Genomic DNA, 137,982 nt, shown 5'->3' with positions numbered 1-137,982 from the left:
CAAGAAAATAGTCATAAGCATACATATATGATATTAAGTGTCATTTTTCAGCCAAACAATATATCAATCAATATGCAAATGTTAACAAAATATCAAAATCAGAGAATTCCAATAGAGCGTAAATGGGCAAGTACCAAGTTTCAGCAGCAACAAAATAAAATGTCACTCATAGATATGAACACTACAAAGATATTCATGTTAGACTGCCACGTGAAAGAGAGCACCCTTACACTGAATTTATCCCATAAATGTTCACCACCAAAAGAGAAATCAACTGGACAAATTGCTGCAGCATTACGGCTACTCCCATACTCTACCGGTTGTAAATAATATTCCTGCTCTGGCTGCCCAATATCTGTAGACAGATCAAAAATTCTGCAAAATAAATGGTTCACGTAAGCTTAGCTCACATGTTTCAAGCTGTTAGAGAGTGGTACGTTAGAACATAAAGTTATATTATTCACGATTGAGAGCACACATAATGATTTAGCTCTTTCTGCCACACAAAAACAGTTAAACAGGAGTCCTTAGAAGGAAGACATCCTTTATTATTTATTTGACTGCTTTAATGTGTGTCATTTTTTTTGCACTATTCTTTTTCCAAATTACCAGAATAAGTTTTGCAAAGAAGTACAAGAATAACAAAAAATTCACCTCTAACAAATGTACTGTACGTTCACCTTGCTTGAGAGAGAGAACAAATATTTGCTAAATAGATCAGAAATGTAACTTCATAGAACTATGTCCATCGTCCAGTAAAAAATGTATACCTGAAAACAGAATCAGACGACAGGATTCCCAAGTGTGTATCACTGTATGGGTGCCAGCAAATCTGTAGAATGCGTATGAAGTTGTTTCTCTGGAAGTAAATCTCTGAACCAAGAGAAACGGTCCTGAAAAGGTTTAGGTCATAGCAGTGGTATTGTCAGTCTATTAGGCCAATATATCATGTACACCAGTAGGTATAATATTGTAGAACGAAATCCAGCTTCGGAGGAGTCGTATAGAAATATGCATAATTGATCGAAAGACTACCACAAAAACTGAAGTACTTGGCATATGCTACACACACTACTTGTTTCATAGCCAGACTGATGAAGAGCTTAGAGAACAGGATTTATTATACATAACTAATGAAACACCCAACAGTATAGTCCTTGCATTCACAGAGGTCGGAGAGCACCACCTAAACTATCATACATGACTAATGGAATACAAAGAAGGATGAGCCAGCCATAGAAATGAATCAGCATCTAAGGAGATTGCAGAGATGGTTTCAACCATTGCAGTCGACGCTGCTCATAATGAGGTGTATTCAAAATTAGACACTTCGCATGTAAATCAACAAAGCCTAAATACTACTCCCTCTATCCCTCTGTAGTAGAGGCGTTTCATTTTGAGCACTCGTTTTGCAAAAATGATAATAAATATTTAATATGGAGAAAGAGTAAAGTAAGAGAGAGAATAATATAGATAAGAGTCTTCTCTATATTATTCTCTCTCTTACCTCACTTTCTCTTTACTTTAATTATTTATTATCATTTTTGCAAAACGAGTGCTGAAAATGAAATGCCTCTATTGCAGAGGGACGGAGGGAGTACTAGTAATCAAATGAAATCACGGAATAAAACTCAAACTTACACCATCCGTACACTGCTATATGCCTGTGATGCAGTCGGAAGTAAATAAAATATCATTAAGCAGAGAGGTAGAGACTTGGCAAATAGTAATATTATCATACCGACAGATGATGGTATTTTGTGCTAGTGAAGAGCGTCCATAAAGGTACATAACACATAGGCCCTCCGTCCCGGCCAGGAGCATAGCTGAGCCATTTTTGTTGATAGAAATCTTACTCACCTCAAAGCTGACTGGTGTTTCCGCTTGCAACACCTATAAGAGAGCATGTAAGTATGAGTGGAGTCCACATTCATCCCTTCTACAACATAGCTCCTCTCCCCAAAGGATTAAAAAAGCTCAATTAAGTAATGTGCTATCATAATTTATCCATCTAATGGTTGGAAACCAAATCTAAAGCTAGTAACGTTACATTCTATCAGAATTTCAACTAAATTAGACATTTAAGTATGCGAAATTAAAATTTCATAAACCCCTCTTAAACCCTAGCTTTTCATAATTGCTCTCTCTCTCTCACACACACACACAGACAGAGCACGTGAATACTGAATCGAATGAAAGACCTTAGAGGGGGAAGCAGCGAGGATGGAAGAGGGGTCCGGCTCGCCCAAGCGAATTGATAGGCGGTGGAGGCATTTCGTCTCCAAGTCCCAAATGTATAGCCGCGAAGCTCCATCCCAGGCCATGAGATTGGGGGGCTTTCTTCCGGAAGTATCGAGGGCGGCGGCGGGCGTAGCAGTGGCGGAGGAGAAGAGCGGGTGGTTCTGCAGTGGGAACCATTCGAGCTCTGACTTGGGAGTCGAACTCGACGGCGAAGGAGAAGGAGCCGGAGATTGACGGCCCTCCGGTAAGTCGAACGAGAAACGCATATCTCTGGATTCGTAGAAGAGAGGGAGTCGGAAGCCTAATTCATCATTTAATCATTTCAAATTTAATTTATTCTGCTAAATATGTTAATTTTTTTTACTATACTTAAAAAACTTCATTATGAAAAGTGAATTTACTATTATTTGAATAACATTATTATGTTAATGAATTGAATTTAATTCAAACATTATTAGTATGTTAGAATTACAAAATACTTGTACTAACATTCTAGTATTCTACCACTTCTTTGTAGATCTGCCACTAATCACTACAATCAATACAACGGGTTCTGAGCTGGGCTTGTCTATTCTGATTTCTGACTAATTCAATTGAGTTTATTTGCAAACCCAAGCCTAGCTCACGAACGGCTTACTAGAAGCCCACCAAAGTTAATCTCTTAAAAGTCTTTTTAATTTTTCTTACTTTTATAAACTTATAGTACTATAAAAAAAAATCCAGGTGGACAAGGCTCAGAGATATATATAAAAAAAACTGGCCTAATTTAACCCGTTTCATATGTGGGCTCAGGCCTCAAACAAAGAGAGCCTCTCCGAGCATGGGCATGACCCATTTGACAACTCTATTTGCCTTTAGGATTAAGCTTAGAATGGTACAAAATCAAAACATAGTAGTAGGAACTAATAGAAAATATATAAAATATACTGAATTATTACAAGTAGTGAGTGAAGGACATTCTCAAGCATATAAGAGTGATTGTGTAGGAAATTGTGTCCTCCACTAAATGGGGTGGGTAGATGCCTTAAATAAAGACAGTGGCGGACGCCAAAACATTCTTCAGTTCTCGAGAAGATAAAAATGAGTCACCACTCTTCCTTTTATAAAAGAGAAAAGGTGATATGAATTTTGTTAGAAGTTGAATATGACGTATCTCTATCTTCCCAAATGTATTGAAGAGAGCTTTAGCATCCGCCCTCCGTTGGATTGAAAGAGTGTTTTGGCGTCCGTCCCGGCCTTTATGTAAGTCATCTATCCCATTGATTCAGTGGAGGACATACTTTCCTACACAATCACTCTTATTTGCTGGAGACTTTCCTCAACTCACTAGTTCCTACATTGTACCAACTCATAGTATTTTATATACTCCACTTTCTACTAGTTCCTACTATTGTACCTCCTGTACAAGTACAATTATGGTATCAAAGCCATTTTTGGCAAATGTACGTAATAATTATGTAGTTAAGCGTGTTGAACATGCCAGCGGCATGTGTGTGTTTTATGTAGAGCTCAACCAGCATCTCTCTTTTGTTGGAACAAATACTAGAATTTAGTGAGGCGTTTAATGCATCAGATTCCAGTTTGGTAGGCAACTTACTACACCCGTCGTCAATTCGCTTTTATTCTTACATAAAAACTCAGATATGTTATATAGTGTTTTACATGTTTTGAGATTTTGTGTTCCTCCAAATTGGATAATAGACATTCAAAACTTTGCCACATCACAAACTATATGCGTGCATTTTAATATAATTATGAAAACAAATTAGCGCAACTGAAGCAAAAATATATCAATAAATTGCACATGTTAAGGAAAATTCTGCAGCATAAAGAAGAGTAGAGAACAACATTCATTGAGTTTCTTTAACAACTACAAAAACGTTGCACTTAAATTATACTAGTATTAGTATTTCTTCACTTCCAACCTCTGCCACGTCCACGGCCGCCGCCGCGTCCACGGCCTCCTCCTTTTCCACGCAAGGCCTTATTGGCATCGTGTTTGACTTGCATGTTTTCCGGCAATGGAGAAATGTGATCCACACATTTTCTGAAGCTGAAGTCATCAACAGAGTCATCCTCCCTTATGAGGAAGAAGCAGCGACTTTTGAACTGGGGATGGAAGCGGACTTGGAAAGCTTTCACACCCGCGCCAATTTTTCTGTCCGCCTCTACATGACCTTTCTTGAGCAACTCTAGCAACACCAAGTACTCATACTGAATGCATAAAAAGCTAAGAGGTCAGATAACAATAGTTCGAGATAGAGTATATTATAGATGCTCATACACTGAATGAGCGAAAAGATAAGAAGTGGGATTAGAGTAGTTTGAGATTCTGTGATTCAGAGCATACACAGCTGAAGAAAATGGTTGAAGCTTAAATGGACAGCTAAGGTATTATACAACATGGCAACTTGATAACCAATAGAATTAATGTTCAAAACTAAACTGAGCAACTGAGAGCAAGTGTGAATGGAATTCTATTCCTACTATTGGACCAACTGTGATAAATTTAAGTTCTTCGTTTAGATTTTACATATGAATAATTCAATAAATGCATGCCATATTCGATTCATTTCATTTATCAAGTCAAATTCTTACAATTACTGGTTTTTAAATAATTTGGCACATCACAGATGAATGGCTTGGTTAATCATTATTATCTGATAATTTCTTGAGCTGTATACATTTTTCATTGGTAATGCAATGAAATTAAAAGGCAGGCTGTGGCTAAACAAGCAAGAAGGGTAAGCTTAGCAAAGTTTCTCAATTTGATATTGTGACAAATAAAAACACATCAAACTTGCACTGTTTTTTCTACAATCATAGTATAATTTGGGAACAGACCATTCCAATTCTCACGTCACACATAATATTCACAGCATATGTTATCGAACATTCAATCTATGTGACGTCGATAAATATCATATCTTGTAGCATCGTTAACACATACTTAGTACAATCCTAACCTCACAGTGATAAAAATATCCAAAATCAACTATATCCCCAAAAATCATAATATACGACCAACATACAGCCATTTATAATAATTTGAATAGAAAAATTATGATCCAAAACACAAATACATCAACATATTTCAGTAAATAGAAAGGAAATTAGGGCTAAAATGAATCAATGAAGAAGTAGTGATTACCTTATTGACATTAAAATTGGGAGACCAGGAATGAAGAAGCTTAAAGAAATAATCAAACATGGCAACAGAGGTATCGAAAGTTTTGGGTCCAACAACCAACTCAGCGGCTATTGCCTCTCCTTCTCCAGCGCCATCCTCGGTTTTCGTTCTCTTCTCCTCCGGCTCAGCCTCCACATCCTCCTCTCTGGAGCGCTTCGCGGCGCCATTGTCGGTATCCTCGGCCGGAACCTTCACCTCCTCGACCTCCATCGAAGCCTCTGAAGCTGCCATGAACAGAGGTATCGAGAAGTTGTGAGTCTAGGGTTTTAGGTTTTTGTAGCAAGTGTGTGCGCTCTATTTTGTTCTTCCACTTTTCTCGGATTTATATTATTCGTATCGATTTTTTTTTTTTTTATCACATAACAATGGGCCGCTTGGGATATTGGGCTCTGTCTTAAATTCGTTTTATTATTAATTCTATATAGCCTTTATATTAACTTCACTCGTGGGACAAAAAAATTTCAAATAATAAAAATATATTTACTGTTAAATAGATTAAAATAATGAACGTAGAAAAAATTATAAACATATACTCCCTCCATCCATGAATAGGAATCTCGTTTACTTTTTTGAAATGATATAAATAGTTAAAGTGTAGAAATTGTAAAGTAAGACATAGAATAATATAGCAGATCATAAGATATTAAAGACATTCGAGAAATCAAGACTTTATGACTGATATTATGGTCACCCAATACTCGAGCCTCCAAAACATAAACCTAACCGTATAATTATCAATTTGGTGTCATTACACAAACCATTAGAGTGATCTATGATAAATTCGACCCTGGGACTAATCCAACGAAATCATGAACTGGTTAACCCCATCAACAACGTCAAGCGTAGGAGCAAATATAGAACGATCATGCAAACAATTGTTCAACTCTAGAGGATCCATATATAGAGCATTTATTATTATTTTTGTTTTGATAATGCTTTCATCAATCTTCTTAAAATATACTATCTTCTTAAAAAATAAATAATTAAACATACCCAAATTAAACATATGAATACATTAGATCATAGAAATGTAAAATTCCTTTGATATTCAAGATAAAAAATTTGGATCATCCAATAATTATGTCTTAGTTGGCTACTTGTTTCTTATGTTTAATTTCAGACCATATTATAACTTGATATGCATGGCCAAATATTAAATGTATTTTTAGTATTGGAAAAAGATAAATTTCTTATTTCCTGCTATATATACGCATAAAAAGTAAATTATCACTTAAAATAAGTAATAACATTTTATTACTTAAATTCACCGTACTCTTCATGCTATAAGAAGTCATACAAACTTTGAAAGTTAGATTTAATTTTAAAGATTATAATTTAATCTAATTATATATTAGATTTAATTTTAAGTAATTATAATTTCATCTAATTCCGTAATTTATTCTATAAACTTAGTAGCATTGTTTAATTCATTGGAAACATTAATTTGGTTTCGAGTTTCAACATCATTATTTTGGCTAAATAATACAAATTGTATGCAAATTTTAATGCATTTGTAATTTGTGAGAGGAAACAAAAATTAATCGATGAAAAGATGAAATAAAATAGTAATATTTTGGGAAGATGAATATATACATGAAGTTGTATTCATCAAGCTATTTACCTGCACATTGCACTCATATGAAAAGAAAGTCGAAGCAGTAAATAATCTTTTCTTCGATTTTGTAGATTTTTTCTTAAATTCTTACTATGATAGTACTTGTGGCAATTAGTTACGTTGTTGTTTGAAGAATTAACACCATTTCATAAATGAAAATTTAAATTCACAATTTCATTTAAGTGATGCTAAATAGAAATATTAATGACATTCTCTTAGAAAATTACAAACGAAAGTTAGTGAAATATTTTGATTATACTTTTTGATTTATATGTTGTATAAAAATTTAAACTATTAGTAATAAATTGTTAAAATATCGAGTAACTTCGCCTTTGTTTCTAAATAATTTTGATGGAAATAATGAGTAAAAATAAATCAATGACAATTATTTCTATTTAGAATTTATGGGAGAAGATAAGTATGTATAAATATTTGAATATTAATTAAAATTATTAATTTATTATTACTATTGTTATGGATATTTATTAAAATTAAATAACCTTGTCAGTTTCAGTATCATATAGCCACTCCAACAAAAATCAACTTCAAATAAATTGAGTCGACCCAACCAATTTAAAATTAGTTTCCGAATACCTTATCAATACTCTGAGCCATATTTTTTGTGGTACTTCCTTAATTCCTATCCATATGTGTACCAGACTATTTATCCACTTTTAACTTCCTACAAATTCATACTTTATCATACTTCCTCAGTTTTACTATTATTAGGAGTAAACTCAAATATTATAAAAGAAAATGAAGTTTATAATTTTTTAAAAATTTGCTTATGCATAACATTAAGAACAGTCTTCTTAATATATACTTAATGTATATGTAGTAATTTTTTTAATTATTATACTTTTGTTAATATTTTCATATCTATTTAATTTTATTTGTTATTCTACACAAAGAGTAAGATTGCGACACATTATTTTGTGATAATCTTAACCGACAAATTCCATCATCCAAACACTATCATTATGTGTAATTAATTTGTTTTAACATTTCTTAAAGTATACTATAATATACTCCCTCCGTTCCATAGTAATAGAGGCATTTCATTTTGTGCACTCGTTTTAAAAAAATAATTATAAATAGTTAAAATGGAGAAAAAGTAAAGTAAGAGAGAGAATATTATAGATAAGACTCTTCTCTACATTATTCTTTCTCTTACTTTACTTTTTCTCCACTTTAACTATTTATAATTATTTTTTCAAAACGAGTGTGCAAAATGAAATGTCTCTATTACTATGGAACGGAGGAAGTATTATGCTATGGAAGTTTAGTGGTTTTTTTTTCCTCAAAAATTGTGAAACATACTAAAAAACTCATAAAATTGCACCAAATACTAAAAGTCAAAATTAGAACTCAACTTTTAAGATATAATAATAATAGAGTTTAACATCTACATTAGGAGAGATTTCGGAATATGGGGCTCAATTCGCTGACCTTTCAGAATATGGGCTCGGGGCATGCAAATTTTTCAGAATAAGTGTTTTTTACTTTTTTATATTTGTTCTCTTCTTTTTTCTTATTTTTCATTCCTAAATAATTATAATTGACCAAACTACCCTCTAACCTAATTTATCAAAAGTTTATGTGCTCCACTGTCTATCACAATTCACGAGTTAGTCGAAGTAGCGATGAACAACAAATGGAGATTATTTGGAGAAACAGAAATGTTGTAATGGCTGAATAATTCACTCTTAATTTTTCCAAATTTTTAATTCTTTTTAAAGGTGTGTGACCATGTCTTTGTTGGTTTTCTATGCATATTTATATATAGTTTTAAAAGCAGCAATGGGTGAGTGGTTCACTATTCTTTCAGTCTCCATCTTAATTAACGCATGTAATGCTTGATCAGATATTGCAAACATGGATTGGGATTAAGAAGGATGATACATAATTAAATATCAATTTAATATTAATATATTATAGAACTCCCAGAGTGACGGGTTTTTCATAAAATTGAAAAGGGAAATGATATGTGATGTGAGAGTTCCGATTGAATTTCTGGGGTGGAATGGATAATCTGGTTTGGAGTGGAGAAGATTGAGTTTTTGATAAAATTAGATTAGAGGGTAATTTGGTCAATTATAATTATTTAGGAACGAAAAATAAGAAAAAAGAAGAGAACAAATATAAAAAAGTAAAAAATCTTTATTCTGAAAAATTTGCATGCTCCGAGCTCATATTTTGAAAGGTCAGCAAATTTAATCTCTCAATTCGAAAGGTCAGTGAATTGAGCCCCATATTCCGAAATCTCTCCTAAATGAGAGCCCTGTTTAGTTAAAAAAGATCAATACCAATTACTCAATTAGTACATAGTAGGAGTATAAAATTGTAATACAACTATTACCACTCCTATTATTTATTACCGATGATACATTAAAAGGCCAAAACAAAGCCCAAACATTACTACTCCCTCCGTCCCACTTTATGAGTCCTGGTTGAGTTCGACACGGGTATTAAGAAATGTAAAGGAAAGTTGGTGAAAAAAGATAGTAGAATGTGGGTCCTACTATTTTATATTAGTTTTGTAATAAAATGTGAGTGGAAAAAGGTTAGTGGAATGTGAGGCCTAATATCATTTATGGAATATTTCAACCGGGACTCCTAAAGTGGGACCTCCAAAAATGGCAAACCGGGACTCCTAAAGTGGGACGGAGGGAGTACATTATTTATTCAAACCCTAATATTTCTCTAAACCTATACACCCCCATTAAACCTACGTACAGAGAGGCGCCACCATTTCCGTATCTCTATCTCTTTCTTTCTCTCCTCAGTGGTGCCGCTACGCGCCACCGTTTCCTTTTCTGAAGTTTCTCTATCTCTCTTTATCTCCCTCATCGGTGCTTCTACGACCACTGCTCCCTCCGCCTCGCTGCTTCGCCGCCCTCGCTGTGGTTTGCGCCAGCGCTTCTTCTGCCATGTCTCATCGGTATCCGCCCATGCCGCTTCGCCGCCCATGCCGATTGCCTCACAGCTTTGAACAGAACAGAAAGTGGTGAATGGAGATGGTTATTTTACAATTTTTTAGGATGTTGCAAATTCCACTAATGGTGTCTCTATTTATAAGTGTATAAACTTCTTGAAGAAGCCATTTTTTAAGCATTTCATTTGACCAATTTTTGTCCAATAATATCTGTCTTTTATTTGTCCAATAAATGACTTTCCCGCTTAAAGGTGTGCCATATGGCAATCTAAAAAACTGCCCCTTTATATATTGATAGATTTCATAGCTATTGCATTTAGAGTTCGAAACTTTTTGCAAAACTTTTTTTTATCAAATCTACAGAACTTACCAAAACAATCACAGCTAAAAACTTACCAAAACATTCATCGGAATTAATTTTTCTGATAAAACTAAGTTAAAAAGATTGATATAGTTAAATTGTTAGATTGAGATATGACTAAACAGTCATAGTGTTAATAATTTTCTTAAAAGGTTGAGTACAATCTTTCATGAGTTCTCATAAAATGTCCATAATGCAATATTAGATACGTAAAACGCTCTTTTAAGAGTTTTCCTAAAACGTCCACAATATAAAATTCGCGTAGGGTATGGACAATTAGCGTGGGCTATGTACCGAATATGCTACATGGCGAATCCCTAAAAATTTGTGTATGGGGTGCATTCCCTCTGCGATTCAGGTGTGTTTTGGGTGCATTTTGGTTGATTTAACTACTCATGGAGTTTGTTTTTTTATATATAATTTTCATGATTGTAGTGTCCTAAATTGAAGACTATTTTAATTGGTGATGAAGAATAACGGAACGGTTCTTAGTGTAGTATTTAATTTATGAGTAGTATTGAATTTTATAGATAGTTAAATTTTTGTTACAAGATAGGTGGTCACACCATTTAGTACATTCGACGATTTTTGTATCCCAAAATTTTAAAATGTGTATATTTAACCACCATTTATAACCACCATCGTGTGGTTTGAGCCTCTTTTGCATTAAAAATTTGGATTTTCACTAAAGAATATATTATGGCAAAACGAAATTACATTTTCGTGTAATATGTAATCTTTCTACAAATTTACATAATCGAGTTTGGGTGGTTGTACTACCTTACTCCAAAGCTAGAAGAAAATTATTTTCTCCAAAATCGATAATTAAAAAACTTGAAATATCCTACTAATTTCCGGCCACTTTGATGCCAGAATCATACCCACTAGTTGTTTTTATTGTATTTAAATTTTTAAAAAAATTATTAGAAATTTTATTATACTACTATAAGATAACAAATTGTTGATTCTAACAATTTTTTTTAAATGATATGCTTCTTATATTGAGTTCAATATGATAAAACTAACCATAGACTTGTTTCTTGATGTGATATTTTATTGGATAAAGTGTACGATAAAAATTGTTCAAAATAGACTATAAGAAAATAAAAGGAAAGTCTTGGATTTGTGAAATTTCCATCTTTTTTCCATCCCCTAATAAATTAAAAGAAACAGAAAAGAGTGCACACAATCTAAAGAATGAAGTAAAGAAAAGCATAAAGGAAATCCATTAAGCACAAGAAACAAAGAGAAGGGGTTTCTAAAGGTAAGAGAGTTTAGCAAAAAAAAAGCAAAATAATGATTGGTAAATTTGTGTGAGTGATTTTACTATGTACTAGTAACACCATTTATTCTACTTTATCTAGCTTTTTGCAGACTCACTATTCTCTAGTTTGGTTAGCTAAGCAAGCCTCCATTTTTGAAAGTGAGTACTTCCTTGTCCCATAAAGATGACACACTTGGAAAATGACACGAGATTTTAAGAGATGTTATTTTGTGTTAAGTGGAAAGAGAAAAATATTTATATTAATGTGAGGGAGAACTTTTTCTAAAAACGGTAATGTGACGTTTTTGTGGAACAAACTAAAAATGAAAGTGTGGCATCTATTATGGAACGAAGGGAGTACTATTTTTTTAATTGTGATTCCAACTCCAACAAAAGCTCTTCACTTGTCCCATTTGAAGGTTTTCAATTTCATACATTGGATGAGAAAAAGCAGTAGAGACTTACGCAAAAATTTGTGTGCATCCACCAGGTTTAAATCCAATAAGGGTTTAGACAGTTGATGGGTTTGAATGATGGTCTAAAGAGAAAGGAAAGGAATAGGGTGTATGGGAACCAATGCTAAAGATTCTTGGCTTCTCAAGGTTGATGCTTTTTCCCACCAACTTTTTGTTCAAACCTGTCAAAATCTTCTAATACAGCCTTATTATTGCTTATGATTGAGGTGAATCTTGCTTCTCCCCTTCTACTTTATGCTTTAATCCACTCAAGTATAAATAAGGGATTAAGCAAACACATAAGCAGCCTCATTTATAGGCAAAGAATCCATCCACTCTCTTTTACTAAGATATTACCTTATCACATCTTGTGCTTTTCTCTGCTGCAAAGATGTCCTGCTTGACTTACAGGGCCGCCCTTCTAGTATTCTTCTGTGTTGGGCTGCTCTTCATCCAGCCGGAAACTGTTTCTGCAACGAGAAGCACCGGTCTTGCTCTAAGACGGGGAAGAGGAGGAGGAGGAGGGAGGCTTCTTCTCGCCTTAGAAGAAGGGGGGAGGCCATTCAACATCGCGCCTTCACCTTCAATGACTTTTGATCCGAGCCAATCAGAGAAAAGAACGGTACGGGGAGGATCAGATCCTATACATAACAGAGCCTGACCTGAAAATTATGAGGTTAGAAAGTAATGCTTGAAGCCTATCTTGATGCAGCTGTGACGAAATTTTGCTGCCTCTCAGTGTAGGTTGAATCAGTTACAATTGTTTCATTGGTTTAGCAGTTGCATCTTCCTCGTATACATAGCTGCGACCGAGCAGCTCGAGAAGCAAACATATGTTATAGATTCTAGCATGGCTCAAATATGTATGGGGTTCATTTTCACATACAGATATATAGTTTTTCTGTCTCAACATCTCTTTCTATTTATCATCCTACCATCAATGCAACGAGAGAGAGAGAGAGAGAGAGAGAGAGAGAGCTCGAATCAAGAATCATATAAACTTGCTAAAACTGAGTTTGCATATTCTACAGGCAACAAAAATGGGCATAACGAAAACATTAACTATGAATTCCTAAAAATCAAGATTCTAACTGCGATACCTAGTCCGGTGATGTGGATCCAACACTGTGTGCATTTTCTTGTGGTGAACAGTCTGCAAATCGTTTCAACAGCATCATTAGGTCGAGAAGGACGCTGGTACTCAAACTGCCCAGCAATACCCTTTATCTGGTCCACTCTCCTCTTGTTTGATGCCTCTGAGAAGTTTCAGGAGGTAGCCATTGATCACTGCATCTGATGCACGGACGAATATGCAAACTCAGAGTACTCGAGAACATCTCCACACGCTAGCTCAATCTCTTCACTGATGATTGTATGAAGGGGGGTCTCCAGCCATATTTCGGCAAAACTTTGATGAAACCATCCCCTTGCCCCCCTTGCTAATCCCCGTGTGCTTGAAAACTCCCGAATGTGAAGTGTACGTCACTCTTATCTTTAAAAAGGTAGAATAGCTCTTGGTGAATAGCACCACCCTGAAAAATCGAACACGTTAGTACCTGTATTTAGAGGAAAACAATATATGCAGGAAGGTAAAGTAACAACCAAATGCAAACTCAGCTAAACAACATATATTTCGTGTAGCTATTCAAGTGGAGTGTGGGAGTGTAGAGCACCCATTACATATGCCTAAGGAAAGCAAGAACGCAGTTTATGCACGATAAGTCAAGATTCTAGCGATTACCAAACTAGAAAAACATCATAAATCGTGATATATTACGAATACATAATAAGATATACATCAAACTATTGCATATATCAATCAGAAAGGCAAGCTCACGCAAATGAAAGAAACTAAAATCATTTGTATACTTTGAACTCTATGACTGAACGACCTTTACATGAAGCAGATTAAGCATTAAATACACATACTTTATATCAAAAATCAAAAGGGTAGATATAGTGCTTACATCATTCCTATATATTGCACCTTGAAAATAGGCCAATATCGGCCTTTCCCTGAAATAGGCAAAATATGCATCCGGCTTGTTCTGACCATAAGTTTGTACAGGGCAATCACATCCTTCTCAACATTTCCTATTTCAGGCGGGTACCTCCCGAAGGCAGCGAGCGGGCCAAACCCTGATCACTATTCAGGCGATGAGCTAAAAATCAAATGATTTCTCCCACCAGATACTTCCACTCCCTCAGGCCTTTCATAAAATCCACTGCAGCAGCCTATCGAGACTAAAACTTTGCTTCCCCTGGCTCTTTGAGTGCCGGTTGTAACTCAAAGACAAGAAAAAGGGCACAAAAAACCACATCAGCTTTACTCAAGTGATGAACTCTGATGGCACTACACGTCTACACGGCCGGCTCACACTGAAGCAAGAAGATCGAGAGTTAGCCAATGCTCAGCACTGTGTTGTAAATTAAGCCCAAGTTAAGATGGGATCCTACTGCAATGCCAAATTTGATTCCCAGACAACCCGAAATAGAATTCAAGAGGCAAGTCATACATATATACCAGAAGAAGAGCATGCCAATCGTCACAAGACGAGTTCTTGTATCTCTCTATACCCTCCTTGGAATTCTTGGGCTCAGAGCCTTATGAATCGACCTCACTAACATATCCATCCTATTCTCCAATCTATGAACACGACTGCCCTGTCTACCGCCTTTTCAATCTTAATTCGAACTGCTGATGATGCATTGCTCAAACTTATAAACTGGAAAACCGAGCTAGGCGTCATAGAACTGTCAAGGAACTCTATAAAGCAAGAAAGATTGAATCTTATTTTCTGAAACTGATAAAGACATTACAACACATCAAAGTTGGTCTGAGATATTTTTCCAAGTTTGTTCCCAGATTCAGTTAAATGGAAAGAGTACGGGATTCAATGCCAAATCACAATTCTATACAGTGACCTCATTAATTGGTAATCATATAAACATGTTTTGGCAGTCTATATTGGAAATTTCCAAAAAAGAAAGCAACAAACAGCTCTCAGAAATAAAGAGCATAAATAAACAATAAGCCCTAGAACTCATTTTTTTTTTTTACTTTGATCACCTCAAATATTGACCCAAATCCAACCTGCACATGTTAAACACACACAGAGTAAAGCTAAGCATCAATTTTTCTCGCCTGGCTCATCGAAAATTTATACATAATTTATTCAAATTCCATCACCATTAATGTAAGAGAGGGCTACCTGATTTTAGCTGAACTGCAGCTTTCTCACACAATCCCTACCTTTCTTCACCAGCTGAAGGTTCCAAATTCGTGAAATCCCACTAAATACTGATCAACACCATATTTTTCTGTTCACTTAAATCAAATTTTAGAGCAATAACACCGATTCATTAGTGTTTACAGGGTTTAAAAAATACAAAATGAACTAAAATTGTGCAGCTAGTGTTGTTTTGTGAAAATTTTATTTTCGTCGATATGGCTCGTGAATTTGACAAATGTTGAGTAAGATTAACGGATTTTTGTCCATATCATTACAAATTTTGTTAATGTGCAATTATGTATAACTCGGATGAATAGAGTATAATTATGTTATAAAATAGATTTAAGCATGAACGACGCTTTGGCCGAGTGGTTAAGGCGTGTGCCTGCTAAGTACATGGGGTTTCCCCGCGAGAGTTCGAATCTCTCAGGCGTCGTTTACTTTTTCCTGTTTTGGGCATATTTACATTCAAGCTAGTAGTACAAAAATGCTTTTCATCTTCAATTGTGTGGCTTGGAATATAGTAATAGTAGTAATTAGTTAATAAATAAGTAAAACATTGACAAGTCAATACAACTAAGGCAACAAATATATTAACAAAAAAAGAGGAATTGAAACAAACCAATACACAAAAGACACATATAGAGAGTATACAACCTTGATTGGTCTTCAATATTGGGATGAAGATGAGAATATTGTCAAAGTCATATCATATGTGTGTGCCGCACATTATTTGTCTCCTCTTCGACTTTTCTTTCACGTTTCTCCACATTTCGGTACATCACCTTTACAAGTCTTTGGTAGGAAGTGATATATGGACTTGTGCCATTATTCAAGCTTAACCCAATTATTATGATGTGATTAATTACTAATTACTCAAATGATTACATAATTTGCGTCACAATAAAAATGTAAACTAAGTATTTATGTAACACATATCACATCTACGTACATTTTGACATCTACAAACTAAATGCAAATTAAACACGATACATCTTAGATGAGGCTAGCCTTATGCATCATTGTAAAATTTGATGAATTTCCAATAACGCTAAACAAAATACAAGTATGCTAATTAAGAATCCACTACTTCCACCCTGTGGAAGTTCCGGTGGCAGCCGCACGCGGCGCAGGTGAGCTCCCTTTCTTGACCTCCGGCGGAGGCCGAGAACTCCCGGCATCCATCGACGGCGTATCCTCCAATATTAGCTGCATGGTTCTTCATGCACTCGCGGTGGCGAATTCGACTCCATCTTTTCTTGGAACATTCTCTCTTGATCATCACTACTACTTTTTTCGTCATTAGTTGCTTAACAACTTTCCGGAATTAATGTTACAAAATAAAAAATGATGGTGTAGTGTCTATCATGAAAAGGATTGGACATAGATGATAGATAGACACACACATATGGACTAGTAGTTATATAGAGATAAATGGAATTGAATAGGATAAGGCCGAAACCTAACCCTAGCTAAAGTAGGAGTATATATGTTTGAAAAAAGAGAAATTCTACTAGTACTATTAATCATTGGGTTTATCAACAGTTTTGTACAGTAAATTTGATATCATATGTACCACGTGTGGAGGTTTAGAAAAATCTATACATACATATATTAGTGGAAGGAAGGCTGCAAGTGCATTATTGTTTCTACCGTTTACCTTTGATTTTTTGGCATGTCGATCTTTTAAGAGAATTTGAATTTGAATTGAGTTACTTAGTATGCATACATACGGTCAACATTTCTCCAATTGATTTGATAGAAATTTTATGAAGGGGATTTGGTAAAAGTTTCAATTAAAATTTTGAGACTTTTGTTGTTTCCGCAATTGGCTGTACCCGGCATTTATAGATAGAGAAAATCGATAGACATATATATATCCTTCAATTTGCAGTGTTGAAAATTTACACCAATTTAACTAATTGTATTTCGGAAAGAGAAGATGTCATACGCATCATGCGTGCCTCAATGTTGATCATTAGTCCGTGTAAGGGCATCCCAAGGTGAGGCACCTGTTCCGTCCCCAATAATGGAACGCTTGCAAAAAATGCAAGCGATATGGGGGTGGGGTGGCGGGACGGTTATCACGCCTTGAAGCAAATGGGGGCAGGCTATCCTGCCCGGCCCCCTTGCTCTCACCCAATTATCTGCAAGTGTGTTGCCCAATTAGTTTAGTGTACATTTAAATTTTTAATTGTTTTTATTTTATTTTTTTGTATTGTGTGTTGGGCAACATCCGCAGTTTAAAATTTTAGTTATATTAGTATGTTATTCTAAACCCTCCTACAAATACTGAGTGAGGTGACGGCGATGTCGCTTCCCACAATCTACTCTCTTAAACGATCTAGTCGAACATATTTGGACATGGTTTATCAATTATATGTAACTCCGTGGTTTCAATTATATTTTTTCGCTTTCAATAAAATATGCTTTTCGGATTTTAATCAATGTCATACTATAATTCAGTTATAAATTCAATTTAATTAGAATTAACAATTAAAATAAAATATGAAAATAATAATTAATAAAATAGTTGGATCCTTAAATATTTAAGGGAAAAAGATTGTGGGTCATAATTGTAGGTGCTGCATCTAAATAAAGAATGAGATAAAAAGTGGTACTACATAAGTATAATGAAAGAAAGAAAGGTAAATATGAGTGTGGATGACCTAACTATAGTAGAAGTGAATGAACCGTAAAGTTGATGGAGACAAAGAAACATGAATGAATGGTGACTAGACTAATTTATGAAAGAACCAAACCCACCCAATATTCCTCAATTTTTACCACAAATCCATAATGGCATTAGTATGCGGTTTATTGCCATTTATTTAACATGGTGATTATTTGTTTATAACCTTTATATAGAAAATAGGAAGCAACAATATCAAACCGGTTAATATCTACTGATCTACATAATGCATAGGCATAGCTTGATTCTTCAAATCATGTTGGGGAAGTTACTAATATATTGTGAAAATTAAAAGGATTTATTTTGGATGATATGTTGAAATACATTAATTTGAAATGTAGCCCGAGTTTTAGCTATTTTACTCTAACCAAGCCTAACTGTTGAAGCCCAATTACACATGTTGGGCTTTTCATTATTACATACTCCATATTACTTTATCAATTTTCTAGTGAAATAAAATATGGACTTATTTTTGGAATTGAATTACAGATGTAATATCAAGTGGAATTTGTACAGGCTGCACAATTCAAGCTTTAAAATTGGAATCAATGTCATCCAGAATGCACATGATTCCCTCAAATTGGTCTTCTTTTTCTACTTTTAACAATATGTATTCATGTCCAAGCATTTTCCACAAAAGAGAGTCACACCATTAATTCTACAAAAATACCCTACTATATCTCTCATGTCCCATCCACAAAAAATCACAAAAACGCCACATCTTTACAGCTATTTTTAAACAAAAAAATGCGTTTATTTTATTACAACCAAGAGATGGCTAAAACAGAAAACATTATATAATTTGTAAAATTTACTAATGAGTAGAATATATGAAAGCAAATCAATGTCGGTGAAAATAGCGAGGTAGATAGAGCCAGCTTCATTCCACTCTTCCCGCAAAATATGATCATAAATGATGTTTGAATTAAAAAGAGATCAAACAATGACTTTTTTGTGTTTAGAAACGAAAGTTCTTTGAAAAATTTGTCTAAATTCATAAAAAAAAAGTCTCTGTTTTGTCTTTCAAATACATTGAGTGCGAGGAGTTAAAACACATCCTCAGCTTGTTCATATCAATACGATAATTAGGGATTTGTATACAGAATATGTTCAAAAGTGTATTAGAAATGAGTTACTCAACCATTAAAAGGCTTTATAAGGGGAGAGTTGTCCACATTTATATAGACTAGGATCGTTACCAAGTGGACGTGTGATAAGATTTTAGAAAATTTAACAAAGTGTAACAAAGCAGAGAAGCCAATTTTCTACATGTGTATAATTAAAGATTGTGAAATGAGATACTATTATAATTAATTCCTTTTTGTTTTAATGCAGGTTTTCAATAAATTAATTATTTCTGATTCTGTCCGCAGAAAAGGAATGGCTATATTTACATGCACCTTTTTTCTAACCTTGTATTGTTTGATGGTTATGTTGTTATTCATGAGAAACTTTATGCCTTTACAGAATTTTGATGAGGCTGGAGACAGATAATTTATTCTTTATAAAAAAAAAAGAAAAATCACATTGCATCAAATAGTCGTTTATTTATGGTCCAACATGGCTGAGTTATTATTGTTGAATATTCACCGCCCCCATCAATCGGGTAATGTTATTTAATATTTCTTCAACTTGCAGCCATGGATGATTAATTGATTATCAATCACTCAAATAAGAATTGTTGAAAAAGATTGGATTTTTCACGACCACTTTAATAACTCTCAAAATCAACCCTGCAAATTTTTTCTTCACTCTTACCGATTTTAGTATGATATTTTCAAAATGAATAAATTCTTTGTACAAGGAATATTATCTAGATCAGATGTTTTATTTATTTTTTTAATCTTGGTTATCAGTATACTAGTTGGAATCACAGATAATACACTTATCAGCATTTATTGAAAAATAGTTTATGGAGTAATATATTATACTCCTTCGTCCCACTTTAAGTAACATATTTTTCTTTTTTTTATATCCCACTCTAAATGACATATATATTTTTTTAAATAGTATTATCACTCTATCTATTTTATTCTATCTCAACTAACTCATAAAATAACACTGCTAAAATCTCGTGTCGAATAAGAAATGCATCACTTCGATAGTGACGGAGGAGGAGGGAGTAAATGTTTAAATCATACGATTTTAGGTTTAAAAAATATTTTCGAACGATATATCGGTAATGTGAAAAACGATTATCTTTGCTTATTAATGAAATATGCAAAGCGAAAAGGGGGTTTGGTCTATAAGAGCGTAGCCGTATATATTCCGTCAAAATTAATGACGAGACTGCAAAAACATGTTTGAAGATCAAAATTGGGTAAACAAACATGATACTATAATTATTAATTATACTACATTATCATGCACTGAATTATTTTGTTTCAGATTTATAATTACTTTTTGATGACTTCTTCATAATAAAATCCCCGTAAAAAAGATCTTCAAAAATAAATGAAACAAACAAATAAACTATTTTTATTATAGTATGATGACAAACTGTCAATATACAAATATTAGAGAATATTTGGCAATGGAGACAGTATGTCCTAAAATTATAATTTGCATTCAATTCAATGTCTTTCAAAATGATTCTATCTAATTATTAATTTTTTTGTTTCTCACAATTTTGAAAATAAAAATCATTGAAGTAGTGGTGTGTAGAAGTTTGTGTACCGAGTCGATCGACTTCACTTCAGTTGTTCAAATAAAGTACTATGATTAAAAGAAATAAACATCACTATATTCGTAACATGCATAATAATTTTTTGTAGTACTAGCTAGTATGTTTACATATGGTCGAATGGTCCATGAGAGGGATGAAGCAACCGACTCAGGTCCCTAAAAAATTTAATTTGTTGTACTATACTACATTTGTCACAATCTATACTACTAAGGCTCATGTATAAAACTGGCAATAAAGATGAATGGAAGATGAAGACTACATATAGAGCTTTTCTTTATATATATAGGGAACCTGAGATCGATCGATAGGGTGATGATATTCATCATTGATCTATGCATGCATTTGACAAAAAAACAATCGAAGTTACGAAACCAAGAAGAATTGACTTTGGCACTTTGCTATTGGGATTGGGCCTTTTAATTGAGATCTTCATAAAAGAAGGATTCTAAGGGCATCTATAGTGCTATAAATAAAAATCGCTCTAAAATTGACCACAATTCATTTTTCTACTGCTATGTTATCTTTTGAAATTTCAATCTGAACACCAGCAATATTAGTGTCAGCCCCCCCGACTTATTTCACTATTTTTCATATTTTATACTTTCTCCGTCTCTGAAAAGTATTAACAATTTCCTTTTTAGTCCGTTCCTAAAAGGTTATATGAACATTCTAATTTTAGAAAAAAATTTCTCTCTAAAGAGGTGAGACTCATTATCTCTACCAACAATACTTTTATTAGTTTTTATCTTTATGTCTTTCTTATTTTACCAAATACTATGCATTAAAACTTACGGCCTACCAACTCATATTTTTAAAGGACGGAGAGAGTTGTAATTTTAATTGTTAATTTTAGAAAACAAATACTAACATAGATTAAAATACTACAATGATATATAGAAGAAGAATGAGATATTTAAAGATAGAATAATGCATTTAATTTTATTTTATTTTTAATTCCCGTCTGGCGCACCCTCCCTTGTCCACTTGCAATGGCGATGGTGAAAAGCAGGCGCTATTTCTCTTAGAGCATCCACAATAAGGGCGGCGCGACGGCCGCCCCGATCACGGCTAAGCCGCGGCTGTCTATTGTGGTGGAAGCGGCCGCCCCAGAGGCGGACGGCTTTTGTGGGGCGGAAGGGCTTTCGCCCCGAGGACGAGCCGGAGGACGAGAGAAAAGCAGCGGCCGCCGCGGCTATCTATTGCACGGCGAAACCGCCGCGGCGGTTGCCGATTTCCAAATTTTTTTTTTAATTTCGAATTTTTAATTGTTTTTATTATAAATATTCCTCCCATTTTCATCTTCTCTCCACACACATCTTCACACCCATTTCACTTTCTATCCAATTTTTCGCTGATACAGATGGGTGTACCACGTAGTAATGAATATCTGATCCAACGTTTCGCTGATATACGCAGAAGCACAGCACATGACCAACTCCAGGTCGATTTGATTGAAGAGGTCTGAGCACGTAGGGGAGGCGGCGTAGCGTGAAGAACATGTGTGATTTTCCGTAGATCAAATTTTCGTTGTAATTTTCCCCTTACTTTAATCCGACGAAAATTTAGTTTTCAATTTTAATTTGTTTTATTAGCCGTTTTTATCTAATTATTTTTAGTCCGATAATTTTAATTGTAATTGAATTAAAATATACAACAAATAAAATAAAGTGAAATGTGGCTAAAAAAAGTGTCCACTATTGCTGCAAAAACTTTTTTTTATGGCCGTGGATAAATAAAAAGTGGCTATGAACAAAAAACGTAAAAGTGTCCAGCCAAAATGTCCACCCTATTGTGGATGCTCTTAGATGAACTTTTCCAACACAAATTTACCTGCATATATAGCCAATCAGCCAAACCCCGGACAAATTAGTGGCCAATTTCATGATTCCCAAAGCATAAGAAGTCAAACTCTAATTCTCATACATCAGGAATGTACACCAGATGATGCACAATGTACAAACACTTTTTGCTCCACAATGAAAGTGAGGACAGGAGGGGGAGCTTATGCTCAGATGACTATGAAACTACAGTACTAAATAATTTACACTTTTTAGCTCTTTTTCCTGACATACTCTCACAAAGAGCTTGAAACTGACATTACAAATTAAAATCCCCCCCAAAGTAGATATTGTAATAATCTTAGTTACTAATAACACCTTAATGAAAAACTGCTGAGTTGTTTTGAAGAAGCCAAGGCTTATTAGTGCACATATCTATAATTTTTCCTCAAAACAAATCAGCAGTTTCACTCAAGGCCATCTCCATGAAATTACCATCCTGCCCCTGCGCCGCCGCGTCATCAAACAGCCACTTCTCCAGCAATCCGAAGGGCATTTCCGTCTCCACACAGCTAGGATTCTGATCAGCTGATGCATCCTCCACCGAGATGTCCGAATTCGAGCAATTGAAGCCGCCGCCGGCGAAGTTCGCCCCCTCGCTCGGGCTCGAGCTGAGCCCGACCGAGGCGTTCTGATCGCTGCTGTCGCACGATCCCGCCTCTGCCGCTTTAGGGCTCTTTTTCATCCAGTTTTGGAGCAATCGAGCGATGTTTTCAGCGCTCGAAGCGTAGGTAGCCGGCGCCGGGAAGAGAGAGGTAGTGTCAGATTTGTGTAGAGAGAGAGCCTCGCATAAGGCCTGTTTGGCCATGTGGATATCTGTTTGGAGCCTCCTCTCCCACTTTCCCTTTGAAACGGCGGCGGCGCCGCCATTTTCTTTACTATCGTCATCGCGCCCTTGGATTCCGAGCTTCTTCCTGAGATGCGTGTTCCAGTAGTTCTTGATGTCGTTGTCGGTTCTCTGTGGTAGATACGAGGCTATAGCCGCCCAACTGTAATTTCAATTCCACTCTAGAATTAGATAACGGTTTTCCAGTTTAGCTACCAAACCCTAGCTAGCTAACTCACGCGACCTTTAAATTTCTATTCATTTGCCTATTAAAAAAAATACTGACCGGTTGCCGAGAAGGGCTTGGAGATGGATGATCATTTTCTCTTCGTGCTCGTTGAAATTACCGCGCTTGATTCCCGGCCGGAGATAGTTAGTCCACCGGAGACGGCAGCTCTTGCTGCACCGTAGCAACCCTGAAATATAAAATTACAAAGAAACATGTTAATAGGGGAAAAAAGAAGAAGAAGAAGAGCATTCTTCAAGAGGGTGGGTGGAATATTTATGATACTAATATTAATGATCACAACTAACCCAAAAACAAAAATAAATTTAGGAAGGATAAAAAGTGATTTCTTTTTTTCAGTTTGTGTTTGGCTTGCCTGTGTTAGAAGGAACAGCTCTCCAGTTTCCAGGGCCATGTTCTTGAATGTAAGAAACAAGGATGATGTCTTCTTCAGGAGTCCATGGCCCTTTTTTCACACCAATTTTTTCACAACAAGGTGGTCTTCCCATGTCAGAAAATTTGGAGATCAAATATTTTTTTTTTCTTTTCAAGTTTCCAATTGGGAAAAAAGGTTTTCTGAAATCTTCTTCTCTTTTTTTTCAGAAGATGGTTGGAGGATCAATTGTGTTTTGATAGGAGACAAGAGTCTAACTGAAGGGGATGAGTGTAAGAGAATATATAGAGGGTATATATGATGAGAAGATTGAGAAGGGAGATGTATGGAAAGGGTGTTGGGCTTTATCTTGATCATGAAAAGAGTCAAATGCAGACAGCAAACTGCATTTACTCATGTTTTGCCAAAGTCAGCACCTTCTCTCTCTCTATTCTTGTTTCTATTATCATAATTTGAGAAGATGCAAACGCGTGGCAATCAATGTTAACATTTTGAAGTAATTGATTAAAAGAGTGAATTACAAATGGTGTTCTCATTTTGCAATTCGCAAGGCTAATCATACTTATTAATTTGGAGTTACATTTTTCGCTCATTTCTTTTACTATAGGAACAAAAGTATTCATTATTTATACATGCTAACATACACCATTTTAGGATATTTTAAATGACATTAAATATAGTGAACTTTATAATTGTTTACTAAATTATCGCGCTCACCGTTGCACTCCCTTAAAAGTCCCCATTAATCCCTAAACTACGCCATAGAAAAATATATGAAGTCATCTTTCACTGTTTTTAAATGAAAATGTCATTTTTGTCTTTTCCACTTTCTCTCATTCTTTTACTGTAGTTACGGATTTACTCTCCTTGTCCGCCATTAATTAGCTTGATTTGACTCAGTTTAGATTTTGAGAAATATAATGAAAAATGAGTAAAAAAAAATTGATGAAATTAAATGTAAATTCTTCTTTTAAATACTTAGTTTTATAGTAATAAAATATAAGTAAGATATTTTTTATAGAATGGAAGGTCTATTACCAAAAGTAGTAGTACTACTTACTGGTAAAATCAAATGAGACAATTACCCACGGATATACGAAAATGGAAAATTGGGATGATTATTGGCAGACGAGGGAGTTTTATATTTGAAGAATATATTTCTAGTTATGAGCTTTGTTCATTGTTTTTTTCTCTAATTCGTTTTATTTAAAATTCTAAGTGACAAATTTGCTTTATCAATCATACGCATGTTTTGCAACAGTTACTCTTTGCTCCAGTTAATTTTTTGATCACATTTTAGCATAATTAAGTCGAAATATTTTCTAAGGTCAGTCGGCCCCCAAAACCTGCATGGGCTATACAATTAATAGTACTCCACTTTTGTGCTTTTAAGTTTATAATTCTTTCTTTTAATTTCTTCTCTTCAATTTCAAATTCATATTTTAGGAATAAATAAAATAAAATAAAATGAAGAAAAAAGAAAAAAACAAATAAGAAGAAAGAGAAAGAAAAAGAAAAAGCGAAATTTGACGAAAACCAAACTACTACTACGTCCTATTTTAAAAAATGCATTAAGACTGGAGTCCAATATTCAGAAAATTTCTCCACTTCATACACTACTACTATTAATTTTCTTTCTTCTCTGTCGTTGCTAATCAATGATATAGCACATGATTATGAGATCATTGAGATGGAGAAAGATAGAAATTTTGTCTTTTTAACCAATAGATAGGAATCATAGGACTTTTTATTAATGCGTTTTCATGTACTTTTACTGATTAGTAGGAGTACATGATTACAAAATATAAATCAATCAAAATCAACCAATTACGTAAGTCGTTACGAATAATATTATAATAGCGTCAAATGTGTCTCTCGATCCAAGCTTAACTATCAGATTTTTGGATTTTCAAAAATGTGTTACTCATTTTTGAATCATATTTCAGTTACGTTTGACTGGAATATTTTGTTGAATAAAAAACCATTTTTGAGTCAAATTAAAATACTCTAATGTTAAGCAGTCTTTGATAGTAGTATAAAATATCCATCACTGAAATATCAATTTCCCATTTAATTAAGTTTAAGCAATCTTGACCTTCCACCCTCGCACCCTCGCCCTAGCTAGGTGGAAGCGTGAATAAAAGTAGTAAACTGCGATTATTTTAGAATATAATACAATTAATACATCTAAAATTCCGACAAATAAATTCACTTTCAGGGGACTTAGACAAGTCGACACTCTCTCATGTTGCTGGCTTTTCTTTTCTGTCGCGAATTTAGTATATTGAAGATGTTATGGTGCATAAGTTAGGCGCAATTGTTTCCGTGTTACACAATTAATTTTTATCATAATTAAAATTTTAATATATAGATGATTATATATATGCCTTTCTAATTCCTTCTCAGAGCAACTCCAAAGAGAGAAGGTAAATGGAAAGGGTATATCATGTTTATACCTTCTCAAAAAGTGCAATATACATTTCTAAAAATCAATCAACTCCAAGGATAAAAGGTATATAGAAAGATATATCATTTAAAAAAAATAAAATAATAGTACAAAAGCATTAAAAAAACATAAGGGTAATACCTTCTCAAATACCTTCCCCCTTGAAGAATGATTTTTTATGAAAAAAAGGTAAATATAGTGGTTATATACCTCTTCAAAATGGGAAAAGGTATAATTCCTTCTCAAATACATCTCCCCTTAGAGAATGTTTTTCATGAAGAAAAGGTAAATATGATAGTTATATTACTTTATCTCTCTATTTACCTCTCCCTTTGAATATGCTCTTACAGTTCTACCAAAATCCAACTTTTAGATAATAAACCGAACCTCTTAACTGAAAACTTCTAGATCTCAAAAATCAATAACTACGAATATAATTAAGTATAGGCGATAGCCAATATAATAATGTCACAAAATTTTAAAATGAGCCGTATACCATAAGTATAAATAAATAATTTAATACTTTTACGCATTATAGAATTCACGTCGTCTTCGTTGGTTGAATGTTTCCACTATTTTGCCATTCTTCCTTTTTTTTCGGTAGAATTCTCAGACCAACCATCACTCTAGAGTTGCCACCCAATCACCAACATTAATACCACTTATTTTTAATTAATTTCCCCCATAAATGTATATTTCCTTTTTCTTTTTCTTCAAAAAATAACCTTCTGCAAAGATCCATAAGGAACCTGCTGTCACCAAAAATTAATTCTTTCAAAATAAATTGGACTATATTTTCATTGCCACGCACAATTGAAAACGATGGTGCTAAACATATTCGAGGCATAATCATCGTAAATATCATTTACAGGTGTCAAACTGTGGGCCCATTGGGCCCGCGACCCATGCTTAATTCCGCGGGCCCTCCAAATCGGGCTTTGATGTACGACATCTAAGGCACATGGTGCACCACGTGGAGTTTTGATGGGCACGTACACACATGATGACAAAAAATGTGGGGGTGATGATTCATATGAATAGTCGCCATTGAGCCCACAATAGAAAAGGTACTCCCTCCGTCTCGGATGATTCGTCCCAATTTTTCATTTCGGTCCGTCCCATATAATTTGTCTCATTTCACTTTTACCATTTTTAGTAGTGGACCTCATATTCAATTAACTTATTCCTACTCACATTTTATTATAAAACTAATATATAAAGGTAGGACCCACATTCTACTAACTTTTTCAACCTATTTTTCATTACAATTCTTAAAACTCGTGCCCGGTCAAAGTGACCCGAATTATCCGGGGTGGAGGGAGTATTATTTATTTCCTTTCACATATTTAACTAAGCCCGGCCCGACTGCCAAATATAGGCATGGGGGAGCATTAAAGTTGGATTGGTTTTTTTATTAGCTCATCTTACATATTGAGCACTGCATTATTAATAGTACCAAATTAATAGTAATTATAGATTATAGATTGAGGTAGTGTGTTGAGTTGTAGAGACCTATTTCTATAAACGAATTCAGCCAAATCGATAATGAGTTTCTTTGTTGTAGTGTGGATAATCATTCTGGTTCATATATTGTGGGCATGAAGAAGTGAGTCAGATGATTATTCCGGTTTTATTGTGTAACATATAATGATATATCAATGACGGGCATGATTTCATAAATTTTGGACTTATTACTTGAATATGTATATAATTCAATAAAGTATATGATAGATATTTTTTCTCTTAGCTGTTAAGAAATGTAGATGTCTAATAAATCATGCTATTTTTTGTCTTTTTATTTTTAGCTAAGAAATTATATAGCTTGATATTAAGAATTAACCTTAAAACAAAATTTCAAAATAATTTAATTTACACTGCACATAGTAGCTTTGTTCTCACTGTCATATCATCATCTTCTAGAAGTGTCAAATTTCTGAAAGAAAGAAAAAAGAAAATGCCAAAGTACAAGTGTGGGTTCAACATCAATAATTGATTTTATTCATCACACTCCCTAATTTCATATTTGTTCAAATTTTTGTTCATATTTCTCTTTGTGAGTTTTGTTTGTAGATGATTTTCTATCATCTTCATCTTTTTTTTGGATTTTAGTAGCCATCAAACGCAATGCAAAACAAAGATTTTGCGGCAAATGGAGGATGACCCAAATAAATCTGTGCTGCAAAATATACGTATAGTTATGTGAATAATGTAGTGGATGTTTGAATAATATTTTGGTTTCATTAGATTTTAGAGACTTTTGGTGACATAAATTTGGATTATATACGCACAAATAATTTAAAAACATAGTGTACTACTAGTATTAAATACTTCAATTCCCTAAATACATTTTTTGTTTAAAGAATGACAGGTACACATATTATATATACTTATTTGGTACTTCTCCTCAAACATACTCAATCCAAAACCATTTATTTCAACATCTAAACATATAAATATTTCACAATCTATTCATGTTATAATAACGTGATTAGTATTAATTCTCCCATTAAAACACTTCAAAATCACTTCTTAGAATTAGGTCATAATTAAGTGGTGGTGTCATTCTTTTCCCTACTTTTTATATTTTTCAGGAACATAAAATTACTCTTGGCCATCTACAATACAAATAAGGTGTATGCATATCGAAATTTATACACTAGATGGCTAAACTATCTATTAAACGACTCAACTTACATATAAAAAAATACTAGTATAATTAAATTCATCATATAGTACAAAATTATAAATATATTTAGTTTATATTAATAATATTTATATTTCATTAGTATATATAGTGGAGCCAAAAAATTATGCATGTATGATTGTGTGAACATACAAGGCTGCGGTGTTGACTTGGAGAGTGAATCAGATGATATCATCGCTTTCACAATTAAACGAATTGAAGGAAATTACAAATAAAGATTAAAAATTTATTAACAGTATAATCAAAAGTCAAACCTTATGCAATGCTGTACGGTTTTGGTTCATTACATGGTCATTGTATGATACTATGTGGTTACAGAGTATGTCCGTGGTGGGCCCGCTTTTTTCACCCAATCAGAAACCGCCAAGTTTCTCGATGTAGATAATGTAAGGCGTTCAAAATAAATGCATTTACATTTAGGTTTATTTATAAATTAGATTCATTTATTCTATATACATAAAATGATTTTCTTTCCCCATCATATCGACATACGACAATGATGTCGATTTAAAAAGGTTACTTTTTTAAAATAATGTCATGACGATAGATAATTTTTCATTAAGAGTATTTGACAATGTGTAAACAAATTAAGTAATGCACAATACTTATTCGAATATTTAAAAAGGTTATAAAACACTATATAAAAGTGTTATAATAGATGAAGTGAACCCTATGTGATTTTAATTAACATACTCCCTCTCCGTCCCACAAAAAATGTCATACTTGTGAGACGGCACGAGATTTTAGGAGGTTTTGTTTTGTGTGTTAAATGGAGAGAGAAAATATAATTTTTATATTCATGTGAGATAGAACTTTTTCCAAAAAGGGAAATGTGACATTTTTGTGGGACAAACTAAAAAGGAAAGTGTGACATCTTTTGTGGGACGGAGGGAGTACTAAAAGGAGCATTGCTATCGTGATCGTCCTGTTTACAAAATGGCATATGTTCCATAACCATTCAGGTGAGGTCCATGAGGTGATGATCTTAAAAAACAAGAAATTTTTCCCCTTAAAAATGTCGTGACTTCTTCCTTCTCACTTTGTTGATCTGATCAATATTTCGCTAAGAGGCGTCAATTTTCCTCAAATCTATCAGTTAATCCAATTCTTGAGAGTTTAAATAAATTTTCAATTTTCAATTTATATTTTAATTATAAAACTATGCTGTTTTTCCAAATTGTTGATTTAATCTCCATGTAGAAATTTTCGATTTCCAACTCAGATTGAAATTAGGCGAGCTTAAAAGGAGCACAAAATTAGAAAAATTAAATGTTGAGTAGTTTGTGTTTAACAAAAAAAACTAGCAAGATAAGGAATTTGTTTGGTGCGTCAACTATTGTGACACTTATTAATACATGTCTTAATAGGCTATACATCTATGGTAACGCTTAAATGTATCACAAATGGTCTTGTGGCTTGAGCATTTGATTTTCATAAAAAACACAATAGATGCACGCATCTAATGGTCACGCGCAATTTAGCCACTAACAGTGTATTAACAATTAACGTCATCATGGCTTTATTAAAAACACTAGTCGATGGTATGTAATGCGTGACAAAAATTATAATTGTAATAAGTTGAAAATTACTATAAGTATATCAAAATTTGTAAGCATATATATACACAATAGTAATAGATTTGTGTCGGTATGTTGCTCTCTTTACTTAATTCTACATGCTCATGTGCAATCCAGATATGCAATGAAAACTTGTCATTGTGATTGATACCGATGCATAATAATAAATCCTAAAATTTCAGTAATTATATTAATATCTTAATCCATCAACAGAAACCTTGAAACCTTTTACTTTCAGAAGAACTGGAGTCCAATTATGTAGTAGAAACATTAATATCTTAATCCATCAACTTACTATACTGGTTGACTTAATTAAGTACTAGTCGAAATTCAATTAATATAGTTTGAAAATTGTGAGAAAATATACAGTGACTAATTTATTACCTCCAGTATGGTTCCGAACCTAATCAATGATTTTTTTTTTCGTATCATATTCGTAATTAATCAGTGATTCTTTTTTTCGTATCACATTCGTAATTTTTTTAATTTTTTGATGAGATAATAATAAATAATACAGTACAAAATTAAAATATTAATACTAATCCCTCAGTCCCACTTTAGGAGTCCTGAATTTTCATTTTAGTCTGTCCCACATCAAGAGTCACAATTAGAATATTCCATAAATGATTGTACGGCTTAAAATGTGCATCGATGGTGTTGAGCGAATCCGTTGAAGTAATTTGGCGTATTCGTCGAATGATTTCATTAATGTCGTATATGTTACATACCTTTAAAATTTCCGCGTAAGAGTTCAATCTAATATTTTATTTTCTCATTGAACCACAATAAACAATGTAGAATCAAATTATATAGTTACAAATTGTAATCTCAATAAAAATGATGCCAAAAGATTGTACGGCATAAAATATACTTCGAATTTGGTCATCAAAATCATATAGGCCAAGTAACAATCACAAATAACGATAAACATAATGTATAGTAGGGCCAAAGATTTCAATTCTCACACAACCAAATTGTAGGTATTAGGCAACAAGAGTCAAAAATAAACGAAACCGTCGACCTGAATACACACAAGAAACACAAATAATAGGCAACAATGTTTTGTGTGTATATATATATGCCATATTGCTATTGTATCAATCGTTTTCGATATTTTACAACTTTTGGTATTAATTACTACTTCTGTGTGGCCATGTTAAATATATACCACATATTATTTCCTTGGCGGCATTGAAATTTTACAAAACCTTAAATTTTTATTGGATGTTAGTTAAGGAGCGAGGTTAGTTAGATATGGGGAAAATTTTTCATATATGCATTAAAAACATACTAATATATATTGCTATCAACCTTTAATTTGCCAACATTCATAAATGCATCAAAAGTATTGTAACAACGACTCTTTCGAGAAAGGTGTTTGATCATCATCAAATACTAGTACAACTTTGTTAAATAAGGAGTACATCTAAATAAACTTTAGATTCTTACCTAAGTGTAGTATGCACTAGTTCGTTTTTTGTGCTATTTACTAAGAATTCTTTGTAATAGTAAAAGAAACTCGATTCTATAATAGTAGAAAGCATAAGAGCTTTGAAGAAAAGTTATCTGAAATGAATGTGGTTAGAGCATTTAGTAGTATGGGTTATGACGAAGTAAGACACGTGGTATCTATACGCATACATAATCTATATACAAATTAGGGAGGGCCGACTTCATTGCTTGCAACTTGTTCTACACTTGGAAAACAAATTCATTAAACTAAGAATTGGTCACATGTCCCTATTCCTAACTTAACCAACAAGTGTCCCCTCCCATCATAATTCATAACACACATATCAAATCAGGGTGTAACTATACTATTGTGTATCTTAATTATTGCATAAAAATTTGAAAAAACTAAATATAAGTGTTAAATGTGAAGTTTTGCATTATTTTACAACGGTAATTATAAAATTCACAAACCTGTAAGAGTGCATACCTGTAAATTCACAAGATTTAGTGTCTGCAACGGCACCGTTATTGATAGAGTGAATATAACTGCCATTGACAAATAACATGATGCCCTCAAAATAGAAATCTTTTCCTAGTTTCCATATTGAAATCTTTACAAAACACAATAGGAAGGGGGCCAAACCAGGTCGGTGCAACAGCAGCAACGGCCTCTGGCTTCAAAAATCCTTTCATCTAGCCCGAACATCTACTGTTGCAGCATCAGCATGCCCGCTTCCAAAACATACTCATTATCTGTGTATAGAAACTACAATGTTTGAAGTTTAGGCGAATGTGATCGTGGTGACTAGCAATTGTAAGGGGGCATTACATCAAGAACTGTCAATTAAGCTGGAAAAGTATACGGTCGATACCCTAAGCAGAAAAGGTCTTGTTCAAGATAAGATGTATTCATCTTCTGAGAAATGGTTAAGATTCTCTAAAATGTTCGGCAAGACATGATCCAAACTATATCTTCAAGAAAATGGTCACCATGAACTCAAGATAACATTAACAAACAGGATTTTGGAAAATTGATAAATCAAAGATCCTATGCTTCTCATAAAAACTATTGAGCTAATCATTTCTCCAATATAATCAGTTCAAACAAACTCCAATATCCACAGTTAATCCCATCAATCATGCACATAATTAAGACTGGTTCGTGATGGCGATCAGTCTATCCTTATGGACAACATCACATGTTTCTCAGTCCATAAGCTAGTATGTGCTTACATAGTATTCAATGCATCGTTTATAACGGTAATTCAAGTACTAGTAGTAGGTTCTGCTAGATTGTACATTCTTGGTAAATATACATGCAATAGTTAAGTGATGTCAATATACTCAGACTCATATAATTTTCACAATCTGATGCATCACGCTCTGCCTTCACTTTGAAGAAACAATGTGAAGACATCCTGCTTTCATCTTCCACTATTCCTTCGGCAATGCCCTTGATTTCATTTTTACAGAGAGATTAAATTATCATGTTTTGGATCCATCTTATATAACTAAAAGGATTTTTTTCAAATATATGTGGATGCCAAGTGGATAGATTTCCCCAAGTTAGCAAGAATGAAAGTTCAAACTCTGTAAATAGGACAATTTTCTGTTTTAGCAATTTCGGGTTAACAAATTTTGAAGAAAGAGGATAATTCCAAGTAGAGCATGAAGTGAAGATAAGCAGGGTCCGATGAGACCAATTGGTCAGAGAGGAGTGCAAACAGACAAACTTCCTTCGCACTCAGAGGCTTTATTAACCACAAAGATACATATTACACAACAAAAAAACTAGAAATCAACCAAAAATAATGTCAAATACAAATTAAACATGTGAAATTGCGTTGCAGAAGAGGGAACACATTGCAACTTAATATGAAAAAACGAATAGTTGAATTGTAACTTATGTTAAATCTTGTGCCTCCATAGTATGACTTGTAATCTCTGAGTCCTATATAGATTTCCCCTTCCATTTCACCACTCTTAATCCAACTCATGATACCAACTAACAAACAGATGGTTCAGAAAAAAAAAAACAAACCATCTATTGCCACTTCGTACAGTAAATGCTAGTCGTATTCATCTTCCGACCTTTCGGACTCTAGATAATTGTCATGATTCCGAAATAGTATTAGTACACATTTTGCAGGAATGAAGACACTGATCCACAGTGCAGATTGCAATGGACAAGCCTGATTTGAGTATCTCCTAAACAAATGCAACACGCTAACTTTGGGATGTAATCACCTAAATAGCAAGGTCTTAGATGAAGATATCAAATTCAACAAGGTTTGGGATGAATATATCATACTTCAACAGGCTCATCAACAGTATCGTATAATTGTCAAATGCCCGAAAGGAAAATGGCTCACACATGGTTTATCCCATCAATAACACCAACATTCAGCTCTATAGATCTCAGAGACATAAAAATTCATTAATTTTGGCACACAAAAAACCCCAAATGACTCAGTATATTAAACCTATTCCAACTCATAGTAGAAGAAAACACAATATATTAGGTACGAGTAGTATTTCAATTTAACAAAAAAATATATAATAAAAATATAAAATACTATGAAAATTTTTAAAAATAGATATAAAATATTTGTCAAGAGTGGGATTTGAACCCACGCCCTTTCGGACCAGTACCTGAAACTGGCGCCTTAGACCGCTCGGCCATCTTGACTGCTTGTTTATATTTTGATATTTCGTTGATAATAACACAAGATTAATCTCACATTCTACTTCATTCTCGATCATAATTCAGCACAGTATACGATTAGATTAAATTTAATATTAAATCAATATCGAAAAGTACAAGTTAAATATGTCTTCTAGCTTTGATAGTCATGAAAATTACTTTTATTTTTATTTCAGTGTGTAGAATAATTTCTTCTTACCTCAAAATGTTAAAAAGATTGTGCGTATAAAATTTGGAACCCATTCTAGAATAATCTGTGAGCTAAGAAACACAGCTCTTTCCTGCTTCTTTGGAAGCTCTTTCAACAACCATTGTGTTTCTACGAGCAGCAACGTCGTTCCATCTCCCAGCTTCCGCATATACATTAGACGAGATCACAAAATTGGCTGCTTCCGGAGGCGTATCCAGTTCTGTTAAGCCAGTAACGAAGCTCAATCCTAGATCGATGTGGCCATGAACCCTACACGCGTTCAGCAACATCCTCCAAACAAGTGCATTAGGCTTTGTGTCCATCTTCTGAATAAACATTTGAGCATCTCCGATTTTGCCAGCTCTAGCAAGCATGTCGACCACGCAGCCACAGTGCTCGATCCGTGGCTTGATATGGTACACTTCACTCATCATATTGTATAATCTCATCCCTTCATCAATCAAACCAGCATGATCACAGGCTGACAGAACTCCTAAGAAGGTCACAGAATTCGGAACTAATTTTTCCGCACACATTTGCTGAAAAGTAGCAAGAGACTCTTCTCCTTCACCGTTAACAGCATGGCCTACTATCATAGATGTCCATGAAATCACATCTCTCCGGGGCATCCTATCAAAGACCGACCTAGCTCTCGTAGTGCTCCCACATTTTGCATACATGTCTACAAGAGCATTCCCTAAAACCACGCTTCCTTTGAACAAATCATCGTTTTCCACAATAGAATGCATAAGCCTACCGCGATGCAGATCCCCTGCATCACCACAAGCCATAATCAATCCCAAAACTGTCACTTCATCTAGTCGTAAATCCCTAAACTTGATCTCATCAAGTTGCTTCAAAGCCTCCCTAGCAAGTCCAGCATCAACATAAGCATGTATCATTGCATTCCAATACTCAATCTCTTGCTTTGGTAGTTCATCGAAAAGTTTCCTTGCAGAGTTCAACTTTCCACACTTTGCATACATGTTGATCAAAGCCGTCCCTACAGAGACATCACACTCCATCCCAATAGCTTTTACACGAGCATGAACCATCCTCCCCAACCAAAGATCTCTACGAGCAGCACAAGCAGACAACAAGCAACTAAACGACGCTCTATCAACTCCAATCCCCTCTCTCCTCATTTCTCTAAACAAGGAAAACGCTTTCACAAACTCTCCACTCTTAACATGCCCCCAAATTATCGAGTTCCACGAAATCAAGTCTCTCTCTGGCATTTCCACGAACACATTTGAAGCATCACCAATGTGCCCTAATTTAGCATAAAAATCAATAAGCACATTGCACATTTCAACACTCCATCCCAATCCCATCTTCCAACTACAACAATGAAGCGCCTTCCCTGCCCTAAATTCCCCAAATTCAACACAACCAGATATCAAAATCACGAAAGAAACACAATTAGGCTTCACATTTAAACCGAAACAACCACGCAGCATCTCAACAAACAGTCTCAATCCCACATCAAAATTCGCTCTCCTAACATTCCCAGATATCAGGCCATTAACAACAACCACATTTTTCTCCGAAACCGAATCAAACAACACATCAGCGTAGCTCATCAAATTCGCAGAGCCTGAATAAAAGCTAACGAGACTATTCGACACATTCACATTGTAATCCAATCCAAGCCTAATTATCCGGCAATGTATCGATTTACCTTCACGAAAAGCCCTAGCTTTACCACAAGCTTTAATCAGAGAAGCATAAACAAAAGGGTTATTGCAAAAAGGGGTGCTTGGTTCATCAATACGCATTTTTTGAAACAAAGATAGCGCCTTTGAAGGGCGGGTAGCTGATGCGTGTCTGATCATGAGATTCCATTTATATGGTTGTTGAACTCGGGGGAAAAGTTTCTCTGCGTGAGTGAGAGTTGCCTGGTTAGTGAGATAGAGCTTGAAGAGAGAGAGGAGAATCGAGGGGTGCTGGAGTTGGAGGCCTGTGGTTATTGCTAGAGAGTGGAGCTGAAAGAGTTGCAGAGGGGAAAGGAGATTGGAAGAGCCTTTGTGAAGAATCAACCGAGCTAAGGGAAGATGATAATTCATGAATTTTGGGGTTTATGGAGTTTTTCTGTTTGAATGGGAAGTTCAAATATGCAACAAAAAGCTCAACTCATTTATTTTTATATTTTTACACATTATTTATACATTTAATCTATTGATGCAAGAAAAGTTTTTGACATTGGTCAAATATTTACCTTTTAGTAAAATTACTTGTGACCTCTTTAATTTCTACATATAGATTAACATGCACTTTTATCTCACATGATAGGACAATGTGACAAATCATAGTGGTATTTTTATTAAGACAAATGACAAATCATATTTTAGTGTCAATATATCAACTCATGGATGCCTTTTTGTAAATTGCCAGTACTACTCAATATTTAATGACCAACGATATTAGAAAGCGTAACGTAAAACTCGTCATTTCGTTCTCATTCCATTTGTTAAAGAAAACAATATCTATCTATCCTTAATCTACACTTAAATTGACAAAATTGTCTGGCCCAATGAGTGAAGATCCTAATCTACACTCACAACTCTACGTTATAAAAGACACAACATTTGTGCGTAAATTGACCTAACAATATCCCATACCAAAAGTCTTAGGTTCGAGTCCACTGTAAAAAAAAAACACGATATTTGTGCAACCACAAACACATATAATATGTACTCCATATAATTCGAAATTAATGTATGTTCTTTTCCAATTAATGGCATGATCACACACCATCCACCAAATTCTGTGCAAGACATACTCAGAGAATAAAGTAATTGGAGGTTTAAATGGAGAAATATTATTGTGAGATTTGTCCCTACAATTTGTTAAATGAATGGAGGCCCTTCAACCTTGTTTTTCAGCCACCACTTCCACTGAAGCCTCCATCAGATTTTTCAGCCCCTCCTATTAAATGACTCCTTCTAAACTCAATAGAATGTAATAAATACTCATTCAGATATCATATTCATTCTAACTACTATAGTGACTCTTATGCATGCCTGCATTCTTTTTTATTCTTGCAATTAATCCACTTTTCTCTATATTTTTGCATTTATTGATGTCGATATTTTCACAACTTGGACAAGCGAGATCAGGTATATGCAAGCTGTGACATTAAAATGAAATGGCACATAATCATTTCTGTCAAAAACTGGATTGTTTTTTTTTTTAATCAGAAGTATATACTTTTGCTCAATCACAATTTTAAAGAAGAGTCCTAAATCTTCTGTACAAGCAAGTAGTACATACTTTGTAACAATTACTTTTCAGAATTAGCATCTATGAGTAAAATACATTTATTTAGATGAATTGAATTTTGTGATACCCCAATGAAAGTGATAGTTTCAATTATTTAAACTAAATTTATTCGATTCATGTCCCGTTAAAACAGTTAATTAGATTGAAGAAATTCAAGTAAAAACTACTCCATACAATTATGCAATCATCTACTATCTTATTATCAATATTGGAAAGTAAACACTATCTTATGCATGCATAAGTGAATTTATTTTCTTTACAATTGAAACTTTAAAATGTGCAAAGAAACAAGAAACAATCTTAAACCCTAAAATCAGAAGAAACAAAATGAATTAGTAAGTAAAGTGGCCACAGCACACAAGCATGAATTTAGGATCCACTGTATTGCTGTTATCTACCTCCTCCCCATGCCTACTTAAACCCCACCCTTTCATCAAACACCTCAAACCAAAACTTCCACAATTTCACTTCACTTTCCCTCTCTCTTTCTCTCATCCAACCCCTGCCATGGAGACTCAAGACGGCAGCAGCCTTCGCGTCGCCTCGTTCTCGTCCTACATCGACAAAGGCAAAGAGAGCCTAGTCCACCGCGTCTCCGCCCAAGACCACACCAACATGACCATCAAATTATCCAACCCCACCCGCGTCGACTCCTTCTCCTCCCGCTCCTCCGAGCACAACCCCAACTCCGCCTTCACCTTCTCCCACCTCACCCCCAAACACGCCGGCGCCGGCGAGATCAGCGTCTTCGGCGCCGACCGCTACTTCAACATGAAGCTCGAGTACCAAACCAAAACCCACCCTCCCACCCCGAGCCTCTGCTCAGAATCCTCCGCCCCCACCACTTGCCACAGCCAAACCACTCTCCTCCCTTCCAACCAACCATCCAAGCACAAAAAAACCGCATCCCGCATCTTCACCGGATTCGGCTGCAAAACCCCCTGCTTCGGCTATAAATCCGTCCAAATCGACGAAATCAAAGATCACCCGATCAAGAAGATCCAAGACATAGAAGAGTCGCGGAAATCGATCGAGGTGTTCGGATCCAGGAAAATTAAGGACGCAAAAGGAAGCGAAGTAGCGACGAACATGGAGCGGAAGCTGTCGATGCTGACGTGGGACGCGATTCCCAAGGGGGGGAAGAAAAATCTCCCGACGTCAACGATCGGGAGCACTAGCGAAGTTGGTGACGTGGCGAGCGAGGCCAGCTCGGATTTATTCGAGATCGAGGAAGTTTCTGGAAGCATCTACCCGCTTATGCAAGGTGCGGACGACGACGACGACGACGAGCCGAGCTGTATGATGAGCCCGGCCACGTCGCTGTACGCGCCGAGCGAGGCCAGCATACAGTGGAGCGTGGTGACGGCCAGCGCCGCAGACTTCTCCGGCCTGTCGGAGTTCAACGACGACAGCGTCAGCGCCAAGGTTGTGAAGACGAGGGTTGTTAATCAAGTGCAGAAGAGTAGGCCGACGGGATTGCTCGGGTGCAAGAGCATTAAAGCTGTGGATGTTGCTAATCAGAATGTTTGTGTTAAGGTTAAAAACCCTAATTAATTAATTTTCATCAACGTGCAATGTGTATGTATGTGATTGCCATTATTGGAGAGTTTAATTTTTGTGTGTTTTTTGGTCTGAAAAGATTCATGTGTATATATGTTGAGGGCGTTTCTTGTCTGAGGAATTTGATATAAAAAATCAACAATTCAATATTTGCAATTTGCATGTTGAAGGTCCTACTTTAAATTTAGATTAATAAGTCTATGTTTGAGAAAATGCTTGAATTTAGGTAAAATACATAGGAGCAATAATAAGATGATTCATTATTTCTTTAATGAGAAAATACTTATATAGAATATTCGTGTATTAAATACTAGTAATACTCATATTGTGAATTTGCACATATTTCATGGTTAAATTTGTTGTAGTAGTTCTGAAAAAACGAAGAATTCCAACTGCATGGGTTGTGGATAAAGTTGGTGTGCATCATTGAATACCGTAACTGTACTGACATGGAATGTGGGAACCATATATAATGATGTTGCTAGTAGATATTGGTTTTAATTCGTAGTGGTAGTATATTTTTATTCCCTACATAAAAGTCAAATGTCGACAACATTTATAACAATGTTATTTTCTTTCAAAAGTGACTCAATTGTTGAATGATTTTCTTTTCATTGTTATTGTCAAGTGATTTTTAAATTGAGCATCATATGATAAGATTATTGTTCTAAATATAAGATTGTGATTAATTGAGATTTTTTAGGGTAATTGAGAAATGAGATGCAATATCAGCCACTCATTTTCATTAAATGAGTGGTCCAGATTATACCACACAAAAAAATATTTTTAGATTAATTTATTATGAAAGGGCAGAATGGTAATTGCAGGGGCTTATTCATGATCCTTCCGTCAAAACTCTCACTCTGAACAACATGAATCGTCTTCCACCGCCGCTGACTTCAGATCCTGTGCGCGAGCTCTGGTCGTCTTCCATGGCGGATGTGTCGGAGCGCATCGCCGGCATCGGTGTGAAGGAGCATGTATCCAGAATTTGATGTTATTTGACAGAGAGAGCTATTTGATGCTTTGCGAGAGACGTGATTCGATTTTTGGTCCAGAATTTGCTAGAAGCCTCGATTACTAGGTTTAATTACTTCCTAGTCTAATTCGTTTGCAATTCTTCCTCTGTAAAACTTGCTGTTGCCGATTTTATGAATTTTAATTAAGGTGGAATTTTACCGATTTATGTAAAATAGAGGCATTTTGATACGTCTCTGTTTTTTTTTTTTTTTAGCCTTGTAGTGCTTGTTGTGATGACTATAGACTAAGTAGTTGTTTTTCCTTGATCATGATTTGATGAGTTGCTATTAACTTGTGTTTTTGCTATCAACATTTTTATGAGATTTTTGCTTCTGTTGCAACCATATTATCATATTTTTGCAGTAGATGATTCAATTGTATTGGATGTGAACTCATTTGAGAGATTGATTTTCCAATATTTGCTTTTGTTATAGGATTTGAACTTTTTGCAAGATTAATTGTTGATTTGTTTATGGAATTGGAAGTATTATCAAGAATTGAATGTCAACAAAACTTGGATTTGGGTTGCAGAATTTACCCCAAGAGAAGATGCCTCAACTTGTACAGATAATCAGGAAGAGGGATGAGCATTTGGCACAGGATGGCGATGAAATTGAGCTTGATATTGAGGCTCTTGATACGGAGACGCTGTGGGAACTTGATCGGTTTGTGACCAATTGGAAGAAGATGGTGAGCAAGACAAAGCGGCAAGCGTTGATGATGAACAACAATCCAGCTGTTGGAGTTTCTATTCCCTCCAGTCCTGTTACTGATGCTGATGTAGTAAGTTTAATTTGCATCAAGATTTTTGTCTTTTTTGTGGTGTTTTCACTGTTTATTCATGTTGTTGGTAATGTTGTGTAGGACGCATTGAACGACAAGAATGATGATTGTAGCAAGATGATGAAAGAAAATGATGAAGAAGATGTAGATATTGATGACGATATGCTAGCAGCGAGCTTCCCTGCTGTGGAGATTGAGATTGAGAGAGAAGGTGTTGTTGGGCAGGAGAATGATGGTGTTGTTGGGCAGGAGAATGATGGTAGAGGCAATGCCAGCAGTAGCTCAAGCAGTTCTGGCAGCTCAAGTAGCGATTTGTCATCCTCGAGTGGTATTGATACTGATTCTTCTTGCGTTTCTACATTGTGTTGGGGTGAAAGTATAGAAAACGGAAACAGAAACAGATGTTCATTCGTTTGAGCTTGTTTTTTTACAGATTCTGATTCAGGGAGTTCCTCTGGTAGTGAGTCCGACGCAGATGATTGACCAGTTTGATGATTGAACTTTTATTTGATGATTGAATTGGATGTCTGGCAGTTTTGTTGCTTTTTCTTGTCTGTTAACTGTGATATCTCAACTTTGTTTTAGTTCATTTGATATTTTGGCTATTGATATGTGAATTATAAGTGTTATTTTTTAGTTGTTGACATTCGATATTCTCAGTATTGATATGTCAATTGTAAGTGTTATTTTTTAGTTGTTGACATTTTAATAGGAGTTGTTGACATTCGATATTTTCGGTATTGATATGTCAATTATAAGTGTTATTTGTTAGTTGTTGACATTTTAATACGAGTTGTTGACATTCGATATTCTCGATATTGATATGTGAATTATAAGTGCTATTTGTTAGTTGTTGACATTTTAATACGAGTTGTTAACATTAGATATTCTTATCAATATTAATTATTTTTGAGAAATGAGATGAGATGCAATCTCAATTGAGAAATGAGATTATTTAGGCTAATTGAGATTATTTAGGCTAATTGAGAAATGAGATACAATATCAGCCACTCATTTTTATTAAATGAGTGGTCCAGATTTTACCACACAAAAAAAAATTTAGATTAATTTATTATGAAAGGGTAGAATGGTAATTATATGTTTTAATTAGGGTTTTCAGCTTGTGTTTGGGGATTGGGGATTCATCTTCACCACCGTCTTCAATCCTGAGCAAGTGTAGTAGTATCGATGAGGTTTCCACAGATAAGAAAAGAAGCACAAAAATGGCCACCGCATCTCCGGCGAGCTCTATGCCGCCGCGCTCGCCAGGATGGACGACCTCGAGGGAATCTCGCGCGGCCACTACGAGCGCCGCCCGATCTAGATTCAGATCCAGACCCATGACGATGCGGAAACGGGGATCGTGGAGGTGGAGGCATACTACGCGCACAGGAGCTACGTGAAGGCGATGCGGCGGCGGAGGCGATCCCTTGCCCGCCGCGCTCCGATTCACCCCTACTCTCGCTGCTGCTCCGCCATCACCCACTGCAGTCGCTGATTTGCAATTCTACCAATTCGTGTTGGCTTCGATTCAGCATTGAGGGCAATGTAGCAGATCTGTTGCTGTTTTGGGGATTCTGTTTTGATCTGAGTGTTGTTTGTTAATTGTGATTAATTTTTAGGTTAATACTTAATCATTGTTGTTTGTGTTCGGGTTTGAGTGTGCGAAATTTGTTGTATTATGATTCTTAAATTAAATTAATTCATATTTGTCGTTTTTGTGTCATCTCTAATTTCCTAATTTTTTTTTTCTTCCACAAATTTCTGTTTCTTTTTTATTGTTGTTGGATGATTTATCAAGTATGAAAGGAACGGAAAATACGTAAAGAATTCTGCTTTTGAGGCAAATGTTACGTGTCTCTCTCTTTTATTTCTCCAAATTAAAGCATGAAATATTTTGCACTCTGGTTGTTTGGTAATATTTCTCATTTGAAAATTAGTTGCTAAGATCTAGTTATCTCCCTTTTTTAATATCAACTATGCATGTCAACTACCTATATAATCTATGTCAAGTCAACTACACACATATAATATCAATTACATTTACAATTCATGTCAAATACACACATATAATGTCAACTATGTGTACAATCCATGTCAACTACATATACAATTCATATCAACTACACACATATAATGTCAACTACATATACAATTCGTGTCAACTATACACATATAATGTCAACTATAAGTTGTTAACATTTGATGCAGGCTATTGACATTTGATGTGCAAGCTATTGACGATAATACCCCTAGTTGACATAAACTACACGTTGTTGACATCGCACGAAAATTATGAATGAGTGGCTGCATCAAATGTCAACAACTTATAGTTGACATTATATGTGTATAGTTGACATGATTATGCCAACTAGGGATATTATCGTCATTTCATTTCTAAAATGGCGGAATATCGAATTTCAACAACTCGTATGAAAATGTCAACAACTAAAAAATAACACTTATAATTCACATATCAATAGCCACAATATCAAATGTCAACAACTCGTATTAAAATGTCAATAACTAAAAAATAACAGTTATAATTCACATATCAATAGCCACAATATCAAATGTCAACAACTTATAGCAAAATGTCAACATCTTGTCAACAACTTGTATATAGTGTCAACAACTAAAACAATTCTTGTAATTAAAAAATAACTACTATTTTATGGCTTTGCACATCATCATCGTCATCATCAATATTGAGAGTGCTGCTTTTCACTCTATTCCTTACAAGATCAAGATGTTTTCCACTCTCTCTCTCACTCTTTCTATTAAATATATCAATATGTTTCTTTCAAGAACCAAGAAGCTATGAAAATCTTAGCTCAAGAGGCAAACAGAGAGAGAGATTAGCTATGGTAAGATATCAAGACCAATAAAAAATCAGCAAAATTAAGTAAGACAACAACTCCATCAAGAACAATTTCAGCTCAAGAATAAGAAAACAATCCACCAAAAAAAAATCCCTCATTGAAAAGAAAGGAAACATTTGCTAGAAAAACAGAACACATTCAACCATCACTATAAACAAGAAAAAAGAACATTTTATTCTGGAAAAAAATCGAATCTTAATAATTAGATTAGCGGGACAAATCACTCTAAACATTCACACGCATAAACGCACACACCTTCTGAATCAATTCATCAAACACCTGGAGAATCTGATCAAGCTCCACCACCTCCGCCGCCCCCTTGCGTTGCTGGTGGCTCCGGAACGGCACCAACGCTCTCTTCACCTACTGCAGCACGGAGAAGAGCTCCGGCGGCACGCCCTGCGGCGGCTGCTGCTGCTTCGTGATCCACCACGGCGACAACGCTTCCCTCGAAGCCTTCCTCCTCTCCAACGGCTTCACCGTCCCCCCTTAGCTCGATCCCCTCAAATTCACCATGGAAATCCTCACCGACCTCCAACCACTGGAACAGCCGGAGCAGTAGCCGGAAAAATCAATTGAATTCATCTCTCCTCCTCCAATTGAACACAAAATCAGATCTGGAAGCTCGAGAATCCACGAAATCACACTCATATCCTTCCGATTCTGGAAAATGATTTACAGAACGAAGCAATTGCTCGTCACCAACACATTGCAAGCCATAGGAGTCGGAATCATGCTCGGCGCGATCTACATCAACATCGGATTAGACAAATCGGGGATCGAGAAGCGATTAGGTCTCTTCACGTACACACTCATCTTCCTCCTCTCCTCCACCACCGAAACCCTCCCGATCTTCATCAACGAGCGACCAATCCTCCTCCGAGAAGCCTCCAGCGGTGTCTACCGCCTCTCCTCCTACCTAATCGCCAACACGCTCGTCTTCATCCCCTACCTCCTCGCCATGCAATTGTCTTCCCTGCTTCTGTTTACTTCCTATATTCATGTTTCAATTGCTCATATTCTTCAGCTTCAATTTTGGGGAAAAAACGGTATTGCACAAAGTTCATCCAATTCAATCCAAAATTTTTGCTCAACAAATCCAAAAATTACACAACGAAATGACACTTATACCCCTGTGTTGACATAATGTGGTATCTGTTGATATTTTGTTAATCTTGTGAATTAGTGGCTCACATTGCATCTCATTTCTCAATTTAGCTAAATAATCTCAACCTAACAAGACACTCTAAATATATCCATAATTAATAATGTAATGATAGTTATACAACGAACTAAGATGAGCCAACATTTATAAATTCTAACTTCCATTACGTAATATACGATTTTATGTATTTATAAATGCTTACTCATTGTTCTCCACATTTTAAATTCTGTTGTAATTTTAATATCCCTATTTTCGTAGATTGTGATACATTGATTAATTTATAAGAAGTCTAAAAATGAAATATTACTCATATGTAAAAACAGAAAATTCAAAATAATGTTGAGAGTGGGATTTGAACCCACGCCCTTTCGGACCAGAACCTTAATCTGGCGCCTTAGACCAACTCGGCCATCTCAACACATTTATCTAGATTTATTATTTTATTATCTATAAATATTATGTACAGTACTCCTACTATAAATCATTTCTAGCAAAGTGCTGATTTAACAAGAAAAATGTGTATGACCAATACGTGAATATGACTCTGTCAACCATACTCTTTCTTATATAATATGGGTTTAATTTAGTGATCGAAAAAAAAAAATGATCTCAAGGTTGTGATCACAAAATGTTTTAGACAGATACTACTATTTAGAGCTTTCTAATGGTAATTTCGGATATTCTATTGCATTTTTGGTGAATATTGAAAGTTAATGCATTTGTTGATCAAGAAAATAGACTATATTAGAAAAAACAAAATTTGAATACCGATAATGTATGCATATATAAATACTTATAATTATTTATCTTTTTACATTAATTTTATAGCTAGCTTTTATCTTACAATTGATAAGGTATACATTTACTTTTTGTACAAAGATACAACAAACCTAGATAAAGATAAATATATGAATAATTAATTTTTTTAGGGACCCAAACCTAATTGTTATTGTTGTTGATGCTCTAATTGGAAATGGGTCATTAAAAGAAATTGTTGGCCTTTCGTTCTTTATGAAGACTTTGATTTTTCGATTATCATAACTGTCATCGTGCGATTGATAGCATAATTTGGCTTTTCGGATGCCAATACCTTTGGCCTATTGGCTGTCGTAGCTGCCATTGACTTTATAAGGCGTGTTGATGGCAAGACCTTCCAAGTTTTCCATCTTCAAGTTTGCTGATGTCTAGAGTCATACACCAAATTGAGTTCATTAGTTGCATATATGTTTGTCTTAGCGAAGATTTTCTCGAGTCAACTTACACTGGTTTATTGTATTTTTCATTGTAATTTCCACTTAATATTTTTGTTTTATTCCTTTGTTGTAATAGAAAGTGGTATTGTTTGTACTTTTTTATTTTATTCTTTCATTGTAGAGTGAACTACAAAAATAGTCATTGGGCTATGCGTTTATCTCGCCAATGAACTCTGGACTTTAAAAATATCCACAGCCAACCCTGGACTAAGCATTTATCTCGAAAATAGTCATTTTTCACTGTTTCGTGACGAAAATACTCTTTTGGGTGGTTTGGGGGGGGGGGGGGGTGGACAATTTAGTCTTTTTACATTTTAAATATGATATTATTTCAGTGATGTACTAAATATGATATTATTTCAAAATTATCATTCTTCTTCCCTTTTGACATCCTTCACTTTGTTTCTTTATTTCAAATATTAGATTTAATTTTATAAAATTAAATTTTAAATTTTGATTTTTAAATATTAATAAAAAAAATTTAATTATTAAAACTACTATTAAATGAAAACTTAATAGTTTAAATCAATATTTGATAGTGTCTAATATTTAATCAATAAGGTACGACGACGCCTTAGTTTTAATCAATATTTAATAGTTTTAATCATAAATAGATCATATAACACGATTTATTCTGAAATAAATATGCATATAATGTAAGACTAATATAATTTTTGTTTATTAATTTGAAAAAAATCAAAATTAACTAGAAAATTTCAACAGAAATTCTCCTTTATCAAATTTTTAGTAGTATCAATTTTTTAGTCAACTTCATAATATTTTTACTTTAAAAACAATCAAAATTAACTAGAAAATTTCAACAAAAGTTCTCCTTTATCAAATTTTTAGTCAACTTCATAATATTTTTAGTCAGATTCTCTTATATATTAGATGCATATTTATTTCGAAATAAATCGTGTTATATGATCTATTTATGATTAAAACTATTAAATATTGATTAAAATTAAGGCGGTGGCGTACCTTATTGATTACAAATTAGACACTATCAAATATTAATTAAAACTATTAATTTTTTTATTTAATAGTAGTTTTAATAATTAATATTTTTATTAATATTTAAAAATTGAAATTTAAAATTTACTTTTATAAAATTAAATCTTATATTGAAATTAAGAAACAAAGTGAAGGATGGCAAAAGGGAAGAAGAATGATATAAAATTAAATCTTATATTGAAATAAAGAAACAAAGTGAAGGATGGCAAAAGGGAAGAATAATGATAATTTTGAAATAATATCAGATTTAGTACATCACTGAAATAATATCATATTTAAAATGTAAAAAGATCAAATTGCCCAAACCCCCCAAAACCCTCCAAAAGAATATTTTCGTCACGAAACAGTGAAAAATGACCATTTTCAAGATAAACACTTAGTCCAGGTTGTCCGGGGATATTTTTTTTAAAGTCCGGGGTTCATTGACGAGATAAACGCATAGTCCAAGAACTATTTTTATAGTTCACTCTTCATTGTAAACGATCGAGATTTCTCGTTATACACAAAACAAACTGATAGGTAAATTTTGTCCAAACACCACGAAATAGTAAAAACTTTGTGAAACAAACTCGATCAATATTGAACTTGGAGACTTGAAATTGATACTTAGATATATAATCTTATTTTTTATTTGGATACATTATTATTGTAGAAAGTAACAACTCAAAGAAGAGGTCCCGGAATGGAATGTTTCTCAAGGGACCAAATTTAGGTGGAACATCAATCTCATAGTGAAGGTATATATAGTTACTTCTAGGTTTGATCAAAAACACACACTAAAAACTAGGACCACGTCAGAACTAAATCTCAATGGCCAGAATTCTTGATAGTGTGTCGCCGTGTCGGTTATACTGTGGTTGTTTGCATAAATCTAATACTCCCTCCGTCCCAAGATAAGTGAGCACAAATTTTTCAGTACGAGATTTAAGGAAATTGGATTTTGTTAGTAAAGTGGAATGTGAATAAAATAAGAGAGTTAATAAAGTAAAGAGAAAAATTAAGAGAAAGAATACCAAAAAAGGAAATGGTTCACTTATCTTGAGACGTTCCAAAAAGGAACGTGAGTCGCTTATCATGGGACGGAGGGAGTACTCAATTAAACAGTTAACGCTTCTTTAGTAGTACATGCGATAAATTGGGTAGGGGCGTTTCTTAATTAATGTGATTAAGAATATTAGACGCAGATTAATATAAGTAGCTCAATGGATCAATATGTTAAAAAATAATTTAAATGCAATATATTGATGGTAAAATCTGTTATCTATCGAGTGTCTATACAATGTATACTAGTAGTACTACATTATTGACCCAAACAAATTTGGGCTATTTTTCTTTTCCAATCAATGGGCAAGCCCAAACCGCTAATTCATTCATATATTAAGATGGATGTTAATTATTTATTGTGGAGAATGTCATTTCTCTTTGCATTCGTCATCAAAATTGCACCATGCATTCTCCATTCATGTCAGATTTAGAGCATCCGCAATGGTCGGCTAGCGACCGGCTAGCCGATTCGTCGCACTAGCCGATCGGCTAGCCGAACCATTGCAATCGGCGAGGACGAAATCGGCGAGCGGATCGGCGTGGGCTGGCCGATCGCTCGTCGCTGGCCGAAGCGCTGGCCGATCGGCTAGCCGCCATTGTGGTGGCCCGATCGGCCAGCGCTATTTTTTAATTTTTTTTTAATTCTTTTTTAAATTTTTTTTTAATTCTTTTTTTAAATTTTTTTTTATTCTTTTTTTTTTTATTTTTGAAAAACTATATAAACGCGATTTTCTCTATCTCTAAATTTCTGTACAAGAGCAACATCTAGCGATGGACAACAACAACTAGCCCAATACAAAATTAAGACCTAAAACAAAAACATGTCATACCGTCGTTCGGCTAGCGGCAAACTATAACGGATTCAAGGCATACTAACATTTTTTAATGTATTTTTTAAATAAATTAGTGTGGAGTAGAGTGGGGCGGTGGCTCGTGTGTGGAAGCCCGGATTTTTTTTTATTATGCAATTTTTTTTATTTTTAGTTAATGTACTTTTTAAAAAAAATAAAATTAATGAATTTTCCCGTATATGTCTCGTAAATTTAATTCGGTAATTTAATCGTGATTTTAATTCCGTAAATGTAGTATATTTTGAATTATTTTTATTACGGCTGGCCTATGGCTGGCCTAAATCTGATGTGGCAGGTGGATTTTTTAGTGTTGCTGACGTGGCAGGGGAGAGAATGGCTAGCCTATTGCTGGCCTATGTAGTATGTACCATTGCGGATGCTCTTAGGAAACGAAATTCGTTGAAGAGGATATAATAAAGAAGGTCGGCGTCCGATTCTTATAAAAATATAAACAGCCATAATTATTTAGTATAATAAACAAAATCATGGTCAAACTTAAATTACTATAAATTACGAAATCCACCAAAAATCATTTGTAAATACTGATGAGCTATTTCTAAGTGGCTAAGGTTACACAATATAACACAACACGACAACATTTTTCGTAGCTAGATGTACTGAATTCAATCCCGTCTACTGACAACGATGAGAAATTAAGGGCATAAAATGCAATTCAAGAAAAATAGTAACATGATTATTTTTTTTCACTTTAAATAATGATTATAAAATGCAATTCAAACATAATGGTAAATAGAGTTTTGATTATGAGAATCAATTGGGATGATTTAATTATAAAATGATGATAATTAATTTAGTTTATTCAGGCGAACCCTAAACCCGTACAACATTTCATCTTTTTGTGTTTTATGGTTTAACTGTAAATTTTTAGGGAGAAATGGGAGCGGACAAGGGAAAGAAGCCAAAACTGGGAGGAGCGGACAATGAGAACAATGCAACCGAGCAGATTGACGCGGAGCTCGTTCTCTCTATCGAAAAGCTTCAGGAATTTCAGGATGAGCTTGAAAAGGTGACTCCAATTTCTCATGTTGATTTCAGCCACAATTCTCCTCTTGTGAATGTATCGTTTTATCTTTTATGATTTGTTTATGATGAATCGGTGTGGAGAGAGTAGGAATGATTCAATGGCTGTGTTATTTGAGTCGTTGGTAACTTGGAATGGATTAAATCATACGAGAATTGCGGCATTCTGTGTATCTATATGTTGATTATATATTCACGTCTTCATCTTTTGTTTGTGAATTTAAAAATTCTTAAACTGCTCTGTGAAACCAGAAATGACTTTGCAGATAAATGTTCCTTCTTAAGCTGGTTTTGTAATTGATTTTTTAATATATTTAGGAGTATTATAGACGCCGGTGACTCAATTTTTCCGACTTTGGCTAATTACTTGCTTTAAGGTCTTCGGAGCCTGGAGCAAGGTGTAGTGCACAGAACATATCTTTCCAAAGTGAGGTTAAAGAGAAATTATATACTGTAGAATTAACTAGGTTAGTAATAAGAGAAACTAAACACACATAAGATGTACTAGCGCCACTATTACAGTTCTTCATGTGCCTTCTGCATTACGCTTCAGAAAGCCAAAACTTCTATTTACAATTACGTTCATCTTTGGTAATTCCTAGCCGATTATCAAGTGCAAAAGTTGTGAAGAGAGACTTTCAATTATGTTTCTCTTTTGGTTTTCTGCAAGAAAATGGAACATTTCTCGAGCTTGGAAGGATAAGTGAGGTTATAGTTTCAGTTTTTTAGAATGTCACCTATTGAATAATTGAGAGGCCATGTACCTAGAGCCTTTACTTATGATGATCTTGATATGATATTAGGTTTAAGGGAGAATCCTTGTGTTTGACATACTTTTCAGTTGTACTTTTGACTATCTTAAACCTGTTTTGAATCCTGGTTCAAGAATATAGAATTTTCTTGTGTATGCGGGATTATGCTCGTTCTTTTCAGCAGCTGCAAAGCTACTTTTTCGTATAAATTGAAGATGGTAATGTTTGTACCTTTATCCAGGGGCGAATCCACATGTATTTGTAGTGGGGCAATTGCCCCTGTTCAAAAATGTTCATCTATACTAATTTTTCTTTAAATTTGAATATTTGTTTGAGTTCCTTCTTAAATGCCCCTTCTCAATTCTTCAATTATTTGCTTAGGTATATTTTTGCCCCTCTTGAGTTTAATTCCTGGCTCTGCCCCTGCCTTTATCCCATTTATTTTTGATGTGCTGCATGAAATATTTTTCTTGGGGTTTCTTAACTTGTTCTTTCATTTTATTTCATAGTCATTCACTTGAACTTGTTGATCTGCTGGATGGAGATACAGCCCAAAGGGATACAATAGTAACATGATTTTCTGTTTTCTATATGCTTTCAGGTCAATTTAGAAGCAAGTGAAAAGGTCCTGGAACTTGAACAGAAGTACAACGAAATACGGAAGCCTGTCTATGATAAGCGAAATGACATCATTAAATCCATTCCTGATTTCTGGTTGACTGCTGTGAGTGGTTTATCAGATCTAATCGATTAATTAAGTGTGGCTTCTAAGCTTGCAAATCCTTCCATTGCTTGAAAATTTGTCATTTCTTACTAATATTCCCTTTTCTTTTGCAGTTTATGAGTCATCCTGCACTCAGTGAACTTTTGACTGATGAGGACCAAAAGGTTTTCATTCATTTATTAAGAATGGACTACATTTAATCATTGCTTTTGTATGATCAATTTAAGTTATTTCCTTTTTTCTTGTGCCAGATATTCAAGTATTTGAGTAAGCTTGAAGTTGAGGATTGCAAAGATGTGAAATCTGGTTACTCCATTACGTTTGTGAGTTTTCATCTTTGCCAGATCTGGATGATGTCTGATGTTGAAAAGTATGATTTATAAATTCGTTGGTCAATCCCTTGTTTTTTTTATGTCAGCACTTCGAGTCCAATCCTTACTTTGAAGATGCTATACTCACAAAGACCTTTACATTCTTTGAGGAAGGAACAACCGAAATCTCAGCAACAGCAATAACCTGGAAAGAAGGCATGGTAAGAATCCGTTTATAGCTTGAATAATATGCCCCTCTTCTTTGCATACAGATTGAGTTCATTGTGAAACTTTGGCATTTGAAGGGCATTCCTATTGGTGTTGCTGCTGAAGAGAAGAAAGGAAACAAGCGGCCTAAAGCTGATGAGAGGTTGGTACCTTCCATTTTCCTCTTCTATTATTCATATTTTCTACAATGCTTATGGGAGCTGGTAGAACTTGTCATATGCTCATCTAAAGTCTTATTCACTTCATATGATTCCTATATAACTTAAAAAATAAATGGATTGTCTGATATAGATAATAGTATAACTTCTCAGTCTTTGTTTAAGAAAGTTATAATACTATATTCTTGTAGCTTCATATGGACCCTTTTGGCTTTTTTATAAGCATGAAAAACATAAGCCTGTAGAGTAAACACTGTCCTCGCTATTTACCATCAACCTGGTATTCCCTTATGATAGCAGCAGGAACCCCTCATTTTTTTAAACAATCAGTCCTCTCTTGTTCACCATTCTTTTCACCCCCCCTTCCATTGGTGCAATGATTGGAAAGGGAATATAGAGAAGAAAGAAGGATGAGATAGGAAAATGTGGAAGGAGGCAAAAGAAAAAGTATATCAGCATTAGTTCTGTGGGAGACTGTGAAAATTAAAATTGTGTGATTGTACTGAATGAGTGTCCCCTTTTTTCACTGTAACAATTATTTAAAATACACTGTAAAGTACAGCTTCTTTTTGAAAATTGTGTGATTATCCTCAGTTTTTCACTGTGTCATTTATTTCTTACATTAAATATACTGTGAAATTGCAGCTTCTTTTCCTGGTTCAACAACATCCAGCATAGTAGTAATTTGGAAGAGATACATGATGAGGTTAACTTCTCAAGCATATTGTTGAATGGGCCTAAGCTATTTACATACCTTTTTAAACAAAGAATACATTTTTATGTATTTTGTGCCTTGCCTCGTACAGCAGGTTGCTGAAATTATCAAGGATGATCTATGGCCCAATCCCCTTAGATATTTTAACAACGTATACATTGCTCCCTGATTTCTTCTTTTTAGGTTTTACAAACTCATCCATCTTCCAAATACTTCTAGTCCACTTTCTAACTCTTCACTTTTTCCTAAATTGATCTTTCTTTAGGAGGCTGCTGATGAAGAGGGGTCTGAAATGGATGATGATGAGGTAAGAAAATACCCTATACAACTTGCCTCTTCTGGAGGAGGTTCTGTAGATAAGTTATAAACTCATAGAGTCATAGCATTTGCTTGCTGCTGCTTTCTCACTGGATTCCTTTGAATTACTGCTTAGTTTTTGCAACTGGTGCCTTCATTAGGACTTCCTAGTTCTAAGCTGTTATTTGTTTGTTCGTTAGCTGATTTGAATGCATCTAGCCTTTAAGGCCTGTTTATTTGGCAGAATTCTGCACTAATTCCTGATTTTTTTAAATTCTCATGCTTGTTTGACTTTTTTTAAGTAACACGAAAAGTAATAGTATGAATCTTGAAAACAAGGAAGTTGTGCAACGTTTTAGAACTTTTATTCCCTTTCTTTTCAGGTATTCATTTCTCATTTCAGAATGGGTACATATTTAGATATTTATTAAACTAGTACAAACTATAATGATAATAATTATAACTATGTTATTATTGTATTCCCTCCATCCAAAGATAAGCGAGTCACATTCCTTTTTGGGGTGTCCCACTATAAGTGAGTCATTTCTCTTTTTAACAAAAAATCGTATCTCTTACTTTATCATCCACCTACTTTATTCTCTCTTTACTTCTCTACTTTTTCTCTCTCTCATACTTAACTCTCTCTCTACTTCAACTCTTTAGATATCAATTCCTTAAATCCCGTGCCCCAAAAGAAGTGCTTCGCTTATCTTGGGACGGAGGGAGTATCAGTTAATAATTTAGCAAATTTTAATGTAATTTTTTTAAAATTGTGGATCATGCTGTTATAACAATAATAACTATAAAAATGATAATTGTTGTTATTATGTACTCCATTGTTTACTATTATTGTTATTATTATTATTATTATTATTATTATTATTATTATTATTATTCGATCATGTTTTAAGTTGTAGTAGTATTTATTATTTTTCTCAATTAATAATTTATGTAAGAAAATTTTACTTTGACTATTACGTCTATTAGTCAATCGATGTTAACTAAACAATATAATTTGAGAAATCATTTCCAAACACATGATAAATAATCTATCTTGAATCATATTCCTGGAAATCAAAATACAATCATATTCCCCAACAATTATACTTTCTGGTCAAGGAAATGGGCCCTTAGTGGTTTCTTACTATCACTAGCACTAAGAAAATGTCATGGATTTGTACTTGCGTGAACTCTGGTGTGGTCATTGGTGGTACTACTACTATCCAGGTGCTAATATATTTATAGCTCCTAGGCCTCTTACTGACAGAGATCCTATGACAGTGCATAATGTTGAAGAGTGAAAATCTTGATTTCGACTGCTTTATGATGCTCCTCAATCATTGCCCCCAAATCTATTCACGTAGTTAAGAAAGATAAATTTTATGTAGTGAAGATATAGGATCCCTATCAAGAAATCTTAAGTCAGCCTTATTCTGGATATACATGAAACTAAATATTGTCTTGTCAGTTGAAGGTTAGTCTCCTGATAATTTGGGCCTTGTAGTGCTGAGTCCTATGTGTACTGTGTCCTAAAATGCAAAGCTTTCGCCTGCACTCAATGTCTTTCTTAGATGACTTGCTTTAGGTTCACCCGTTATAACTTCTACAATTGGTTAAATGATACAAAGGCCAGATGCCCAGAATGCTAATGATTTTATTGAGTCTCCAACTAAAATTACAGTTTGTGGATTGGCTGCTTGATTCTATCAATTTCTTATCAGGCGTGGGATTTCTCCATCCCTTCTCAAATTAGACTTCAACTATTTATGAATAATTATTTAAGCATGTCATCACACATTGCTGAAAAAATCAGCTAATCGTTCCGGACAAGTTAGTCATGTTCCGTGTGTCATGTTAACATCTGTGCAGGACAAGGACAGTGATGGCTCTGAAGATGATGATGATGATGACCAAGATGATGACGAAAATGAAGATTAAAAAAGATAGGCTATACTCCAGAAAGTTCTGTTTACTGGTTTCCATAAACTATCATGTTTCTGTAAATTCGTTTATAGGTTTCTGCAGGTTTTAAACCTAATTGTCTCTGCTTGAATTCGTGTGTCGGGTATTCACACTTCTAACTCGTGCTATCTACTGATAAATTCCGTGTCCATGCCATGCGTTCATCCTCTTATCTAGTGATTAGATTAATTATATTTTTCTCCCATATTCCAAATTTTCAGGCATTTTGTTTTCTGTGTGAATAGTTAAAAGCTCTGTTATATGTGTGATATCTGCAAATATCTTCTCCGGGGGCAGCATGCCTTGAGCCATTATATCATCAAAAGTTCCCTCCCCTTCCCCACTAGGCTGCAGATGTAAGACATCTCATCCCAGGGTGATATGTTAAAGCAAGATCGAGCTGACCACACTCGGCATACATGTCAGTCAAAGCATTGGAGACAGCTCAAACACCGGCCCCGAACAGACATATCTAGTGTGCAATTCGTACAATCAAGAGTGCGCCTGTTCTCCCACAAGCAGGGAGCACATTGGTCAGAGTTATGGAATTAGGAACTTCACCACGAGCTTGCATCTTTTAAAGCATCTGTTGCAAGCCCATTCCGAGTTAAGTTCCCAAATCCCAATCATCGTGTTCCACGACACAATGTTCCAATCATCCGTTCCAGCCCAAGGCTTTTTTAAGCCCCAACCATGATGTCTGCCTATGATTATTACTAATCGAGGTATGCTTATAAAAATACTGAGAATCGAATCTATTAAGGGTCCGTTTGTTAGGGTAGACATTGTTATCTTGGAGTTATCGAACATAAAACGACTTGAAATTTGTATATTTTTTTTATCATATGTTGCCATATCTATGTTCCCTACGTAGGAAGACTTTGAGGCCAGCCTGAAATTGTATGGCCAAAGCCGATCCAGAACATGGAGTTATATTCTGTTGGATTGGGAAATCAATAGAAAATAAAGGACACACCCACACCGACGTAAAATGGACATGAAGCGACGTCGTACTTCCAAACACAGGCTAAAGTAGACAATTATTTGGGCGCCTTCTACTATTTGTGGAGCTAATTCAAGTTAATTGATGGATGTGACTTCAAATAATTGATGCTTCATGTCTCTCTACACATTACATATATGTATTGTTTTTGTGTGTGTGGAGGTAACAGTTGTATTGTATAGTTGAGATGGCGTCAGCTCTTTTTCTCTTCCACTCAACTCCCATAGATTCCAACTGTCTCCCTTTTCACATCTTCAACCAACTATTTATGTTTCACTATATATACATTCCATAATCCACATCTAGTCGATACAATCTACCTACTTAATTAGCTAATGCTAATTCAATTAGTACTAGTATATCTTACTCTCGTTGTCTCATTTCATTCAATTAGCTTATGCTAATTAAATTACATTTTGTCTATTTCAAAATTTGGATGATCCAACCACTCACTTTTACATCACAACTACACACGTTTACAATACACTTTAATCGTTTATCCTACTTAAGGGAATCTATTTGCACAAACTAGTATTTTGGAGTACTAAATTGAGAGCCCTCACTGAAAATCAAGAAACAAAACTATATATGTGGAATGAAAAAGGAATGGAGAGAGAAATGAAAGTAAATAAATCTGAGGGGAAGTGGTGGAAAAGGAGAAGCAAAAGGAACTGGTCCACAAAGCCAATCACATGGCAACACCCACCTTCGATTTCCTCACTGCTTAGCATTCTTATGGTTGGTTGATTAGACAAACAACTTATCATGTGTTATATGCTCTTCCAACATCATTTATATTTCTATATTATTTTGTCTCATTTTTACTTCCACTATTTTTCTTATTTCAACATTGCCAACTATATATAATACTAGTAGTTAGTAGTATTTCAATTCCAATTCTTTTTTATATGGGTGTTTATGATACGCATTGAAAAGTTTAGATAATGTGGAGATGTGAAAATGATATTTCATGTGGCGAATGTGATAATGATATTTGATCTCTATACGAGGGAGATTAATGTGAGGGTGATTTATTGATTATGATTTTTATGTATGTGGTGCTTATGATTTAATTAAGTAGTTATATTTTAAAATTTCTTTAAACTTGAGAGTAATGTAGAATGTGAAATTTTTATCTGCATGTGGAGGGAATGTTCTTGTCCTAAGGATTTTTATTATATTTCTCATTCGATAAAAAAAATCTAACAAATAGAGAAATTCAAAAATTAGGAAATAAAATTTTTTTTATGGTAAAATTCTGTCAAACAACAAACAGAACTACAGAATTGGAAAGAATAAGCACGAGATTGCCCAATTTTCTGATCTAGGTTGGGCCCAGAGTTTAAGGTTTGATGGAATTACGACCAAGTAAGATTCGACCCCTTTTTATTATTATTTCTACACATATGTAAAGAATTACCCATATGTGATTATAAATGGTGTTTTTGATAGCAGAAATATACTAGTTTGGAAATGTTCTAAAATCATACTGATAAGCAAATCGATGAAGCTATTTTTTTATGGTTTAATTGGTCTGGGCAATTTGACAATTGATCAACCGAAACAATGTAGGAACTATGAAGTATATACGCACAATATTTAGTCCAATATTTTTCAGTTAGAGGCAGCTCATCAATATGAGATATGTTGAATCGCAAGAATTTTTTCAATTTGCTATGGCTATATTAATGTCATACCAAGCATTTGTTTGCGGACGAACCTGACCGACCCGATTTTAAAACACTGCTACTAGGGGTTGAGAAAAATATCGAAAGACTGATATGCCACGTCTCAAGAATGTAAAAAAAATTCCAAATTTCATTTTATTGTAATTTTTGATACCATAAGATATCATACCATAAGATTTCGATACACTCACATGTTTCTTTACTTTATTAAATCTATATATTATTTATGTTAATTATGTTTATGTCTCTTTCTTATGCAGACATTAAGTCATAAGATTCTCAAATTTTATTTCCTGCTTAGTTCACTTTATCGACTATCTACTTTGAAAATTAATATTAAATTAGTTTGTATTTATCTCAACTTAAATATTCGTTAGTTGTAATTAAACTAATTCTTAAATTTGGAGAATTCAAATTAAATTGATTTATTTATAGATTTGCTAGCAGGATGCAAGTTTCTTATATTTATCGGGACATTATTATATTATTTTTCAATTATTAATGTTGGAGTTTTATACTTTTATCATTTGGGTGTTATCTTTATATTTGAAAATGATATTTTCTTTATAATTTATATGAAACGATATTTCCGATATAAAACAGTATTTTGATTTATTGTTCCAAAATTTGGGGTACTATGCCATTTTTAGTATGCCAATTTTCAAATACTAATGTTATTTATTGGATAAAGTTTTGAATACATAGAGAGAACTATAATAATATAAAAATCAAATTAGAAACTTAAGGCCCAATTTTTTATTGATTTATTTTTCAATGAAATTTCATTCACATTTCATAATTCCATTTAAAGTCTATTTATTCATCATTTACATTTCAATTATACTATATAAATACATGGGTCACTATCTATAGTACATGAAAAATACGTAAATTTCTGTAAAAATTCTTCCAACACTGTTAATTATTAGACTTGAATTGTAGGTGTGTGTTTCATCATGAGTTGTCGTAGTCGTATATGGTGCTGTCAATGATGTATTATTGCTTCGATTAATTTTTTTTCGATTGGTAGCAATAAATACCGACATGGCTTTTATGAATGAATGAATAGCCATAGTTAATTTCTTTTAATTTTTCAAGGCTGGAATTTAGGTGTTACACTATTTATTTGTACAACACTTCAGAGACAGTTTCTATAAAATACTCATTTACAGCCTCATTTCATGATTGGGTTGTTGTGGTGAAAAATGATAATATTGGAGAATCTTGTTGTGATGCCAATTGAGCTTCGATTTAAAGTAAAAATATATCATTTGATGGATCTTGAGTCTAGCTAAAAACAAACCATTTCATTTAATATATGATATATATAGTTTGAAACTAATGATTGAATAAGAAAAAAATGGTAAATATTAGTTGTGTGAATATGTCAATTAAGGGAATTGGACCATCCATTTTTATTGCGTTGGATTCCTAGATTTTTCGGTCCATTAATTTTCAAGCACATGCATATTTTAAAACAAGTACTAGTATATATATATAACTAAGTCTATTCGCGCCAAAATATATTAATTATTTCAACCTTAACGCATTTATTAATCATCTTATTATGCGACTCCTTTTAATAGAATCTCTAGACTCTAGCTAGTTGTAAATGTTCAAATATAGATAATGGATCATCTTTGTCTAAACAATTTTGGTACTAGCTTATGAAATATTATGATAAAAGTAGTCCTATTTTTTCCAAATCATTGATCCTTTGTTTCACATTTCTTCAGCAAATCAAATTGTAAAATTTAATGCCTTTCTCATTTAAAAAGTAAAAGTAAATTACGTACATGTGCAAATTAATTCCGTCCAAATTTCGTTGATGATCTTCCAAATTACACAGAAATTACTTAAAGTAGAATTCGATCATATTTAATTATATCAATAGAAGATCAAATGTCAAGCAAAATAATTTGAGCATATATGCGTGTGTTCAACTTAAAAAAAACTTATAGTGGCCACATATCATTATAGTACATTTTGTATTTATATTAAATTAAAGAACTAAATATAGTTAATTTTCCTGCTGTAAACAAATTATACAAGTACATTTAATTTTTGGATAGAGAACGACAACCAAAAACTTCACTATACTAATTCCAGATATAGGTCATCAATTTAAATAATTTAAATCCAGATTTTCGCCTGAACGAAGCCCATAACCTAATAATTTCATTTAAATGGGGTTGCTTGTTTTTTACTTTTTAATTATACGTTCGACAAAGAGAAACTTTATATGTGGATACATTACATGCTGGGATTGATATAGCTAGGCAGCAAGATATATATAATATATTTATATAAATTTATTACAATGATGGAGCATAGTGGTGAGATGAACAAATTGCAAGTTGGCATTGCAGATAAAAAGTGTGATTGGATAATTTTTTTCGAAATTCGTAGGTTGAGTTTGTCTTTAAAAAAGTTGGGCGTGCGGAGTATGAATTTGAAATTAATTATCAATGATTAATTTAATTATTAGGATTGTTTGGATTAGTGTATTTAGTATCATGCATATTGGATTTGAATCTCATTAATTAGTTCCATTTGAAGCTACAGATTTTCGAAATCAGCGTTTTCCACTTAACGAATAATTCAATTGGCATGTATTAATTCACTCACTAAACATAAAGGGCATGCATACTTCTTCAAATCGAGTGCATATAAATGTGACACCTTAAGCTAATATCTAATATTCTAATATATAGTACGTTTTCATATAACTGTAATTGTATGCTCATACATATTTTTGATTTTTTACTAATCCTTTCACAAATTAAAGCCACGAGCAATTATCATAGGAAACACTTTTCTCAATATAATAAATGTATTTGTAAAAGATGGATCGTATGCAATATAACTTTCCCTAGAACTATTCCTACTTTTGGTTTATATCGCAGAGCAGGGAGACTCTTTAGATTTGGCTTCCCTAGAGTCGAAGATGGGCTTTGCGTATTGTGTAAAGAAGAACCAGAAACAAATGACCATATCATTTTTAATTGCAGATTTTCTAGTAGCATGTGGTATTTTGGATGCAATTGCTGGAATCTCACCTTTTGCATGCCCAAAGATCCAATATCTTGTTTTATTACATGGATGGACACACCGTTCAGGAGATTTGATAAGAAAATTTGAAGCTCTCTCTTCTCCGTGATCTCTTGGTCAATTTGGCGGCTCAGGTTTAAAGTAATCTTTGAAAAGATGAAACCAAATTGGGATGTAGAGAAAAAAATACTCCCTCAGTCCCCGAATACTTGACACAGTTTGCCATTTCGGTCCGTCCCCGAATACTTGACACAGTTCACTTTTTCCATTTTTGGTAGTGGACCCCATATTCCACTAACTCATTTCTACTCACATTTATTATAAAACTAATACTTTAAAAGTAGGACCCACATCCCACCAACTTTTTCAACACACTTTCCATTACATTTCTTAAAACCTGTGCCGGGTCAAACCGTGTCAAGTATTCGGAGACGGAGGGAGTACTTCTTTAGAGGCTTGGATATTATGGATTAAAGGATGGTGTCCAAATTTTCCTTACTCGCCCGAACAAGTATGCGAAGACCTACCTAAAATTAGAGGATGGTTGGGACACAAATGAAGTATACCTGGTGAGTTGTGGCTTTTCATCTTTGTTGTGGATGTTTGGCACTTGCTAGTAGTTTTTAGTTTGTCGGGTGTTCCTTTTGGGTTGGCTTTGTTTGCGGTGGTAGTAAGTTGTGCTTGGTTTGATGTTTTTGTGGTTTCTTTACTTTTGGAGAGCTTTAGTTTTTTTTTCAAGTTTTGCACTCCTTTGCTCACCAAGTTTTTGCTTACCATATTGAATGATTTGAGCCTTTTTTTTTATAAAAAAAAAAAAAAAAAACACCCCAATATAAATTCACACACGCCACAGTTATAATACCTCCAACAAACATAAAATATACAATACAAAATTATCATTTCATGGTCTTTTCTTGTCAAATTAAATCATAAATCCTAGATCTATTGATACCCAAAAAAGTTTCAACATATTCAAAAACAAAACAACCAAACATTCATCACAATACACATAATATGTAAAGATTATGTCATAACCAATAAAAATTACCTCACATATGCTTCAATTGACCAAAACCCAACAATTTCTTTGTATTTTTTGTAATATAAAGGGTTTAAAATGCAGAGGAGTTGAAACACGCCATTAAGATTTGTGTCTTCACTTTTAACATGCTACCAACATTGGCGTGTTTCTTGTTTGCAAAATATATAAGGTTATTTTTTAGATAATATACACATATTCGAATTTTGCTTCCCATTTACCTCTAAGAAAATTACATCGATATTGGGGTTCTCTTCCCCCTAAGCATGTCTTTCTTCTATAGTTCTAGTAATGTTAATTCTCGCCTCTTTGGAAAAACGAAAATTAGACTATAAATAAAAAATTACTACTAATAAAGTTAACATGAGAGCCGTGATTCACCTTTATTTCCGACGCACGTTGGGATTACATCAATCCTATTCCTTTTACAAGGATCCTTTTTTTCAACATCTCATTAAATTATATGTAGAAAAACTAAATTGACCATAATATCTTATTATTTTTAATATTGTATAGAACGACGAATAGAACGGCTGAATTGCTTTGCAGCGGCTATGGATCTTCCAAACGATCAGAGACGTTCTTCGCGATAGTCTGCCGAGAGAATACAAAGATATCGAATGTTCTTCTGACGTCAGGGACCATAACCCTAGCTTATATTTATAATAAATATAAACCCCTTTATTTTCTATTCGGTCCCTCATCAAATAGAAAATCCAATATGGTATCTACACTTATTTCCATAACAAAATAAATACACTTTAGCCCAAACTTTAATCTTTATTGGATCACTTTAATTGGGCAACTGAAAGATAGCCATACACATTAAATTAATCATGTGGAAGCCCAAAATTCTATCAATCTCCCACTTGGGCAACACATGACACCAAATAAATGTGTACAAACCGAATGAGCGCTCAAAAGTGCTATCACATAGTGTATTTCCGAACAATCTTAATATCAACCATATCGACATAGGACTAAAGGGGCAGTCACCATATTTTTTCATGATTAAACCCATCAGTAATCACATATGCAAATATAATCAACAACAGATCAATTATGGTATCATACATGCCTATTTCCAACTGGTCCTCCCAAATCCTTATTGAGATCAAACCAAAACCAAATAACATAAATAATGGACAAAAGAAACACAATACTTAATTTCTGTAGAGAATAACATGAGTTTTATAACTACATGTTCAAAACACAATATAGAGCAATAACCAAATTAACTACTCCCACTAAACGGATGTCCTCAAATGACAAAACACCCATATGGGCTACATGCCCATGAAAGACGTTAGGTGGTAGTCCCTTAGTAAGCGGATCTGCAATCATCAAATCCTTTCCAATATGTTTATATTTATAATAAATATAAACCCCTTTATTTTCTATTCGGTCCCCCATCAAATAGAAAATCCCATATGGTATCTACACTTATTTACATAACAAAATAAATACACTTTAGCCCAAACTTTAATCTTTATTGAATCACTCTAATTGGGCAACTGAAAGATAGTCATACACATTAAATTGACCATAATATCTTATTATTTTCAATATCTCATTTATATTAAAAGTATATCTAAATGACTTAATCAAATGTATTCTAATAAAAAACTAATCACATTGGTTAATTTAGTCTATGGAGATATATAATGTGTCGGCGTTTGTGCGAACCTTGAATAATGCAGTTGACGCAACACATTCAATTCCCCATCACCAGTTTCAGCTGTCATCTTCGTTTTTTCACACATCATTTTCATCAACCTTAATTGATCCAATCCTAAACTCACAACCATTTTCTTTAATAATATGGTTTTACTATACACGTGTACATATGCTACTTGAACAATTAAATACACTATACTATAAATTAACATTTTCGAAATTTCAAATCTATCGTTATTCCATTATTTATGTTAAAATAACAATACTCTGAACATTAATTTTACGGCAATTTTAATAATTTATGTTATTGATCTCAAATCCGATTGTAATTATTGACTCGATTTATACATAATAGTCCTAAATATGCTCACCTAAATAAGTCTTACAATTTGAATTTGATACCCAAATTAAATTAAGTAATACTACTATTTAACAAAATATTCGTTCGATAAAAAAGATGGAATATGAGAAGATATGTAAAACAAGATAAGAAATATGAGCTTTATGTCAAGATATGCAAAGACATGATTTTTTTCCGTTGTTGTTTGATTGAAAAAAATTATCTAAATTTGTATGGTACATTATATAACATGGTTTAAATTGACAAATTGGTGGGTTATATAAACATGGTTAAAGTTATAATTTTTGGTAAGATTGGGTAGGACCCTTGTCTTATATTGGGCTATGAGTTAAGCTTAACTATGTTATCAAACAATTAAAAATATCCATATATAATTCTCTATCTTGGTATGTATTACTAACTTATCAAACGCGCCCAGAAACAACGTCGTCTAAATAGTCATACAATTTGAATTTGATACCCAAATTGGATGTGTCGGCCCAATTATGTTTTTGTGCACACTTAAATACAACTAATAATAGTCCTGCTAACTAAACATGTTTATATTTCAGTCATATAAAAAATTCATTTGAGCTACTATCAACATTTTTTTCTGTGATATAAAAGTATTTGAAGGTGCAAAATATTTATAAAATGGAAGAGGTGACAGTCTTGCAGCCACACCATTAATTATAATAATTCCAAGTCACCCAAAAAGGTGTGTGCAAATAAAAAATGTAGCATGATTCAACCTATTTAAGATTTCCCCCACAATGTGTAATTATGATGTTAAATATCCATCAATTTTTGTTATATTATATATGCCGACCGATTTTGAATATTGCATATTCTTGTATGCACTAATTGTTTCCTTGAAATATAGAGATTCGAACGATAAACTAAATTAAAACTAGAAATTGGACAAAATAAAAACATTTTATGATTAGCTATACTCTTTATATGTATAATTACCTTATGAAGAATCTAATCGAGTTTTATCCTCTTTTTTCTCAATATTTTTCTTTTATTTCGTTTATTAAGAATTATTAATTTCATTTTGAAAAGTGTTTTTAATTGAATGAAATATTAATAAATACTATAAGCGCTTGCATTTATAAATCGCTATCGATCGGCAATCAGCACTCAGCAGTCACAAATCAGCTAATTATATCAAGTTTTTAACCACCAGTTTTTTTAATGGGTAATGTAAAGATGATAAACTATTACTACAAAATGAGGACAGCAAATTAATTTCTCATGAAACATTAATAATTTAATCAGCTTTTTCTCTAAAAGATCAAATTTGAAATACTTTTTATTCCTCGATAAAGAATCAAATTAATGTTTTTTGAATTGAGAGGTTTTTTTACATGGAGCGCTCAATTTGTTAGTGCACCAGTTGCTTCATCATCACCAAATTAGTAATTTATACATGCAATTCTTGAATAAAATTAATTGTAGCAGATATTGATTACATTACATGCATGCCATAATATATTTTTTAAATAAGCTACCAGAAAAACAAAACATGAACATATTGCTAATTATATCTAAAAATTATTCAATTATCTCCTGCAAACCTGCATTGAATTCCTGTCCCAGAGATAAATAATTTCCCAGAAAATCTTTTTCTGCATTCACCCAACTTCTCCATAATGTTTTCATAAAAAATCAATGTTCTCTGCAGTGTCACAAATATACAATAATATAGGATAATTTAAAAATTGAAGTACATCATTTTGCTTCCCAAAAAGATTGGTGTGCCAGCATCACAATAAAATTAAAAGTGGTTGATATAGCAAGCAAAGAATGTTTAGTTTATAGATAACATTGATTAAGGGTAATTAATTAACAAGTGCCCAAAAAGCAAATTCCAGCAGGAATCCCGAAGTAGGCTCAAAGGTGCAGAGCAAAGGCAAAGAGCCAAAGGCAAAATGAAATGATTACATGAATTAGGTCTCTCATTTAAATCATTTTCTTTTTGCTAAGTCTCTCTCAATTTTTTTGACTTGAGATTGGGTCCCATTTTGGACACCATTGTCTTTACGGATTGAATGATAAAAAGAGCACCTCACGTGGACTCTGAACCAAAGCTTCTGTCCAACCACAATAATATAAAAAACATATAGTAGTAAATATTTTCAAGAAATTAATTTATCCTATTTAATTTTGGACATAAAGTACTAGTAAATGTCTATAAATCAAGTTTTAAGTGTACTGGTTGATCTATTGAATGGTGTAAGAATATCATTCATTGTTAGAGATTTGAGTTGGCCAGAGATAAAAGATGAAAGAGAAATGGATATAATATAATCCCATTTAACTACCATAATTATCACCAAACCCCCCCAAAAAAGGAAGAATGAATAAATAGATAAAAATTAAGAATGATCGCAGAATATCGTTATGAACAAAGGGTTTTTTTGTCAAAAAGACAAGCCCTAACAAAAGCAAGTATTTTCTTTTTCCCATTTGCAATTTAGTTTTCTTTTTTTGCTTTCTTTTTCTTGCTTTTTAAAGCTCACCCCATATAATTCCCACTCATTATCTTTGTTGCTTAAAGCTTGTCCTCCTCTCTTATCCCCTCTCTCTCTCTCTTCCATTGTTGAAGCAAGAAGCACTTAGAATGTGAGAGGAATTACAGGCCACCATCCCAAAAGAGAGAAGAAAATAGAATCAAGCATTCCCCTCTTTTTTATTTCATTTTCTCCTTATATCACACACATACACACACAAGCATTAAATTAAATCAACCTCTACTCCTCCATATATATACACTCCTTTTTTTTTGAAAAAAAGAAAGGCTTTTAATTTTAAGAAGTGGGGTTATACTTATAGTATCACAAAAAATCCCATTTCTTATTACTACTATATCTAAATGTGATCATGGAAGGAGGTGATGATCATCTCCACCACCACCACCACCACCACAACAACAACCGCCCTAATTTCCCCTTCCAATTACTAGAAAAGAAAGAAGATGAATCCATCTCCGCCTCCGACTCCGCCCCACCCTCAAACCCTAATCGCTCCGCCTCCGCCTCTCTCCAAATGGTCACCGCCACGGAGGCATCCAAAAAGCCGCCTCCGAAGCGCACATCCACAAAAGACCGGCACACGAAGGTGGACGGGCGGGGGCGTCGCATCCGCATGCCGGCCCTGTGCGCGGCTAGGGTTTTCCAGCTGACGCGCGAGCTGGGACACAAATCGGACGGAGAGACCATCGAGTGGCTCCTCCAGCAGGCGGAGCCGGCCGTGATCGCGGCCACGGGGACGGGCACCATCCCTGCGAACTTCACCTCGCTCAACATATCCCTCCGCAGCTCCGGGTCGAGCATGTCGGTGCCGTCGCAGCTGAGATCCACCTACTTCAGCCCCAGCTACGCCATGTCGCAGCGCCGGGGGCTCTTCCCCCTCTCCTCCGACGCCTCCCCCGGCGCCACGCTCCTCAATTTTCAGGCGGCGGCGGCGAACCTAAACCCTAGCTTGATGCAGGCGAAGCAGGAAGCGCGGGAAAATTCGATTGATTTGACGGAGCTGGACGACGGCATGGGGCGGAAGAGGAGGGCGGAGCAGGAGATTCACCCGCAGCAGCACCAGATGGGGAGCTACCTGCTGCAATCGAGCACCGGAGCGATGCCGGCCAGCCACGCCTCGATTCCGGCCAATTTCTGGATGGTGGCGAATTCGAATAACAATCAGGTCATCGGAGGCGATCCGATTTGGACGTTTCCGAGCATCAATAATAGCAACGCCGCCGCCGCTTTGTATAGAGGGAGCGTCTCCAGCGGCTTGCATTTCATGAACTTTCCGGCGCCGGTGGCGCTGCTGCCGAGCCAGCAATTAGGCGGCGGCGGTGGCGGAGGGAATGGGATGGGGGAGGGGCAATTAGGTATGCTGGCGGGGTTGAATCAGTACCGGGGAGGAGGAGGAGGAGGTGGAGGAATGTCGGATTCGCAGGCGAGTGGGTCCCACGGGGGCGATGATCGGCACGAAGACACCAGCCACCACTCGTGAGGAGGGGTGTTTTGTGTAGTTTGGATGTGTAAAACACACAAGTGAGGTTTGATTAATTTATTACTCTCTTCAAAAATTCATCAACTCTTTTTTTTTTTTTTGGGTTTGTTTTTTTTTTCAATTTTTTTCAAGTGGTGTGTGATAAATATAGATGATTTTTAGGGTTTGGGGAAGGACATGTTTTTAACAGTTGGGATTATTGAGCTGATTTTGTGAAGTAGTCACAATTTGATTTTTGCTCCTTTTCTTTCCTTCCTGTCGACACAATATTTCATCACTATATATGGTTAATTTGATGATCTTTAAAGATCATCAAATTACAATGAGATAAATGTAATTGTATGATTTGATTATTTGCATGTTACCTCTACATACGTATATTTATTCTCTTAAGTGCAAAATAGAGTCTCCCACACCCTACACATTTTCATTCTATATCATCAATTGTGAGCAATGGAAGAATTAAATTTCTTGAATAAACTCATAACTTTCCTATAAGTGGTGAAGAATTAGATCTCACTAGTGATTCCCAAATATACTTAATTATAACTTTATTAAATTTCACTAGCTACATCCAAGTACTTTATTTCTTGTATCAATTGTGGTAGGTTTGCTTCACAAAAACAAGCTAAATGCATGTTCAATATGTACTTTTGATATTTAATTCTAGCATCTAACGATCCATCCTACTTTATATAACAAGGGTAAAGGTCAAAGTTTGACCTTGTAGTAAAATTTCTAATATTTCCCACGTTATATAGTATGGGTCTATCTTTACCACCATATGTAATTTCTATTTACTCTATCTACTAGTGCATACAATATGTAAATCGAGATCGAAACAGTTGCAGAAAATAGTTGTGTACTAGTTTGGGGGAAATGAAACAGTGACATTAGCATAGGAAACCTATCACAAAGTGATGAAATCTCAGTCTCCTTTTTTTAATATTTTCTTACCATGATTTATTTTTATTTTTGACTGCAGTCTATGATTAAAAGAAATTTCTTTTTCATATTTTAAAGTGTTGAGGAGTGATGGGCCAGGGTAATTGGGCTGCGTGGGGGCCCATACCTTATCAGCTTCCAGGTGTTGGCTCAGGTGGTGGGTCCCACATGCTGGAAAATTTGCCAAATTAAAATATCTATTCTTTTCTTTTATAATTTCGTTATAATAATAATGGAAGAAAAAGAGGAGGCATAGCTGGCGCCAAGGAGATCGGTGGTGGGTTTTAGTTTGGCCCACTAAGTCTGGCCCACTTGGGTTTGATCTAGACCATTGATTTTCTCATGGGCCCATGACAATTAGCTCTATTGAAAGAGTAGTCTAAGTTATCCAAAATGTGTATAGATAGATGTTTAGGGTTTCTTTAACTTAATTTGCCACATTTATATCACATGATCGGGGCGGAACGCTCGCAACGTGTCCCGTTCTCGACTCGTCTCGTCCCAAGGGTCCGCAATTAGATTCAGTAATAAGTCACTCTCACTACACATTTTTGGGTAGTTAGGAGGAGAGTATTGAAATGGCAAGTTCAAAATTAAACATGCTTTGGCGTCTAGCTTTATAAATTTTCAAAATATGCACATAGCCTATACAATATACATACAAGTCAAACAATAACATCGAATACTACTTTAATTGAGCAAAATAATAGCCGTCCATTTCAAGAATGAGAAAAAAACAGAAACATAGATGCAAAAGAAAAGTCATAAATGGACCACCATAATAGTTAAGTTAACTCAAACTAGCTTCACGTACGTTTTCTTTGTAACATGTCACACCCAAGCCTAGCTAGCTTCGACTTATCTATTTCTACTTTTATGTAAATCAATCATCCTTGTCGTAAATCTAACTATATTCCAACACTAAAGTGCAACCATTTGCTGGCATTTCCAAGACCTCACTGTTGGATATTAAATACATGGTCTCCTTCCAATTCATGACTCCTCTATTTTCAATTTCATCTCATTTTTTTTAATATACTACTACAAATTTGGTAACTCATCATTATTATCACATTAGTCGTCTACAAAGGTTTGCAGGATACATGTGATGATGCTTGCTAAGTAAGGTAGTTTTTCGACAAAATTGTCTAACGTGTGATGACATGTCACGAACACCTCACCATCCCCCCTAGATTGTAACATTTATGCAAATACATGAATTCAAAAAAAATTTGTGATTCGCCTATTACACGAAGATCTGAGTGTGTGATTGTGTGACCGTTCAAATTAAACGGTTACAATAATATTCTTATTCAACACACAAACTTATACTCAAATCAAAATCAAGAAGAATGTTGTATTTCATATTTATAAAGTGATTACTTTTCTTCATTAGCTATACATAGCAAATAAGCGATATATTTCTTCTTCTTTATATAATCCCATAAAGTATGAACCTAATACATCGACATAAAAAGAAGTCCTCCTCTAGTTTGTTTTATTCCAAACAAGATATAAAAAAAAATCCATAATCAAGTGGTGCAACATCCAAGAAAAGCAGTTGGGCATTTCCATGCAACTTGGCTTTGGGATCCATTAAACACCATCTATTTCACCAGCCTTTTTATTGTGCGATTTTTAATTGGGATTGATGTTTGGTGTCATAACATCATAATATATTGACATACAATATGTCATATTGCCGTACTAAAATGTCACATGGGGCTGGGACCAATTTTTGTACAACTAATTAGGTCCCATTACTTGAGATCTTGTAACCTCAAAATTAGTATTTATGTGATTTTTTGTCTTCTCTTAGGAAACTAACCCTTATTAACTAGTCTACGTCGAATATTTTTGGGGCCTAATTGAAACGTCTTAAGTCGTTAGCATGTACAATATTTTTTTTGCTAAATTTGGCTTTCTAAAACGTCCACTAATCCCACTTCATCTTCCTAATGATTTTCCATTAGTTGGCGTTTATTTGATTCACTTCTATTGGTCCACATATGATTGTGTTTGTGGGTCTTGTTCTATAATGACATAAATCTTCAGGAATAAACTTAGGGTCGTGATTGATCATTTGATAGTTTTGTTTAGTTTGGAAATTGTACTTTGCTTGTTATTAAGAAATGTATACATCATAATACACTATGATGATCCACTAATCTATACCTATATAAAAACCTTTACTTAAATATTTAATTAGCCTAATTATGCATTTAATTTAAGAATAGTGTTCTGTGAATGAAATTAGGATAGTTTAGTAAATTATTACAAAAATTGGAATAGTATTCTGTGAATAAAAATGGATTGACTCGAAGTACTACCATAGGCCAAAATTATTATTCGAACATTTACCTAAAGGAACTTTTCTGTGTGAAACATTTTCACGAAGACTTAGCTAGAAAATATGATTGTCCCATGCATTTTGGGACTGTCACGCGATATCATGTTAGTATGTTACTATATTTAATATCAATAAATAAACTATTGTAATATAAAAACGGGTATCAAAATAATTATATTACATTGTCCAACCATATTCTACTCCCTATAATATAGCTAAAAGAAATGAGTGTTAAATTGTAATTTGTATAGTGCAGAATATGTTCCACTTCTATCAAATCAAGTTTTAGAAATGTCATTTTGCCAGACAGGAAAATGCGAAATTATGAGTATGTCAGTATTAATTTATTTATTATTTTGTGAAACATTACAAAGTTAATTCGAGAAGCCAACTATGCATAGAGCATCATAATCAATAATTTGTAACATTAACTTAAAGAGTGGTCGAAATTTTCAAAATTAATGGGACCATTTATTGGCCTTTGCCCCCATTGCATGGTCCCTTATGTCTACTCCTCCACGTTCATACCCTCAAATATTAATACCTTATAGTAGTATTTAGTTCAAAAATTGGTTTTAACTAATCCAAATGGATAAAAGATGGTTATTTTAATAAAACAAATAAGCCATATATAAACGAGGGGAAGAATCATCAAGAACAACTTCAGTCTGGGAGACTAGAACACAAAAGGTGTTATTGATTCTTTTCAAATGCAACACTAATATGAAGATGTAACTAAAAAAACTTGATAATCCAATCAAACACAGACTCGGAATAATCAAAACAACATCAGAGAGCATAGAAGTTTGCTGTAATTTTTATTAGACTAACTTTATGGTACGACTAGTTTCAGCATACAAGTTACAAGAAACCGAAAAATGGCAGAAGAAACCTTCTTTAACAGCAACTGTTTAAAAATTGCATATAACTACAGAAGCAGATATTTCGTGACCTGTCTTCTGAAGTTCATGCTCGTTGCTCAACATAAGAACCAGAGAGTCCAGAAGTTCCGAGGACTGTAACCTGCAATTTCATGAAAAGGAAAGCAAAGATAAATTCACGTTTTTAAGCAGTGACAAGGTTTCCGATTGTGAGATCAGTAATAATATTTGCAGGAAACAAATATTTTGTGCCAGAAACTCAATCCTTAACCTCGAGCTAATTGACAAGAATGGTGGAAGCTAAAATTCCTACAAGTGGGTGTGGCTAGCTCCCGATTTAAGATTTACCTAATCATTCAGGCTTACAAATTGTTTTACGTCCCAAAGATAAGAAGCATATGGGTGCATATCTCTGCTGGAGGACAATCATCAAAATGATATCATACCTATGTGATAGTAATTGAATGTACGCTCCACTATCATCAGCAACAAGTTTTTACGTTTTCCCCTTTATATTCAAAAGTAATTTGGTTGTTTTCAACTTTACAAGGCTCATCAAAAACCCTAAGTGATGAAATGTTAATTGGACGCATTACGAAAAAACTCAAGTTTTTGCATCAATAATTATGAAAGAGGAATTATACCTTTGCCCAGTCAGCTTCAAGGCCACCACACCTCATTTTCAAGTATATCATCTTTGATCCCAACTCTGTCTCGACTTTCTTCTTCAAATAGGTTTCTTTTGGCTCAAATGCAGCCAAATAGTCATTGTATCTGCTGAAGAGTGTCTTAATTGCCTTCTGATAGTCTTCTGGCAGTGGTCTCACGTTCTGCCAAAACCCGATTATCAGACACAACCAGGAAACATACTACAGAATCAAAACCATCATAATTCATATTACCTCGCCACTAAGTCCAATGGCATCATCTAATTCCATTTTCAAAGACATGACAATCCCCGTAAATTCCTCAACAGCCTCTGCTGCTCGGAAAACATCTTTCAGGGCATCTTGGGCAGATTTGTCTTCAGTGCTCTTGGATAATGCCTTCTTCACGTCATGGACGACTGCTGGTGAGAGGTCATCCCAGTTTGTAGCCATCAAGTCTTTGAAGGCACGTTTAATCTGCGGGTCCTCAATCGCAGGGAAATTGGAAATATCGTGACTGAAAGAGCGAATACCGCATAGGTGTTGTGCAAAAGGATGCTGGAAATCTATAGGTGAGAAATACCAAAAGTACATAAGTGGCATGCACCAAAAAAAGAATCTGTTAATCTAGGTGAAGATAGCCATAGAAACAGCTTATGAAACATATCATAAAAGGAATAGTCAAGAAAACGTATCATAACAGGCTCTGATTAAACAGTATGTATTACAATAATGACATATGAATCAATTTTTCCTGCGCATAATTTCTATTAGAGAGAGATGCAAGTAGGCCATAGTATGATCGGTGTCCACCTGAAAATTATCCTGATTTCACCACCCTAGACCATGTTCTGTAAAACTATACCCATGTGCATCATGTCCACTGATAAGTATAAATAGAAGATATTCATCCCTAATAACAGTGGAGTAAATGTTGCAGATTGAAAACAGAAGCAAAAAATAACAAGTTCTAGGGAACTGAGCATGGGAATGGAAACACTTCCTTCGCCTTCTTCCTTAGAGTGTCGAGATAAATCATTGATTAAAAACACATACAAAAATCAGCTCATAAAGGTTTCAGTTCACATACAGATTTTGGAACATAATGAAGAAAGTTCCTAGTACTATTTCTTTTTGCTTCTTACAAAACTCAAGAGCAATATGAGTAGAAAATTAACAATTTCGTTAATTTCATCCTTCATTAACGATAAAACTGATTATGCACTTAAAAAATGAGAAGGAATCCGATTATAGCTAAACTAAGCCCATCTCTTTTAGATTAAAAAATCCAGAAAACCCTATTGCGCCTGTTACTGGAAACATAGCAATCGCAAAACGATATCTCATTATATTCCACACCAAAAAAACGCTGAAATTTACTAAAAGCAACACAGAAATGAAAAACAACAGATTACCAAGAGAATTGCCATATCCATCGCCCATATCGAGATAGAACAATAACAGGCCTCAATTTCAACACAGATAATCCAAAACAAAAAAACAAATAAAAAGATAATTACTTTGATTCGGAGAAGAAGCGGGGACTGACGGAGACGAGAAGTGGAGGTGGCGGATTTTTTGGTTAGCGGCGGCGGAGGATGAAAACACTTGAGATCTGCGCACGATTAACCGGCTCAACGATCTCATCAACATCATTTTCTCCATCTCTTTCCTCAATTGAACCTCAATGCTCGGCTTGATGGTCGAATTTATCAATTTAAGATGTTTGGAGTCGATTGATTCCCCTCAATATTAAATAATTTTACTAATGCGAATATTGCAATTTTCCACTAACATTTTAACCCTCCAAAATATAAATATTTCATCTATTACTATTTCGTTTGTATCCTGTATATTTTATTCAAACTTTACTAGCAATTCATCATTCAAAATTATCACCTACACTACTCAATTTGTACGAGAGTTTACAATTTTTTCTGACCAATGTCACAAATAAAGGTCAAAATACAAAAGGTTAAATACCTTCAATACTATCATCGAGAAATTGATTCAGATGTTTCATACAATTTGGATATCAAATCGGTCAGAGGGGTGATAACTCACTAGGGATGGAAATCGTGAGATATCACCCCTACCAAACATGGACTTAGGATATCAAATCGGTCAAAGATGAAAGTTCATTAATAAGAAACCAGAATTCCAGAAATTGTCATAAATTGTAGAACAAAATGCCACACAAATTTCCAACAAAAGTTACAATGCTTTCCAAATTCAGCAGATTTACTGAACTAGAATGATGCAATTAAGAGAATTGGCATCCTTTCTTCCATGTCACCTCCTTTTAAACTACTCTGAGTTAGTTTTCACGCTATCATCGGATAACCCAGTTTGCTCTGCATTCATCAACTCAGACACTATTTCTTGCGCCTCTGCAAGTGCGTCCTTGTTCTCGTCTGCAGCATATAGAATCTTCCTTATTGCTACAACCATCTGCAACATGCATATACCAATGAGTTAGGTATTGGTTTAGAAAAGAGAACAAGGATAGATGACATCATGGTAACTACGTTGTTACACAAACTTTTTAAGCTTCTCGACTCAAATGTGCATCACACAGTCACAATGACGGTAGTTGACAGGTAGAAGAGTGTTTGTGATTATGAGGTCGTCGTGTTAACTTAACATATACAGCACAAGCTGAGAGTTCAGAAAGAACTACTGGGTTTGTGTCGTGTGACAATTATAGTACACTAGTACCAGGAAATGTGATTGTGCTAAGGACTGCTTACCGGAAGATTTTCTAACTCAGGAGCCTGACAAAGCACTTCCACATCACGTAATTTGGCAAAGTAGAAGTCTCTTTCCTTTTCCAAGAGATCGACTGAAACTTTGAGATCAGTTATCTGAAATTACATAACATCATCAAACAAAGCAAAACATCAACGTTTAAAGAAAGCAATGATAAAAAACTGGATTTACAAGGTCGTTTGTCAAACATAAATAGCAGAAAAGTTGCAAAGGGATGGCCAAGAAAAATAATACAACTACAGATTATTTGAGTACACAAAAGTAATGGTAGATCATTGTACAGAGCAAGCATATCTATCTCCAGAACATGAGACTGGCAGGAAAATGTCACGTAAAGATGTTTTCTATTGATACACAAGCTGAAATTGATAAGGCCAATAGCAACATTTTAGAAAATAGTGTACGAAAAAAAGTCCACTGGTATTACCTCCTTGGTCATTGATTGGACCTTGGACGAGGTATCATTGGCCCCTGGCTTCATATGCTTCGCGCCAGTGCCTGAAGGTCAGAATTTGTTGAGCATGAAAGCTTAAGTTACAAAGAAAATGGGAAAAAGAACAGGCAGAGTTATTACTTGTACTACTTCTAAGAGCCACTTGATCTGCATCGTATGAGCTGGAGTTCACAGAGTTGTTTGTTTGTAATGACTTAGAGTTCTTCAGGGGACCCCTGACACTTCTATTACCACCTTTAGTTCTGCGCTCTACAGGATTGTAATTCCTGGAAACTCAAGAAAAAGAATGTGTGATTCATTGACTAATTTCAGTTAGGTGGAATCTAAAATCAGCAGTTAAAGGAGGTGGTTACTCATTCATTAGGCCCCCGTTTACAGAATCACAATAGCGTTTCAGCCATTGCAGGAACTCCAAGTTGTCCAATGTTCTCGCTTTGACGAGTCTGTTGACCTCAATATGCTGCAACAATTAAAAAGTGAAATAAGAAAAGTAATGTGATTTTCATGTAGAGTATGCTGGAATTGTGGTAGGGCAAAAATATATGTCAAAGACTTTACACTCCAATAAAACATGGCAAGAAAGGTTAAATGAAGCTTATTAATGATTGGAATGTGTGTTGGGATATGTGTTCTCAATCTCATAGTAGTAATTCTACTTAGATGGAAAACAAAATTAAACAGAATAGGTGCACCACGCAAAGGAGTACCTTATCAATTTTGAGTTTTGTAAAAACATCCTGAAGCACTTTGTAATTCTGGATGAAATCATATTCAGTCTTACCATCAAAATTCACCTACAATTGAATGATGTCAGAAATGCCTCGACATTGTGGGACGTGAGCAAAAACAGGAGAAAGTGGGACAATGAAGTCATCACCTTGTGCATAGGAACAATTCCTGGGTGAGTCATGTCCATCATCTGACATTGCACAGCCCCAGATGCAGCCTGTATGGGGATACACATATAGTGAGAATATAACACAATATCAACCAAGCGTAACGCTTCAGTCAAAGAAAAAGGACATATAGCATTCACATATAATCTTACACAAGATGATAGAAAAAGGCGGTGTTAATATATATTTGTGTTCCTATATACATATTTCTACATGTACAGATAATAGATATACATTATCCAAATTAGTACTACTACATAAAAAAGAGGAGTTATTCTTCCTTCTTTTCAGTTAATTCTGTAAAATATGCTTTAAATGAGCTTCATTACAAACGTCAGTGATAGCATCCTAGCCACTGATAGGAAGATTTATCAAAGTTTCTGCTGCTAACAGGCTCTCCTCTACAAAATGTACAGGGAGAACATCTAATGGTAGGTTGATATATACTGTATGCAATACTGATTGTTCGGTCCACTAACAGCCATACTCTGATAATTGTGGTAAATGCAGGATACTAGTTTCCAGTATCCAAATACTAAATCATCTGTATTTCATATGCCTACAAATTTGCAGTTAATTTGTGTCATGCACTTAAAAGTGAACTAGCGACACATTTTCAAAAGCAGTTGAAGTTTATTGATTTAGTACGTAAACATCTAGAAAGATCAATTGTAAAACAAAAATCATCTTTGGATATCACAGTTAGAGATAGATTAAAACAAAGAATAATACTACCAATCAAACATATGTTGCCAATCTGCAATGAGATATATGTTGGCTTTTACCATAATGCATAAACAAAACACTCATAATTAAAGCACCATTCACAATTTGTTTGGTACAGTGTGTCACATGCTTCATCAGTGTAAATCCAGATAGCAGTCCTCGCAAAATGAAGTGGCAAGAGAGTACCACAGTCTATACAGAAGGTTAGCTATTAGATTTTGTGCACAACTAAATGTCTCTGAATCGAAAGTATTGCCTCAATAAGTGGCTGATCAGAATGATGTCTAGTATTTCACGACATCTAGTTCAACCTGCAAATACTTCCTAACATTTACATGATATGATGAAAATATAGAGCTTGATTAAAAGCATGAAAGAAGCTTGGTTAGTGCAGATAATCTATGTAACTTGGACCTACACACACAGCTACTTCTTTGTTTGACTATGCATTTTCAAATAGAATGAAATCCTCAAAAAGTTCTACAGTATATTTCTCAATCATATTTTCAACCAACAGCTTCAGCAACACCCTCCAAAACAATACATTAACAAAATGGTAAAATTATCACAAGAAATTCGACTAAATCTACATATTTCCGTCACCTAATTTATGAATTAAACCAAATTATTTCAGAATTGGACACAAGGCGAAATCTCGACTGCAATAATTTCTACCAACCCACTGTAAACAAACAATATCAGCCAGCACACGCCTAATCAAATGGAGAATTACATAGGAGCATAGAAATTGCTTTACAAAAAAGTTAGCGAAAAAAGCAAATCTCAAAATAGGTTTTCTTCACACATTGCGAATATATTTCAATTTACCTCTTCAATACGAGTTAGATTGAGCTGAAGTCTGTCATTGATCCAGCCAAGGATCTCATTTCTCCCAACGAAGTATGCACTATCCATAATCCCTATAGTTGCTGCCATTTTTTCTAGTTGAAAAGGGAATAGAAGTATGAGAAAGCAAAGGAACAACCCCTCTCGAAATTCTCCAAAGCTAATTCCAGATTTCTACATGCAAATGCAGGTCTCCACTATATGATTTGGTTACAAGTGACCTCGTTTGGAGAGAGAACAGGAAGAGAGAGAGCTTATTTAAGCCATGGTATCTTTCTAATTCAAATTAAGAAATATGATTCCAGTGAAGAAATCTTGGTTTGAAATTTTAAAAAACACGTGACTGACTAGGATTTGTTGCTATTTTCTCTCAAATTAAGATACGTCCGTTGTATTTTTAATTCAAATTCATTGACGACTATTGAATTGTATACATAAATTATTTTCTATAATTGGAATATCAAAAAAATTGTGGATAAAGGATTGAGTTATCTGGGCTCTATCTATGAACCGATTTGCATCCAAACTTAAATTTTTCAAGTTTGGTTTTGAGGTATCGTGTAATTTTTAAAATCATATTTAATACTTCAAGATAAATCAAAGTTTAATTAACCAACAATTCATCAAATCATTTTTTTCTAAATTACACGTTTCAGTATGATAATCCATCTTCTTTTAATTAGTGGAGTATTTTTTAGTTTGAGTTTTACTTTTACTTGGTCAGCCATGAGTTTCATGATGTGAATAGTAGATAGTATATGAGCTTCGTCATTGTCTAGCATTGTTTGTTCTATTTTATGTAGTATTTAGTTACAATAAAAAAATTATTGATATTTTTAATTTTCCTTAACATAAACGGAATAAATACCCTAAACCCAAGCGGTACATTTAAACCCAAATCTTAGGAATAGATAAAACAAGAATTAAAAAATAAATAAAAAACATAGCACAACATTTTAGATTATAGAAACACAGCATGATTGCTTTATTAAGAATGGAAAGAGAAAATGCAAACTACCGCATTCATATAGTAATAGAAGCTCTGGGTTCATAACCACAAGAAAGTAAAAGTTGCTGTTCCTACCAACACATCACTCTTTGAAACATCTCTATGCTCCAGTTTTCTTCGAAATAGCAATAACATTGAAGTTTATTGAATCAGGGTTTTTCTGGATAAACTTTTGAATAACTTTAGCAGCATCCTGTGATCAAAATTGCATATCAATAACCAGCATGACAAAGGACAGCAAAACGGGAGCATCAAACAAGGAGGAATGCAAGCAGCATAAGTTGATTGTAGTCAACATTCCATTACCACAAGCACAGCGACGAGTTTCCATCTAGTTCCAACAAGAGAGTGGAGATCATAGAGGAATGGAAGAAGTGAGCAACATTACCTGTAATATGGTGTTACTCGAAGATGTGCCATGTGAAATAGGCCCAGCCCTCCTTCCATCAAGCTCGTACAGTTGTCCTATAAAATTAAGTGTTGAACGCATATCAATATGGTTGATTTGTTCTCACTTATTGCAACCTCAAGTGAAAAAATCAATAGTGAGAAGGAAAGGCCTATCCAGTTGTTGATTAACCAATCCAAGATTATTAGTTGAAGTAGAAGTATGCACTATGCTATGATGGAGACATTTAATTTGACACTGCTCCCACTCGAACCACCATATAGCATGCAGACATTGAACCTTGTGTCAATTAGCAATTCTGAAGATGTGAAAGTAACCAGTAGTTTTTATTCTAGGAGCTGGTCGTACTCAATATCTAGGTTAATCCCAAGGAATATAGTTATCAAATCAATGAAACTAACAATTAACAAATATCCAAATACATATCTATGCACAGCACATATAAGTGAGCCAGTACTTCAGTCTTCCCTACAATCGCAATAATACAATTTCACTAATTAAATTCACACAACACAATGACACACTCACACAGAGAGAGAGAGATTTACCATCTACACATGTAAAGCAGATAAAATGTGTGTCAACATCATCTGATGCCTGTCAAATTGAAGGGATAAAAATATTCTTAGTTTCTCGATCCATATTATAATACAAACTCATAATTAGAAAATAAACAAAACAGGGGTCAAGATTCAACTGCTTCCTGAGAAAATTCTATGACTCAGTTTTGGTATTGAGTATTAATGCAAACTATATCTCAAGTCGCATTTGAACAGATCTATAGTGTGCAGTGTGCACAGAAAACACAAATGATACTGATCAATTTCCTGCAATATTCATTATTCGTTCCCTGTTCTGTTTTATCTTTTAGTAGTTGTTTATTGTTTTAGTAGTCTAGTCATTAGTTTGTTAGACATAAGTTTATCTCTTAGAGTTTGAGTTTCTCAGATATAAGGTTATCTCATAGAGTTTTATTTGGATTAAGAGTCTCCGTTTGTTATGAGTAATGAGTCTTCTTCAATGGTAATATATTAGCTTCTCCTCAGAAGATCTGTGGGTCTTGGAAAAAGTAGTATAGGACGGTAGTTTCCGTAGGGCCTCGTAAGATGATTATACTATTCTTTTAGTTTCTATTTAAAATATTTCCTGTGCTCTATGTTCATTTTCTATCTTGCTCGATATATTCTGTCCCTTTCCAGTAGCAGCGCCATTATTCTTACAAGTATTTTTTATTGTTCTTACATGTTGGTCATGCACATACATATAGTATGCGATATAACTAACAGGCATTCCTCTATCACCACTACATGACAATCTTGAAGTGATTGTGAGCACCCAACTTCTAAGGTAAATGAAGAAATTGCGCCAGGAGCAGAGTCAAAGACTGAACGGCCCATTTAATGTAACTACAGTGGAAAAGGAATTCATCTATATTTGAAAGATATTACACTAAATGCACAATACTATATCATGCTAGAATGGAAACTATAATACCTTATGGACAGTGCATTATGAGTAAAATATAAAAACAGATAATATAAAAAGTTGGTTCATCAATTCAGTTAACAAGTCACATCGTTAACTGAAGGTTAAATTGTTGATTAGAAAAAAAAGGAAACAAAAACAGAAACAATAATAGACACAAAAACAGAAACAGTAGATGCCTTTAAATTTCATGCAAATGTCCAACTCTAACCTCAGTTTCACCAGCAGTTGCTGCCACTGAATGAGCATCTTCCATTTCTCTATCATTTTCAAGGAATGTTGCACGCTGCAGATTCATTTAGTTTAGAAATATTAGATGGAAATGAGACAGAGAAGATGGCAAGGCGCACTCTGACCTGTGACGCATCCATATTTGCAGTAGCCTTGAAGAATTTGTCCAGGTAAGACCCCTCAACTGGAAAACAACACAAACAAAACAGACAACTGACAACCTAAACATGGCATATCACAGTTCATGGAAGAAACTTAAAGCATGCACATTTGAACATATTTTAATACATTTCTTGAAGATATTACACATTCCTGAGCCCTGAGAGAGAAGAAATTAAAGCGAAGCATGAATATTCTTAACCTCACAATCAACTCGACAGCTAGTCAGTAGTCACCATACTAGGGATATCAATAGGGTAACCTACTCGATTTCTATCCAGCAATTGGGTAACTGAGTCTATGGCACTATGCTGTTCAGTTCAATTGGGTATGAGCTAGAAAAAATAATTGGACCAAACCCTACAACTTCATTTACTAACTTGCTGGTTGCGCTGACGAGTTACAATAAATGTTAGTACTTAGTAGATTTTCTAAATTACCTATTGACACCCACTGAAATGATCACCATCTCTTCTTGTTGAGCTGGCTTTCCAATGCATCCGACTATTCATGAATCAGATTTGTCCAAGGATAGTTATCACCCAAAACATTAAAAACTGCCAGTACGGAACCCAATCAGGCCAGCCAGACTGCCTCCTCAGGCCAAAAGGCTCAAATCCATTTCGGGCTACAACCTTTTGGTTCTAATCAGCTGGTTTAGAGCTGAATGGACGTCCCTACAGAATACCACCTCCCATGTCTCATATGATACAATCATCTATTATTAGTATTGGTCGTCTGTTCAATCCTTCGATTCTTGTTTTCCTTGGTTTTCAGACAAGAAATGGATCATTAATATGTCAACTCTTCAGGAGTTGTTTATAATCAGGCTTTGTAATCAAAGACACATATGAAGGAAGGGGTCGGGAATCACCCAATAGCTTCCCTAATTGAAGTCACTTGACCATGTAGAAGCTTAAAAAGGGTCTACTGAGCAATGCGTATTAGCAGATATGATCTAAAGTAGCATTACCCACATTTTACACTGTGCAAACTGCAAAGGCTGTTTGAACGTCAAGACTCAAAAGTTCAATCAAAGCAGACGACTTTTCAGGCAAAGTACGAATATGAGGTTCACAGAACTCCTCGTAACATGAAAATAATCACAAAGAAGGCTATTTGAAACCCTAGAGCTTACCAAGTTTTATCTCAGAAGTTACATTGCCGACAGCATGAAGAAGTCCAACAGTTCCACAGGCATTTCCTACAGTTTGCTTCATAAAGTAAGGTCCACCAATAGATTCCTGTAAGAGCCCACAGAAATTGTATATACCATTATTCAGAAAGCAACCAGGACATATATACTAATATACATAACAAGTATACGGGTGCTTATTACCAACAGAAACAAAGAATTTTCAGGAAACTAATTATTGAATCTGAGTTTACAAATTATAGAGCACGGTTAAGTAAATGATCTAAAACTTGTGATTCATTCAAATCTATACTCTGTAGTAGCACCATTCATAAGACTATGTTTCTTATGGTGTAGAGTGGAAAACTGCAAGTACTGTTAGAAAGATAACAAATGGGATGCGGGCAATGCTACTAGCCTACTCGAAGTCCTTGTGATTGCGTTCTAGATTCTATAGTGAGCTCCATCAATCAGTAGATGTCTTTATAAGATGTTTTATCACTTGAAACCCATTCACCCTAACTAGCTTTAAATTATCTATACATCCAGCATCCAGCAAACGACTTATAAAAACTGCAATGTTTACGTTCAACATTGCAGTTTGAGTTCCAGAGACACAGATGCTTGACACTTTTATAATATAGATATATTTCCAAGATTAGAGTCCAGGAATGGCCTAGAGCACTAGGGAAACTAATTATTAACACATGCTTATAATTAAGAAACAGACTGCACAGACATGATATTATTAGGTTAAAAAAATCTGCAGATCAGGAAATTGTAAATGCAATTGTAAGCATGATATCTCAGCAACTACTCAGCTTCCAATTCTTTTTTCAAAAGACAATAACTATGACTCACCCCATTCATAGATAACTGAGAACAAAAAAAAATACTAGTCCAAAATAATAAGCTCTTGATACGACATTGGGGTAGTAGTAATTACCTTGGTCGAACTATCTTGTTGAATCCTCTCTTCCTCACTCTGTAACAAACACAGTATTGTCATATCACATATGCATATGCACAAATACAACTATCACATTTAAACAAAAAAATGGATTTTAAGCAAGTATTTGAGGTTGCAATGAAATGCCATTAGTGAATCCCAATTTAATTAGAAAATTCTCAATGTGTAAATTTACCTTTTTCGTAATGGGGTAGAGGAACAACACAGCGAGTACAGGTTGTGGAACCATCGCCAAGAGATCTTCATCAAGTCCATAAACATCAAAGCACTCTGCCTCATCCGGGGAAACACCAAGTCCCCAAATAAACTGCTCATCGCAATTAACATTCTTCAATAACTCAGCATAAAATACTAAATCTCCATAACACCGTTTCTCAATCTTTTTTTTTTTTTTTTCTATTTCTTTAGTAGCTTTTTCATCTTTCCACAATTCATCCCATCGTGTTTTGGTAATTTTAATACATAGATGACCACTATCGAGATCTATTTTACTCCAAACACCCAAATTCAAATTTAAAAATCTACAACTATATAGCTTAGTGCCTACAACAAACTTAAAATGAAAATTTATACAAAAAAAAAAGATAAAAAAGTGAACACGAATACCTGGTTCATAACATCAGGGTTTGCTTCAAGAGGAAGCCATCTCTTCGAAGAAGGTGTCGCCATTTTTCTTTTCCTTTTTCTTTTTCAGGTTTTGGGGTTTGCCGTTTGCTCTGGGTTTTTGGCTTGGTTGATTTATATGCTGAAATAATATGAGATTTTTAGTACTAGTATTTTTAATTGGGTTATTATATATATAATCAATTTCTGTAAAACTATAAAAATTGAAATTTTGTCAAATTCTGGTTATCTTGTAATTTCATAATGCCAATTGTATCATAACTTTAACATTTTTCTTAATTGTCTCATAATCCACGATTTGAGAGAAATTATGTACATGCGAACAAAACATTCGGCTATTTAAAAACGTCATTATTACATTTAGTCAATTATGATATTAATTTTTACTTATGTAAAATTGCGAGTTTAGCTTAATTAGTTACACATAATCCCGATCCAATCAAATTATCCCGAAATTTTGAATAGAATGGAGAAATTGCGAGTTTAGCTTAATTAGCTTAAAATTACGGATGAGTTTCTATGAAGAATACCTTCTACTCCAGTGACAATGTTAGAAATTTCGGAATATAAGATCATATTCGCTGACCTTTCAAAATATAAGATTAAATTCGCTAACTTTTCAGAATAGTGGGATCGAGGCACGTGATTTTTTCAGAATAACGGTTTTCTGTTTTTTATTTCTCTTTTTTCCTCTTATTTTTCTTATTATTTTCCTCATAAATTTATAAATTGATCAAACTACCCCACGTGAGATTTGAAACACAAATTTTGAAACGCATATAAACGGTTAAAATAATGTACAAACGAGGTTGATCAAGTTGCAAAATAAGCTTTGCCAACAACTTATTCATCTAGTAGCATTAATTATTTATTGTTGACGATGTGCAGTCATAATAATTAAGTTAATTTATAAATGTTACATATCACGCAATTAAGATTCGTGGGTTCATCCTGATTAAAAAATTAAACTAGAATACAAGAAATAGAAATTTAAATAGAAAGAATACCGGTTAAACACAAAATTAGATCAAAAGGAAAAGTTGTTGATTTCTTAACTGAAAAAAGGAAATGAAATAAAAAGAAGGGGTTTATGAATATGTTGGGTTGATTTCACTTGGATGAGCATTCTTGGGCAACTCTTCCATGGGCACATCTGCACATATAAATATTTCATATCACCTCAAATATGTACTTATATGAAATTAGATAAACTAGTAGTAAAACTAAAAAAGATGAGTAAATAAATACCTTTGTTGGCATCCGCAACAGCAGCTGCTGCATTGGCTTTGTGACGATACATAGCATAACCTCCAACAGCAGCCCATAAAACTACGAATGCTGCAATCGTGCCGCCCAATATTGCACCCAGATTACTCTTCTTTTTTGTTTTTCTTGAGCCTGACGGAACTTGGAACCCGCCTCCGCTGTTTGCTGATGAAGATGGAGATTTGTTGGACTTCGAACACGCAGTAGATGTCAAGAAGTTATTACCAACAAGACTGCAAAAATTTGTTAATGGATCAAAATTAATTATGATGGAAATAAATGGATTTTTTTTTATTGCTTTGGCTTACGTTAAGTTCAAGTTCTTGTTGCATGCTACTGAGTCCGGTACTGCTCCTTCGAAATAATTGCTTGCCAAGTTCCTGCGCATCACAATCGAAATTAAATGACGAATAATAATTTGATATCATAAATTCTCCTATAATAGTACTACATACAAATCTCATTATATGATTATGCTCTAGCTGGAAATGGGACAATTATTTCATTTAGGTTAACACACATAGATTAAAAGCTTGAAATATTAATTGAAAAAAAACTCAAAATAAGTTAAGAATATTACTCCATATTGTATGATGGTTTAATTGACTTACAGTTCTTGAAGATCTGGAAGTGTGCCAAGGAAGGAGGGGATGTTTCCAAAAATAAAGTTTTGAGACATGTCACTGTAATTGAAGGATGTGAATATATACATGGGTAAATTTATTCAAATAGAAAAAGGCAAAAACTTGAAAATAAAATGGTGTATTTTTTACATTCTCTGAAGAGCATCCATAGAACTGAAGTCATATAGCTGGCCATATAGCATTCTGTTATTGAGATTCCTGAAATTTCCAGAAACGAAATCATTGTTTCAAGTAGTAAGAATTTTTTTTAAAAAAAAATAGAGATTTGATTAATGAAATTCTTACAGAGCAATTACACGTGGTGTGGGATCAGAATTGCATTCAATCCAATCCCAAATGGGAGAAACGCAAGGATCCAGAGTGGTTTCTAGCAGTGATGGAAATTGTGAGACTAATACACCCAACCCCAATACTACATCAATAAACCATTGCAACATTAGTAATTTAATAACAATAAAATTAAGTCAAAGTTGTTAGTGATAATTTGAATGCGAAGATACAAATTATGGAATTGAGGATAGCATGCATTCATCTAAATGAAACAATAAATAGAGAAAAATTAACCATCGTTGTAATTAGTGGTGTAAGAGCTACTAGTTGCGCGGGAAACTGCTTTGATTTTGGCATTGGCGGTTGATGTAAAATGCGAGAGATTGACGATTTCACTCTTCTGCAACGACCTACCTGAATTTCCCATAAATAGCATGAACTCAATTACACATCAAAATTAATGTAGGTACATAATAAACTAGCTATGTTTACCGTTGGCAGAAATCAAGAATATTAGGATGAAGATGGTAAGAGAGAAAAAAGTGTGGGTGGCCATGGAGCTAGAGATCTAATAATTTTAGACAGAAATACTGAAGTTAGTTGGATTATGCCAAGAAATATTTATGTCAGTGATAATCGACCAAGTCAAGGAAAAAAAAATAAAGAGTGGGAGGTGTTTTCTTAGGGAGGTATGAGGGTTGACTTTTGAGGGTTGACTTTGACTAATTTGCTATCACAATCCTAATGATTTGGTTAAACAATCGTTCAAGAAGGTGGTGATGATCGACAGCTACTCCGAGATTAATTAGTTAAATTAGAAACAATTAAGTTGGGCTCATGGTTATACATCATGCCTAGGGGTGGGTCGATACGATATATCGTATCGAAAACGTTGTATCTTGTATCGTATCGAAAATATCGATATAAAAGAATTTCATATCGTTATCGTATCGAAAGTTTCGATATATCGAACTTTCGATATAAAAAGATTTCATATCATTATCGTATCGATATTTCAATATATCGTACCGAAATTCGATATATCGTTAAATATCGATATATATCGAAAATAAAATATCGATATATATCGATATATCGAAAATTTTCGACATATATCGTATTTTCGATATAAAACGATATATCGCGATATAAGGAAATTCATATCGTTATCGTATCGAAAACTTACGATACGGTATCGTATTGTATCGAAAATTACGATATATCGAAAATTCGATAATTTTTCGATATTTTTCAATACGATACGAGCGATATATTATTTTTTCGATATTTTTCCCCAGCCCTAATCATATGCCAGAAGATATGAAATAGTATTTATAATAGAAGAATAAAATTTGACTATGCCGCCATCATTAGTGGGTAGCATGGTCGAAACAACTTGTGTTTAATTAGGATATTATGCATCTAGATTATCTTAATCCATGCCGTGTTTTAACTAGTAATTTATTTTAGAACTGTCAATCCGTTTACTCGATATATTCATTTATTTTTAAATAACTTATATAGTTAAATTAAAATAAGGTACAGAAAATAAAAGAATACACCTGTAATTGGAAAGTGAGGAAGGTAGCCACGTCGAGCGAACCACATACGACTAGAGGAATCGAATTGGGCCTTCAAAAAAATTAAAATTTGTTGGGTATATTTTGATTAAATGATTAGGCCTGCTCTTAATTAAATGATTGGGCCCGAATGGATTATTAATCGAGCAAAGCCTCGGGTTAATCGGACTGCAATACACAATTTGAACAATAAGTTGAATCTTTAATTCGACTTTGCAAATTTGGCCATTAGTTTGGAATGAAGTACAAGAATAAATTGCTAAATTACCCCAGTTGTGCATAGGACCCATTAAAGTTGTAGAACATCACTGAGCTACAATGCTACTCCCTTCATCCCAGATAATTCGTCCCACTTTGACCGGGTACGGGTTTTAAGAAATGTAATGAAAAGTGAGTTGAAAAAGGTAATGGAACGTGGGTCCTACTTTTATATATTAGTTTTATAATAAAACTGAATAGGAATAAGTTAGTGGAATACGAGATCTACTGCCAAAAATGGTAAAAAAGTGAAATGAGACAAATTATGTGGGACGGATCGAAATAGAAAAATGGGAGGGGGGAGTATATATAATTGACCAATCAGAAAGATATTTAAATAAATTAATAATCAAATTACCATTCAGTTTTGGAATCTAATAGCCTCCAACCATTGCATGCCTTTTATGAACGTGTTTATGATCTTAATTCTGCCAAAACAGAAGTGATCAATTAACATAAAAAAAAAATACTCAGTGATAAAGTTCAAATAAATATTAACAAGATTAATTTTGGTAAACAAACCAATGCGATGGAGTGACGGTAAGACGATACCATGCACAATTATAGTTTCAGTTTAGTTTCGTGCAGGCCATTGGGGCCATTGGGGCAGTCTCAAGTATAAAATGCATATGGTAATACATTTTTAAATATGTGCAAATACCCGTACGAAGCCTGTGCAATAACTCATGCCTATTACTCCCACATTTATGTTGATGGAGATGGTTACACTACAACAAAAATAACATCTAAAAATACTTTTTTATTAAGTTAGGGACACTAATTTATGTTGTTAAATATATCACCGACGCTTTAAAAATCGTCCTTAGTGGTGGTGTGCCAAAACAAGATAAGGACGCAAAATGTAAGTGCCGGTGAAATAATTTTGAGACGCTTTTTAAAAAGTGTCCTTAAAAAATCAACTTAGAGACACTATTAAAAAGTGTCCCTAAATACAAATTAGAGACACTTTTAAGAAAAGTGTCCCTAAATTCTAATTTTAACACTACTCTAAGATGATATTCCAATCTAAGGTGATATCCCTAAATTAGTACTCCCTAACGCGACCCTAGTTGTCGACAAATGTATAGGTTTTTGCTAACGCGAGAGAGAAAAACAGTTGGGAAAAAATATTGAACAGATTATCTCAGTCACATTTTTGTTCTAGTTGGTAGTGAAAGCTAAAATAATGAATTACAATTTCTTACATGTAAATATGTAATCAATGTCATGTACTTAGTCGTAGCAGTTCAAATAAGATTACAACAATCTATTTGTCTTCTGATTCAATATAACCAGCAACTCCACTGCCAAACAAAAACAGAGGATGATCAATTAGCACAATATAGAAAAGCAAAGGGTTTAAAGTGTAAAGGTGCTTCTGATCTATGTTAAATCCTTAACATGGCTAAATGAATGACTATAATTGATCCTATAGTTTTTGAAGAAAAATAGAAGCCACTGGAAATTACATGAAATCCAGAGGTCACAAGATCGCCATGCAGCAAATAGAAGCATACCAAGTATAGCTGGAAAAAAAACAACACTCCAATACTTTTGCCAATGCAAAGCATCCATCCAACAACCGACTTTTCTTCCGTGCTTCCAAAAACTCAGCCAACATATAATTTTTCAAATCACTAAGGCAATTTCAGATAAAACATATAGTAGTACTATATCAGGAACTTTTATTTCAATAAACTATTTAAACTGAAAAAAAAAATGCTCACCTGATTGGTAGAAAATTCAACAATGTGTTGAGCTGAAGGTTTCACAATAATCTCATTCACACTATCAGCTGCTTCAAAGTCTCCTTTGCTTAGTCCACCATATTGTGATGGAGTTTCCTCAACAAAAATATATCTGTTCCCACTTCCCACAAAGCTCTCATATTCAATTTTTAATAATAACTACTCATATATATGCAAAAAAAAATTTAACAGTTCATGAAAAATCAATGTAATGTCAAATAATTCATACCTCTCAACGATCTCCATCACCATCATTGCCATATTGTGTTGTGAGCTAGCACATCATCTGCACGTGCGAAGATTTGATCCCAGTTACTAAATAATCAACCTATAAAATGCAGGTTGTTTTAGCCTAAATAAATATCCAAACATGTATAATCATGATCTAAAATGTACCGCAAGAATGAAACCATTGGGTATTTTCCAGAAATGAAGAAGATCTGAAGTACTCCCTCCGTCCCATAAAAGTTGAGTCGTATTTCTTTTTAGTCCGTCCCAACAAAGTTGAGTCATTTCCTTTTTTAACAAAAGACAAAACATCTAATCACTCTTATTTTATTCCATCATTTACTTTACTCTCTCTTATCTTTCCTACTTTTTTCATCTCTCCTATTTATTTAATATAAATTCTTAATCTCCGTTAACGGCAGCAGCGGAACGGCGGCGACATGCGGCTGAAATGCGACGACAAAGCTAGGGCTGCGACATTGAGGTTGTGTGGAGGAAGGGAGAGAAGTGATGGTTAATTAGAGAGGGTTAATTAGATCGTAGAGGGAGTGTGAGAACTTTAATGTGCCTCTAATCAATCTAATTAAGGACACTTTTATAATGTGTCTCCAATGCTTTCTTGAGTTAAGGACGCTTTTATCTGCGTCTCAAATTTTAGCAATTCTTGGAAAAATTACAACGCAAGGAATTGCGTCCTAAAATCTGCGTCCTTATTGATTAAATTTATTGTAGTGTTACCTACAAAATTTACTACTCAACAATTGATTGGGTGGGTATTGAATAGTGGTAGGCACGTTTTTTGCCTATAAATACCGGGGTCTCTGCAGCTTGAACTCACACTACAACAACCCAGTCCACGGTCTACGTCCGTCACGCTTGATCGACGATGGAACGCGGCTACGCACGTGATTTTTATTGCTTTCTGTTTTAATTTTTTTTTTAGTTTAATTTGTTTTTGTTTTCGAGTCTTGCAGGTTTTGTATGCGAACGCGTTCTGGGAAGTACATCTTAGAGCCGCTTGATTTAGAACTTGAAAGAACTCGTAGAATAATAAGAAGTGAAAAAGGATCAGGAAAAATGGGTGATCGAACAGATATTGAGAAGCTGCAGGAGATGGTGAAGTTGCTGATGGATGAGAGAGATGCGGAGAGAACAGCCCGAGAAGCCATGGAAAAGAAGAACAGAGAAACATTACCTGTGATGAACATGTTCAATCATGGGAATATGATCACTTTTCCTAACGGCCCTCGTATTGATGCTAACAATTTTGAGTTACGCATGCCCCTTATCCAAAGGGTCGAGCAAACTCCTTTTGCAGGTAGGGCGACTGAAGATGCTAACCGCCATCTCTCCAAATTCGTGGAAATCGCAAACACTCTGAAATTAAATGGTGTCGACGACGATGCCATACGGGTAAGACTTTTTCCATTCTCATTGATTGATTCTGCTAAGGAGTGGTTTGAGTGTATGCCACCAGAAAAGGTCTCCACATGGAAGGACATCGTAGCCACCTTCCTCGACAAATACTACCCGCCAGGCACTATTTTGAAGCTCAAAAGTGAGATCTTTCAGTTCACACAAGGCCATGACGAGCCCCTCTATGAGGCATTTGCTCGTTTCAAAGCTCTTCTTCGAAAGTGCCCAAACCATGGTTTTTCCATAGACCATCAGGTAGGAATCCTCTATAATGGATTTAACGAGAAAATATGTGCTATGCTTGATTCAGGGGCAAATGGAGGATTTCTAAGAAAGACAGGAGAGGATGCCATGGCGGTGATCGAGGAGTTCGCCACCAACAGTCGGGGGTGGTCGAAGGAAAGGCATGCCACGAGAAGAGTAACTGCCATAGAAGAGGCCGAAGAAAGTTCTTTTGCTAAGGAGTTAGCAGAACTTAGAGTCAGGATTGATCAAATGGACATCTCGAGGAAGGAAGATCCAATTCCGGCAACTTCCATAGTGGCGGTCAAGGCACCCGAAACTGCCATTTCAACTGTGGAAGAAATCAACTACGTGCAAGGAGGCGGTCCCAGAAACTACAATAACAATTATCGCCCTAATCAGGGGGGCGGTAATTTCAATAATTATAATGGGAACCGTCCGCACCCAAATCTTTCTTATTCTTACAATAATTACTTGCAACCCCCTGCAGGATTTAATGTTAGCAAAGGAGGAGTGGTTGAGCCGATGAAGAAGGAAGACAAGTATGAACAAGGAATCACGAAGATTTTGGAGGTAATTACGCAAGATAGGAAGATTAATGACACCAAGATCGGAGTGGTCGAAGCAAGGATAAACAACCTCGAGCAAGGAATGAACACAATCTCGGCTGCTGTAACCAATATTACCACTCAAATGGAGCAAATTCAGAAGAAGTTAGATGAGGATAGAGCAAGGGCAGCAGCTAGAGTGGATGATATTAACAAGAAGTGGGTGGCAAAGCAGAAATCTGGGGACTGCCCAGTCGTCGGCGGACCGCCGCAGACCCCGCAGCGGCCCGCCACTGAGACGGCAGAGACACCAACCAGGCAGGACTGCCCAGTCGCCGGCGGACCGCCGCACACCTTGCAGCGGCCCGCCACAGAGAAGGCAGAATCGTCCACTAAGCAGGGGCTTGTGCGGCACAACGGGATTGTACTCCCTTTTCAGCCAAAGAGGAAGTTCAAGCTTGAAGAGCAGTTCAAGCAATTCCTTAACATGTTTTGCAAAGTCCATACTAACATTCCACTTGTTGAATCGTTGCAGGAGATACCAAAGTATGCAAAGCTACTAAGGGAGGCGGTAATGAGGAAGAAAAAGCCGACTAAAGCCGACCTTAAGCTACCGCATCATTGCAGCGAGATCATCCAAAAGGAACGGGCAGTAAAGCAAAGAGATCAGGGCCAGTTCATCATTAGGTGCCGAATTGGAGAAGGGAAGGTTGACAAAGCACTGTGCGACTTAGGATCGTCCATCAATCTCATGCCACTGAAGTACTACGAAAAGCTCAACATCGGGCCACTCAAATCTTCAGATGTAACACTCAGATTGGCCGATAACTCGTCCATCAAGACTGTAGGTATGATTGAGGATGTCTTAGTTAAAGTCGATGATTTTATTTTTCCTGCCGACTTTATTGTGCTCGACATGAAAGTAGACAAGAACGTCCCTCTAATGTTAGGGAGAGATTTTCTTGCCACTTGCAAAGCTTTGATTGATGTAGGTCGTGGCGAGATCACAATCAGTGATAATCATGGTCAATCCACCTATAAGATCGAGAGCGAAATGCTAAAGTTTGAGGAGGCAAAGCGGGCAAAAATGGAACAACAGTGCAGAGCAGTCATGGCTACCGACTTGACCAAGTCCAAAGATCCCTTTGAAGCGGAGGATCCTTCTACCTCCACTATCTACATTATCAAAGAGGTAAGACACTCTTCTAAAAAGGGTGATGCTAATTCTTCTACATCTGCTCCACAGAAGAAGAAACAGAAGAGAAAGAAAACAGCCAAAGAGGACCTCGAGATATACGTCATCAAAACGAAAGAGGGGAAGTACAAGTGGTGGAAGAAGCTAGGGACCAAATTGCTCCCTATGCCAATTTTCAACACTCGAGTTATTGATCCGCCCAACTAGTGGGCCACTTCAAGTCGAGCTAACGACTTTAACAAAAGCGCTTATTGGGAGGCAACCCAATTTTCTTTTATTTTTTTTATTTTCTCGTTTTTTTTTATGTTCTGTTAAAAAAAAAAAAAAATTCGTGGCGGTCGCCGCACTTAAAGCACGACGGTCGCCACACGTGTGTTAACATGTGCAGGAAGGATCGGGCCTAAGGCAGGCTTAGGGCGGGCCAGAGTAACCGCTGCACGGGCCGCGGCGGCCCGCCAGGATTGCTGTTTACGAAGGCCCGTGTGGCGGCCCGCCACGAGAGATGCGGCGGTCGCCACACGCAGTCCAGAGACGGGATTTCCACCATAAAAGGATAATGGGATCAAAAGGGAAACCGGAGAATGCAAAGAACTATGACATTAGCCTTGCCACGGAAGAGCAAAAGGCTATGTGGAAGAAAGTGTCGGCCCGAGAAACGGCACCTTCTAGATATCCCCACGATTTCCCTCTCCAAACTTTGGGGATCATGGGGGATTTTTGGAAGTTGTGCGACGTGGGTGATGGGAATGGCCTCGTCTACATGTTCCAAAGGAAGTGGCCATCGTTTCGAAAGTATACTCTCGAGTTCCTCAGCTCGCTAAAGGTCACTAAGGATCGCCGCCAAAATTTTCCACTTAGCATCGATTTCCGCCTAGGGAACCGTTGGCACTCGCTCACCATGGAAGAGCTTAGTGGGATCTTCCATTGCTTCGACCCCAACCCCGAAGAGGACAATGAATATGAATTTTCAGAGGTTTGGGGGGCGATGACAAATGAGCAAGAGCATGCAGCGGGCTATGCCAAGTCTTCATCAATTCGCAACCCCGTCTTGAGGTACCTCCATCGTGCTATGACTCAGCTTATGTTTGCTCGTATCGATGGGGGGAGTGTCTCCCAAACGGAGCTCAACGTGATGTGGTGCCTACTCAACAAGAAGGGAATCGATTATGGGACCCTTTTTACTTACTATGTGGATAGGATCACGAAGAAAGACGGGGGCGTCATTTGTTGTGGGGGATTGATTACGGCAATTGGCGAACATTTGGGGGTCTCTTTTGCCGGTATGACGGAAGATGGTGGAGAAAAGTTTATCACTTATGAGGTGCTATTTTCGGTGGGGCTTTTGAAGACCGATCAGTGGGGTCAAGGGTATTTTATGCAAGTAGCGGGGGATCACTTTCCCGTTCCACTCCCGCAATTGACCAAGGTCGATGTTTGGGCAAACCAAGCCAATTGGAAGCTCGACACACCCGCCCACCGGAGAGATATCGAGGCTAACCCCGTCAATGGGGAATTTAGAAAGAGGAACATTCCCTCTCGCATTCCTCAATTTGAGCCCGATGAGGATTCCGCATTTGATGCCATTGATAACTATGAAGAAGGCGCGGAGCATTCACAAGCTCAAAGGAGTGAAGCACCGCCACCACCGCAATCCCAACCACAACGAGAAGAGTAAGAAGAAGAAGAGGAAGTGGAAGGACATCGTCGCCGGACACGAGCGAACCGCCGCCACGGGAGGCCAAATCCGGAAGAGGAGTTTCAAGTCAACACCTCCGCCCAATTAGGAGAAATTTTCTCCTATATGCAAAACATGTTCAACGCTTGGGACAATCGATGGGCGGAGCAACAAGCGGAGAATGCCTACAACCGCCAAGGGTGGACGGCTCAAGGCGATTGGCGCACGGCGGAACAAGAATTTTGGGAGCAACAACGTTTGGAAGACGCTCATCGGCGTCAACAATATGAAGAGCTCCGAAGGATGGCCGCCGAAGCTAGAGAAGAACGAGAGACAATGAGGAGTGATATCACGTACCTCGTTGGAGCTTTCGAGGATCTTAGCGCCCGTTTCCCTCCACCTCCTCAAGATTGAAGAAGTCAAGCTCGATGACTTTAAATGAGCATTTGTACCATGTTTTTGGATGTTTTTGAGACGATTTATTTCCTTGTTTTAACAATTTTTGCTTTAATTTTAAGTATTTTTGGTTTTGGTTTAATTTTGTGCTTTGCAAAAATTTTCGCAGGTTCTGACCTCTCCGTGGCGACCGCCTCTGCGGCGGTCCGCCACCTGAACGCTGGAAATCATCTTTGACGTGCGGCGACCGCCGAATAGCTGCGGGGGACCGCCACCTGGGCACAATTTTCCAGCGCGATTTTTCGAAATTCTTCGAATTTTCGCCCCGCTCAACCTCTACGCGAAATTTTTCAGGGTACATTTTTGTTTTCAGTAGTATACTCACGTCCCTACTGACTCTACAAACTTATTTTACACTTTGTTGTAAATAAGTTTGGGGGGATGAAGTGGTGGACCGTGAGTTTAGGGTTTTCTTTTTGTTGTTAGTTTGTTTTTGCTTTAATCTTCCAAAACCCGTAGGAGATTTTTTTTTGTGTTCTAAAAATGTTTTCTTGAATCCATGTCATGAACATAACATGAAGAACTTAGAAACACGCATGCTTAGGGACACATTAGACCGAGTTGCCAATGATATTATATTCCATCCATGTTTAAGTGTGGCTTAACGTTTTGATATGATGGTTGGGTGAAAAGGTGCATAATTAGTGAATTGCTTGTTCGCCTTGAATCGTGCTTCTACCTTGTGAGATTTGAGCCTTAAATTCTTTCTTGTGTGATTTATCTGTATGCATGTATATGTTTCTAAAACTTGCTCCTAGTCTGCCTAAGTTTACATAGTGTTTAAGTTGATTTAGGAGGATGTTAGGCCGTCTTTTCTTAGCTACTTTTATATCCAAAATTTTCGACCCTCTCAAATTTTTCCTTTGGAGCCAATTTTGAGCCTTTAAGCCTTTTCTTTGGAAACCAAAATAAATGGGGGAACAATTCCTTGGGTTAGTATAGTTTTTGTTATCTTCTTTTGTAAAGAATTGGAGAGATAAGGAGGAAAGTATAAAAAGTAGTGTGCTTAATATTAAGAAAGTACAAGTTGTGAAATTTTGAGAAAAATTCCAAATATGTGCTTGATCTTAGAAAAAAAAAGAAAGGATGTGTAAAAAAAAAAAAAAAAAAAAAAAAAAAAGAAAAATGTGTGAAAGGTTGTGAAAAGAAAATAAAATCAAAGGATTGAAAGTAAATTGAAGGAGAAAAATAAAGTGTTAGAAGTGCCTTAAGTTTTAGAAAAGTGGAGTCATCTTAACTCTACTTGGGATATTTTTATATTTGAGTAACTTTTTAGCCAAATATTCCTCACCTACCAAAGAGCCTACGTTACAACCGAAAAGAAAGACCTTTCGGACTTTTGATGCTTAATCACATTGAGTAGAGGAGGGATTAGACTTTGAGCAAGCCTATGGTAAACTTTGCATGATGCATGATTTGAGTGATTTACACTTTACCTTTATACACTTTGAGAGTGAGAGAAAGAACACTTCCCATCTTTGGAAGTTTGCCACATGTGAGTGCTTGAATTCAAGGTGTTCCACGAGTTAGTAATGAAAGTGCACTATTTAGCCCTGCTTGATTTGATTGTGTTAATCCATGCTTAATCTATTCTTTCATCTTTTGAGGCAATTATGACGTCTAGTCCTTGTGCATTCCGTGCGTCTATTCTTGTGTCTTTAGTGTTTTGTTCGAGGACAAACAAAAATGTAAGTTTGGGGGAGTTGATACGCCCGGATTTTGCACTGTTTTAAGGCCATTATTTGGTCCGTTTTTGTTATCAAAATCACTCTACATGTCCATTATTTGCATATTCTATACATTTTGGTATTTTGACGTGTTTTGTGAGAAATGTGCATATTTGAGCCGAAAAGTGGAGTAAAAACGCATAGTCTGGAAATCTGGAGTCAGACGGCGACCAGCGACCGCCGCGAAGTTGTACGGCGACCGCCGGCGCCCGGCGGTCAGAGCTATGTGGCGGCCCGCCTCGGAAACTTACGCTAGGAGAAGAGTCTCGCCCGGCGACCGCCGGAGGACATGTGGCGGTCCGCCACCGAAGGGTCAGAGTCTCTGGACTCCAACGCGGCGACCGCCGGCCAAGGTGCGGCGGCCCGCCGGAGAAAGGCAGTGAATCCGACCAGCCCTAGATTTGCTCCAAGATTTACCAAATTTTGAAGATCTTTTCCTTCTATGATGAGGAATAATCTTCCCCTATAAATAGGACCTCAAGCTTCATCAAAAAAAGGAGTTTTTTTTTGGACACACAACAAGAACACATTCATAGAGATCAAAAGCTAGAGTACTTCAATTGTGCAAGGAGTTGAAGAAGGATTTCAAGAACATCAAGAACGACAAGGATTCAACCTACGGGTTTTATTTGCTTTAGTTTTATGTTCAAATTGCTTTCCCTTCAATCTATGTTTTTAGTTTATTCAGTCATGTGTAACTAAACTCATAGGATTCTAGGGATATGTTAGTAGCAACTTTGGTTATACAATTCCGTTTTCTATTTAATATCCGTTTTGTTTTTACTTTGTTTCTTCCCTAAGTTAATCATGATGCTTCATAATTGAGTGACACAATTATGTATGATTCAATACAACTTGCTTCATAACTGTGACAGAGTTCTAGCGAGTTAGATCCACTTAGTAGACACTACAGTTAGCTTCCCTTAAAACGGCACTGTTAATTGAGAGTGAGGATTTTTCAAGGGTCTTAGGAGCTTTTTGGAGTTACGTGTTAGGATTGACAACCCTAATGTTAGTAATCAACGTTTGTATCGCATGAGCATAAGCTAGGTGACTCGTCCTTTCAAAGTATTAACTGTGCTAGGGTATTGTAATTTGGAATTTGTATAACCATAAAAGCGAAAGCACATCCCTGAAATTCCCCATATCTCTATACTTTTCTCTCCGTGATTTGCTTGTTTTTAGTTGTTTACTGTTTTTAATATTTACTGTTTTCAAAAGTTTCCAATAATTCCCCTTATTCTTGTTTTACAAAACATCTATTCACTCTTATTTTATTCCATCATTTACTTTACTCTCTCTTATCTTTCCTACTTTTTTCATCTCTCCTATTTATTTAATATAAATTTTTAATCTCCGTGCCCAAAAATTTTGTCTCAACTTTTATGGGACGGAGGGAGTAGTATGTTTTTCTTGTACCACTAGCACTTGTATGGAACGAGACAGTAAATTTCTTCACATTGATCAAAGGATTAGTATGAAGTACTTAACACACAGATACCAGTAGACATATTCAAACATGTATAATCAAGAGCACTAAAAATGTACCTCAAGAATTAAACCAGTGGGTATTTTCCAAAGATGAAGAAGATCTAGAGTAGTATGTTTTTCTTGTACCACTGAGGCAGTAAATTTTGCATCAAGAGAATAGCAGGGGAAACTCATAACAGGAAAATAAAAATTGCATATGAAAGTGATAAGGAATAGATCAAGTTTCTCATGGGAAAAAGATGGTGCAACTGGAATATTTTTTTGCAGAACTGAGGCATGTGCACATAATAGAGAACTAATGTAAGAATTGTGACCTATTTAGTTCAAATATAAGATGATTGTAGCAAATATATATTTACCTCATCTTTATGATTGATTACAAAGGAGCCAACTTCAACATAATGACTAGCATTAGAAGAAAGCAAGAAAGGTCCATCCGGAACCCAGTATGTCATTATCAGATAACCTTTCTTCGCTTGATGAGATGGATACCTAGTCAAAGTACAATCTCACACATGATCAAAATAATAGCAACAACACATAAAAAATTCTTACCTTTTGATCCTGCATCATTTGAATATCAATCAAAATATGTAAAGTACTATCTGCAAATGCTAATCCATAACAATATAGTCCATCTATTTATAATTCAGCTAACCATGATAGCCAATAATTACAAAATATATTTAACTAACTAGGATAGACTGTGTATGAACTTCATCAACTATGACATGAACTGTTACCATTTCAATAGAGAATAGTATAGAAAAGACAAAGGAAGATGAGGATTTGATACATACATGCCAATTTTATTTTGCATTTCATGAAAGGAACATAACGATCTACTATACAACATAAGCATTTTAGGTCAGTCATTTACACAAACAATTGATGTGCAATCAAATTAACTACTCCACAAAAGAATAATTTCAAAATGCAGAATGCAATAAATTCAAAATATACAATTTTAAAATGAAAAGTGTTAACATTGCAATCAACAACAACAATTTAGCAATCAAAATTTACCTGAAGAATGTGGACGGGATGAAATAGAGAAGTTGGAAGTGCATACGTAGTGAAGCGATGATGTGAAATCGCGGATGTACGCCTTCGATTTGATTAGGGGATGTGCAATGAGCAATTGCTTGGAGAACGAGCGGTCCGATCACCGTGATGTTTGATTCCAGAGCTTCTCCGGCGATCATCATCAGATTTACGCTCAGCTTGAGCGATCGTTAACGACAGCGGCGGAACGGCGGCGACATGCGGCTGAAATGCGACGGCAAAGCTAGGGCTGCGACATTGAGGTTGTGTGGAGGAAGGGAGAGAAGTGATGGTTAATTAGAGAGGGTTAATTAGATCATAGAGGGAGTGGGAGAACTTAATGTGCCTCTAATCAATCTAATTAAGGACACTTTTATAATGTGTCTCCAATGCTTTCTTGAGTTAAGGACGCTTTTATCTGCGTCTCAAATTTTAGCAATTCTTGGAAAAATTACAACGCAAGGAATTGCGTCCTAAAATCTGCGTCCTTATTGATTGAATTTATTGTAGTGTTACCTACAAAATTTACTACTCAACAATTGATTGGGTGGGTATTGAATAGTGTTAGGCACGTTTTTTGCCTATAAATACCGGGGTCTCTGCAGCTTGAACTCACCCTACAACAACCCAGTCCACGGTCTACGTCCGTCACGCTTGATCGACGATGGAACGCGGCTACGCACATGATTTTCTCGGGTGAGCAAAGTATACAACATTCTCCATACTAGTTGGTCTTCAGTGAAATATGCTGTCATAACGTAATGTTTGTAAACAAACATTACGTTATGACAGCATATTTCACTGAAGACCAACTAGTATGGAGAATGTTGTATACTTTGCTCACCCGAGAAAATCATGTGCGTAGCCGCGTTCCATCGTCGATCAAGCGTGACGGACGTAGACCGTGGACTGGGTTGTTGTAGGGTGAGTTCAAGCTGCAGAGACCCCGGTATTTATAGGCAAAAAACGTGCCTACCACTATTCAATACCCACCCAATCAATTATTGAGTAGTAAATTTTGTAGGTAACCATCTCCATCAACATAAATGTGGGAGTAATAGGCATGAGCTATTGCACAGGCTTCGTATGGGTATTTGCACATATTTAAAAATGTATTACCATATGCATTTTATACTTGAGACTGCCCCAATGCCCCAATTTTAGGCATTGCTCCGACAAATTGGCTAACTATCTTCACATTTGAAGTTCCTAGCAGCTATACATTGACACGTGCAACATAATTAAGCCACATGTAATTTCTCGAAAAAGACCGAATGATGCAATTTAGGGTTGTGGTTTATTGTGGTTACTGTTTCTTATTGCATTTGTGTTCTCCTCACTACAACAAAAATGACACTTTTTTATTAAGTTAGGGACGCTAATTTATGTTGTTAAATATATCACCGACGCTTTAAAAATCGTCCTTAGTGGTGGTGTGCCAAAACAAGATAACGACGCAAAATGTAAGCGCCGGTGAAATAATTTTGAGACGCTTTTTAAAAAGCGTCCTTAAAAAATCAACTTAGAGACACTATTAAAAAGTGTCCCTAAATACAAATTAGAGACACTTTTAAGAAAAGCGTCCCTAAATTCTAATTTTAACACTACTCTAAGATGATATTCCAATCTAAGGTGATATCCCTAAATTAGTACTCCCTAACGCGACCCTAGTTGTCGACAAATGTATAGGTTTTTGCTAACGCGAGAGAGAAAAACAGTTGGGAAAAAATATTGAACAGATTATCTCAGTCACATTTTTGTTCTAGTTGGTAGTGAAAGCTAAAATAATGAATTACAATTTCTTACATGTAAATATGTAATCAATGTCATGTACTTAGTCGTAGCAGTTCAAATAAGATTACAACAATCTATTTGTCTTCTGATTCAATATAACCAGCAACTCCACTGCCAAACAAAAACAGAGGATGATCAATTAGCACAATATAGAAAAGCAAAGGGTTTAAAGTGTAAAGGTGCTTCTGATCTATGTTAAATCCTTAACATGGCTAAATGAATGACTATAATTGATCCTATAGTTTTTGAAGAAAAATAGAAGCCACTGGAAATTACATGAAATCCAGAGGTCACAAGATCGCCATGCAGCAAATAGAAGCATACCAAGTATAGCTGGAAAAAAAGACAACACTCCAATACTTTTGCCAATGCAAAGCATCCATCCAACAACCGACTTTTCTTCCGTGCTTCCAAAAACTCAGCCAACATATAATTTTTCAAATCACTAAGGCAATTTCAGATAAAACATATAGTAGTACTATATCAGGAACTTTTATTTCAATAAACTATTTAAACTGAAAAAAAAATGCTCACCTGATTGGTAGAAAATTCAACAATGTGTTGAGCTGAAGGTTTCACAATAATCTCATTCACACTATCAGCTGCTTCAAAGTCTCCTTTGCTTAGTCCACCATATTGTGATGGAGTTTCCTCAACAAAAATATATCTGTTCCCACTTCCCACAAAGCTCTCATATTCAATTTTTAATAATAACTACTCATATATATGCAAAAAAAAATTTAACAGTTCATGAAAAATCAATGTAATGTCAAATAATTCATACCTCTCAACGATCTCCATCACCATCATTGCCATATTGTGTTGTGAGCTAGCACATCATCTGCACGTGCGAAGATGTGATCCTAGTTACTAAATAATCAACCTATAAAATGCAGGTTGTTTTAGCCTAAATAAATATCCAAACATGTATAATCATGATCTAAAATGTACCTCAAGAATGAAACCATTGGGTATTTTCCAGAAATGAAGAAGATCTGAAGTACTCCCTCCGTCCCATAAAAGTTGAGTCGTATTCCTTTTTAGTCCGTCCCAACAAAGTTGAGTCATTTCCTTTTTTAACAAAAGACAAAACATCTAATCACTCTTATTTTATTCCATCATTTACTTTACTCTCTCTTATCTTTCCTATTTTTTTCATCTCTCCTATTTATTTAATATAAATTCTTAATCTCTGTGCCCAAAAGTTTTGTCTCAACTTTTATGGGACGGAGGGAGTAGTATGTTTTTCTTGTACCACTAGCACTTGTATGGAACGAGACAGTAAATTTCTTCACATTGATCAAAGGATTAGTATGAAGTACTTAACACACAGATACTAGTAGACATATTCAAACATGTATAATCAAGAGCACTAAAAATGTACCTCAAGAATTAAACCAGTGGGTATTTTCCAAAGATGAAGAAGATCTAGAGTAGTAAGTTTTTCTTGTACCACTGAGGCAGTAAATTTTGCATCAAGAGAATAGCAGGGGAAACTCATAACAGGAAAATAAAAAATTGCATATGAAAGTGATAAGGAATAAATCAAGTTTCTCATGGGAAAAAGATGGTGCAACTGGAATATTTTTTTGCAGAACTGAGGCATGTGCACATAATAGAGAACTAATGTAAGAATTGTGACCTATTTAGTTCAAATATAAGATGATTGTAGCAAATATATATTTACCTCATCTTCATGATTGATTACAAAGGAGCCAACTTCAACATAATGACTAGCATTAGAAGAAAGCAAGAAAGGTCCATCCGGAATCCAGTATGTCATTATCAGATAACCTTTCTTAGCTTGATGAGATGGATACCTAGTCAAAATACAATCTCACACATGATCAAAATAATAGCAACAACACATAAAAAATTCTTACTTTTTGATCCTGCATCATTTGAATATCAATCAAAATATGTAAAGTACTATCTGCAAATGCTAATCCATAACAATATAATCCATCTATTTATAATTCAGCTAACCATGATACCCAATAATTACAAAATATATTTAACTAACTAGGATAGACTGTGTATGAACTTCATCAACTATGACATGAACTGTTACCATTTCAATAGAGAATAGTATAGAAAAGACAAAGGAAGATGAGGATTTGATACATACATGCCAATTTTATTTTGCATTTCATGAAAGGAACATAACGATCTACTATACAACATAAGCATTTTAGGTCAGTCATTTACACAAACAATTGATGTGCAATCAATTTAACTACTCCACAAAAGAATTATTTCAAAATGCAGAATGCAATAAATTCAAAATATACAATTTTAAAATGAAAAGTGTTAACATTGCAATCAACAACAACAATTTAGCAATCAAAATTTACCTGAAGAATGTGGACGGGATGAAATAGAGAAGTTGGAAGTGCATACGTAGTGAAGCGATGATGTGAAATCGCGGATGTACGCCTTCGATTTGATTAGGGGATGTGCAATGAGCAATTGCTTGGAGAACGAGCGGTCCGATCACCGTGATGTTTGATTCCAGAGCTTCTCCGGCGATCATCATCAGATTTACGCTCAGCTTGAGCGATCGTTAGCGGCAGCGGCGGAACGGCGGCGACATGCGGCTGAAATGCGACGGCAAAGCTAGGGCTGCGACATTGAGGTTGTGTGGAGGAAGGGAGAGAAGTGATGGTTAATTAGAGAGGGTTAATTAGATCGTAGAGGGAGTGTGAGAACTTTAATGTGCCTCTAATCAATCTAATTAAGGACACTTTTATAATGTGTCTCCAATGCTTTCTTGAGTTAAGGTCGCTTTTATCTGCGTCTCAAATTTTAGCAATTCTTGGAAAAATTACAACGCAAGGAACTGCGTCCTAAAATCTGCGTCCTTATTGATTGAATTTATTGTAGTGCCTGCTTGTGTTTGTGTGTCTTGCCTTCATGACCTTTTCTTGTGTTCTTTGTTGTATGTTCTGTGATGGATGTTAAAAAAATACTCCTATGGCTTGGAGTTGTTTGGAGATCATTCATTTTTTACGAATGAAGTTGACAGATAACATTAGGATGTGTGTTGTTCATTTGCTTCTGATTTCATGTTCGTTTGTAGGATCTTCTACAATAATTCTGAATAGAGCTTTTAATGTTTTTCTATTCGTTTTCTAATTTGAATTTCTTTTGTTTATTTTTTTGACTTGAGCATTTTGTCACACGTACTAAAAAACTATTCTATTCTATAGTACAACATATATATTAGGGAAAAGCTTATCGCAAGTTTTTGATTGATTTATTTTCTACTATTATAATACTAATTCTCTGTCAAAGTAATTAACACGTAATTAGTGAAGATCCATGGGATAATTTATTAAATGATCTGCCAAACAAAAATTGACTGACACAGAGATAATATATGAAGATTCATTTCCACACCATAACTGCTCATCAATGACCTCACTCCAAAAATATTAGCATAGAGTTCATGTTACATGCAATCATTTAATTAAGTTCTTTTGTGTTATAGTAGTATAATTAAATCAAGGTCGGTTTGAAGCTTCTACGTGTCAATTTGTGCTTTCCATTTGTGGAAACTATGCCATGTTTTTAAAGGCTTGACCAGATTCTCTCAGATTTCCCCAAATGGATCAAATTAAGTTAATAATGGAAAAGAGAAAAAAAAAATCAAGATTACAATCGAAAGTTGTGTAGTCTCTCCTTACATTTGTGGAAATCTGAAAAACCGAACAATGAATCAAATTTCCAGAATTAGTTAAATTCAAATTTGTCGTAGAACTACATACTCAGCCTCGGGTATCAAGTATATAGATTCGTTACCACCCGAGTCCAAGCATGTTACAAGCGAGTTCATAAGCACAATTTGCACTTCGTACAAACCACACTTAGTGAACAACCACCCGCAACCTATAAATAGGCATTTATAAATTGCGGAAATTGTTAAATTCGATCCAATCGAATATACAAAACATACATGAACATATTAGATAAGTCGAAGAACCACATATTCAGGCTCGAGTACGAAGCAGATTCGTCAGAATATCGAGCTAGACCCTGAAGTGTTGTATTTTGGAGACAATTGCAGCAATATGTAAGCACGAATAGCGGAGACAATTGCAGCAATATTATCTTGCGGAGATTGTCTCCAACTTAACTTTCAATTATTTCTCTTCTTTCTACTACTCCATTTATTTGTTTCCATTCATTTTTCCAAAAGATTTTTACCGTGCCTGAATATATTTTACAGTACTATATTTAGTATTTATATGGGACACAGAATATAATCATATATACCTTAGTACTGAGTATAATCTTAGTCCTCTAGTGAACAAATAAAAACAAATTGTCTATTTGAGTCTTTACCTACTATTAGGTGTAGTATTATTTTTTTTTAGAAAATGTACACTCATCAATTTCACTTTTATAAAATTAATGACATGAAAAAATTGAGATATTTTGCATAGCCAAAACTAGATCATATGATGCGATGTTATAAAAATAATGAAACGATAAGATTTTTAATGAGATGATATATTTCAGCTCAGTTTTTCATCTCATTAAATTAATCCGGATGGAGATGCTATATACAGCTGATTAACATGTAGTAAAAAATATAAACAAATTGGAAACCCTATTTAAAGGCAAGACCTCTCATGCAATTGTCTTCTTCACTCCCAGACACCAACTGTTTCTTTCTACTCAACTACAAACTTAGTACTGTGTTTTTACACTACTTTCCTACTAATTTATCCTCTCTTCCTTTCCACTACTAGCTCAACTCTATTCACTTCTCACCATACTATATATACAGCCTTAGTTTCGTCTAATTAATTTATCCTCTCACATTTCACATTAATCTCACGTATACATAAAATGTCGAGCCGAAGATCAAGATCTGGATCTTCAAGGATCACAGAAGATCAAATCAACGATCTCGTCTCCAGGCTTCAGCAACTTCTTCCCGAGATGCACAATAGACGCTCTGACAAGGTACACTTTTTTCTTTACATAAGTAATTACAATCAATTGAATTAATTTTTGGCTTGCAACCTATAAGATTAATATTGATGTAATTAATTTCAAAATCATCACAAGCCCCAAAGTTTTAAGTTTTCATGGTGTTGAAGATAACCTTGGAACTGTGTGATGCTAGTATAAATAAATTAAAAATATTGTGCCATAATATTCTTGAACATGAAAAGTTCCCACCCTGCCATTTGTTTATGTCTTCTTTATAATATTAGATGTCAGACCAAGCTCAATGCATGTGCAAGGAAAAATAAAATATAACTACTACTTTTAAAATATCATGATACTTTCAATCTATACCAAACTGCAACTATATATATATGCTTTAATAATTTCATATGAATTTAATTTTTGTGGTATTTTGCAGAAGTCGGCGACCAAAGTGTTGCAGGAGACATGCAACTACATTAGAAGCTTGCACAGAGAAGTTGATGAGTTGAGTGAGAGGTTGTCCGAATTGCTTGAAAACGCAGACACAACTCAAGCTGATCTTATTAGAAGCTTACTAATGCACTAGCTAGTTTTAATATTCCATATTTTTTCGACTTTGAATTTTAATTGCTATTTTCTCCGCCAATCATCTCCTGTAATTTGTTTCTAGAGTTGTTTCATGCTACGTAGACGAGGATTTAATGTAATAAAATTAAATTTCAGATCATCTTCTTCTTATTATTATTATTTACCTTTATATTTTAACATTGCATAAAATTATTCATGTACCGTGCAATGGAGAAATAAAATAAGAAATAGACTACTAGAAGCGCCTAGACTACTAGAAGCGTGGTAGCTAGCTAGCTGATCGCATGTACTCCCTCCGTCCACGAAAATTTGTTCCAGTTTTCCATTTCCGTCCGTCCTCCAAAATTTGTCCAAATTTGTCCCATTTCACTTTTACCATTTTTGGTAGTGGACCTCATATTCCACTAACTCATTCCTACTCACATTTTATTATAAAACTAATATATAAAAGTAGGACTCACAATCCACTAACTTTTTCAACTCACTTTCCATTACATTTCTTAAAACTCGTGCCCGGTCAAACCGGGACGAATTTTCATGGACGGAGGGAGTATTATACTATGTGAATATTAACTACTATTGATATAGTCATATAACTAAATAAATAACTTCCAAAGTTGAGTTTGAAGTATGGATTGATAAGTTAATAATCTTGCATCAGATCTCAAACCACCTCATCATTATCATTTATCAACCAAATTAATCATATATACTACTGTACTAACTTTGACAATCTGCCTTACCGCCTAATTAAATGGGAAATTGTATTCTTCTATCTATCACTATTCTGTTATAATAAATTCCACCTTTAATTTTTATTTTCTTGTTTGAAGTTTTATTGACATGCTATTTTAAAAAAAAAAATTAAAATCTAAAATTAATTAATTAATATGCATGCTAACAAAATTGAAAGTTATGGCCATGCTTTATCATTTGTGTAGAATTTTCGCTTACGGAAGCACGAAAATTTTGGCAGGCAACGTTCTCTAAATTTGGTTCATAAAAACCTCATCAATTCCCATAAATCATGATGAAACGTTGATGTCACAATCTAATTACAGAGAAAACATTTGCATTTATTTTTTACTTTCTCAACGTAGGCCCCGAGAAGTAGATCGGACCTCAAATAGGCAAATTTCGTTACTAGCAGTATTAATAATTCATGTTATTTTTTGTTAGTAGTACTATTATTGCAGATCTTCCATCCTAACCTTTAAATTAGTACTCCTACTAGCTATTTATAATTGCAATCAGACTCATAGGAACATGAAACTTCAAACTAAATACAGACTGCTAAACCAAAATTCTAGCTTTAGAAGAAAAAAGCTATTGCTATACAAAGAATAAACAATCTAAATCTTGTGAATTCTTGTAATTTTTGCAATTAAATAATAATATTTTTTATTCTAATTTTTGTAATTAGAACACGCCAAATAAACAATCCATTTAGACTGCCCAGCGCTGTTAAATTTGGTATTTTTACCTATATAGTGCAAAATGCTATTCACATGAAGTGAAATTTATGCCTTCAACGTCATTAGGAGAACCACATGCCAATTGTGAATTCTTCTTATAACAAGGCCACAACTCATTATCATTATCAACACCATTCAACATATCGTAACGTTGTTGGGCATCGGGTTTTGGTGGCTCATCAGTGTTCTCAATGATATAATGAGGACCGAAAGAGTTGCAAAATAAGATCGATGTCCGAGTAATACATTCATTACAATTCCCAGTCACAAATTTACACGATATAATGCAGCAGTCTTGGCATGATTTATAAGCTAAATAACTTGATCCAATTCAAACAGACAAATATCCCAATACATACCATAAGTAAACTTACGCCTCCAAACACTGATCCTCGATTTTAATCAGCCGTCCAGCTCTGCTCCACGATTTCCCTCACTCTGCGATTGTATTCTCTCTTATTCTCGCTGAACATCCGAGCAGCTTCAGAATTTGCAGGGGAATTCGGATTGGGGTCACACAGCAAAGACTGCATAATTAAAAATGGATGTCAACCTTTTCTATTGAGACAGATACATCATCGTTATTCATTCAAATATATGAAACCAAGCAGGTCTTTCATGTATGTGGAAAATGAAAATAAGGCTTTATTATAGCAATAGATCTCCAAAAGCCATACTACAACTTTAAACAATCACAAGTTGCGGTTGGTTGCAGACATCAGAATACAGCAACCTAATCATGCGTCTTAAAAAGAGGAATCAATCAATCTTTTTACGTGGACGATTTTCTTTAGATAAGCAGAAAGGGACTACTTATGTGGCTGCTTAATCAAATGCAGCCCAGCAGATCGTCAAGAGGAGTTACGGGGATCCAGTATTTAGCATGAACCATTATCACATTCTGTGTGCGCGTGTGTGAGAGTGAGAGACAGAAAGATAGGTGCTTGCATATACAAATGCGACAGAGTAAACAAAAATTGAAGCAATGTACTGATGTTAAGATGCCAAACCATGACGTCAAAAGAAAAATTATCTATAACTGATGCATAACAACTTCCATTAGCATGTTCAACTCAAAAGCATCTTTCTCGGATAATGATGGCCGTAGCAGACAGGGGCGGAGCCAGGTTATAGATGAAAGGGGGCAAAATTATATGTGAGGAAATTTTGAGCATTTGAGAAGGGGCAAATACAAGGAAATTCAAATATTTTTACAAAATTGGACAATAAATTAGTACATGCAAACATATTTGAGGAGGGGCATTTGCCCCACATTCTTATAAGGTGGCTCTGCCCCTGGTAGCAGATATGTTTACATACAAGTATCTGAAATATTATTAACCATTTATCTAACCCCGATTGGTAGACATTTGTTTCCTGAGTATAACCAGAAGGCAGAAGCATAAAAAAATTCATTTCATTAAGAATACAAGCAACAGGATATTATTCAGGACATCAGATATTTTAGCTAGCATTATAAAATGTTCAAAGTAACACATAGCAGCATATTTACCTGGATTGAAGTTAGTATAGCTGCAACATCATAAATAGGGCTCCACTGATTTTGAAGAATGTCCAAACATATGCTTCCATCCGCATAAACTAAAGCAAACGGACAAATTTAAGCACATAATAAACAAATATATGGCATTATTGAACCCTCATGCAGTTGACATACTATTTGGGTGGAACATTCTAGAAACAAATCGAACTGTTGGTGGCTTGTTTGGATAATCTTCTGTGAACTGAAGGGTCAACTTGAACGTACCTGCCAAATTCAAAGCACGGCCAATGAATTTACGCCACCCAAATATCATGAATAATGAGTAGCATGCAAGCACAAGCATAATAAAGCATGCAAACTTATTGGACAACAAAAATATTCTTTAATATATTAAGAAATATGCATTAACAGTGATGATAAAAGCAAATACTTTTCTACAATGGGTTATCTAGCTCTATCTACAAGATCCCGCAAGATGGACCCCATTACTGTCATCATCTCTGCATTGCAAGAAAACTAGTTCATAAATAAACAAGGTGGATGTTTTGATATTTCGACAACCTCAAAGATATGACACCACTAAATGAGGTATCTAGCAAAACTTTAAGTTAGCATGAATTCATTGTTTGGTGAACTTAGGGCCCGAAGAATCAGGTCATATATCATTCATGTCTAATAAAGGCAAATGATCTTAATAATGAGATCTATAAAGCTGCGCATTTTTCTGCACTATCTATTGCAACTACTCATCTTAATCCGGATGCGTCTATAATACTCCATTAAAAGGCACAAGACAGACCATAACATTCCAAGACCTCAGAGAGCAAACATGCTCGTTTATAGCACATGGGGATTTAGGGATACACATGAAAAGGCAGAAATACACAAGTGGACCATGCAAATAAAGATGTACAGTTAAGTTCCAGCATATATACTGACCTCCGTCCCACGGTGTATCATCCGGGCTGCAATCCACACAACAAACACACCACAATTAGCGTAACTAACCAAACTTTATGAACTACAAAGATAAACAAAATAATCACCAGCTTAATTGTAGAGTACTAAGTTATAAAGAAACATTGAAGTAACACAATCCTTTAGAAGTGAAACCCTGCTTGACTAGATGTAGACAACGAACTAACCCAAATATAACAGCATTCCAGAGCATAATGTTGTTGTCTTGCGGTGCCCCACTGATACCGGCAGGTGGGTCATGCTGCAATCTCTTGAAGTCCCTCATCAGTCTCTTTCGAGATGGAGTCGACATATTATTGCCTGCAGAAGCACTGAGATATATTTACCAACCCAAAGGGCAGGAGATACAAACAATCAAACCAACTTAGCAAGTAACACAACCTCAAAAGCAATCCTTTTTTAGACATCCCTAAGCTGTAGCAGTTCATAATCCAAAATTGACTCGATCATAAACATGAATTGAGCACACCATTGCAATAATTCATCAGAACAGAAACCAAAGACAAGGAATATCGACATTTAATTAGGCAACTTAGTGTATAGAATAAGATTAGAACAAATAGGGCACCAAAATCCCAGCTCCTCACATCAATAATAATTCCTACCAACAACAGGTAATAATCCACCTATATTTTCCACATAGGCTGATTAGGGTTAATCAGCCACAAATATGAAGATCCAACGGCTTAAAAAAGGGGAGCAATTGAACGGGCAACACGAATTCAAGGGTTTCCCCATCAAAATCAAAATCAAAATCTCGACGCATTTCTAGAATAAAAGATCTAATTAGCAATTGATTCATTAAATTCAGAAAAGGGTATGCGCTTACCTTTTTGAGTGAAGTCTTGGCAGAGAGCAGGGATGGAGCTCGAGTGGAGAAATGGAAGGGAAAGAGGAAAAATCGAATCTTTATATTGGTATTGCGTTTAGTATGACTTCATTTGGGGATTGGTGTCCCACTTTTTCACTGGCGAGATTAATCTTGGGATATTTGTTTTCACTTCTTTTTTTAACAATTAAATATGATTAAACATGGGATAATACTGATTATCTGTAAGAATTAATAATTCTCCTATATCACTTCCAGAATAATTTCGCATATATGAGTATTTTGTTACAAAAATACACTTGCGGATTCGATAAACAAAATTTACTTTTCTCATAATTAAATATTTAAATGTGTTTCATTATGGAATAAGGTTGATTATTTGTAAGAATTAATGATTTCCTTGGTTCACTTCCAGGATCACGTGTTTGTTACAAATCATCTCTTCCATTCATCACTTTTTCTGACTCGACCAAATCCATTAATATAGAATTAATTCTGTCACGATGGACATGCTTCATCTCTCTACGATTACATATGCTACTCTTTAATACTTCAAATTTTAAGAAATATAAAAAATATGGATAGAAAAACTAGTGAAATATAATCGTCTAATTCGTACATATTAGTTTTATACAATAAAATATAAAGAAATTGAATTAGTGAAATGAGACAAATTAATAGTGGACAGAGAATTTACTTGTTAAAAATAATAAAGTTACACTAATACAATGAATCACTATTGCGAGAAAATTTACAAGTTCCACCAATTTTACACTAGAAGTGCAGAGTATTTACATCAACTAACTAACATCTGTTTTTTCAAGTAGTAGAATTGATTTCTCTTGATCATCAGTTCTAATAAAGTCCAAGTGACGATAGATACATGTGCATTGTTAACAAGGTAGATCGGGAATACATTTCAAATGGCCAGAGTGTCGCACCAACGTGCTTGCAAATTGGCCCGGTTTAGGAGGAATATACTCGGGGCCATGTACAAACTTATGATGAGGATCTCCCGATTGGATAAAAAACGCGCCATTTTGCAACACATCTCCCTCTGATTTCCACACCCAATTCTTCCACACACTCTCTGTCGTGTACTCTCTCTTAGTCACCTACATTATGACAAACAACATCATAATCATCATTCATTACAAAATAAACGGAATTTACTGATAAATACCTCTTTGGCATTCCTGTTATCTGAGGCAATGAAGCGGTTGCCCTGGCTAAGTAAGGTGGGGCCTTGGCTTCCTCCGATCGCGTACATTTCCCAATGTGTGTAGTCGTTGTTCACAATGTGTGCATACCCATACCTCACTCGCGGCATTCTTTGAATCAAACCTTTCCCAAAATGGTTAAACGCCACTGTTACTTGCATTATCTTGTCATCCGAGTAGCTATCGCTTGCTCCAAATAGCAAAACCTGCATATATTCGATTAGTATTATTTGTCTTGTCCCTGATAGAAATCCATAAGGTTCCATCCTAAAACCTCGATAGATAATTTTCACGGTAAAACTAATTAGTGATAAGAGGAGTGACCTATTAGATTTATATAGTGGTTTCAGTTCTCTCTTTACACCGACATAAAATACCCCAACCCCGACTTTGTTTTGAAATCACATTACATACATCATTATGGCGAGTTAAATGGCAATTTGAGATGGTGACAGCCGTCGACCCTTTGACCACATCGATTAGGCCATCATAGCAACTAGATAGGGACAAGTGGTCAAGCCAAATGTTGCTAGATCCGAAGACGGAGACAGCATCGCCGTCGCTCTGCCCACGCTGCCCGTAGTGAGTGATGGAGTCTCGCACGAGGCCTCCGCTGCCAACTTTGATGTCGTAGATCTTGATGTTGTGTATGATCACGTTGCTCACGTACTGGATCATGAATCCGGCGCCCTTGGCGATGTGGATCTGGGCCCCACGCCCATCGATGGTCTTGTTGCATGTGAAGATCAGCTCCTGAGAGAGCCGGATCACCATGTGGCGCGCGAATATGATCCAGAGTGGCTCTGTCTGGATCACCGCGTGCCTTAGGGTTCCCGGCTTAGGGTTGACTAGGTCGTTGTCTGAGGGGTCCGTCACCATGTAGATCTTTCCCGCCTTGCCCCCCGTGGTGTGGCGCCCGAACCCTAGGACACAATCGGCTAGCTTCTTGCGGTTTTTTTCCCAGTGTGGGTCACACCTCCAACATTGGTCGATAGGGTTTGTGGCCTCGCATGGCCCACTAGGGCGCTTACCTAGACCTCTTCTTGTCGAGTTGTATCCTTTAAATGCCCTTCACAAATTAATTAGCCCGAAATGGAATGTTACTATTATGTTTGAAAAGTTTAGCATATAAAGACATAATTAAATAAACTTACTTGTGAACATGTGAGTTTAAATGATTTAGGACAATGTGAGGATTTGGTTCATACGCCTGTTGATTAGCTTGCCTCGCTTGTAATGCACGTTCTCGCCACACGATGTCGTCTGTTTCAGTATTGTTTGCCTTTGTGGTGACCAAGGCCACAAGAGAAATCAAGAAAACCAACATAAACCTAAGAGGATCCATTCTTGAGATGAATGGATAAATATTTTATTCTTTTCCTACTGTTTTTTCTTTCTTTTTTTTTGTTTTTTGTTTTTTCCTACTAAGTTATTTGACCTACATAATCTATGGGAAGTTTTAGCAACATCATGCGAAATATAAAACCCACATAATTAAAAAGAAGTTAAGCATATGTGGTGTGCAATGGTGGTGTTTGAAGTGTGAGATAGGTATGATATCTCTGCAATAGTGCATCCCAACTAAAATGTTGAATCAACCAATATTTGTGGAAGAAATGGATAATGAGAATGAGAAGTCAAGAGGGAAAAGTGGGAAAGATTAGTGAATGACTTGGGAGAGAAATGTGGAGGATGGTCAAATGTATTAAATTATTACTGTGACAAATATTATTCATGAATTTTTACCGTGACAAATCGACATGTTATATATTGTCACTAAATTTTTTAATACTCATGACAAAAAATTTGGCCGGCATATGAAGACATTTATATCATAAAGTAATATTATAACAAACTTTATTTACCCAATTATGTCATTTGGACGCCAAGATATATACACTTAATAATCATGCTTATTAATATTATAACTATAACTATTTAATTATATAACTACAAATGATGTCATTCTTTATAAATGACATTAAAACTCATTATTTTGTGTGAATTAAAAATGTGAAGATTCGAAACGGCTTGAAAAGGTCACTTTTACAAAGAAAAGAACCACATCTCTTCCCTTTGGCTATTCTCTCTTCCAAGCTCAAGCAATGTACTAATTTAGTTAGATAGAATCCTCATTAACTAACTTCCAAGCCAAACTACAAACAGCATATTCTATATGTATATCTTGTTTCATCTTTTGTCTCAACATCATTACACAAACCACATAGAGAGAAATTGAGAGAGAGATTAGCAATGGCAAGGACAGAGAGAGGTTTGGGCAAGAGAGATTTGAGCATGATTTTTACAGAGATAACTCCACCTCATGGATGGAAGCAGGATCATGATTTCCATTACTTACGCTTAACACTCCCCGGTAATAATAATACATGGTTTTAATTTGTTGCTAGCTACACATGATGATCATGGTTGTCCAACATTATTTACCTTTTTTCATGTCCAATTTTGTTCTTAAATCTATATAATTTGAAGGGTTCGAGGCAAACGACATCACCATACACATGGATAAGTACGGTCATCTAGTGGTGCGTGGCAACAAACAAGTGACTGAGCACAAGTACGTGAGCTTTGAGGAGACGTATGAGATTCCAAGTGATGCTAAGCTGGACGATGCCATGGGATTGTTCGAAGATAACCAAATTTATTGCGTTACTATACCAAAAGTGAAGGGCCAACAACAACATGCAATCACCATGCCCAAAGAGCATAAGATCAATCCGAAGCCGCGTGATAATGCTTCAATTCACCAATACGACAACAACGACAGGAACAGCAATGTCGAAAAGCCAGAGGTCCCGGCTCAAGGAAGTACTAAGCCTCGGAAAGATTATTTGAAAATTGTTAGAGGAGACAAGTCCGCCATGATGAAAATTGCATTATATATAGCAGCATTGATTGCTTTGACTGTGATCACGGTGCTTATGATTCTTAAGCTTCGTTCCTAGTAAAATACTTGTACAGCTTTCATGCTAGAACTTAAATTTTTATGTGTACATAAAATTATTGGATCGCATGTGTATAAGAATGATGTTCATTTTCAATTTTTCATTCATTTCAGTGTCTCCATTTTTTCAGACAACTATACATTGCATCATAACCAAACGTATATGCGAAAATCACAGATGAAAAGCATAACCATAAATAAAATTTACTAGCATTACATGAGCGGTATAAAATTACGAATGATTATTACCATTGCACATAAACTATAAAGTAGCTAATTCATAATAAGAAGATGGCCCAATTAATTTTATTATATAATAAATTCTCATCTACATACCATGGAAAATTCTAGAAACAAAATATAATAGCACTATATTAATCCGATAGCGGAGTTATTAAGGAATCTGAAGACTCATTCGTTAAGGAAATAATTAATCGAGAGATTAACTATTTAATTATCTTCATAAATTAATTATATGGGATAAAGTTTATTAGACCCATAGTTTAGGTTATTTTCACAGCCCAAATAAGTTAGGGAGTTGGCCCAAATCTCAAGTGATTTAATCTGACCCAAATCCAATCATTTATTCAGTGGATAAAGGTAAATATAACATCCACTCAATTAATCCAGTTTGGATAAGCAGCGCCCTGATTGGTGGACCTCTAGATTTCCTCCCCCAAATATCGAATTACATTTTGCTAGCTTGAAAACTATCAAACAATCCCTAACGCCAAATCACTCCGCCGGTTGGCAAAATCCGGCTAATGGCAGCAGCAACGAAAGTGGCCGGAAATGGTCTATTTCCCTCCAATTCCCGTCCTCGTCTTTTTCCTTCCAATTATGCCCCTCGTTTCCTAGCCATGGCACCACAAAAGAAGGTATTTTTCGTAATATCATTTTCCTAATTGTTCGGTTTGCAAGATTGTATCTTAAGATTATAATTATATATAATTAGTTTGTTTTATGATATTGAATTTCACGATTCAATTCAATGCTAGATGATAGTAATTAATTATAATTGTACTATATTTTCGTAGTTGCATTGTTAAGATTCAAAATGATTAGATGTATTTTTTCATCAGTATGGATTTATCTTGTTAAAGTCTCATGCTATGTGCAAAGTTGAGTGTTCTAATTAAATACTGATTTTAATCGCTTGCACATTAGTTATTAAAACTAATAAGTACTTATAAAAATAAGAATAATCCATGGTCAATTTAATCTCGCTATTTTATTCATTTTTATAGGTGAATAAGTAAGATTAGAAGTAAAATATTGATGTTGAAGTAAAAATACTGTCGATTAGAGTCAAACATTTAAAACAGGAAAAACGTTTAAAACTAATTACTCCAGTACTATAAGAATAAGAATTATCCATGGTTAATTTAATCTCGACATTTTATTTATTTTTATAGGTGAATAAGTAAGATTCGATGTAAAGATATTGATGTTGGAGTAAATATACTTGTCAATTAGAGTCAAACATTCAAAACAGGAAAAACATGTCACTTAGAAAGAGACTAGAACGAGTATTTATTTGTTATCATAGGATAGTGTTGCGTTAATAAAAGAAGAAGAATTTCGGGTTAATTTAATCTTGATATTGTAATGAATTTGCAGGTGAATAAGTACGATTCGAATTGGAAAAAGGAGTGGTTCGGTGCGGGACTATTCTATGAGGGCCGCGAAGAGGTAGAAGTGGACGTGTTCAAGAAGCTGGAGAAGCGGAAGGTGCTGAGCAACGTCGAAAAAGCCGGCTTACTCTCCAAAGCCGAGGAATTCGGCGTGACTCTATCATCCATAGAGAAGCTCGGCCTTCTCTCGAAAGCGGAGGACCTCGGCCTGCTCAGTCTGCTTGAGAAGGCCGTGGACACTTCGCCAGCCGCATTGGCCTCCGCCGCCCTGCCCCTCTTGGTGGCGGCTGTGCTCGTCGTTGTCGTGATCCCGGATGACTCGACGGCGCTGGTGGCGGTGCAGGCCCTCATTGGAGGGCTGCTGGCGGTTGGGGGTGTGGGGTTGTTTGTGGGGTCACTTCTTGTGGAAGGGTTGCAAGAGGCTGATTAATTGGGATTGTTTTGTTCTTTTTTATGTATATTAGTATAGCTTTCTATTACGCTTTGTTTGACGGTTGATATTATTCAAGGTTTTATTTTGGTCATATAATATGTTGGGGTGAATGAATCAATAAAGTTCTTTAGTGAAATATATTGGGCACTAATTAATTTAGAGTTATTTTGTTTGTCGTCAACAATTATCTTACCACTACTTTTTAGGACTATACTGTTTGCAAGATATCATGATTGAATATTTATTATATTTTATCTAAATAATTAAATTCCATAACTTAATCATATACGTTAATGTTATGATAATTAGTTATTGTAATCCATTCTAACTAAAAGAATCTTATAATTTAATTCTAAATGGATAATCATTTAGTCACGATAATTGAACTACACCTTTGCTAATTAGGTAGACCTCAATATTCGCTAAGAGCATCGGGTAATATAATCCACATTTTCCTCCTATTTAGAAAACACACCGGGCTGCTAGTCACCCAATTTTTTCTTGATTTAGGACACATTTTCGATTCAAATAAGTATCACTAAAACTTGAAAATATTTTTTTAAATGCATTTTCATATCTACACCAAAAAGCAATATTACAGCATAGATCCAACAATAAGTAAAGCTTAAAACCAAACAGAATTCTGTAGAAACCAAACAGAATTCTGTAGAAAAAACTGCAAAATTGTTATGAAAAGTAATAAAATGGAGATGCGGGGTATCGATCCCCGTACCTCTCGCATGCTAAGCGAGCGCTCTACCATCTGAGCTACATCCCCTTCTTATATAGATAATTCATCTATTTGTATACAATATTTTGCCAATTAATTTACTACTATGTGATTCCTGCCATCCAGAATGTGTGGAATTAAGGCTTAAGCTAGACTGCTAGATATTCAGGTTTATGTCGTTCTAGCTGATAAGGACCAATTAGCAGTTTTGATGTTTCGTCCTTGTCTAGAATCCGTCAATTAAATACTCCATGTCTGCTTTAACACAAATAGTAGTAACATTAATTTGCTATGCTTTCAATACAAATACAATACTCATATGAAAACAATGTTGATATTTATATATCATTGCATAGTTTAGTTTCTCAATTCTATTAGTAGCTAGATTCAGATCATGGTCTCAAGCCTCAGATGACTGGTGCTGATTTTGAATCTCCATATGATTGCAAGGCTCCGATGTTCTGTAGCTGTAGCGCTGTGCCCAAAATAGATAGTGCAGGAAGTTCAAGCCACTTAGGATGCACATGAACCAGTAGAATCTTTCCAAGTGATAGTGGTTCAAATTGCTGCCATGGAGCCATGGTGTATGATGGAAGGCGCCTGTGATGCAGTTGATCACATTCACTAGCACTGAGCTGAGATAATATCCCATTGCTAGTGAGGCCCATGATAGGGAGGTTGCTAATGACCTCATGCTGAATGGGGCCTCTGTGAAGAAGAAATCCATCAGGCCTGCCAAGCTGAAAAGATCAGCTGACCCGAGGAATACGTATTGCCAAGACACCCAAAGGAATGTGATTGGTAGAGGCTCCTTTGAGTTTATTAGGCCTGATCGTGTCGCCACCTGCTTCCTTTTCACCTCCACCAGTGCTGCTACGGCCATGGCCAGGATAGAGAGGACTAGGCCGGTCCCAATTCGTTGAAGATGTGTGATTCCCATCTCGGTGTTGGTCAGCTTTCTGGAGAAGGGGACTATGATATGGTTGTAGAGTGGGGTAAGTATCATTATGAAGAGTACAGGGAATACTGGCAAGGAAGCTGGTGGGACTTTTAAAGATCCAATTTTGGTGTTCATGGTGGCTGCTTGTTGGACCGAAAAGGTGGAAAGCTGAGCAAGGCAGCAGTTAAGAATAATTGTTGACATGAATATGGGAAGGATCTTAAGGACTGATTTAACATCTTCTATCTGTTTTGTGGTGCAGTGAAGTCTTGGTTGGGCTGGTGCGGCATCTAATGCTCGGTTGAGGAACCTGAGATCTTCTGTGACGGTTTGAATTTCGTCCTTTCCTGCTCCATGCTCTTCATCCTCTGTCACCTCTGCTGAACTTGATGGAGTTCTGCTCACATTGTCAATAGCATTCTTTGTTTTCCTTGAAATCCATGACTTGTACGTTGCAGCTAGCAAAACCTGTCCGAGAAAAATAAAACAGTTACTGACTGCTAGCCTGTGGAGATTCTTGGAAATGGTTTGGACTGTACCTTAATCATGGTTGTGATAGGACTTCCTGTGGGAATTTTTATCCTGTATCTAGCTGATCCGAGGAGGAAAACTGGTATAGAGATCAATATGGCTGCAGTGGCAATTCCATAACCCCACTGCCAGCCTTTGTTATCTTCAATCCACACCACAAATGTTACAGCAACTAATGCTCCACAGGAGAGGGAGAATACATAGTAATTGAAGAATGATGATCTCTGTTTCCTTCCTTCTGCAGTATGCTCATCAAACTGCTCAGCTCCGTGAGGAGGAAGTGAGCCTTTAATTCCACCAACACCCAGTGCAACCAAGTAAAGGCCTACATATAAAAGTGCTGCCTTGCCCTCGTCAACTTCCTGACACGAGACGTTTCTGTTGAATGACTTGCAGATGGGTGGTTTCAGGGACGGAATATGAGCTTGCACAGTGAGAATCACTAAACCCTGTTGCATACACTTGTACTATCAGTTAATGTGTTGCTCATGTTTCATACTCTGAAATCACATAAGTATCTTGTTATCAGAATGCATGTTGACTGATGTCATGTTGCCATAATTGTTCTAACTCTATATTTTGCTTATTAGAAAATCAAAGCAAGTATAACATCTAATTTTATATTCTTAGATACTTGGGCTGTTTTTTTACTTTAAATCGTCAATATTAAGTAATAATAGGTGTTGAAGTTGAAAATGAAATCTTGTCAAGATTCGAATTAACTCTCCAGTGGGACACAACATTGAAATCCAGAAATCTGATTGGCTAACAAAAATCAGGCAAATAAATGTTAGTAATTATTTGACTTGGTTCTTGGGTGTCATTTATGAAGATTTTGCTAGTGGTCCATGCATTATTAGTTTGTGTTACTGTTTACATATTAATATTTTTATATTGTAGTCCATATGGTTCCTATATTTCCACTATAAATTGATATTTTTTCTTGCCACTATATAAGTAAAGTATGGTATGAGTGCATGTATTTATTTCTACCTGTTATATGTGAATACAGTTATTCCAAATTCTAGAAGTTGGTACATTGTCTCCTATTCTTAAATTGGTATTGTTTGTTAGTAGGTGGACCTACGTTTGTAAAAATAAGTACACTATTGATTTCTGTCTTTTGTGATGTAGGGTAAAAGGTTTTGTGCTTTAGAGGATCCTGTTGAGTTTTGTCTTTGTTTTGACAGTATTGAGCAAGCAGGATGTTTGCAAAAAAAGGAGTTTTGAAATCTTACCAGAAGCTCTATTGTTGCACTTATTAGATAGATTGAGTAGGTAGTGAAGTAGGAGTCAGACAAGAAGCCACCAGATAGAGCAAGGAGGAAAGCAGTCCCCATGAAAGTCGTAACTGTATTTGCTGAGGCAGATGGAGAAAAGTTCATGAACTTTGTCAGGTAGAGAACCAAGTTGCTTGCATTGGCCAGATATGCTAGGTTCTCCAGGACTTCGACCGCTAAAATATTGAACAGGGAGTTAAGTTAACATGCTATTTTTAAGACAGTTACTAGATTTTGGGACAAACTAACCAAGGACAAAAGAAGCTGCAAGTGCACCACCCTGACGGCCTCTAATGGCTGGTCCGTTTCTCCAGTTTGCATAGCCTTCCCACCTGTTTGATCCATTCTCCTTATCCTACAGCAAGGTAATTGAAAATTACTTACTAAGTAACGATAAAGATAAAGAAAGAAAAATGTTGAAACGATGAAATGAAATTCATTAATATTCTAATACTTGGACCATACCATCTCTTTTCTCAGTATCTGCTATGATGTGGTTTTCTGAAACCTTATCAGAGTGTGTCACCTTACACAGCATTTAAGCAGGAGTGGCCTTTAAATACTGGAGTTTTCGGCTTGTGCAATCTGGTTAGAAAAATCTGGAACTCATTGATATGACCATACGTACTCATGCACGTGCCTTTTTCATGCCTTGCGATCTAGCCGACTTTACTCTTTGATGTGGAATCGTAGGCATTTAATTCTGTTAGTGATGGCTTCTCTCTCTTCTATTTTTATTTAAAAGGTAATTATGATAATGACATGTGCAAATTGGATTGATCTTTAATTTTCTGGTGAGGAAGATTAGATACCACCAGAATATATACAGTTAGGTTCTTGATCAACACCAGTAAATTTGAGGTGAGAAAGTCCTCTATATGGTGGGGCCTTGGTTATCCTGCACAAGCTGGCAGTTTGTTAATAGTCTGTTGTATGAATGAACTAAGGAAAATTTTCATGATACATAAAGATTTATGAAAAATGGGATCTTAGACATGCTAAATTCTAGAGAGTTTAGGAGAATTATACTGTCTATATATGTGCACATATATTGTCTTTCCTTATTATTTTTAGATGTATAGCAAAATTCCTACAAGTTTAACTCATTTCATGTGCTAGGGGATCATGAATAGGCATTCAGAGTAACTACCAACGAACTAGACTTATGCCTGAATATGATTAGAATTTATCTTCCGATTTTTTGTACTCAGGTTACATCTGATGTTTGCCCTTTGAGCTATTTTTGTATAGTTGATTGATGATTATGATCTGCATAAATCATCTATCTCTCTGGCTGTGTTATTCTGAAATAACAAGAAAATTATGAGAATGTATAGTTTATAATCATGCATATTGATCTGCATTTATCAGAAAAGAAGGTTAAACTGAGGAATTTATTGGCTCCTAAAGTCTTGAGCTTTTTTAGTTATTAAATATTCAAAGAAAAACCACTTGGTTGACAAACTTTGTGGTTTTAAAAAACAGAAAAAGATGGTCTGTATATCCTTGAAATCATGCCTGACAGTATTGATGTGAGACATTTAATAACAAGCACCCTCTTTGCTTCAGAGCGCAGACATGTTTACATATGCTCAGTGAATCCCATTTTTCAGTCACCATGTTCCAATGAATTGTTATGATAAAAATACAAAAAAATGCCAAAATGTGAAAAAAAAAATCATCAATAGTATGATCTTAAGGTCATAAGGTGCAGTATCTATGTGAACCCTACTGAAACTGTGTATAGACATAGTCCCTGTCAATCTGAATTTTGGTGCCATAGGAATTAAAAGCTTGAGAGTTAACGCTTTAAATCATCATACATTTTGTCTACGCTATACTTTTAGCTATACATCTCTGTCACAGATGCTTCTGTCACTACTTTTTCATTGTATAAACTACTAAGTACTAACCCATGACAAAATGTATAAGTTCGAGTTGAGTTTGGTTGGCCGGAATTGACCACTGTGTAGGTCTGGTAGTTATAGGTCTTATCATCGAGACAACATTGTTGTTAGGTTAGGATAACCCCTCTTTCATAACATAACCTGACACAACTTCACAATGTGCTCTACTGGAAACTCGGATGACCGATCTTAGTGGAAGCTCGTGAGAGAATGATGCATTCCAACTTTGTCATAATCAAACCTATTCCTGTCTCCTGTCCTCTCAATAGTTTGTATTCTGGAAATTTCTGAAGAAAAATGTCTGTTTTTACTAATAACTTCTGTCTCTTGGTCTTGTGTCCAATTATTCTGAATAATTTCATTTAGAGTGGTAAAATTAAGCTACAAGAAATGATCTAGTATGCTGGTCCCAGTACCCTGGAATCCTCTTGCTTCAGACAGAGGGCACTCTTGAAGTCATTTTCTGAAGTACAATTGGCCATTTCGTGATGGGGCCGGATTTGCTGGACCGCCTCTTTCATATTTAAACAAGTAAATGCTTGATTAGCTGCTTAGTTAATTTCTGTTTAAGGACTTGCTTAACATAAACTGTTTTCCAGATTGCTTAGTTTGAAAGATTTTGAGATCACTTTCTGTTTTCAGAACAGCCATTGGACTAACCTTAAGAAAACATCTGGTGTTTCTATGTAGATGAAGACGATACGCTTCTTCTGTAATGGCTGAGGAAGAGATTCTAGGACATCCATATGAAATAAATGTGTCTGATATCTCTTCCATTATGTATGGTTATGGTTCAACTTTGATGGATCAGCTTTGGGGACGAGGTTTCGTGTCAAATTCTGTGCGTTCAAAAATGGTGCCCCACACTTGAGATCTCCAATCCCTGTTCGCCTGAGTGCTTGACTGTGAGAACCGGCCACAGGGCGTTGTTCGTGCTGGTCCAGGGGCAGGACGTGCCACCCCCACTAAGGCTTGGAGGACCCAGCCATCAATACATGACTAGTGCTATTTCACTTTAAATTTATGCTTTTTCATCAACATACATTGCTTATAGGAGTAGGATCATTAGCAGGATAGTAAAGTGCGACTCACATAAAAAGTTTAAAATTTTGAACTTTTTTTTTATCAATTTTTTTGACTTACTAAACTATATTTGAATCATGATATTATAAGTAAAATCAATATTTGTAAGGATACGTATGAGAAGGAATAAAAAACACTTTTGTAGGTATAGATTCTTCATTCATCAACCCGTTTACAAATTACCATGATTTCTACTTGATTGCAATGTGAATATATGTGTGATTACAATTTACTGTTAGTGGAAGTTGATATGGTTATCCAAATAGGACAACACTATGCTTTTTCTAAAGCCACTTAAATAATTGTGGTGTATGCTAAAGCCACCTAAAAGACATGAATACTAAGAATTACTCCCTCCGTTCCAGAAAGTTTGTTACATTTTTCCATTTCTGCACATCCCGCAAAATTTGTCACGTTTCAATTTTTACCATATTTTATAGTAGATCTCATATTTTTACTAACTTATTTCAAATCACATTTTATTATAAAACTAATATAAAAAGTAGGACTCACCTTCTATTAACTTTTTCAATTCACTGATAGAGTACAACCCAAGAAATTGGTGGGTTACATTGAAATATATCCACAATGGATGGATATTTTTATATGACCATTGTGATAAGGATGTGGGTGCTCTTACTAAGATATTATGATAAGAATGATTAAGAAAACATTTGAAGTTGTGATTTAGTTGGAAGAATGTTGGGGATGTGATAAGATTAATAAATATAAGGCGTATATCTAGAGGCCTTAAAGGTGAAAGAGATGGATAGATTATAGTATATCTCACATCATTAGGAATGTGGGCTACACACCTAACATATTTGATCACTTGGAAATCAAAATAATCAAGGACCTTAAGTTACCATCCACTTTAAAACAAGAAAAGTATTCTTAATCATCCACTAAACAAGGATCAAGTGACAAATACAACAACAATCATGTACTGTTCATTTTAGGTGTTTTGGATTATCCACCACAACAATTCCTATTTTTGCTTCTACTCATTTTTGGATATGTCATATGTGAATGTGGTTGATATCATATGGCTGCGCCTGTGTTGTGTATATAGTAGTATTAGGACTAGCCCCAAATTCCTAAAGTTAAATTTATTACTGGTTATAAAATATTTTATATGGAGTATTAATTTATGCATGATTTGTCATGAGGTATTTTTAATTTGTAAATTATATTTTAAATTGTTTATTTTTATAACTTTGATGTTGAAACTAATTTATTTTAATTAAAAAATAGAAATTTAAATTACTCCATATAATTTTTCATATATAATTAATGTAAGTTTTAGGAAATTTAATTTTGTAATTTTAGGTTCTTTAATTATGTAACTTTTTATATTTTATTAATGTCATTTTTAGTAAGTTATTTTAATTTTGTGTATAATCAAAATCAAAACTAAATAGTACTATAAAATTAGATGATAATTTAAAAATTGAATGAATTATTGTGGCATGAGTAGAGGTATGTGATGATGTATGTGGTCGTAGGAGCTGTGGTCTGATGCATGAATTGAGGAAAAATGACAATGTGATAGTGGTGTATATGAATATGACTTGAGCGATCAAGTGATCAAGTGGTTATACTAAACTTTGGTATCACAGATTTAGCATATCTTACTAAATTGTTAGCAAAATTATTAATCGACTGCAATTTGTAACATGGGTACTAATGAGAGAAACCTGCCACAAAGTTTAATGATATGTAACTCGGATAGGTAGTTTTAATTAATATGGCTGGCCGACAACATTTGTCAAGTCTTAGGCCCACAAACCCTAAACTTAAATTGGGAGTATAATTAATCAAATATGTGAAGCAAAATTCTTCAACGTACTCACGAAAGCATTTTTGTTTTAAAATTTATTGAAGTAGCCTATGGCCCCTTTGAGCATTAGTCAAAAATCAGTTTGTACAAACTATAAAAAGACCACTCATTACCAAAGATAAGATCGTACTGTTGCACTCTATCACAACCCAAAACTATATTGTTCATCATCTTAATATGTTCCACCAATGAAATTTATCCTTTTTTTAAAAAATTAAATTAAGAGGGCTTGCACAAATTTAGATCCACGAGCAGAATGTGTGTGGTTGGTTAGTCAGCCGAGTTCGTGCGAGCGAGTTATGGTGTTTCTGGCTTGATAAGTAAATTCAGCGCGAGCTAGTTATAGCGTTGTCGTTTTCAAGGTCGAACCTAACATTATAAATTTGTTGAAAATATAAAAATGAGAAGAAATATTAACTTTTTTGTAATAATGGCTTAAAACTTAAATGTTGTGATTTGGAGTTTTGGAAACTTTAAATCTATATAATTTTCTCAATTTAAATCAATTTTTATATTAAATTAAATAAATTTTACGAGAAATCTAACAACATCCTAATTTTAGATCCAAAAAATCGAATAATATTAATTTTTAATTAAAATTTATGGATGGTTCTGGATCACAATTCTATATGTACGCAATAGAATTTTTCTGTCACTACGCGTTATTAAAATTTCTATATTGTGTAGTAATTTGAGGCACTTTGCATTGTAATCTAAATCGCACACAATCAGGGTGGCATCTAAGGGTATAAATATAGTTGTAATATATTATATTCATTGAAAAAAATTAAAAGTTACTAAATCATTGCTACCATTTAACATAGTACCAAAATCCCACAAAGTTTCATATATTCGTGATCAAGTGCATAACTTAGTAAAAGTATTGATTCTATATAATGTGTATGCTATTTTTATAAGAACTCAAAATTTACTCATCACTGGATTTTGAACAACGACGATTGGTAAATTATCTTTATATTATTAAAATGAAAAGAAAAGGAATAAAATATGGGTATGATTGCGCCCCATTTGTTGGGGTATCGTTTGTACATTATGAAAGTGATTTGTAGGAGAATATTTATCCACCCAAATTATTTAATTTATTTTCATTTTTATTCAAAATCCAAAACCAGTGAAGGTATAAATGTCATTTGATAAATTTGTTAATGGGCCAGCTTGTCATGTGAGCGATATACTAGCCCATTATTTTTATCATTAAAGCCTAGTCTGAGCCCAGATAACTGAACATCTCTTATTTTAAAAAATTTTATTCTTTTTCTAATTAAGAGGCTCTTCTTTTTTCTTTGAATTAAATTTCTATTTTGGATAACCAAACATGAACATTCCCTATGTAGTAGAGGTTAGGTCTACACTATAATCTATATATACACATAACCATTTTGCTAAATGATTTGTGATCTAAATCCACATTCATCATTATCCACGGTGAATTCATAATATTATATGGCGAATGCATAATGTTTGATTGATTTTATTTTTTACATCAACTCATTTGAACCGCTCAATATATCCATATAGGTTTTGTGTTCGAAATACTGACATATTAATCATTTAACTCATATTAACGAAAACCAGTGGCAACCCTACATATAAGTTTGGAGTTATTGGAACCTCCAACAATTTTAGCTCTAGTTATTTATTATATGTATCCGAAAATTTCTATATTCTAGTTTTAATGCAAGTGGTCTAGGAATAGCTTATAGAATCATTTGATTCAAAGATTGAGTTATTTTTTTAGCTATTGATTTGTAGTTGTAATTTTCATTTTTCTTGTGTGGTGTGGACTCTAGTTTAAAATTTCTGCGTCAACCACTTGATAATAAGGAGTTAACAAGTTTCCATTTCTCTCTCTATAGGATTATATACATACCGTTCTGAATATTGGTATTAAAATATAATTTATATATTTGGACTCTGCTGAAATTATCAACTTGTTTATTCTCATGAATTGTGACGTACACGTTCATAGATACTATTTCTTATTTATTGAACATAGAATTTAATAACTTATCATCTACTGTATATTTTTAATTTTATCGGATAAAAAGCATGATGAGATTGATTCTAGTGATTTTAAGATTTGTATATTGTGACTTAACATAATTTCTTTTACTATTTTATACCTGTAATGGTAAAATTTGACTTAAAAATAAATTTTATATACTAATACTCTCCCCGTTAAAGTTAAGTCATTTTTCTTTTTGAAAAAATTCAAAACATTTATATATTCTTATTTTACTTTCTTCTTTTACTCTTAATTCTTAGAACTCGATAGTTTACTAGTGTCAAATGAGCTTGGGCTTGGAGTTGCTATTATACGTACAATAGAAAGAAAGCCATTTGATATTTGGATGTTGTACATTAAACCGTGATTACGAATCATGATATATATCTTGCAAATATGATCGATTGTTCGACTCGACTTACAACCACTATCATTTCATTTCATTCAATTATTTATCAGTTTAAGCTTCAAGGTGCTTCCCTATTATAATTCTTACAAAGCTTTAATAATGCATTGGTAGAAATTTATCATCAGAGAACTCTTCAATACCTCATGTGTTAAAGTCAACTCATGCAACTTAGTAAAATAGAGACGCACTCTAGGTAAAGAATATATTTATCTGCTAAGTACAGTAAAATACGTATAGACATATGGTATATGATAGATCGGTGACGCAATAATATCCAACATATTTGTATTCGTATAATCGTATTACTTCACAAATACGAAACCATTGCCTAACAAAAAGTTGTGACATTTTTATAATTTACCATATCAAATGCAAAATACGGCAAATGTATGTTCATATGATCGATGCAATGAATGAACTTGCCTCTTCGTCTTCCATGGAATCAAGTGTTTTGAGTATCCAATTTAGCAGGGTCGAATACCTGAATCGGATAACTGGATACTCGAAAATTGAAAGCTATTTTCATACTAGAACTTTTTTTGTGCCGCACGATTGAACAACCCTATTACTCCATATAATATTCCCAAAAAAAAAAAAAACAGTGACAAATTTGATAACAACAGAATATAAAAATTGGCATTTGATACGTCTCTATCCTGTATTGGAATCTCAATTCTCAACCCTGCAAATTTCCCATTAAAGGAATCTCCCCCTCTTTCCATTCTACCATCGCTGAATTTCCTCTCAATTTCTCAACACTGAAACCCTCCCATGCTCCATTCTCGGCTACAGAGATGATAGTCGTGATCAGCAGCCGATGCTCCCACACTTCACACATCACCGAGATCATCATAACCAGCTTCTTCCGCCATAAACTCGACTATATTTTACTCATTTAGTTGCTCATCCAATTTTACCAATCCCTAACTCTACTGATTTGACTGTGAAGATACCGGATAATATGGCAGGTTCCGCGGCGGATGCTCCGATTAAACCGAAGAAACGCAACTTTGATCGGTCTCTTCATTCAATTGCTGCAGAATCTTCTCTTGGTATGAGAATCCCCAAATATAGATTTCTGTTGCGTTGACTTTTACTCATAATATGTCCTCTTCATTTATATTCTCGAGTCATAACTAGTTCTACTTATATGAATTGAATTCATTCATCTTAGGTTTGTGAGATTATGGATCAACTCTGTGAATTTTGTTCTTATCTGTAATTCTTCTTTGTTGATCAAGTCTTCTAGGTTATGCCTTTCTTTTTGTTTGATTAAAGGATTTGTGCTTGTTTGATGTTTATTATGATCATTTGGTTTGGTATGGTTTTGCTCTTTAGACATGAATTAAAAGAATCCATCTGTTATAATGCTCTTGTATTTCTTCAGGCTCGGATACAATGCTCAACTTCGGAGCTGTTGATGGTGCAAAGAGATCCAGAAACATGGTTTACTCACCTTTTGATCAAGAAGAGTTTGGAGAGGATTACTTGGATGAGTATTTTAATCAGCAAGAAAAGAAGAGGCGCCTTACTGTCGACCAAGTCCAGTTTCTCGAGAGGAGTTTTGAGGCAGACAATAAACTTGAGCCGGACAGGAAGATTCAGCTTGCTAAAGAGCTGGGGTTGCAGCCTCGACAGATTGCTGTGTGGTTCCAAAATCGCAGGGCGCGATGGAAGACAAAGCAGCTAGAAACAGATTATGAAACATTTCATGCAAGATACACGACCCTGAAAACCGACTATGATAATCTTTTGAAGGAGAACGATAAATTAAAGGCAGAGGTGCTAAAGCAAAAACTTAAATTTGCTTCTTATTTTCTCTGAACTCTGGAATTTTCTCATGTCATCTTACTATCTTGTACCAGGTTCTTCGCCTCAAACAAAACGACCTTGGTGGAGATGCAATGAAAGTAAACTTACAATTACTCGACTGCAAAGGGCTCCCTGAAGTGATGATGCCTACAGAAGCCAATGTGCGCAAGATTTCTGACGATGAAGAGTCCAATGTGGCAGCCTTGGGTTTCAAGAATGAACAACAGAGCTCATCGAAGAGTGAAGTGAGTAATGCGGGCAGTCCGAGGTTGACTGATGGGATTAACTCTCCTCTGTTAGAATCTGGTGTTTCGTCTCATGCCTTTGATCGCGACTACTCAGATTCATCACAGATTGGAGAAGACAACTTACATGAAGAGCCTGATTATGTCTTTCCTCTGAATTCCTTTTACTATGAATTTCCCGTTGAAGATCGTGCCTTCAACTTCTGGTGAATATTGATCATCGTGGGTAACGTTTTTCACTACAATTACTTGTTTTTCATTTCAATCGTTTTACTATATTTGCAATTTGCAAAACTATGTTTATAGTCTCCTTGTGAGCTCAACTGTTTTGAGCTAGTCTTAAATTATAATGCAATAAAATAAGGAGATGTATTGTAAATCAGACAGTTGCACCGTTGCAACATCTTTGTTACTCCACTTTATTTCATGAGATTTTATTTTCTCAGATACTTTAGCCAAGAGTGGATTTATGCATTAATATTAGTTTCAATATTATGGCGAACTTAGGTTTTAGGATTAGTGTGTTGCCTTTTTTAATGGATAAATAAATAGATATTCTAAAGACAGCATCATACGATCAGGGTATATATAAGAGGTTTCTAGCACAATCGCATTGTGCACTCCCTTAACTCACAAAACTTTATGCAGGTGTGTAACTCACAGTAGGACACAACTATGCCCAAATACAAACACCAAAAAAATTGTTAAAAAATACTCCCAAACAAGGACATAGCCTAGCTGCTTCATTCAAGTGAGTATCTTTGGAAATAAAATAATTATCACATAGGACCCGACCTAATGAGAATGTACATAATCAGACATCATAACAATGTAACTGTGGTTGAATGCAGCAAGACCAACACAAGATTTCCAGCATGACAAAAAAAAAGTCCAATGTATGAAATTTGAGAATGTACATAATCAGACATCATAACAATGTAACTGTGGTTGAATGCAGCAAGACCAACACAAGATTTCCAGCATGACAAAAAAAAAGTCCAATGTATGAAATTTGAGAATGTACATAATCAGACATCATAACAATGTAACTGTGGTTGAATGCAGCAAGACCAACACAAGATTTCCAGCATGACAAAAAAAAAGTCCAATGTATGAAATTTGATGTAGACACGAAAAAATAGCAACCCTTCTAAGGGCATAGCAAATGCCGCAATAAAGAGTTCTTATCATGACTGAATCATAGAGAATTTGCCAAAAAGATCGTACTGGAACTAGAAGCTGCAGCTAACAAAATCCCGCATGAAGTGTAATTATATAATCTAAAGTGAATGCAAACCTTTCAAATCAGGAAAAAGTAGAAAGTTCAAAACTTGATCCAATCAACTAAGCAAAGAGTACCAAAACATTAATGTTGGTGAATGATAATAAAACATAATCCAAATCTAGATTTAATTAAATTAAAAGGTTACTACATAGAGAAACACATCACGTCTTCAAAGAGCATAATACATCAAAATTAAAAAACCAACCAAAAAATCCTTTGGTGGAGTATATGTTCTTCATTCTCCCTTTTTCCGGAAGGAGCAGCCCTCGGTAAGCCTGGCACGACCACCAGTAGGTTGGCACAGCACAGTCTGGCAATTGCCGCACACTACAACTGTCTGGGAGTGGCTGAACACAGTGGTTCTGCACATTCATACACATCCACAACAATCAATCACATTCTCACAAGCAAATAAATTCACACAGGCATCAATCAACTCAACAATTCAATTCAATTCAAATCAAGCAACAATTGATCCACAATTTCGAAAAATCAATGTATACTGTGTTCAGAAAATCCAAGAGATGAAAAGCAACTTACATATTGAAGCAACCCTGGCACTTGACATCCTACAAAAATTACAAACATCCAATTAAAAAAACATAACATAAAACAGCATTATAAAATTCAAATTAGCGAAAACGCATACCATGAAGAAAGAGTTGGGGGATTGCACGAGGCGCTTAAGCTTGTGCTTCCTTTTCTCAAGCTCAGCCGGAGGGTTTAGCAAATCCACATCATTAGATAGAACCTATCGATAAGCAGAAATTTCATCAAATAAGCGAAAATTCAATCGAAATCCGATAGAGGAATCAACAAGGAACGCGAAAATTTACCATCTTTGGTGAAACTGGGCGAGAATCGAGAGGCGCGAGAACTAGAGAAGAGAGGCGGAGTTTGAGACTACTCCGGGGATATGTAATGTAAGCTAGGGTTTGTGTTAGCAGTTGCCGACATATAATAAAATCTGGGCCTGTTTGTATTGGGCCAAATATTAGTCGTCATTATGGTAATCATATTTAAACAAACGTATTTTATTTGAATAGATTTATTCTTATAGTTACAAGTATTTATTTATTCTAAAAACTCTGGCTTATAGTTACAAGTATTTATGCTAAAACTCTGGCAATAGAGTAAATGGAAGATGTGCAAACATCTCATATGATAGGAATGGAATGGGAATGAGAATGGAGATGCATTTTCTTTGCATTTTCATTTTATTGACTAATTCATTCTATTGTACCAAGCATATTAATTAATAGAATAAAAATAAAAATCACAATCTCAATCTCAATGTTTAACTGGATGAGCAAATTTCCAAACTCTGAACATTATATTGAACCAAGGCATATGGATTTATCTTCTGATGTTAGTTGTGACATTGTGAGGAAGTTGTTTTCCTAAATACTATATTGATAGAATAATAAATTACTCTTAATTGAAAATTTTCAAATTAAATATTTAAGAGCAAAACAACACTTCCTTCCCCAATATGTAGATTCAATACAACTTTTGAATTTATTTCCCGCCATAACCAACCCCCCCAAATACACTTTTGTTATACACTTGATCGCATTTGCGATAAGGAAAAAAAATAGGTTTTGGAATTATGACAGTATTTACATCTAGAGAGATCAATCACACAAACTTCATCTTATGGTACATTTTCCACATGGTTTGATCGGTGGAAGGCACATCATCTTCTTCTGCGCCTCTTTCGTATGGGAACAACCAACACAAATAATTCCCAGAACTTGCAATAGTAGAGAGAGAGAGAGCAAAATCGACTCAAAATTTCAAGTTGTCTTTCAAGTAACACACCATCTCTTGCTGCATTAAAGATTAAACATATTAACAAATATGATCAAGAATTGAAATGAATTGTTTCAGCGGAAAGAGAGACTTACGATCAAACATAGGACAATGCATCCAGCAGCGCCAGGGAACAAGGCGTACCAAAAATTCAAATGGTGCAGCTTAGCTCCATCGATGAAGAGCAATGGCAGGCTTGCAGCTGCATTTCATGATAAAAATAAATTGTTAAACAAAGATCGGAGGATGGTTTGTAATTGTAGATAAGGCTTATGTGATTGCCTGGGGGATGGACGGAGCGGGTGAAGATCATGAAGGCCATGGCAGCAGCAAGGGCGGTGCTCCTAGCTAGCCAGCCCGGGCCTAATATGGAAAAGGCCAAGGCCCCTATTGCTGCACACCCGATCTGCGCCACAAACATATTGTACTTCTGCAATCCAAGCAAATGTCACACTTCAATTGCTTGTTTTTTTATACTTGCTAGTACAAATAATAATTGGAAGTTCATATAGAAGGCAGATAATGGTGATGCTTAATCTATGTTCTTTGAGTCCACCTTCTTCATTTTGGTAATGAGCCAAAATGACCAAAACCCTACTGATGAAACATATGGATATCGATCTCAACGAAGCAAATAAACGGAAACAAATGACGAATAGGTTTGAATAACATTAGGCCACCCCTTTCCCCCTGTAGCTACAAGAGTTTGTGCTTTGCATATTTTGCAAACACTAAAAAACAAGGAAAATCCAGTGTGTATGATCAAGTAGAGTGTAGTGTGTCCAAATAACTATTTTTGGAAGTCTTGCTGCATTATTGCATCCAATTCAGCAGATTCCACAACTTGGCTATTTAAAACATATAAGTAATATACAATTGCTCCATGCTTTTTTCGTCAAGTTACCCCAAAATTGAGGCTAGAAATAAATTTCATTTTGGATATTAAAATAGTGAAATAAGGTTGGAATAAATTATAAACACTAGAAGGCCTCATCCTAGATATCATGAAAGCATAATTTTTGGTTGAAGAAAAAGAATATACCCTAGCTCCGGGAGAAGCTGGCGTAGCGAAAAGAACGGCGCAGACGGCTCCGAGCGGCGCAATTGTAATGGAAACCCCTTTTGGTGCCAAAATCTGATCAATCTTACCCAACAACGCCATTGCAGCAAAAGCCCCTAAACAACTCACACCAATTATGCTTCAACAAAATCTGCATGTCTCCTGAATTCTGGTAGAGAGAGAAAAGAGAGAGAGAGCTAACCAGCAGAAGGCCAAATGATGTCACTGAGGGAAGGAGGTTTGGAGGTGTTTTCGGGAGCCCAATTCTCCCAGAGGGGAGCAGCGCCGACATTACTGGATGAAGCAATGTGAAACCTCCTTTTTGTGGAATTTAGAGGAGTGAGAGATCTAAAATCACATTTTGGGGGGCGGAGAGGAAATAAATGGAGGGATGGCAGCTGCGTTTGCGGCGCTAAAACCTGATTACAGAGGTGCGCGGCAGCCATCATTGGTCGATCTTGATTCCGGACAGATTATTTTTTTAAAACTCCCCAAATAAATATGTAGCTAGTGTGAGATTTTGAGAGAGAGACCGCTGAGAGAGGTTGAAAGGCATGTGAGTGATGGAGGTCTCTTCGAGATGTCCAAAGGGTAATCAATCATACATAACGATAACGCTGTGCGAGTGCGACGCCTCTTTCTTTTTTTATTTTATTCTATTCATGCAACCTTTTTTTAATACTCCATGCGCCGCATCATCATTTATACATTAATTCAATTTTAAAAAATTAGAATTATATTTTTATTTTTGTAATACAATATTTAATAAGATGTGTGATTCATTACCAAATAGTCAAAATAAAAATGTTAATTAATCACGAGCCAACAAAAAAAAAGGTTATGCCAGTAATTATGAATGGGGAGAGTATGATTTTATTATGTCTGTATGGTCATTTTCTTGAATAACAGATGGAACTATTGAGTGTGATAAAATTAAATAAATATTTATAATGCAGAGAAATAAACTGAAAAGAAAGGTGGTTAATATAATTAAATGATACTCCACATAGAATAATTTAATATTTTGTACGTATAATATTATTAGGTCTATGTTATGTGATTAGCGAGGTCACAGCACTACTTATTTTTTAAGTACATGAACCTCTAGCCTTGGATTTTTAAATTTAATGGTGTTTGTAATTCCAACATGGATGCAATACAACTTTATTATGTTTGTTTTATTATCCTATGTAGAGTTGCTTTAATAGCGGGACAAAATTCAACTTGACGCACTTGACAACTTGATAGCAAAGTTGAGTCAACTTCCGAATCGAATAAATGACGGTGCAATAATTTTTTCATATATTAATACAAAACCTTTTTTATACTATGAACATAAATTTAAAATTTAGATGAGCTTAATCTGAGATATTTTACTTTAGAGTTTAGACAATAACCAATATGTCGTTAGGTTAACTTTATTAATATGCACTTGGTACTCTTGATCCCATTT

The 137,982-nt window shown here is 35.1% G+C and overlaps 20 protein-coding genes, 3 long non-coding RNA genes, 5 other non-coding genes and 1 pseudogene across 35 annotated transcripts in view; 8 read left to right on the top strand and 21 right to left on the bottom strand.

The window, feature by feature from the left end:
* MOS7 (nuclear pore complex protein-like protein) overlaps nucleotides 1-2,559 on the bottom strand; it is a 6,984-nt gene extending 4,425 nt beyond the window's left edge. Inside the window, exons 1-4 of the mRNA XM_048085302.2 lie at nucleotides 2,202-2,559; nucleotides 1,742-1,893; nucleotides 771-893; nucleotides 231-375 (exon numbers count right to left, since the gene is read on the bottom strand). Coding sequence (XP_047941259.1) covers nucleotides 231-375; nucleotides 771-893; nucleotides 1,742-1,893; nucleotides 2,202-2,507 — 726 coding nt within the window. The 5' untranslated portion in view covers nucleotides 2,508-2,559. The remainder of the gene's footprint in view (nucleotides 1-230; nucleotides 376-770; nucleotides 894-1,741; nucleotides 1,894-2,201) is intronic.
* A 1,457-nt stretch (nucleotides 2,560-4,016) lies between these two features.
* On the bottom strand, nucleotides 4,017-5,740 carry LOC125186443 (DCL-like protein). Its single transcript, XM_048082810.2, has 2 exons — nucleotides 5,393-5,740; nucleotides 4,017-4,455 (listed from the first exon to the last, which is right to left on the bottom strand). Exons 1-2 carry the CDS (start codon nucleotides 5,660-5,662, stop codon nucleotides 4,156-4,158), a joined length of 570 nt encoding a protein of 189 aa, XP_047938767.1. The 5' UTR covers nucleotides 5,663-5,740; the 3' UTR covers nucleotides 4,017-4,155.
* A 5,805-nt stretch (nucleotides 5,741-11,545) lies between these two features.
* On the bottom strand, nucleotides 11,546-16,519 carry LOC125189245 (putative arabinosyltransferase ARAD1; annotated as a pseudogene). The gene is made up of 5 exons (XR_016130787.1): nucleotides 16,385-16,519; nucleotides 15,132-15,155; nucleotides 14,029-14,501; nucleotides 13,162-13,593; nucleotides 11,546-12,723 (listed from the first exon to the last, which is right to left on the bottom strand). The product of XR_016130787.1 is annotated as a putative arabinosyltransferase ARAD1 (transcript).
* TRNAS-GCU (transfer RNA serine (anticodon GCU)) lies at nucleotides 15,649-15,730 on the top strand. The gene has a single exon. It is a non-coding gene; the product is annotated as a tRNA-Ser (tRNA).
* Nucleotides 16,520-22,568: 6,049 nt separating the features above from the next.
* Nucleotides 22,569-24,328, bottom strand: LOC125186611 (myb-related protein 306-like). The gene is made up of 3 exons (XM_048083012.2): nucleotides 23,939-24,328; nucleotides 23,623-23,752; nucleotides 22,569-23,499 (listed from the first exon to the last, which is right to left on the bottom strand). Exons 1-3 carry the CDS (start codon nucleotides 24,069-24,071, stop codon nucleotides 22,899-22,901), a joined length of 864 nt encoding a protein of 287 aa, XP_047938969.1. The 5' UTR covers nucleotides 24,072-24,328; the 3' UTR covers nucleotides 22,569-22,898.
* A 7,851-nt stretch (nucleotides 24,329-32,179) lies between these two features.
* LOC125191104 (uncharacterized) lies at nucleotides 32,180-34,630 on the bottom strand. The gene is made up of 2 exons (XR_016130543.1): nucleotides 32,779-34,630; nucleotides 32,180-32,681 (listed from the first exon to the last, which is right to left on the bottom strand). It is a non-coding gene; the product is annotated as an uncharacterized LOC125191104 (long non-coding RNA).
* A 114-nt stretch (nucleotides 34,631-34,744) lies between these two features.
* Nucleotides 34,745-34,824, bottom strand: TRNAL-CAG (transfer RNA leucine (anticodon CAG)). Its single transcript has one exon. It is a non-coding gene; the product is annotated as a tRNA-Leu (tRNA).
* A 103-nt stretch (nucleotides 34,825-34,927) lies between these two features.
* Nucleotides 34,928-37,124, bottom strand: LOC125187898 (putative pentatricopeptide repeat-containing protein At3g05240). Its single transcript, XM_048084547.2, has one exon. It carries the CDS (start codon nucleotides 37,093-37,095, stop codon nucleotides 35,101-35,103), a length of 1,995 nt encoding a protein of 664 aa, XP_047940504.1. The 5' UTR covers nucleotides 37,096-37,124; the 3' UTR covers nucleotides 34,928-35,100.
* Nucleotides 37,125-38,665: 1,541 nt separating this feature from the next.
* On the top strand, nucleotides 38,666-42,406 carry LOC125187628 (protein PHYTOCHROME KINASE SUBSTRATE 3-like). Of its 4 annotated transcripts, XM_048084249.2 has the most exons (4): nucleotides 38,667-39,847; nucleotides 41,423-41,674; nucleotides 41,756-42,002; nucleotides 42,108-42,406. In XM_048084249.2, exons 1-4 carry the CDS (start codon nucleotides 38,675-38,677, stop codon nucleotides 42,155-42,157), a joined length of 1,722 nt encoding a protein of 573 aa, XP_047940206.2. In that variant the 5' UTR covers nucleotides 38,667-38,674; the 3' UTR covers nucleotides 42,158-42,406. The 4 variants fall into 4 exon arrangements, 3 of the variants coding, with proteins under 3 accessions (XP_088914262.1, XP_047940206.2, XP_088914263.1); XM_089058136.1 differs by lacking the exon at nucleotides 42,108-42,406 and having other exon boundaries at nucleotides 38,666-39,847; nucleotides 41,756-42,101; XR_016130330.1 differs by lacking the exons at nucleotides 41,756-42,002; nucleotides 42,108-42,406 and adding an exon at nucleotides 40,699-40,955 and having other exon boundaries at nucleotides 38,683-39,847; nucleotides 41,423-41,548.
* Nucleotides 42,407-46,058: 3,652 nt separating this feature from the next.
* TRNAL-AAG (transfer RNA leucine (anticodon AAG)) lies at nucleotides 46,059-46,139 on the bottom strand. The gene has a single exon. It is a non-coding gene; the product is annotated as a tRNA-Leu (tRNA).
* Nucleotides 46,140-50,672: 4,533 nt separating this feature from the next.
* On the top strand, nucleotides 50,673-56,220 carry LOC125189246 (NAP1-related protein 1-like). Of its 2 annotated transcripts, none has more exons than XM_089058004.1 (10): nucleotides 50,673-50,910; nucleotides 52,278-52,400; nucleotides 52,514-52,564; nucleotides 52,652-52,723; nucleotides 52,819-52,932; nucleotides 53,017-53,081; nucleotides 53,743-53,803; nucleotides 53,907-53,963; nucleotides 54,078-54,119; nucleotides 55,979-56,220. In XM_089058004.1, the coding sequence occupies exons 1-10, from the start codon at nucleotides 50,779-50,781 to the stop codon at nucleotides 56,045-56,047; spliced, it is 786 nt and encodes a 261-aa protein (XP_088914130.1). In that variant the 5' UTR covers nucleotides 50,673-50,778; the 3' UTR covers nucleotides 56,048-56,220. The 2 variants fall into 2 exon arrangements, with proteins under 2 accessions (XP_088914130.1, XP_088914129.1); XM_089058003.1 differs by having other exon boundaries at nucleotides 50,676-50,910; nucleotides 53,904-53,963.
* Nucleotides 56,221-67,417: 11,197 nt separating this feature from the next.
* LOC125186359 (transcription factor TCP14-like) lies at nucleotides 67,418-69,128 on the top strand. The gene has a single exon (XM_048082710.2). The coding sequence runs from the start codon at nucleotides 67,756-67,758 to the stop codon at nucleotides 68,884-68,886; it is 1,131 nt and encodes a 376-aa protein (XP_047938667.1). The 5' UTR covers nucleotides 67,418-67,755; the 3' UTR covers nucleotides 68,887-69,128.
* A 3,828-nt stretch (nucleotides 69,129-72,956) lies between these two features.
* LOC125189013 (succinate dehydrogenase subunit 5, mitochondrial-like) lies at nucleotides 72,957-75,478 on the bottom strand. The gene is made up of 4 exons (XM_048086177.2): nucleotides 75,230-75,478; nucleotides 73,965-74,275; nucleotides 73,707-73,892; nucleotides 72,957-73,204 (listed from the first exon to the last, which is right to left on the bottom strand). Exons 1-4 carry the CDS (start codon nucleotides 75,372-75,374, stop codon nucleotides 73,148-73,150), a joined length of 699 nt encoding a protein of 232 aa, XP_047942134.1. The 5' UTR covers nucleotides 75,375-75,478; the 3' UTR covers nucleotides 72,957-73,147.
* Nucleotides 75,479-75,824: 346 nt separating this feature from the next.
* Nucleotides 75,825-79,715, bottom strand: LOC125189012 (microtubule-associated protein RP/EB family member 1A-like). Its single transcript, XM_048086176.2, has 8 exons — nucleotides 79,383-79,715; nucleotides 77,810-77,878; nucleotides 77,640-77,726; nucleotides 77,286-77,392; nucleotides 77,053-77,198; nucleotides 76,906-76,976; nucleotides 76,460-76,573; nucleotides 75,825-76,160 (listed from the first exon to the last, which is right to left on the bottom strand). The coding sequence occupies exons 1-8, from the start codon at nucleotides 79,488-79,490 to the stop codon at nucleotides 76,017-76,019; spliced, it is 846 nt and encodes a 281-aa protein (XP_047942133.1). The 5' UTR covers nucleotides 79,491-79,715; the 3' UTR covers nucleotides 75,825-76,016.
* A 646-nt stretch (nucleotides 79,716-80,361) lies between these two features.
* On the bottom strand, nucleotides 80,362-85,550 carry LOC125186293 (ubiquitin carboxyl-terminal hydrolase 3-like). 2 transcript variants are annotated; one of them, XM_089058083.1, is made up of 9 exons: nucleotides 85,405-85,550; nucleotides 84,974-85,105; nucleotides 84,778-84,813; nucleotides 83,832-83,926; nucleotides 82,660-82,718; nucleotides 82,515-82,589; nucleotides 81,367-81,415; nucleotides 80,798-80,874; nucleotides 80,362-80,602 (listed from the first exon to the last, which is right to left on the bottom strand). In XM_089058083.1, exons 2-9 carry the CDS (start codon nucleotides 85,075-85,077, stop codon nucleotides 80,510-80,512), a joined length of 588 nt encoding a protein of 195 aa, XP_088914209.1. In that variant the 5' UTR covers nucleotides 85,078-85,105; nucleotides 85,405-85,550; the 3' UTR covers nucleotides 80,362-80,509. The 2 variants fall into 2 exon arrangements, with proteins under 2 accessions (XP_088914209.1, XP_047938602.1); XM_048082645.2 differs by having other exon boundaries at nucleotides 83,832-83,937; nucleotides 84,775-84,813; nucleotides 85,405-85,548.
* An 846-nt stretch (nucleotides 85,551-86,396) lies between these two features.
* LOC125186114 (uncharacterized) lies at nucleotides 86,397-88,211 on the bottom strand. Its single transcript, XM_048082433.2, has 8 exons — nucleotides 88,095-88,211; nucleotides 87,897-88,016; nucleotides 87,618-87,744; nucleotides 87,462-87,530; nucleotides 87,300-87,371; nucleotides 86,997-87,068; nucleotides 86,671-86,921; nucleotides 86,397-86,575 (listed from the first exon to the last, which is right to left on the bottom strand). The coding sequence occupies exons 1-8, from the start codon at nucleotides 88,156-88,158 to the stop codon at nucleotides 86,511-86,513; spliced, it is 840 nt and encodes a 279-aa protein (XP_047938390.1). The 5' UTR covers nucleotides 88,159-88,211; the 3' UTR covers nucleotides 86,397-86,510.
* A 2,346-nt stretch (nucleotides 88,212-90,557) lies between these two features.
* Nucleotides 90,558-91,476, bottom strand: LOC125186642 (uncharacterized). Its single transcript, XR_016130367.1, has 3 exons — nucleotides 91,418-91,476; nucleotides 91,168-91,309; nucleotides 90,558-90,744 (listed from the first exon to the last, which is right to left on the bottom strand). It is a non-coding gene; the product is annotated as an uncharacterized LOC125186642 (long non-coding RNA).
* A 1,488-nt stretch (nucleotides 91,477-92,964) lies between these two features.
* Nucleotides 92,965-93,071, bottom strand: LOC125191503 (small nucleolar RNA R71). The gene has a single exon (XR_007171177.1). It is a non-coding gene; the product is annotated as a small nucleolar RNA R71 (small nucleolar RNA).
* A 9,858-nt stretch (nucleotides 93,072-102,929) lies between these two features.
* Nucleotides 102,930-104,004, bottom strand: LOC125188591 (uncharacterized). The gene is made up of 4 exons (XR_016130350.1): nucleotides 103,957-104,004; nucleotides 103,790-103,846; nucleotides 103,540-103,681; nucleotides 102,930-103,116 (listed from the first exon to the last, which is right to left on the bottom strand). It is a non-coding gene; the product is annotated as an uncharacterized LOC125188591 (long non-coding RNA).
* Nucleotides 104,005-107,674: 3,670 nt separating this feature from the next.
* On the top strand, nucleotides 107,675-108,667 carry LOC125191248 (transcription factor PRE3-like). The gene is made up of 2 exons (XM_048088764.2): nucleotides 107,675-107,976; nucleotides 108,383-108,667. The coding sequence occupies exons 1-2, from the start codon at nucleotides 107,860-107,862 to the stop codon at nucleotides 108,530-108,532; spliced, it is 267 nt and encodes an 88-aa protein (XP_047944721.1). The 5' UTR covers nucleotides 107,675-107,859; the 3' UTR covers nucleotides 108,533-108,667.
* A 1,557-nt stretch (nucleotides 108,668-110,224) lies between these two features.
* Nucleotides 110,225-113,474, bottom strand: LOC125190992 (ubiquitin-conjugating enzyme E2 2). 2 transcript variants are annotated; one of them, XM_048088437.2, is made up of 6 exons: nucleotides 113,321-113,474; nucleotides 112,659-112,791; nucleotides 112,453-112,478; nucleotides 111,688-111,777; nucleotides 111,523-111,611; nucleotides 110,225-110,536 (listed from the first exon to the last, which is right to left on the bottom strand). In XM_048088437.2, exons 2-6 carry the CDS (start codon nucleotides 112,781-112,783, stop codon nucleotides 110,408-110,410), a joined length of 459 nt encoding a protein of 152 aa, XP_047944394.1. In that variant the 5' UTR covers nucleotides 112,784-112,791; nucleotides 113,321-113,474; the 3' UTR covers nucleotides 110,225-110,407. The 2 variants fall into 2 exon arrangements, with proteins under 2 accessions (XP_047944394.1, XP_047944395.1); XM_048088438.2 differs by having other exon boundaries at nucleotides 112,659-112,802; nucleotides 113,321-113,447.
* A 520-nt stretch (nucleotides 113,475-113,994) lies between these two features.
* Nucleotides 113,995-116,085, bottom strand: LOC125191084 (pectate lyase-like). The gene is made up of 4 exons (XM_048088545.2): nucleotides 115,695-116,085; nucleotides 114,955-115,609; nucleotides 114,504-114,746; nucleotides 113,995-114,435 (listed from the first exon to the last, which is right to left on the bottom strand). Exons 1-4 carry the CDS (start codon nucleotides 115,883-115,885, stop codon nucleotides 114,214-114,216), a joined length of 1,311 nt encoding a protein of 436 aa, XP_047944502.1. The 5' UTR covers nucleotides 115,886-116,085; the 3' UTR covers nucleotides 113,995-114,213.
* A 654-nt stretch (nucleotides 116,086-116,739) lies between these two features.
* On the top strand, nucleotides 116,740-117,610 carry LOC125191295 (uncharacterized). The gene is made up of 2 exons (XM_048088808.2): nucleotides 116,740-116,914; nucleotides 117,031-117,610. The coding sequence occupies exons 1-2, from the start codon at nucleotides 116,794-116,796 to the stop codon at nucleotides 117,501-117,503; spliced, it is 594 nt and encodes a 197-aa protein (XP_047944765.1). The 5' UTR covers nucleotides 116,740-116,793; the 3' UTR covers nucleotides 117,504-117,610.
* A 584-nt stretch (nucleotides 117,611-118,194) lies between these two features.
* On the top strand, nucleotides 118,195-119,705 carry LOC125187314 (transmembrane protein, putative (DUF1118)). Its single transcript, XM_048083875.2, has 2 exons — nucleotides 118,195-118,380; nucleotides 119,123-119,705. The coding sequence occupies exons 1-2, from the start codon at nucleotides 118,267-118,269 to the stop codon at nucleotides 119,564-119,566; spliced, it is 558 nt and encodes a 185-aa protein (XP_047939832.1). The 5' UTR covers nucleotides 118,195-118,266; the 3' UTR covers nucleotides 119,567-119,705.
* Nucleotides 119,706-120,274: 569 nt separating this feature from the next.
* Nucleotides 120,275-120,347, bottom strand: TRNAA-AGC (transfer RNA alanine (anticodon AGC)). The gene has a single exon. It is a non-coding gene; the product is annotated as a tRNA-Ala (tRNA).
* A 211-nt stretch (nucleotides 120,348-120,558) lies between these two features.
* On the bottom strand, nucleotides 120,559-123,650 carry LOC125187464 (protein NRT1/ PTR FAMILY 4.6-like). The gene is made up of 5 exons (XM_048084063.1): nucleotides 123,516-123,650; nucleotides 123,300-123,405; nucleotides 123,009-123,226; nucleotides 121,779-122,219; nucleotides 120,559-121,707 (listed from the first exon to the last, which is right to left on the bottom strand). The coding sequence occupies exons 1-5, from the start codon at nucleotides 123,516-123,518 to the stop codon at nucleotides 120,700-120,702; spliced, it is 1,776 nt and encodes a 591-aa protein (XP_047940020.1). The 5' UTR covers nucleotides 123,519-123,650; the 3' UTR covers nucleotides 120,559-120,699.
* A 7,321-nt stretch (nucleotides 123,651-130,971) lies between these two features.
* On the top strand, nucleotides 130,972-132,817 carry LOC125187465 (homeobox-leucine zipper protein HOX25-like). Its single transcript, XM_048084064.2, has 3 exons — nucleotides 130,972-131,367; nucleotides 131,703-132,097; nucleotides 132,181-132,817. Exons 1-3 carry the CDS (start codon nucleotides 131,277-131,279, stop codon nucleotides 132,580-132,582), a joined length of 888 nt encoding a protein of 295 aa, XP_047940021.1. The 5' UTR covers nucleotides 130,972-131,276; the 3' UTR covers nucleotides 132,583-132,817.
* A 941-nt stretch (nucleotides 132,818-133,758) lies between these two features.
* On the bottom strand, nucleotides 133,759-134,634 carry LOC125187466 (small ribosomal subunit protein eS27y-like). Its single transcript, XM_048084065.2, has 4 exons — nucleotides 134,494-134,634; nucleotides 134,307-134,408; nucleotides 134,198-134,226; nucleotides 133,759-134,019 (listed from the first exon to the last, which is right to left on the bottom strand). The coding sequence occupies exons 1-4, from the start codon at nucleotides 134,494-134,496 to the stop codon at nucleotides 133,893-133,895; spliced, it is 261 nt and encodes an 86-aa protein (XP_047940022.1). The 5' UTR covers nucleotides 134,497-134,634; the 3' UTR covers nucleotides 133,759-133,892.
* A 461-nt stretch (nucleotides 134,635-135,095) lies between these two features.
* On the bottom strand, nucleotides 135,096-137,074 carry LOC125187363 (uncharacterized). Its single transcript, XM_048083943.2, has 5 exons — nucleotides 136,732-137,074; nucleotides 136,512-136,645; nucleotides 135,752-135,899; nucleotides 135,565-135,671; nucleotides 135,096-135,487 (listed from the first exon to the last, which is right to left on the bottom strand). The coding sequence occupies exons 1-5, from the start codon at nucleotides 136,976-136,978 to the stop codon at nucleotides 135,446-135,448; spliced, it is 678 nt and encodes a 225-aa protein (XP_047939900.1). The 5' UTR covers nucleotides 136,979-137,074; the 3' UTR covers nucleotides 135,096-135,445.
* Nucleotides 137,075-137,982: the final 908 nt, after the last annotated feature.

Source organism: Salvia hispanica, chromosome 5, assembly GCF_029641045.1.
Source record: "Salvia hispanica isolate PSC_SH4W2 chromosome 5, Shi_PSC_v1, whole genome shotgun sequence".
Classification (NCBI taxonomy): Eukaryota; Viridiplantae; Streptophyta; class Magnoliopsida; order Lamiales; family Lamiaceae; genus Salvia; species Salvia hispanica.
Note: the sequence above shows the minus strand (reverse complement) of the source record. Positions and strands in the feature narration are given on the sequence as shown.

Coding starts and splice junctions, on each gene's coding strand:
- LOC125186443 (XM_048082810.2), bottom strand. CDS start 5,662: ATGGCAGCTTCAGAGGCTTCGATGGAGGTCGAGGAGGTGAAGGTTCCG. Junction 4,456..5,392: donor CCAATTTTAATGTCAATAAG/GTAATCACTACT, acceptor TTATGCATTCAG/TATGAGTACTTGGTGTTGCT.
- LOC125186611 (XM_048083012.2), bottom strand. CDS start 24,071: ATGGGAAGACCACCTTGTTGTGAAAAAATTGGTGTGAAAAAAGGGCCA. Junction 23,753..23,938: donor AGCTGTTCCTTCTAACACAG/GCAAGCCAAACA, acceptor TTTATATTTCAG/GGTTGCTACGGTGCAGCAAG. Junction 23,500..23,622: donor CAAGCCCTTCTCGGCAACCG/GTCAGTATTTTT, acceptor TTGAAATTACAG/TTGGGCGGCTATAGCCTCGT.
- LOC125187898 (XM_048084547.2), bottom strand. CDS start 37,095: ATGAATTATCATCTTCCCTTAGCTCGGTTGATTCTTCACAAAGGCTCT.
- LOC125187628 (XM_089058136.1), top strand. CDS start 38,675: ATGAATTTAGGATCCACTGTATTGCTGTTATCTACCTCCTCCCCATGC. Junction 39,848..41,422: donor ATCAGAATGTTTGTGTTAAG/GTTAAAAACCCT, acceptor TTTGGGTTGCAG/AATTTACCCCAAGAGAAGAT. Junction 41,675..41,755: donor CTGTTACTGATGCTGATGTA/GTAAGTTTAATT, acceptor AATGTTGTGTAG/GACGCATTGAACGACAAGAA.
- LOC125189246 (XM_089058003.1), top strand. CDS start 50,779: ATGGGAGCGGACAAGGGAAAGAAGCCAAAACTGGGAGGAGCGGACAAT. Junction 50,911..52,277: donor TTCAGGATGAGCTTGAAAAG/GTGACTCCAATT, acceptor ATATGCTTTCAG/GTCAATTTAGAAGCAAGTGA. Junction 54,120..55,978: donor CTGAAATGGATGATGATGAG/GTAAGAAAATAC, acceptor ACATCTGTGCAG/GACAAGGACAGTGATGGCTC.
- LOC125186359 (XM_048082710.2), top strand. CDS start 67,756: ATGGAAGGAGGTGATGATCATCTCCACCACCACCACCACCACCACAAC.
- LOC125189013 (XM_048086177.2), bottom strand. CDS start 75,374: ATGGAGAAAATGATGTTGATGAGATCGTTGAGCCGGTTAATCGTGCGC. Junction 74,276..75,229: donor CGCTTCTTCTCCGAATCAAA/GTAATTATCTTT, acceptor TCTCACCTATAG/ATTTCCAGCATCCTTTTGCA. Junction 73,205..73,706: donor TTGAAGCTGACTGGGCAAAG/GTATAATTCCTC, acceptor ATGAAATTGCAG/GTTACAGTCCTCGGAACTTC.
- LOC125189012 (XM_048086176.2), bottom strand. CDS start 79,490: ATGGCAGCAACTATAGGGATTATGGATAGTGCATACTTCGTTGGGAGA. Junction 77,879..79,382: donor ATCTAACTCGTATTGAAGAG/GTAAATTGAAAT, acceptor ATCCCCATACAG/GCTGCATCTGGGGCTGTGCA. Junction 76,161..76,459: donor CTGAGTTAGAAAATCTTCCG/GTAAGCAGTCCT, acceptor TGCATGTTGCAG/ATGGTTGTAGCAATAAGGAA.
- LOC125186293 (XM_048082645.2), bottom strand. CDS start 85,467: ATGGCGACACCTTCTTCGAAGAGATGGCTTCCTCTTGAAGCAAACCCT. Junction 85,106..85,404: donor ACCCTGATGTTATGAACCAG/GTATTCGTGTTC, acceptor TGCGATGAGCAG/TTTATTTGGGGACTTGGTGT. Junction 82,719..83,831: donor AACTTCTGAGATAAAACTTG/GTAAGCTCTAGG, acceptor GTTGTTTTCCAG/TTGAGGGGTCTTACCTGGAC.
- LOC125186114 (XM_048082433.2), bottom strand. CDS start 88,158: ATGGCCACCCACACTTTTTTCTCTCTTACCATCTTCATCCTAATATTC. Junction 87,531..87,617: donor ACACCACGTGTAATTGCTCT/GTAAGAATTTCA, acceptor TGGAAATTTCAG/GAATCTCAATAACAGAATGC. Junction 86,576..86,670: donor TGTTGCGGATGCCAACAAAG/GTATTTATTTAC, acceptor TTATATGTGCAG/ATGTGCCCATGGAAGAGTTG.
- LOC125191248 (XM_048088764.2), top strand. CDS start 107,860: ATGTCGAGCCGAAGATCAAGATCTGGATCTTCAAGGATCACAGAAGAT. Junction 107,977..108,382: donor ACAATAGACGCTCTGACAAG/GTACACTTTTTT, acceptor GGTATTTTGCAG/AAGTCGGCGACCAAAGTGTT.
- LOC125190992 (XM_048088437.2), bottom strand. CDS start 112,783: ATGTCGACTCCATCTCGAAAGAGACTGATGAGGGACTTCAAGAGATTG. Junction 111,778..112,452: donor TGATACACCGTGGGACGGAG/GTCAGTATATAT, acceptor TGAATTTGGCAG/GTACGTTCAAGTTGACCCTT. Junction 111,612..111,687: donor TAGAATGTTCCACCCAAATA/GTATGTCAACTG, acceptor CGTTTGCTTTAG/TTTATGCGGATGGAAGCATA.
- LOC125191084 (XM_048088545.2), bottom strand. CDS start 115,885: ATGGATCCTCTTAGGTTTATGTTGGTTTTCTTGATTTCTCTTGTGGCC. Junction 114,747..114,954: donor ATTTAACTCGCCATAATGAT/GTATGTAATGTG, acceptor GAATATATGCAG/GTTTTGCTATTTGGAGCAAG. Junction 114,436..114,503: donor ATAACAGGAATGCCAAAGAG/GTATTTATCAGT, acceptor GTCATAATGTAG/GTGACTAAGAGAGAGTACAC.
- LOC125191295 (XM_048088808.2), top strand. CDS start 116,794: ATGGCAAGGACAGAGAGAGGTTTGGGCAAGAGAGATTTGAGCATGATT. Junction 116,915..117,030: donor CTTACGCTTAACACTCCCCG/GTAATAATAATA, acceptor TATAATTTGAAG/GGTTCGAGGCAAACGACATC.
- LOC125187314 (XM_048083875.2), top strand. CDS start 118,267: ATGGCAGCAGCAACGAAAGTGGCCGGAAATGGTCTATTTCCCTCCAAT. Junction 118,381..119,122: donor CCATGGCACCACAAAAGAAG/GTATTTTTCGTA, acceptor ATGAATTTGCAG/GTGAATAAGTACGATTCGAA.
- LOC125187464 (XM_048084063.1), bottom strand. Junction 122,220..123,008: donor GTGCAACAATAGAGCTTCTG/GTAAGATTTCAA, acceptor TGTATGCAACAG/GGTTTAGTGATTCTCACTGT. Junction 121,708..121,778: donor CTATCACAACCATGATTAAG/GTACAGTCCAAA, acceptor TTTCTCGGACAG/GTTTTGCTAGCTGCAACGTA.
- LOC125187465 (XM_048084064.2), top strand. CDS start 131,277: ATGGCAGGTTCCGCGGCGGATGCTCCGATTAAACCGAAGAAACGCAAC. Junction 131,368..131,702: donor TGCTGCAGAATCTTCTCTTG/GTATGAGAATCC, acceptor GTATTTCTTCAG/GCTCGGATACAATGCTCAAC. Junction 132,098..132,180: donor ACGATAAATTAAAGGCAGAG/GTGCTAAAGCAA, acceptor ATCTTGTACCAG/GTTCTTCGCCTCAAACAAAA.
- LOC125187466 (XM_048084065.2), bottom strand. Junction 134,227..134,306: donor CCCCCAACTCTTTCTTCATG/GTATGCGTTTTC, acceptor TAATTTTTGTAG/GATGTCAAGTGCCAGGGTTG. Junction 134,020..134,197: donor TGCCAGGGTTGCTTCAATAT/GTAAGTTGCTTT, acceptor ATGAATGTGCAG/AACCACTGTGTTCAGCCACT.
- LOC125187363 (XM_048083943.2), bottom strand. CDS start 136,978: ATGATGGCTGCCGCGCACCTCTGTAATCAGGTTTTAGCGCCGCAAACG. Junction 136,646..136,731: donor CATCATTTGGCCTTCTGCTG/GTTAGCTCTCTC, acceptor TGAGTTGTTTAG/GGGCTTTTGCTGCAATGGCG. Junction 135,672..135,751: donor CCGCTCCGTCCATCCCCCAG/GCAATCACATAA, acceptor CATGAAATGCAG/CTGCAAGCCTGCCATTGCTC.